Source organism: Amblyomma maculatum, chromosome 5 (genome assembly GCF_055883805.1).
Source record: "Amblyomma maculatum isolate TAMU_Amacu chromosome 5, ASM5588380v1, whole genome shotgun sequence".
Lineage (NCBI taxonomy): Eukaryota > Metazoa > Arthropoda > Arachnida > Ixodida > Ixodidae > Amblyomma > Amblyomma maculatum.
This window is the reverse complement of record NC_139348.1, coordinates 130402440-130530166: the sequence shown is the minus strand read 5'-3', so window position 1 is coordinate 130530166 and position 127727 is coordinate 130402440. Positions and strand designations below refer to the sequence as shown.

Here is a 127727-nt window from a genome sequence, read left to right as displayed (position 1 = left end):
AGTAATTATTTCGCATTAATATAGCCCAGCAACATAGTTTCAGTTTTCCAACCTAAAATCCACGCCATCCAGCCGCTGTAATCGGGCGCGCATCGTCCAATCACGCCCTTTTGAACTCTGCTTTTGTGCTATGGGCCTAACTTTGTTTCGTGATGGCGCAGCATTGTTCTAGCACCTATGCATATTTATCTCGATCGACGTGCCTCCTTTGCTCCTCAGTCAAGCTAAACCGTCTCGTATAAGGACGTTTAAACATGTTTATGCACTGAAGATGCATCACCTACTATGACGCACTGCAATAACACGGAGGCCAGATTTTGAAGCTGTTCTTCCACATTGCCTGCAGTGTGCGCAAAGCAATGCATTTGGTGAAACTGCAAGAAAATGGTTTACTTTCCATCTCGAATGTATAGACAACAGTATTCCAGGCCTTCATTAGAAAAACTTACTGCCATGCTAACGGTTGTTGGCAGTGCCGTTCGATAGTTTTAACTTTTGGATAATTCAAACATACTTCCTGGTTCCTTAGGCTGAATTAACAAGACTTAACTGTACTGCGAGTATTTTTGTTTATGGTGCAATATAAACACAAAGTTGCTAACCATGGGCAGTGGTACTATTTAACTATACTAAAGCCAGAGGCTTCGAAATTCTTGAGATAACTTAGTCTCATAGTTCGCTATTTACTTATGTAACTAGAAAAGCCTTAACAGCGGTCTGCTTTCTGTCGCAGAGGAAATGTGTGTGGCATTCGAATGTCACATCGACGTAGCTGCTGGGAACTGCCAGCAGGACTGTCTAGGGTCAAAGGACATGCTTAACGCAGGTTTACGAAAGCTGGGCATTTGGAGGTGGCATCTGAATCTATGGCAGCTGAGCACGGCGCTGGCTGCTTTCCTTTCGTAGCTGGCATGATTGCCCCAGAACCGTGGCTTGACCACGGGCTTGACGAGGCTTTGTACCTATGTCGGATGGCCCTTCACGTAAGGATGCATGCTAAAAAATTAGAGGGTTGCTTAAGAGGAGAACATCGACTTAACCTTCCTCTCCTATCATTTGCACCTCATCGTTTGCTTCTGTTGCGGTCATTTCAAGTCGTTCGGCATATTGCTTGTTTCATAGGCATGATGAGTCATGTCTAGTCATTGTAATCACCACTCATCGCTAAGCATTTTATTCATTTCCATTCAGTTGCAGTCATTATACAAGTTGTCATTTGACACTTTGGTCATTTTGTAGTCATGCCTAGTCATTGTAGTCATTGCCACTCATCGTTAAGCATTTTTACTCATTTCTGATCAGTTGCGGTCATTACAAGTTGACGTCATAGTTTGACATGCTGGTCATTACAAGTCACTTTTTGTTATTATTTATCGTCTTTATTACTCATTAGCATTAATAATTAACTCTATTGATGTCTATAATTTTGATTCATAACCTGTCACCATCAATCATTTTCATTCTTAATCTCCCTTCTCACCGCCCCATTTACGAGTGACACATCAGCGCACAGCTCCTGCGCACTTCTTTTCGCTCCATAAGCCTAGAAAGGCTTTCGCCTTAAAAGGGCGTGTGAGCTGTTAGAGGTATAGGTGGTATGCACTGGTGCCCAACTACGCCATGGCCGCCATCTTTGCGGTGCACGTAGCAGGCGAACGGGATCCGCTAGCATGCTTTCCTCGCGCAGCGCATTCAGATTCCCGCGTGGAATTCGCTAGCATGACAGATTCGGCCGGCCGCCGCCGTGCGTGACAGCAGCAAGAAGCTACGTCGCAAATAAACGCCACTTCGGATGAGCAACTGCGCGCTGCTATCGTCCAAGCCAAATCAGGACATTTGATAGCACGTTTGGCACCAAATCATTTTGGAGTTATGGGGCATCGGACTCTCGCGGCTCAACCAATATATTTGATGTCGCGGTTCGATTCTGCACCACTCCCGTGATTCTGCGGACCGCGTGCTATCTGTTGACTTTGATTGCGGCGTCCGAAATGTCTATGCTCCAAAATGTGGTCAGAGTCGGGGTACTTTCTTTAAGAACCTTGATTCTCAGCTTCTAGGTCCTTCAAAGGTTTTTCTGGTAGGGGATTTTAACAGTCTTGGGAAAAGGAGATCGCATCTCTTATCGTGGTACCAACCGTGAACGAGATACCAATGGGGCGCAGGCACTATAAAGAGCTGGATTTGGTCAATGCCTGGAGGGTGCTTCGCCCGAGCCAGTCGGGAGTGATTTCGAGCGGAGGGCTCCTTCAGAGCAGGCTTGACCGGTTTTGTTCCTGCGACACTTGCTTCTAACATGCACTCTACGGGTAGCTCCCTCAGCTTTGAGCGACCATAAAATGATTGTCCTTTGTCTCAGATGGCTCTGAAAAGAATCATCCAGGCGTCTCAACTCACGGCTCTTGCAGGACCAGAGAATTGTCGATGAGGTCGATTCCATCCTAGCCACCTCGTGCTCAGGATCTCGATGGAATTAGATGGGATATCATTGAGGCCAGTGTCCGTGACTGTCTCAGTTCATGGGGGGTGCGGGAGGAACGCAAGGAGATCAAGATTGTCTGTGGACTGACTCGAAGCGCAGATACTCGTGGCCGCTGCGCTTCCATGAGATAGCGAAGAGTCGGAATTTGAAGCAGTCGCTTATTAGGGCACCAAACTGGGCTAAGTGCACAGTGGTGGTTCATTTTTGCACTGTTGCCGATACTCGGTAGTCCGCGCTTCGTCCCTGTCGTGTCTGTCTTCTGTCTTTCGTGTTAGCATCTATAAACGCAGTGCACGTACTGTGCAGTGACCGAGTTACATTTGGAGGTTGCCAAGCTAGGAGGCGAGCTTGCATTATCGCACTGGCGCAAGCATAGATTACCAGTACTGCACAAATAAAAAAAGTTCCGAGAGCACTGTGGAATTCCTACACTCCAGAAATGCGAAAGCCTGAGTGTTGCTGTTCCACGCGATGCATCACGTTTGCTGTCATTATCAACTATAATGCACCGTCATCATCACTAACATCATCATTGTCGTTATCACTAACTGCAGTGTCATATTCATCGCTACAATCATCCACACCCCGCCGGGGTGGCGCAGTGGTTACGGCGCTCGACTACTGTTCCCAAGGACGCGGGATCGAATCCCGGCCTCGGCGGCAGCTTTCCGATGGAGGCCCGTGTGCTGTGCGATGTCAGTGCACGTTAAAGAACCCCAGGTGGTCGAAATTTCCGAAGTCCTCCACTACGGCGTCTCTCATAGCCTGAGTTGCTTTGGGACGTTAAACCCCACAGACCAACCAACATCCTCACAACAGACAAGGTTAATTATGATGTTCGTTTCACCATCCCGGCAGTGGCGCAGCAGGTTAAAGCGCTCGGCTGGGGATCCGATGGAGGGAGGTTCGATTATTAATCTGTTACTAATTAGTAACTATTTAATGACCAATTAATGTTATGATATCACTACTGAACCGACTGAACTGCGTTGATGGCGTCATCAGTTTGGCGAGACTCCTACTGAGTAAATTTTCTAAATTGCCGCCTAATCAGATATGACGTCACATTAGCTATGTGTGACGGAAGTCTGTCACTGTATCGTGGCCGACAGAATGAGCCGTTAAAAGATTATGTACGCGAACGATACGCAAGGTGAGTTTGCAAATGGTAACATGCATTAACGCGATAATGAAGTACATCTTAAAGGGTCGAAACACTAGAGTTTAGGTCTCGATTTTTTTTTGGCCGCAGTGGAAAGATTGATGTTAAAATGTTCGATTCCATAACGGTTTTGTTAGAAACGCTGTAGAAAATTTTTACCGGGATTTTTTTGATAAATGTGTGCGCCCGCTATTATGTAGTCCGATGCTGGAAACCATGAGCAGCGACCGCGATGACGACTGGTGGTCGAAAAAAAAAGACGTACCGAAAACAGATATAACTTTCACTCGCCAGACAGTAATCAGACATTTTTTGCGTAGAGTAACGTCTTTTTCAGTTTCACACTCGATGCTGTTACGGTACAATAACGCACGCCCTCGTCGACGAAAGTTTTAGTGGGAACTGTCATCGCTTCATTCACGAAATTGCAAACACTGTGGCGCCATCTAGTGGCAAAACCTAAAAGCATACCTCTCGCGGTTCGAAAGCAGCGGTGGTTTTTATTTAAGGAAGCACTGGAGAGAGCACAAAATATAAGTTATGGCAAGCACTCCTAGAAGAAAAAAGAACAGTGTGCAGTTGCGAAAATCAGCGATATTTTGCTGACATGTAGTCACGTGGGGGGCTACACTGAAAGTACTAGGGTTTGTCCGCTAGATAGCGCTCCGGTTGTTTTTATGCGATTTTTAATGGCAAATTAAAATTGTAAAGCCTATTTTCTTTGATATTGTAGTGCTCGATCTCTACTCTACTATATGAGACAAGATCTTTTCATCTCCACCATAATCTCATGACATATTTTGGCCAGTGTTCTGTCCCTTTAACTCAAAAGCGTTGAAGGCCCTGTTCTGCAGAAAATCGGGCATCGGCGTTGGCGTTGTGAGCCAAAAATGTCGGGCATGGCTCAGGCAGTTGGTACGTGATATGGCTAGAGCCCTAACTCGTCGTTTGGATTCTTCGGCAGGTTGGAGACGTAACGATGAGACCATGTGGTATTACTAAGTTGTGAGAAGCTGCTAACTCGGGCATCCTTATTAGTGCGAAAGCACTCATATGCTCACCACCATCGATCAAAAATCTTGTCCGATCCTTCTTGTTAGTGCTGAGGCTCTGATTGGCTAAGCTCTTTGGTAAGGTCACATCTACGTGGCCTCGCGCGGGTAATTCAAATTCAGTCCGGTATAGCGGATCCCTCATCCAACGCATAATTCTATGACTGATCATGGTGACTGACCACGACCTCTTTGAGTGCCTTCACATTTAAAAAGAAACTATCGCAGCGGACTCGAATTGGTCGGCTTTTAACTCGGGTAGAGGAGTTCAGTAGCCTGGAGTCAACAGCTGAGCCACCGCAGCGGGTGCTTTCACCCTTTATAACCAGGTTTAAATATGGGCTAAACATCCGCCATCTGACGGAGCTACTCCCATACTGTACCGAAAGTAAGGTTAAACACGTGGCCTCCGAGATCAAGCGCGCGTTTCACTTGAATTGATCGCGCAGGCTACGGTTGAACCTCTGCCGTTTGACGCGGCGGTTCCTAGGTGGCGCCACATTACAGCTAGAACCGCAGCGCACCAGGCCCATAGCCACAGAAAGTGAGTCAGGTAAGTGTCGTATAAAACAGCAATTACAGCGAGATAAAGGAAGTAAGATGAAAAGACCGTGTGCTTCCGCACTATAATCGGGTTAACAACTATAATCCCTGCGAAGATTTTTGAGGTGAGTTAAGAACCTTCCAGGAGCCCGAATCAGCTTACGACTGTGATCTTGTGGGCTGTGTATGTGACGAAAGAGACAAAAGTTAAGGAATTAGGGATTAAGCGAGCAGCTGAGTGCATGTACTTGAACGAGGATCAGCAAGGGGATTCGCAGGCGGGAGTCGTTAGTGATGTGTCATTTGCTTAAATGCGGAGCTTAAGAGTCCCCAGAATTTTTGGTGTGCGTATAGTACCAATGAAAGGAAGCACTGTTTTCCCAGTCAAAATCTTAGGCAAAAACAATTACAGTAGAATTGATGTAGGTTACTTTAGCTGCAAAATTCTGCACGGAAAGCGACTACGCACCCGCGTGTTCAATAGCATAATAAACTCGGCACACAAATGCCACATGTAAACGAATTCTGCTGTCACCATGGTTTGAGCCGTTGAAAGAAAGATTGCTCTTGGCGACTTGATGCCACCAAAAAAATAAACTTTTTGTAAATTTTCGGATGCGAGAGCCTAATTATCAGCTTATTATCAGCTTTATGACCAAAGGAGCAACATTTCATAGATGCCAGATACAACCCAAATATATAAGCATCAGATGCCCCTCGAAGAAGCTGAGCCCTTCAGCCAGTGGGGTCGACCAATTTTCCTGACGCAGCCTTTCATCCGATTAAGCTGTGCTGAACCCCCTTTCCTATGTAACCCTGCGTGCCACGGTAACGGGTCGATGGGATATATCCACGAAGTCATGTGAATCTGTCTACGCCACTACTGGCTGCGGGGGTCCTTTGAGCGGAAAAAGCCGCTTTTTCTTGACTGTGCCAGATCGGGCACTTCATAGCAGTTGCCAGCTGCTTACATGGCCAGAAAGGTGCAGCACTTTCAGGGTGGTACTCGTGCTGCAAGTGCCTTCGACTCCATTGTGCATTTTTTAATTCGCTGTGGAAAAAAATTATCATTACAAAGATTATATTGTAGTAGTTTCTCACGATGGCCGAAGAATATCTAAATTCTGTAATTTTATGTATGATATGGCCAAATTGTAATAACCTTAGCTGATCGAATAGGTGTAGAAGCCTACTTCTCATTTATGAATTGTGATCCCATCAGGGGAATATTATGATTTCAGGTACTTTTTAAGGAACTTGTCTAGATAGAAAAGAACATTTAAATATCTCTGATGATTAAAGCAGCAATAAACAAGGTCCACAGGGAAGAAAAGCCGAAGGTACTGATAGATATTATCACGTAGTGGTGACAAGGCCGTACACGCCAAAAGAAGACACAGGCGTGATGGTACTGAAATAACTCTTTATTGGGGCTGACTTGCGCCCGCAAAAGAACTAAGCAACTCGACGGCGGCGATAGCAGCAAACGTGTTGGTCGATCGTCGAACGAAGAATGCCCGTCACACTCGTCAACGCTCAATTTAAAGGCTGCACAGAACAATCTAGATAACGTCGCAAACAGCTACCAGCACAGGCTGGAACATTGTGGAAAGACACACGAGTGGCCGGAATCTTCGAGATAGATCTCGGTGCATCTTGCGCTACAACGAAACTGACAAAGGTGGGACTCGCGACATCGAGCATTAACAAACAAAGAATACGGAACTGATACGCGATCCAGAATCAGAGTGATAAGACTGTATGCCAGCAGCTGTTGAAAAACAACAAATACAGTTTTGAAGGTTTCGCGGCAATATACTGAATGACATTATCCTCCCGCTAAATTTTCGATCTATTTGTGGTACTAGAGATATCTGCAATTAACGATCGCCTTCGCGTTTTCCTTGTCAACTCATACATCGGGCCAAACAAAAAAATATTCGTGGTTTGACCGAGATTAAACTGGTTATCTGTGCCAAAGCGCGTAGGCCAAAGTTTTACCGAAAGGCCGGGTCCTTTCAACATGGTGTACAACTTTCACCCGGGTGGCCCTGGGTGCGCAGGTGGTTTAAGCTCTAGATGACTTGGCTATGCGTTGACTTGCTATGCTGTTTCACCAAGAACACCCTCAAGGTCAGGTGTCGCACAAAATGCGTGCTTGGGTTTGACCGCGGCTACGGATTACAGACCGGTACTGCTTTCCACCCACGCAAGTGCAACCGGCCAACATGGCTTGATTTGTTCTTTTGCCGCTTTCTCCCTTCCATGCATATGGTTCTCGTGCGCTGCCTTTTCAGCATATTGAGCACGAAATGTTCTTAGCGCCCGTTGTCAGTGACCTTGAGGTGTAATCGCAGTAAAACCGAGAGACGGGCACCGAACGAGATTTAACGAGACGAATCCTCCGCTCAGTCCTCGTAGAGGACTTGCATGTGTCGCAGACAGTATCTGTCCCCAACCCCACAATTTGGCCTTCCGGACTCCCGAAATTTAGCCAAAATCGGTGTCCGGCCTAATTTTAATAGGGCCAATTCGGTGGCGACCTTCAAATTTAGGTAGGCCGCCTCAAAATTTTGGTCTTCTGGGCTCCTGCTGAAGTTTGACCTCGTCCGAATTTCAGCAAAATTGGTTTCCAACCCAATTTGATTGTGTTCAACTCAATCGTGCCTTCCAAATCTATGTGGGCCACCTCCACAATTTGGCTGGAAACCGCAATTTCATTTCGTCGGAATTTGGCGAAAATTGATGTCCAAACTTCTTTTACTGTGGCCAACTCATTGGTGCCTTCCAAATTTAGGTGGGCCACGCCGAAAATTCGGGCCTCCATAATCGCAAAATTTAGTTTCGTCCGAATTTAATCAAAATTAGTGTCCGACCTAATTTGACTATGGCCAGCTCAGTGATGCCTTCCAAGTTTAAGTGAGCAACCCCCAAAATTAGGCCCCCCAGATCATCAAAACTTTACTTCGTCTAAATTTAATCAAAATTTGTGTCCGACATAATTTGACTATGGCTAGCTAAGTGGTGCCTTCCACCACCCCAAAATTCGGTCCACAAGATCCTCAAAACTTTACTTAATCTTAATTTAATCACAATTGGTGTCCGACCTATCTTGACTATGGCCAGCTCAGTCGTGCTTTTCAAATTTAGGGGAGGCACCCCCAAACTTGGCTAACTAGACCACCAAAATTTGACTCCATGTGAATTAGACAGAAATGGTGTCCAACCTTATCTGACTGGGGCCAAGTCAGTGGCCCACGCCGACAGCGGACGAAACGCGTTCTAGGCCGAGGAATATTGGCTTTCTTTGGTTCGTTTTCACGCGAAGCTACTGCCTGTATTCCTGGCTTTAGCCTAGGTGGCTGTGAAGCACCTTCCGAACACCTGTTGACAAAACAAATGCTTGGGGTGCACTTAAGCCTGCTTAAATACAGTAAATCTAACGAGCGAGGAACACGAACCCACGACCTTTACTAGAACTCAAACACCTGACAGGGATACATGAAGTCTGCTTAAATGCAGTAATGCGAAAGCATATTCCTTAATGCTGCCCGACTAGGGACTCGAGCCGACGACCTTCTTTATGACAAGAACCCTCAACATTTACTGGATCTTACCTTTGACCACTCTTGAACAGAATTTTTGGGACTCAAACCCACGACGTTCTTTGGTACTCCAGCATGCGACTTTTTCTGGGACTCAAACCCGCGACTTTTACTGCAACATTTGACGACCATACTTGATCCCACGGATTTTGATCGTGCGGACAAGCTCTGATGACAGGTTCTGACCACACATATTGCCGACACACTCTGATGACGTCACTAATGAAAAAGGAAATGCTTTCATACTAAAATTCGGCACAGACGCTTGACAGCTCACGTGTTAAATGCAAAAGCAGTGAAGTCTTGCCAGGGAAATGTTTTCGAGCGAGGTTTTCGACATGTATCGAAGTTCTTTTTTGCTAGAATTATATTCGGTGTGTGCGTATTGGATATAACCAGCTGTCATGCTTTACGTGGTGTTTGGGGGGCGTAATAGCCGAAACCTTCATTTCAAGGCATACAGTTGGAGATTTCATGTCCCCGTCGCGAGCTAGCCTCCCATTCGACTAGCAGACGTATGTTGTACGGAACGAGAAACCATACAACACCACCCGGAACGCTGTACATACGGTTGCATTGCAGTTTTGATACCAAACTGGAAACCTGGCGCTGCATAGAGTTCCGTCAATGGGAATATATAGTTGAACGACGGGGCCAATCGCAGTTCCACCCCCTCCCACCACGGTCAGACCTGTGTCTTCAATTCACGGTCCGCCTGTCTCTGTCCGACTTTAGGACCTGGAGGAGCATCACCACTACTAGCATGCAGCAGAAGGTCGCTGCTATTCTGGTGGAGGAGCTACCCCGGAAGGCACATCTCACTGACGGCTACATTGACATCCGCGGCGGCCATCCTTACCGACTCAGGCCCCACATTCCAGAGGCCAGGAAGTGCTACCCGACTGTCCACAGCGTGGCCGATTAGCTCGACATCACCAGCCAGAGAATCTCCACCACCCTGTTTTGTGTCCCGGACCACGTCGAGATAGCAGAAAAAGAGGCAGCCCATGACCTTGCCACTCCTCCCAACTCCGCGCTGGGGCCACTGGACCTGGTACGGGACGTCGTCTACCGCTACCTCCTGTTGGATCATCCGTACCCCAAGGTGGCGAACGGCAACCCTCCTCGACCACTCCTCACCAAGGGCCTCTCTCACTAAGATTTTACTTACCTCCTTCGCCTTCCAATTGGCTCCGCCAGGACCGGCTCGCTTCTCTTTCGACACGGCCTCTCCCTCTTCGGCATGCCTCATGCGGACATCGCAGTGAGGCATTGGAGCACCTCCTCTGTGATAATCCAACGTTCGCGCCCCAGCGTACCATCTTCAGGACTGGACAGTGAGCTCCAGGGATAGCCTCCAGCGCGTTGAAAGACCTACTCTTCGCCCCCTCCTTCTCTTCTATCAAGCCACTCCAGGTTCTCCACTCCTAGCTGCCTAGAAGATACTGACGTCTATTGCCAACTATAATTCTCGACTGAATTGCAACTATAATTCTTGACTGACCAAGGATGCGGGATCGATATTGGTCATCTGCGAGCCTAACTTAACTCAAGCAATCAGGCTCTCTGGGTACTAATCATTTTTCGCTCCTACATACGGAGAGCGCCGCGAAGTCAGTCTTGGTGTACATCCGCACTGGCATGGCGTACGTTTGCTGCCCAGTTCCACCTCACAATGAAAATCAGTACGCATGTTTCATGGTGAAGACAAGAACGTTGCAATTCACACTGACTGCAGCATATGTGTCCCCCTCCTCACAACTAGCCTGCCGGAAAGCCTGAAAGCCATCGTGGAGGCAACCCTGGCTCCTTGAATAATTACTGGCGATTTTAACGCCCACCACTGATTATGGGCAAGTATTAGAATCAATGCCAAAGGAAGGAATCTGGCCTTATTTGCTTCCGGTAATGACCTCTATATACTGAATGACGGCAGTCCGGCTTACCTACGCGGCTCTCCCTACAGCAGTTGCCTAGACCTCACATTAGTTTCTCGGTCTTTTTACACGTCTGTTTAATGGTTTTGTGATGTGGAGATCCATGAGAGTGATCACATTCCTATTTACCTAAAAATAAATGAACTTGGTGCGTCCACCCAGCTAAGCTCATGCACATCGACTGGACAGTATTTCAAAAGCACATGGAGGAGGCATGCAAAGAAGCCCTCACTGGCAGGTTAGAGATACTGTAGCAAATGCTATGACTGTTGCTAGTAATCACATCTTGTCATCTAAAATAAACAGTGTCTTTGACATCGAGTTAGAACGCCTACGTGTTCTTCGGCGGCGAGCAGAAAGATGATACAGACGAACCAAGGGCTTAACTGATTTGAGAGCGGCTAGACGTATGCAGAAGAAAATCAAGCGAAGAATGGATTGACTGGCGGACAAGCGCTGGAAGTCATTCTGCCAGCAATTGGATCCCCAAAAGCCCATGTCCCTCATCTGGCGGACTGCGCGGCGCCTTCGTACATCTCCACAGCAAAGACAGCCATTCTGTGCTTAATCGTAAACAGATCGTAAACAGATTGAAGTAGCAACTGGCTTCTGTAAGACAATTGCGGGTGCAACGACTACCTCGGTTTCTCAGCGTGTTCCTCCAGCTGCCTCACAGGAATCGGTGATGGATGTAATTTTTTCTCACGAGGAACTCGACTCTGCTCTGGCAAGATGTAGATGTTCTTCATTAGAACCAGATGGAATCACATGCGCTGCGCCGTCCCATCTTGGCAACGACGCGCGAGAAGAGCTTCTCAAACATTATAACCGCTCTTGGCTAGACGGTGTTGTTCCTCATGATAGAAATCAAGTCGGCTGATACCGCTACTAAAACCAGGGAAATCTCCGCTCGAGCTCACATCCTACAGGGCGATAGCAAATTTGGTCAGCTGCGTGGGAAAGGACAAGGAAAGCATGGTTTTGACGCGCCTTGAATGGTACCTCGAGCACTGCAAAATATACCCCAAAGCAATGGCCGGCTTTCAGCGGGGTCGCTCCTCTATCGACGGCGTCGTTGACCTCGTGTGTTCAACAACAGAAACGAATAAATGTCTGTCCGTTGCACTCTTTCTTGGTGTGAAAGGTGACTACGACAACGTGTCCCATGAAGCCATCCTTGATCTGCTAGAAACTCATCAGTGCTCGGATGTTTGCGTGGATAGAGCTATCTGACAAAGGATCATTTTTTATTCAGTGTGAAGGTGGCTCGACTCCAGCGTATTATACCCACCGTGGCGTGTCCAAGGGTGGTGTGCTCAGCCCTACTTTGTTTAATTAACACTCATCGTCCTCCCAGAGAACCTCCCTCCCACCGTCCAGATATCAATGCACGCCGATGACATCTACATTTGGGCCTCCTCCGTGACGCATCTCTAGGTGCGTGCAGGTCTTCAACTGGCAGCAACAATAACTTCATCTTATTTTCAAAAGCAAGATCTCAGCGTTTCGCTGGAAAAGTACGCACTAGTGGCATTTACACGCAAATCTGTGAATACATATCCGGTATGCATTGATGGTCATAATATTTCTTGCTACAAATCTCATCGTTTCTTAGAGATTCTGATAGACCGCAATCTATCATGACGCCCGCATTACATCCTATTAAAAAACGCTAACATCTATCGTTCACTTACTCCGCTTTCTTGGCGGAAAATCATGGGGCTCGTCGGTGTTCAATTGTGCAGTTGCACAGAGCACTATTTTTAGACTTCCTGCGCTAAATACGCCCGTACTTTCAAACACGTGCAAGACTAATTGGCGTGCCCTCCAGGCAGTCCAGGGTCGGGCCCTTCGTGCATGCCTGGACCTCCCTCGGAGTGCATCAACATTTAGAAGTAATGCATTCCCCAAAGACCACCCACTTTCGACGTGTATTGCTCTAGACTCCTTGCGAATGCACATACGACATATTTCAAAGGTTCCACAGCCTCACCTTGCGCAGATTACTCTGCAGAGACCACATTCTGCATTTGCAAAGATCATAGCAACGCACCAGTCATCCATCCCAAAACAGTCCACTCCGGCAGCACGACCTCCGTCGCCACTGTGGTGTCTGCGGCTCCCATGTGTGTGACGGCTCCCATGTGTGAGATATAGAAGAAATGGAATTTATCAATGCCAGCCCTTCAGCAACAGACATTATTCTTGCTACACAATGACTATTGGGACCGCACTCACGTCTATGCGGATAGCTCGGTAACCCTTCTAGTTCTGCCTGCGCCATCGTCTTTCCTGCGAGACAAGCAAACGTTTACCGTCTCATTTTTCATAAGACTACCTCTACTGAGGTAGAACTGGCCGAACTGCTTGTTGCTATAAAGTATATCTCTGAACAAACTCCTCAATAATGGGCTGCGCTTGTGATTCTAAACCTGTTCTACAATGTCTTCGATCGGTCTCGAGCCATGGCTGCCATGAGCAACTTGTAGCGGAGGTAGGACATCTGCACCACCAGGCATTACAAGAGGGTCACGAAATCCTTTGCCAAGTGGCTACCAAGCCATAGTGAAATTGTTGGCAACGACTTAGCTGACGATGCTGAACGATCGGCTCACGATACAACCAAACTTGTTCAGCTACCATTGACAAGAGCCGACGCCGCAGGCACCTTGGATGCTCACCTGAAACCTGACTAGACAATCATGGTCTATGCCTGGAGGCAGGACATCCCGCTCGCATCACTTTGACCCATTGCTTCAACAGCAGATACCATTCAGCCTCTCCCGCTGTAATGCTATAAAATCTCGCCTGTGGCTAAGAGTGGCGTTTACAAACGCCTATTCCCATCTCATTGGAATGGAGGACTTTCCAACATGAAAGCAGTGCGGGTGGGATTAAACGATTTGAGCACATGCTTTCTGAATGCCCTCAGTTTGAGCGTGAGCTTGCCTTCCTTGCTGTTACACTTCGCTGCTTGGACTCTCACCTTCTTATAGAAACTAAGATTCTGGGCCCTTGGACGACACCCTCATCAGAAAGGAAAGCAGTGAAGGCGCTCCTTAAGTTTTTAAGGACTCGTGGTTGGGTTCTAGACTTTAAGTGTACGCTCTCTAACCACCTTTTACATAGATCTCTGGACATGTGACAGACACCTTTCCTTGGCTCTCTTTACTTTTTCTCCCCTTGTTTCCCTCCCAACATGTCGAGTAGCTATAGTGGGCATCGCTTAGTTAGCCTCCCCTGCCTTTCTATTCTATTTCTCTCTCTCTCTCTGGCGGGCATCTAGGTGAGACCCATTAACACCAAAAATTGTATAAAATTTATTAGCCACGCGTTTGGTGCAGAAGGTACGGGATGATTTCAAACGATTTGGCGGGTCACGGAACACAAAACTGCTAGTTGAGTCAAAGCCTAGTCTACGCGAGGGATTCTTACTGGCGATTTTTTTCTGTCTCAAGCCATGGCCGCGGGAATCTTCAAACGGCTATTATGACCGAACCGTTTGTTTCTGGACGTTCCGGATGGTGTCAAATGATTCGTCGTTTTGAGCTGCACAGATTACTATCTAAATTTGGCTCTCAACGCTCAGTTCGGATATAACGAAAGACTGTACCGGATATAGCAAATATGATATACACCATGTGATCCGGATATAAAGAAAGTCGGTATGCCAGATAAGTGCAGAATCAGTTCACTAGATGACGCTAGTCGTATCCCAACAGCTGTCCTTTTGCGATCCTAACGATTGCCTCTACCGGGTGTATATATAAACGACCGCACTCGTTATATCGACGCCGCCGCGCAGCTTCCGGTGATCTATACCAACGATTGTTTCACGAGATTATCCAGCTCATGTTCAATAAACGGTCCTTGACTTAGCGCCGCCTCATTTCTTCTCACTCGCTAAGCTGCCAGTCTTTCACGCTGCGCTTTGTATGCCGTCGTCCTTTCTATTCTGAAAAAGTTTCACTAAAGATCATAATGAAGACTCCTTCATCCTAATAAAAGCCTAAAGCAGTAGTTAATACTTTGGTTAGGATCGCAACTAAGACGTAGTAGAGCAAAACACAGGAAAGCTTGGCTAACCGAGAGCTAAGCAATGTTTCTGTATGTATATATGTGCTATATATATATATATATATATATATATATATATATATATATATATATATATATATATATATATATATATATATATATATATATATATATATATATATATATATATATATATATATATATATATATATACAACTGCACAAACAATATACTATACATAATAGATATGAATAAACGCTGGGATTCTCTTTCCAGATATGGACAATAAACTGATTTCAGTGCTGGCACACTCTGTCAGCCCTGGAAACGAGGCGGTCCACCAGACAACCCGAGGTTGTTTAGTCGGCCGGGCGATGACAACCTCCGCTCTAGGGACAACCAAGCATTTTCAGGACTTAATCAAGCCTTACACAAAGGGAGCTTCCGCCCCCTCAGAATAAGCTTAGTAAAGAGCACGAAATCACCTGGAGGAGATTCCAAACAAACTCCTTGCCTAACCCGGTACCTCTCTCCCATATGTTCCCAAGTCAATTTTCTTCCAATTGCACACTGTGTAATGAGAGAGCTACCCTCAACCACGTGCTCTGAGGATGTAAGGAGGGGCCCCCACCTCCAAAATTGGCGAAATCCAGCTTCTACACAACTGGGAGGCTCTGCTACGCAGCTCGGACTCGGACATGCAAGACCGGATTCGCTAGCGCGTGTACGAGGCCGCCAGTAGGCTTGACCTGCTTGCCATCTAATAGGACAATGTAACCTGGTCTTATAAAACTACCCGACTAAATAAAAGTTCCTTCTCCCTCTCCCCTTCCCTTACGGCGTTGTTTAGGTGTCGACCGAGAAGCGTAATAGATACTGCCGCTTTCATATACACCAAAACAACCTAGCTTGCGTATATTTGCCATGGCCGACTCAATGGTGACCTCAATAGTTTTTAAATAGTCGCCGAAAAGAGCTGCGGCACCTCTTCGAACTTCGTACCAATTATTCGATAAGCATTCCAAAACACAAGGGCGGGTTCGATTCATTTTAAATAGTTTTTTACCTTCACTATTTTAATCGTTAGACAATCCCAATAGAATAAATAGTACTTTACATATTCGAAAATCTTCATTATTCTCAGCTTTCTAGCATTAACAACCGATTAACGAATTAAAAAAGCCGCTTCTTTCTTGTCCCCTGCCGGGTCGGCTCTCTACCTCTGCAAATCGTCATCAGATGGCGCGCACTTACAGGGAAATGGAGGGGGGGGGCGTCCGCAATCTTCTCACTGCATGCATAAGCAGATTGGCGGGGACCGAACTGTAGCGACGCCTTCAAGGACAAGTGAAACAAAGTTTCGTAATGCCCAAGCGGTATTCGCCTTTTTTTTTTTTAGTTTATTTTTTCTTTCCATCCCGCCGCGCCGGAAAAGTAACACCGCAGTAACACGTACGGGCGTCTAAGAGTCGCGGTTATCGTCACGCTGAAAGCTGAAAGGCCGTTAGATGACACCACGCCCAAAGCCTACTCAGTGGGCAGCCTCTCGCCTTAGCAACGACGCGGGTGCAGTGATGCGAGTCGGATTAGGCTTGTCTAATTGTCGGCTTGCCGACGGAGTAGCGGTTGGAGCGATTGGTTCCGTAGCCCGATAGTGCAAGATCAATTCAGGCCGCGTTGTGATGACGCCGCACCGCAAGACAGCCTTGTACTGTGTGATGTCAGCACATGACCCTGTGGGCGAAATTAATCTGGAGGTCACCAGTACCAAGTCCATTATAAGCTATTGGTTCTCTCTTTGTGACGTTAAACCACTACAAATCGTACCAATATTCATTTATTGCCGTGACCTTAGAAAGTCTAAAAGTTTTGAACCAGGTATGAGGGTGCGGCTCTGCTTCGGAATGGCTCGGAATGACATTTGCGTGCGATGCAGTGTCATTCCGATGGCAAAAGAGCGAAATAGAATTAATTGCGACTGTTTGAAGCGCAGTTGCTTATATAGCTCGACTCATTAATTCTAATTTCAGGTCTATTCAAACTGACATTATTGGTCCCGTTTACATTAGTTGTTTTAGGAAGGTTTACATTAAAATTTTTAACGCGGTAGAGTTAAGGCTTCGTTCTGCAGAAAATAATTAAGTGCTAATTATTGGGTGAGTGGCAAACTGTATGTACGCGAACGAGGATCTGCAGAGAGAGGGTTGGGGGGGGGGGGCGTAAACAGGAGTCATTGACGTTGTGACGTCATACCCTTAGAGGCGGAGCTTAAGTGCCCCCATTTTTTAAATATTCAGTGCCTTTCGAGTCCTAGCTGTCCACAACCAGTCGGGATCTTTAACTGCAAAATTTCAAGGGTAGTAAAAAAATAACACGATTTCCAGGTGCTTAGAAAGACCAGCTTCCAGGCGAAACAGGTGAAGTAACGAAGTGAGCACAGGGCCAAAGAAACTTGATTTCATGTTATTTGTAAGTTATAACAAGCTGTCACCGGTATTTAAGTGTCGCTTAACGCATTTCTTCACCAGTATTGCCGTGATGCCATAGATAGGACACTTGTGAGTGAATAATAATCGGTATCGGAGGTGCGGGTCATAATAAAGGTTTTGAGTTCCTACTTCGCATTAATTTTCGTCTAATTTTGTCTGAATCGATATGGTCGTACGAGAAGGCATATAGCCGTTTAGTTTGTCGCGAAAATATATAGATGGTACGCAAAGCGTTTAACATAAATTTCATTTTTCCGCGTAACTTACGACTTACATTGATAGCTGCAAGATGTGATAGACTTATACCGTGTTTGGTAAAGATTGCCCGCCAGAGGGCAGACACCAACTTCTAGAATCAGAGCTGCGCTGAAAACTGAGAAATTCTTTGTTATGAGGACAAGCCTGTATACACTGCATGAGAATGCAGGGGTCGGAGAAAACTATAAACTAAGATAAATAAATCCCCTTCTAATTGGATCTGACGTGCACACTATATCTCTCTCATTCGACTTCTGTTAGCATGTATTCCTGGGAGTAGACGAAACCGAATCAATGTAATGAAAAATAAAACATCCCTAGCCTACAGGAGGGCAGTGGGGTCGCTCCCCACACCTTCAATGCATTAATGAAACGAAGCCATCATATCGTTTTCATCGGACACTTTTGTGCATTGCGCTTTTTTAAGAGATCACTCGAGAACCGCCTTGAGTTGAACTTGTAATATACGTTCCGTTTGGTATATTGAAGTAGTAAGTAGAGTCTGATTTTCTTTTCTTTTTTTTTTTTTTTCATTAAGCATGCGCTTCCATATTTATCGGCAAGAAATGGTGGTGCAGGTACAGGCTTAAGCATCTTTAATCCACGCTCTTTTCAAAGCTGGACGACCATGCCGCGCCTTCATAAAGCATATTCGCTCCTCGTCGCAGGCGTATCGAATCCTTTCGCACTACTAAGCTTGACTGTGGGCACCGTGAATCGCTCTGAAGCTCCCAACTTAAGTAATTCAAAAAGACGTCTCGTTAACGGGGCCAATTAGTAGTAAAATGCAACGCAAAACAAAAGAGAGCTATGAATCACTTGCGCTCTCTGATACGTGACAGTTATCACTTAATTTATTTATTTGCTATTTTATTTATTCAATTATACCGTTCACAATACCTAGACTATCCTCCACAGGCACGCTCTAATTGCTGATCGCAAATGAACTTGGCATTTGTCAATTGTTTCAATGCACCGATCCCAACGTGATATGTGCTCAAAAAAGCAGCGGTTGCCAGGATGAAACTCGGCGTTGGAGAGACGTCAGTTTTCTAATAATCATAACATGCGTCCGAGGGCCGACTACTGGAGCACCAGAATGGCAAAGCGGGCGAGTTGGTGATACATGGTTTAAAAATAAAACAGCGCTTGTGGTGTCTGTTTCTATTCTTTCGTCTGTGTGTTTTGCGCTGTTTTATTTTTAAACCAATACTGGAGCACGTTTGCGCGTACACCTCCCTTATTATCGCTAGATTTTATATTGTAGTGTGTCATGCCAAACGCAGCTTCTCGTTCGAGAGGTTTGTGAAGATAACGTACTCTGAGTGGTCATAAACCTGAAAGCTAGCCGAATCTGTCTAAGCATGCGGAATATAGGCGAACCGCTCTCAGGCCTATCGTAAATGCATGGTCGTCCCGTTTGGAGAAGGGTTAATGGCGCCGCCAGTAGATGACCGCACAGATCATCGACGGCTTCAACAACTGGCCGCGGGTCACGACGAAGTTCTGATTCCGAGTTTTTTAAGTGCAAGGAGTCACTGCTACTAATTCAGTTTTAAAGAAAGCTCTGAAAAGATTGTACCCAGGGAAAGTATATAGGGGCCAGGTTTGGTGGAGAACTCATTATTAATCTCCAATTGCGTGGTGGCGTTGCTCTGCTAACATATGGTATAGGACTAGAGCATGTTCAACAGCCTCGGGAAGGAACAGCAGTTTACATTGGGTAGCAAAGTACTGGAAGTAGTAGGCAAATATGTCTTAGAGGGTGCAGCGGTGGCGTAGCGGTAGAACATCCGCCTCGCATGCAAGAGGACCAGGGTTCAAATCCCGGTGCCGCATAATTCTCCACCGGATGAAAAAAAAAAAAAAATCCGCGTGTCGATGGAATTGCATAAACAGGTTTGGGGTGCGACCTGATGCCGGTGAACACCTCCGGCAACGCACTCCCTCACCAGAACAGGAGTTGGCCACTCTGGTGCAGTAACTGGCCGCAACCTCCTATGATAAGCTCCATAAAACCCCGGCCCTCAGTCACCAGCGGCTGCGGAACAACTGACCACGGCGGCGGTCAGACCTGTGACGCAGCAGGGGGTGCTAAGAAAGCCTGGCTCCGCTGGACAGGCCGCCATTGGAAACTGACCCTGGCAACGTTTAAGAACCCTAGCTAGTGAAGCTAGCTTAGCAGTGCTGTTAGAGGAACTAGAGGGCATGAAATGGGATGTCATAGGGCTTAGTGAGGTTAGGAGGCCGAATGAGGCATATACTGTACTGAAGGATGGGCATGTACTGTGTTCTCGAGGCTTACCAGAGAGGCGACAACTAGGAGTAGGTTTCCTTGTCAATAAGTATATAGCGGGTAATATAGATGAATTCTATAGTATTAATGAGAGGGTTGCAGGCATCGTAATTAGGCTTAATAAGCGGTATAAACTGAAGGTTGTGCAGGCCTATGCACCTACATGTAGTCATGATGACCAGGCAGTTGAAAGCTTCTATGAAGATGTAGAATCGGCAATGCGAAAAGTAAAGACGCAGTATACTGTACTAATGGGCGATTTCAATGCCAAGGTAGGGAAAAAACAGGCAGGAGACAAGGCAGTAGGTGACTATGGCATTGGTTCTAGGAATAGCAGGGGGGAGTTACTAGTTGAGTTTGCAGAGCGCAATAACTTACGAATCATGAATACCTTCTTCAGCAAACGGAAGAACCGGAAATGGACATGGAAAAGTCCTAACGGAGAGACTAAAAATGAAATCGACTTCATAATGTGTTCAACCCCCGCCATTATGCAAGAGGTAGAGGTAATCGGGAAAGTGCGATGCAGTGACCACAGGATGGTGAGGTCCCGAATTAGCCTAAATCTGAAGAAGGAACGCAACAGATTAGTAAGAAAGAAACCCATCAACGAATTAGCGGTGAGGGGGAGGGCAGAAGAGTTCAGGATCTCCCTACAGAATAGGTTTTCAGCTCTAACTGAGGATGGCGACATTACCCTAGAGGGAAGGAACAATAATTTCAGAGATATCATTACTGCGTGCGCGGTAGAAGTAGGCGGTAGGATATATGTTAGAGAGGATACCGGCAAGCTGTCTAAGGAGACGAAAGATTTGATTAAGAAACGCCAGAGTATGAAAGCTTCTAATCCAACAGACCGGATCGAATTGGCCGAGATATCAAAGCTAATCAATAAGCGCAAGGTGGCCGATATAAGGAAGTGTAACATGGAGAAAATTGAGCATGCTGTAAAGAACGGGGGAAGCCTTAAAGCGGTAAAGAAGAAATTGGGCATAGGCAAAAACCAGATGTATGCGATAAGGGACAAGGCGGGCAACATCATCACTAATATGGAAAAGATAGTCAAAGTAGCCGAGGAGTTCTATACAGATCTCTACAGTAGCCAAAGTAGTCAGGACCGTAATGAGATTGGCGGTAGGGAAAAACAGTCAGACGTTCCACCAGTGACGAAGGACGAGGTCAAGAAAGCACTAGAAACTATGAAAAGGGGGAAATCAGCTGGAGAGGATCAGATAACTACAGATTTGCTGAAGAACGGGGGGGATATCGTGCTAGAAAAACTGGCCACCCTGTATACGCAGTGCCTGGTGTCATCAACGGTACCGGAACCATGGAAGAATGCAAACATTATCCTCATTCACAAGAAAGGGGGCTCTAAGGACCTTAAAAATTACAGACCAATCAGCTTACTGTCTGTTACGTATAAGGTATTTACTAAGGTAATCGCTAATAGAATCAGGACAACCTTAGACTGCAATCAAGCAAAGGATCAAGCAGGATTTCGGAAACGGTACTCTACTATCGATCATATCCATACCATCAATCAGGTGATAGAAAAATGCTCGGAATATAACCAGCCCTTATACATAGCATTCATTGATTACGAAAAAGCATTTGACTCAGTTGAAACCTCGGCGGCGATGCAGGCATTGCGAAATCAGGGGGTAGACGAGCCGTACGTGAAAGTGCTGGAAGATATATATAGTGGCTGCACAGCAACCATAGTTCTGCATAAAGAAAGTAACAAAATTCCCATAAAGAAAGGTGTTAGGCAAGGAGACACAATCTCCCCAGTACTATTCACAGCTTGTTTAGAGGAAGTATTCAGAGACTTGGAATGGGAGCAGTTAGGGATAAGGGTAGATGGAGAGTACCTCAGTAATCTGCGATTTGCTGATGACATTGCCTTGCTAAGCAACTCGGGGGATGAACTGCAAATAATGATTGATGACCTAGACAGGAAAAGTAGAAAGGTAGGCTTGAAAATCAATATGCAGAAGACTAAGGTAATGTTCAACAGCCTCGGGAAGGAACAGCAGTTTACATTAGGTAGCAAAATACTGGAAGTAGTAGGCTAATATGTCCACTTAGGACAGGTAGTAACCGCAGACCCGGTCCACGAAAAGGAAATAACAAGAAGAATACGATTGGGATGGAGCGCATTTGGCAAGCACTCGCAGATTATGACTAGCAGCTTACCAGTATCGCTCAAGAGGAAAGTATACAACAGTTGCATCTTGCCTGTACTCACCTATGGGGCTGAAACGTGGAAGCTAACCAAGAGAGTTCTACTTAAGTTGAGGACAACCCAGAGGGCTATGGAACCAAAAATGGTAGGGGTAACATTAAGAGATAGAAAGCGTGCAGAGTGGGTCAGAGAAATAACTCAAGTTACCGACATTCTAGTAGAAATTAAGGAGAAGAAATGGACATGGGCAGGACATGTAGTGCGAAGAGAGGATAACCGATGGTCGCTGAGGGTAACAAACTGGATTCCAAGGGAAGGAAAGCGTAGCAGGGGGCGGCAGAAAGTTAGGTGGGCGGATGAGATTAAGAAGTTCGCAGGGGTCAAGTGGATGCAGCTAGCACAGAACCGGGTTAAGTGGAGAAATATGGGAGAGGCCTTCGCCCTGCAGTGGGTATAATCAGGCTGATAATGATGATGATGATGATGATGATGATGATGATGATGATGATGATGATGATGATGATGATGTCTACTTAGGACAGGTAGTAACCGCAGATCCGGACCATGAAAAGGAAATAACAAGAAGAGTACGATTGGGATGGACCGCATTTGGCAAGCACTCGCAGATTATGACTAGCAGCTTACCACTATCGCTCAAGAGGAAAGTATACAACAGTTGCATCTTGCCTGTACTCACCTATGGGGCTGAAACGTGGAAGCTAACCAAGAGAGTTCTACTTAAGTTGAGGACAACCCAGAGGGCTATGGAACGAAAAATGGTAGGGGTAACATTAAGAGATAGAAAGCTTGCAGAGTGGGTCAGAGAAATAACTCAAGTTACCGACATTCTAGTGGAAATTAAGAAGAAGAAATGGACATGGGCAGGACATGTAGTTCGAAGAGAGGATAACCGATGGTCGCTGAGGGTAACAAACTGGATTCCAAGGGAAGGAAAGCGTAGCAGGGGGCGGCAGAAAGTTAGGTGGGCGGATGAGATTAAGAAGTTCGCAGGGGTCAAGTGGATGCAGCTAGCACAGAACCGGGTTAATTGAAGAAATATGAGAGAGGCCTTCGCCCTGCAGTGGGTATAGTCAGGCTGCTGCTGCTGCTGCTGCTGCTGCTGCTGCTGCTGCTGCTGCTGCTGCTGCTGCTGATGATGATGATGATGATGATGATGATGATGATGATGTCTGAGGATAGAAAGAGGCAAAACAGAATGGTGAGCTTTAAGATAAATGCGAAGAAAACTACTGTAACCTTGTGACAGTCTGAAAGCGGAATGGAGGTTCATGAGACGCAGTGGAAAAAGATCCCACCTATAAAATAGTAGCGCATGTGAGAACAGCTATCAGATCCTGAGCCGCAGCTTAATTGTCTAATATCTCTCCGAGGAACGTGTTTAATAGTTGTATACGATACGAAAAGTGATATGTCGGGCAGAAATTGCAGAGTACTAAATATAAAGGCAGTGTAGTGAGCTATAGAAAGGAAGTGGTCGAAAGAGAGCAGCCTGAACTATACGTCCCGAGCATCGCTCCGACCTCGCCGCCTGTGTCACGCGTCATGAAAAGTTGTCGGGGCTGTCGAGTGTCGATGACCGACCCCCTCTCAGTCGAGCGTGCGTGGTTCAAAAAGGAATCTTCTTTTTTCTATAATTTGACAACAAAACAGTTGTCAAAGAATATGACAAAAAAGCAATAACATGCTTGAAAAATCGTCACCGTATTGCAGTATGTGCGACGTCGTACAGAAGATATATCATGAAAAGAAGTCAAAGAGCATATGTACTGATCCCACGTATTCGCTTTGTGCAGGAAATATAACTTATGGTAGTTACATATAATTAAACATAAAACTTAACTATAAGCACTTTGGATAGAAAACGGTGATTAATCGAGGGACAATTCATACTTATCAAGACACATTACGGATGGTAACCGACGTAAATCACTCGCGATTTACGACATCTGAACCATGAAAAAAAGTAACCGCCATGCGTTGGGGTTCGGACAGCTGCAGAAACAACGAGGAAGAATTTATGCAGGAACCCCACCGAACGGGAGCAATGCAGCGATTGCCTGTGCCAGAACAGTTGGTAAAACAGCTGGTTGTAACGACACAACCCACTCTAATCCCTGCAGAGAAAAGCTGTACACTGAAACTACCTTCTTATATTACCAAAGCTTTTGACAGGAGGCTTGCCGCATCTTTTTGTGTGGCGTTTATTAGCGCACGACAGTTATTATGCGTTTCTCCATTCCCTTTTTCCTTTCCAGGTATATCTTAAAAGATAAACTCCGGCTCCTCCAGTCGAAAAAACTACAGAACCGTGTCCAAAATACAACAAAATATTCTGTAGTTCTGTCGTAGACGTCATATTTTTCTGTAGTTCTGTAGTTTTTCTGCAATATATTTCTGTTTTCTGTACTTCTGTAGCACTTTCCTGTTGTAATTACAGAAATTTCTGATGTTACTACAGAAGGTTCTGTTGTCACAGCAGGTTTCCCGTCAAAAACCGCACAGAAATTCTATCGTTACCACAGAAAATGTTCTGTAGTTGTTTTCGACTGGTCTTATTATAAAGATATAATCTTAAAGCTGAGTTTGATTTAAACCTGTCCTAATTTTAACGCATCAACATAAATTACTCTTTTACCAAGCAAGTATAAGAGGTGCACAGTGATGACTCGATGGAATGAAGCGTTTTGCTGAACACGATGTTTAGTTTGGAATACTTGCTACGCTTGCTCAAGCATTACGCAAATAGGTGAGCTCGGCATCCTTTGGTGCTTGCGAGAACGCGCAATGGTAGAACCTGACTGGCCCAAACAGTACTTGTCAAAAGCCACAACAGTAGAACAGTTAATTAGACTGACGCCAGAGGCCATTATTCCGAATTTGCGCCTTTTTGAGAAGTATCGTTATCTCACTCACCTCTAGTCATCGTACTGCTGGAAAGGCCGTAACCGGAAGCGGTAGTGACAACCGGTTCCGATGTTTTTCACCAATCATATGACTCTCGGTACCCAGTTGCCATTTAAATGTTTCAGTTCACTGCCGATGATTGTATTGAATGTACTGCGGTCACAGAGTTCTCGATAAAACAGGGTGCGGCGCGCCAAGCATTAGTCTCATGCAAAGAACGCTGCTTTGAACATCAGTCACGCTGATGTCACCAAATGGTTCTTCTATCTAGTTAAACATCATGTCACTACTTTGCATATTTTTTCACAGGCGCTCAGCGAAAGTAATCGGTGATTTTTATTCAACGCGTTAACCGCAAGCCTGTCTTTTGTCGCTTTTGTAGCCGTCCGCTATGTGGGTGAGCGAGCAGTTCTTTCTTTTAGTCCGAATCGAATACGAAAAGTTTATCTAAAAGCCGAATCGAATACTGAGAGAACCGAATTGAATGCGAATCGAACATTACTACGAATATTCGCGACTTTTGCACACATTGAGCGCTGAAGCGTATGAAACAGCGAAGAACTGGCGGCGGCTCTTTTCTACGGCGCAGTTATTTGTTCAGTTAGTTTAAACTGATCATCATAGCGATCGTGTGTACAGGAGGTGCAGACACCAATGGATGGGAACGGCCAACATGGACCGCGTCACCCCATTGTTTATCTATCTTATCCTCCTAGCCAGGATGGAGAACCAGAACCAGGGTGGAGGAGGTATCTCTGAGACGGCTGAGGGTCGGAGTGGCTCTTACGCCCGCCGTTGGACACCAGTGGCAAAGTACTACTATTCCAGTTCCCGACAAATGCCCACACTGCGAAGAACCGGCTTGCGACACCACTGTACGGCATCTAATATGGACATGCCCAGGAACTTCGCATATGCGCAACACCATTCTACAAAAAGCTGGACTTTCACCAAGTAATGACTCTCATTTCCACTTATGGACAACAAACAACATTTATGCACGCAGTTTGTGTGACTTCTTGCACATGGCTGCACTCCACACATTCCTGTGACGCTATACCACCACCTTTTATGCCGTGTGGCAAACTCAGCGCCATAAATAAATAAATAAATAAATAAATAAATCATAGCGATCAAAATACAATGCTTGTGTACAGCTATATATCATCGTCAAGTTATGTGCATAGGAAGACAACTTTCTGCTGTGGACGACGGAAGAGAATAAACTAGCGCCACATTTCAGTTATCTAATTGAGGCGAAGAGAATATGTGGATGAACCATGGGCTCCGAGATCGGGCACCAAGGGCGATTTGCTGAACACGTCTGGGCACTGCCGCGTATGCCAATCTCTGAGGCCACGTATGAGCATTTGCGAACAACGCCACAGGAAATGACCGATTCACGACGTTCGCTTAACGATCGCGACGGCATGGTACATACGTGGCGTGCGCGGTTTGAAAAAACAAAAAACAAACAACAAACAAAACAAATATGGCGGATCTCGTTCGAACCCCATTCCAAATTACTCAAAAAATTCTTCTTCTTCTTCTTCTTGGTTTTCTTCGTCTTCATCTTCTTCGCGGCTGTTCAAGGTCAAATGTGGCCCTTCCTGGGACCACACGATGGACCAAAACCTGGCGTAGTATTGCAGTAAAATCCGTAAAAGGCTGCTGTCTCACCTGCCAAACTATTAACAATGCATTTAAAGACTTCTGAACATATGGGGTACTGCAGCCTCTGCAATTAAAACTTCGGCTTCCCAGCGGCCATCATTCAGACCAAATTTCTGCACATGCATCTACTGTAAGGACGTTTCAGCCGAATTTGCCGTATTCCCACGCAGGGTGTTAGTCACCTGTTTAGTTCAGAATCTTGCCTTGGTAACATAACGTTTAGGTGTCAGGAATAGAGACGCCAAAATATCGAGCTATTTTTCTTTTGTTTGCCATAAGATGTATTAGATTGTGAGAAACAGCACCAGCCAGTCGTCCTACGACCAACTCGAAAGGAAGTTATACAATACGTTGATTTATTTTTAACGAACCCAACTTCCACTGACACCAAGGAGAACATAGGTAATTTTTTTCTCACGTTTACCAACGTGAAATAATGCAATCATGGAGATAAGAAGAAGAAGAAGAAGAAGAAGAAGAAGAAGAAGAAGAAGAAGAAGAAGAAGAAGAAGAAGAAGAAGAAGAAGAAGAAGAAGAAGAAGAAGAAGAAGAAGAAGAAGGAGAAGAAGAAGAAAAGAAAAGAAAAGAAAAAGAAGAAGAAAAGAAAAGAAGAAGAAGAAGAAGAAGAAGAAGAAGAAGAAGTGAAGAAAAAGAAGAAGAAGAAGAAGAAGAAGAAGAAGAAGAAGAAGAAGAAGAAGAAGAAGAAGAAGAAGAAGAAGAAGAAGAAGAAGAAGAAGAAGAAGAAGAAGAAGAAGAAGAAGAAGAAGAAGAAGAAGAAGAAGAAGAAGAATAACGCTCGGTCACCGGCAGCTAATGCTTTCGCTCCACATTCGGTTCAGCAGCATTGAACCCTTCTCATTTATATGCAAGCTAGTAGCTTACGCTCTCGCGTCCTACTTTTAAAGGATGACCTTAAGTGTCCCCGATAGTGTAGCATCTTACACTATTGGGGACACTTAAGTGTAGCACTTACACTTAACTGTAAGTGTAGCCCCTTACACTATTATAGTGCGCGATAGGGGAATAATGAAGCAGGCAAAAGAAGCTTTCGCCGTTGCTATCGAAAGTCAACAAGGGTTGACTAGAGTTAAACCACAACTAATTTTTATTTTTCTTACGTTTATACCGTTCTTATTTCCCCGTATAGAAGATTAATCATCCTGTGCAATTCATCTTCTGAGTTACTTATCCGGCGATGTCATCAGCGAATCGCAGATTGTTGATGTATTCTTCATTAACCCTTACCCTTAACTGTTCACAAAACAGGTTGCAGAATACTTCCTCTAAGCAAGCGCTTAAACTACTGGAGAGGTCGTATCGTCTTGCCTAACACTTTTCCTTATTTGCATTTTATTACCTTCTTGAGATGTAGATATATCTTCCAGTACTTTATAGCTTATCTACACCCTTTTTCCACAATGGCTGCGTGGCCTCTCAGGTTTGTACTCAGTCAAAGGCTTTCTCCTAATCTATTAAAGCTTGTATGGAGGTTGCTTATATTCTGAACATTTGTCTATCACCTGGCTGATTACGTGGATTTTATTCATAGTCGAGCAGTCTTTGCGAAAATGGACCCGGTTCTATTGTTGATTGAATTCTTCTTGTTCTTGATGTCTTTGATTTCCTCCATGCAGACTTTTCTGCCATGCATGCTTACCCATCTTTGTCATTTGATTATCTATGGTTGATATTTTAGCCCAAAGTATAATACTGCCTATAAGGTTATGTTCTGACACGAGTCAGAAGTACAAATAAACTTAATTCTTGGATAACTTGGGATATCACACATATGGAGCGCGAACTGTCACGATTTAGAAAACTGTAACGATGCAAATCGCTGGTAACACATACAGAACAGATTCACAATGTCACATGATCTTAAGGAAGCAATTAAAACTTCAAGCATAGATATACAAACATTACCCTTTGCCACTTCATCAAAATTGCTTCGCCCAAAATTTTAAATATATCCGCAGAGAAAGCGACGTAAACGCGCATGAGGCCTTAGAGAGGGCTTAACTATTTAACCAGTATTTTCAGGCGATTTTCACTCTTGTATGCTTCACGACAATTCAATGGCTCACCTATAATCACACCTAGAGTCTCGTAGGCTACAACTAGACGAACTAACACTAAGTCAATCAGGAATTTTCGCTCTTCTTGTAATCTTGAATCTGGTGGTCCAGATATTTTAAATTCATTCCTCAAAATATTTACAGACTGAGTTTCAAAATACTTGGTCCTGCTTTATAAGGAGTCCTTTGAAAACACAAAGTGCCGAGACTGATAACTGCGAAATTTGTTCCCGATTATTCTGGAGCAGCACAAATACATCTACCCCGCCGTGGTGGTGCAGTGGTTAAGATGCCCGATTACTGTGCCGGAGTACCCTGGTTCGATCCTGACTGCCGGTGGCTGCGTTGCGATGGAGGCGAAACCGAGTGGCGCCCGTGTTCTGTGCGGTATCAGTGCACGTTAAAGAACCCCAGTTGGTCGAAATTTCCAGAGTCCTCCACTACGGCGTCTCTCATAGCCTGAATCGCTTTGGGACATTATAAACCCCACAAACCAAACCACAAATGCATCTATCGCCCTATTTGACTCACCTGTGCTGAATCGAAGATCTTTGAACATATCATTCTGAAGCACATCATAACATTCCTTGGGAAAAACATAATCTATTCAGAATTAACCAACATGGCTTCAGGAAAGTGCTATCAACTACAACTGAGCTGTTAGAAACAATCTACAATCTCGCATCCACTCTCGACGAATGCAGGTTGACATTTTATTCCTTTACTTATTAAAAGAGCTTGATAGTGTTTCGCGTCCGAAACTGATACTTACTCTTCACCATTTCCTTGGCTGTATAATAAAGTAACACACTGGATAAAAGACTGTCTTTCTCACTGCCACAAGTACGTGCAATATGACGGTCATGCTACGCAGCATGTGCGTTAAACTAACCTTAAACTAAGGGAATGGTATTACCACATGTCTTATTTCGTACTTACATTAGCAACCAAACATTTAATTTTAATTAAACAGCTAAAATGTTTGCAGATGACTGCATTTTCTGCAAAGAAATTACGTCACACGATGATCATGTAAATTTAAGCAAGGCAGTTGATCACATATAAAATTGATGTCGGGAGTGGCAGGTAACTTTGAATATCGACAAATTACTTTTTTTATGACTGCGTCATAAAAAACGTAATTTGTCGATATTCAAAGTTCAAAAAAGGAGCAGTAAATCCTGGCCCACTTCTCGAACACCTTCTCCACTCGTGATGAAAGGAATGAAAACAAGTGATGGAAGAAAGAAAGAGTTGTTGCAGTGGACGGTGAGGTAAATTTTGCCAGGGTTTAAATTCGTTTAATCCAATTAGGACGTGCAAAAGTACTGTGTGCGATAGCTTGGCATGGTTTTGCTTGACGGTTAAGCAATGATACTGCCAATGAGTTTTTATGTGTTAAGCGCCTCTACTTGGTTCGGTTTTGGGGGAAATGAAAAGCTCATTATCTGCCTCACGTCTCACTTATCGGTGGACACTTACACTTACAAATAAGAGCGTGAAATAGGAGATACATATGTTGTCGTGTCTAATCCCTGTCGGAAACTAGCCTTCAACTCGCAAAACTAGTAGATGGGTCCTAAATGTAAAGGAATATGATCTGACACCTCCCTGAACGCTACACAAACGAAGACGGCGTCACAATGTTTATGCTAAATCGCATTATTTGAATCTGTCGTCACTTCCTGCGGACACATTCTGTGGACGCTATACATGAGCCAAATAAGACTTTCGACCTAATAACCTAACCTGTACCGATATTTTAGACGACGGAGTGTGATTGGCATTCTCAAAACAAGATTTCATTGGAAGCAGCTGCCGCCCGGGCTGTGAGGACCAGGTCCCTGAGGATGTCGGTGTCCGAACATAACAGCACCTCCCCCCGCTGCTCATGTGTTAGGCTTTGTGTTTTATTGCGATAGCAATACTGCGCCAGGTTTCAAGCCGTCGCGTGGTCCCGGCGGAGGCCACGCTTGACCTTGAACAGAAAGGAAGAAGAGGAGGAGAAGGAGGAGGGCAGAAGGAAAGAGGGGGAAAAAAAGGAGAACGCTCGGTCACCAGCAGCTAATGCTTTCGCTCCACATTCGGTTCAGCAGCATTGAACCCTTCTCATTTATATGTGGGCTGGTAACTTACGCTCTCGCGTCATACTATTAAAGGATGAGCATAAGTGTCCCAAATAATCTAGCACCTTACACTGTAGGGCGTGATAGGAGAATAATGTAACAGGCAAAAGAAGCATCCGCCGTTGCTATCGCAATTCCACTGGCGTTAACCAGAGTTAAACCACAAACTAATTTTTTGGTATTGCTTGCTTCTTCAGTACGCAAGCCCCACTTCACAAGGTCAAACCCAATTAAGAACATTGTAGCCTGTATGACCTTGAGGTTGGCATTGACCAACCTAGCATTCCAACAGCCCACTTTTAGCCAGGCCATGTATAGCATAGCGTATCCCTGCCTACCCAGGGTTGCCCTGGAGGACATTTTCCCCCAAGCCGCATCTCACCCTTGACCTTTGAGCGTCAAAGCCAACTATTAAATGTCGCCCCTTAGACGAGCATCTGGCTGACGTCAGCTGTCACGAGGTATAGCGACAACAAATGTTTTCGCACGTCCACTCAGTTTCACTGCATTAAAACCCTAACACATTCGTTTTTCTTGGAAGGGGTAGGGGAGGTGGTAAACTTTCGTTCTCTCCGCAGAATGGGCAAATTTCTAATATATCGCTAGATCATTCATGTGCATCAAACTAAGATGAAGGTTGTGTTTGTCTTCAAGAGCCTGATGAAGATTCCCTCTTTGGGCAAGGACTGATCTGGTTGCGATGGACGGATAAAATTTTTATATGCGGGTTATGTATCATGCACTAAAATGGCACGGCACACGGGTGCCTTTTGTGCATATCTGTATCTATTGCCTAGAAATTTTGATTTTGGACAATAGTGAGCTGTAAAGACCAGGAGCGCCAGGACAAAATAGTAAAGGCCATATGAAGGCTTCATAACAGAGGATATTAGGGAGATGAAAAAGGACAGTGTGTATGGAGATTACAGTTTATAATCACTGAGCAACGCGGTAAAGTCATACCCTCAGTATATTCGTTGATGTTTCGACAAGATGGTATGTCTTCGAGACTCAGCCTTCACCACTGCTCACTTCTTTATAGTTCTAGGAAGCAAATCGCTGTCATTGCCGAGCAGGGTGTGCAAAACTGCTCTCTTTTTGACCCAGTGCCGCGCCGATCAATGAGTGGGGGAAGTCCTCAGAGTAATTTGGTTTTTCCCTGTTGTCTTGACACAGTGTGCAGCAGTGACTGACTCATCAGGTCGTCCCATCAGGCGCGGAGGACGTTTTCGATATTTACTCGCAGGTATCAGTTTGTTTGCGACTGTGGGTCATCGTCGCCAAGGTACGAGCATACATCAATGCCCGCGTTGGCGCTCTTGCCTTCTTTACATCTGCAGAAACATGATGATGGCTCCGCGCGGTTCGCGACACTTTAATTCGCACAACTGTATATTTCGGAACATCGACTGCGCATTGGTCACCTTTCATCGACGAACGCGTGTCGTATCGGAGTGCAGTGAGAATAAACCACATAAGTTTAAATATCCAGTCTTTGTAGCCAAGTTTATTGCCACTGCTAATAAGGTGGAGTGAGATACCTGAGGTGGAATGAGTTCCCCGTAACAATATCACTCAACTTTCACCGCTTGTCATTTCTTCGCGCATGAGTAAGGGGGAGGTGGAGAAGTAAGTCGCGAGTCTTTAGTTTTCTTTCGCGTATACAGCTTCAGAAGCAGCAGCATTGTAACTAACGTGATTATAATATAGTTACAATGCTGCTGCTTCTGAAGCTGTATACGCGAAAGAGCCACTTCAGATGACATTTCACAAGCCCTTTGCTGCATTTCTGTTGTTTTGCCTTTGCCCCCAAATTTGACCGTAAAGAAAATTTGTAATGTCCGAGCAAAATTCCGGTTTCTCAATGTTAATCAAAGCATGTCTAACTTTCTCTATTCTGTTTGGGCTCAGGAATGCACAAAACTTTCCCAGACATAGGCCCAACAGTTCGTTCGCTTTTATACTTCTCCGTACTCCTTGCTATGGATCTCTGTACCTTTACAGGCATGCGACGATCTCTTATGACGCACATTCTGTTAAATACATGCTCGACAGACTAGGTATTTAACGAATAAAAATAATCGGGGGCACACTGGCATTTCGCTATCTATGCTATATAGGTATCTGCCTTCTGAAACATTCAGTCATGCCCATCGATGCATATTAATCATCATCAGCCTGACTATGAGCACTGCAGTGTGAACGCCCCTCCGATATCCCTCCAATTAACCCGGTTCTGTGCAAGCTGCATCCACTTCCCCCTGCGAACTTCTTAACCTCATCCGCCCACCTAAATTTCTACCGCCCCCTGCTACGCTTTCCTTCCCTTGGAATCCAGTTTGTTACCCTAAGCGACCATCGGTTATCCTCTCTTCGCAGTACATGTCTTGCCCATGCCCATTTCATCTCCTTGATTTGCACTAGAATGTCATTGACGAGTCATTTCTCTGACCCACTCTGCACGTTTCCTATTACCATTTTTCTTTTCATAGCCCTCTGCGCTGTCCTGAACTTAAGTAGAACCCTCTTTGTTAACCTCCCCGTTTCAGCCCCATAGGTGAGTGCAGGTTACATGCAACTGTTGTGTACTTTCCTCTTGAGCGATACCGGTAAGCTGCTAGTCACAATCTGCGAGTGTTTGCGAAATGCGCTTCATTTCAATCTTATTCTCCTTGTTATTTCTCTTCTATGGTCCTGATCTGCGGTTACTACCTGTCCTAAGTAGACATATTCGCCTACTACTTCCAGTGCTTCGCTACCTAATGTAAACTGCAGTTCCTTCCCTAGGCTGTTGAACATTACCTTAGTCTTCGGCACGTTGCAATCGACGCATATTTATATAAATGTATGCGCAACAAATTGTTTATTTTAATCTATAACGGAAATAATATCGCCATAAAGCGTGGTAACGTGATTGTTATTTGGTTGCCGAAGAAGGAACACAGTTTTGACAAAGCAACCAACGTTCTATGCTATACAGAGAGCGCCCTTAATTCTAAGGAGCTTTTAGAAATCTTAATGCCTGGGAGCACGACGGGTGAATTTTTAATTCTTTAGTCATCCATATGCAGAGAACTGACGCGCTTCTTATATAATTTGAAAAATTCAAGGCGTCAAATGCTTCTTCTGCCCGCTTTTTTTTTTTTTTATTTGTCGAGAAAGTGAAGGCTTATGTGGCTCCTCGCGAAATATTTCATGCGTACAAATAATAAATTACCTGTTCCTACTATACGAGGTTTTGGTAGGCGCTGCATTTCAATAAGAAAAGGAGGATAGTTCATCGATATTTTGCAGAGCAGCATGCCGAACAAAACGTAATCTCAAATCGCTCTTTCAGTGCCAGTTGCTCGATATTTTAGAATAGTATTCAATTAACGGAACTGATGAAACAGTGTTCAATTGTTATTTTTGTTTTAATTCTTATTTACGTGACAAATAGCGAAGGGTTGGTGCCCGACAATGGCTTCGGTCCCTCCTCTTCTCGCAGAGGAACGCGTCCTATTAAAACTTAAGGCATATCCGATCCTAGAACGTCGCAGGGAGAGATTAACCTATTCGGCCAACCAAAGCTGCTAGTCCGTGGCAGTCTATAGTAAGCTACAAATCGATGTGTAAACTTTTTCAACTTGATTATTTCCCAGTATATCTGAAAAACAGTGCGGAATAGTGTGCATAACTCTTTCGAGTAGCTCAAGTCTACAGCTTCAGCATTCTCTCAAAGGATGGCAGAGCACTGATGGTTCAATGCGCCTTTCTTTTTTTTTTTTTCCGATTATTCGCGAATTGATATTTCTTGACAATCATTGCTCGAAACGAACAGCAAAAATAAGGCATAACATATTGACTCTTTTCTGCCTCAAATGTCGGGACTCCGCCGAGGGTAATACCGAAACGAGCTCTTACCACGACGCGCACCCTCGAATCACTAACGGCCCCGGAAAGCGACACAAGTGTCACTCCAGGCTGTTTGCGGCCCTCATCCCACGATGTTGTCGAGTGCGTGTTTCTTCGCAGAGGCATTCCCGAGAAGCCGTCATCCTTCGCGTCCACACTTATCTCGGCTTGATACGGCTCTAACAGCACACAAGGACAGGAGGAAAATAAGTACTAAACAACAAACGTACTCTCCGCTGTGGGTGGCTCAGTTTCCACAACGTCCTGCTGCACAGCACGAGTTCACGTGTTTGATCTCAGCGACTGCATATCGACGGAGGCGGAGAAAAGAGAAAGAAAAAGAAAAACTTTGCTTACTATATCATGAGCGTTATGAGAGTCCACCGTGCTCCACATCTGGTGCATGGGTAAAACCATGTACGCTTAACCTGCAGCCGCCGGCATTTTGCACCTCCATGTAGATTCCGCTCAATTCTATGGTGTCCTAGCGCTATTCTTAACCTGGTTAATGAATTTTGATCTTGGCGTAGCGCAACTGCAGTGTTACAAGCAACTAAAGCTGTGTTAATTTTTTTATTTTTTTTTTATAACCACACAGAATATTTTGTATGTAGTGCAAAAATCTTTTGCGGGGATCAGTTCTCCTATATAGATTATCGCCATGATTTCGAGTAGCCTGCCAGCAGTCTTGTGCACGTTACAAAAAAAAAAAAAAGTAACTGATTAGAATTATCATTACTTTGTGTGGAATGTAACTACGTGACTACAAGGGTCAACTATACCGCAGAAAAGTAACTAAAATATTGGAGAAAAATTATGGATTACTATTGAGCTACTTTCATTTCAACCTTTATGGGCGTAAGACACTCGGACTACGTTGAACTAATGCAGTTTGCGTTGATATCTTTTACACATTAACTTTGAAGAGTAGCTGTTTTTCGAAGTTGAGATTAATTTCCCCCGTTTTCTCGTCAAGAGATCAGAAGCTACACTGAACACACCCTGAAATAATGCGAAAGAGTTGTATTATTAAGGATGAGCGCATTTAATGCGCACCAATTCCTGCAGAAAATCCTTTGGTACGTAGCAGTGCTGGCTGGTCTCAACAGAATCCTTGCTCTGCGCTCTTTCTTGACTTATATCTGTGCCTACAGGCGCTCTATGTGTATGCTGCAGAGTATGGTATACTGGGATGTAAATTATTGCGCTATCTGACCAGTGACCCGGTCGTAATAGCCCAAACATCATCACGCACAGTGCTTCTCTGCAACCAGTGCGTTGCCCCCACTGTCACAAAGGAACTTCCCTGATTTCACCTGTGTTTGCCTCCACTATGATGTCCTCAAACTTACTTGTCGATTGCAAACTGATTTTGAAAAACGAAGTAACTGATTTCGTGTAATCCTTAATAGAAAACCAATTCAGTTTTGCAGGTTGGTGACTCAAATACTAATTTCCTAGGACAGATGAGAATGAGACTCCTTTTCATAACCTATGGACGCGTTAGCATGGCAACCTGTCTAGCAGGGAGCGCAGTAACTTACCCTTTCAAAGAAGTAATCGAATAATTACAAAATTGCAGGAAGACGTAATTGATTCCAGTAAGAAGAAAAATGACAGAATTGTAACAAAAATACGATAAAATATTCTGTAGTTTTGTAGTAACGTCAGACATTTCGGTTGTTCTGTAGTACTTTTCTGTTGTATCAACCCGAAATGCCCGTAATACAAACGTTGTTGTTGTGCCAACAGGTACACTGTCAAAATCTTCACAGGAATTCTGCTTTGACAACAGAAAATATTGTGTAGCTTTTTCTCGACTGGGATATTACGTGCAGTGAATTAATTCAGGCGCGTTAAGTACTATCCTGCCTGCTAGATATATTACCGTGTAAATATATACACCAGTTACGAGAAAGTGTCTATTTCTCCTGTGTCCGAAGGCCTTGTCCCGCAGCTGTTAGTTTCGGTCTAGTAACCTTTCTTTCATTTGCTTTTCTAACATTTAGCTGATCTCTATAATATCGCCTCTATAGACGCCCACAGATGACCGATGACACAGATGGTTTCACTTTCTGTTTAGGCAATTAGCTATATTGATCCTAATTCCATGCGATACATAATGCGGAGTTATTTCACTGAAAAGTATGCAGGAATTGTTGCTGCGGAGGACAAAATGTCGTGTGTTACCTGAGCGGCGTGTATAATATGCTCATTGTCAGGGTAGCTGTTCCCCGCCAAGTAACTTGTGTCAAACAAAGCATCGTATTTAAGTAATACCGAGATTCCGCAGTACCTCATAGACCTCCAAGTGGTTGAAATCAATTTAGAGACCTCCCCTACGCCGTAATTCTCAGTCAGCAGGCTTATACTTTGACACCCAACCAAATGCCAGCAGTGCCTGCTTGTACGAATTTCATACGATGCCGCGACTTCAAAGATAGAAATAGATTTTGTTTTTGTTTTTTGATTTTGCAAGAAAAAATGCCAATTCGTAACATTTTTATCTTCACCATATTCTTCAGTGTTTTTCCAAAAGAAAAGTCATCTTGTCGGTGCCCTTCAGCTAAATCAAAAGGCATGTTTTAACACTCCTTAACGCTGAACGCAACGCGGTCGATGAAACAATTAAGATTTGAAACAGCTGTAGTATGTAATATTGTTAATAAATAATAAATACCAGTCAACAACCCCGCCACAGTAGCTCAGGGCGCTCGACCATTGAGTCAGGCAGTCCGGTTTGGCCATAAACCAAACAAGGTGACTAGTGATAATAAATTTTGTCATTGGTTTCGTAGCTGATCCTGGACACAGGTCTGCATCCTTAAAGCTGTCATAAATTATTTCTGTGTGGTAACTTTATGCGTGAGGTATTAGTATTTTCGCGGTCACCGAAGTGGTTTTCAACAGTTTTGCTAAGTATGCGCCGTTAGCAACAAACGGCTGTGAGTGCTGGACTTTTATCAAACAATATCATTGGCCGTGAGTAAATCATAAACTGAAAAGAAGCCTTGGATATGCCATATAAAATATATGCGAGGCCCCAAACGTTCAATCCCTCTATCCCGTCACCCTCGGCGGCGAACGCAACGGGCGTTGGCAACATGGATAGCCGCGCTCGCGCTTACGCGCGCGCGCTGCCGTGCCCGTCTGTCGTCTGCTTCTCCTGCGCATTTCGTCTGCGTGCGTTCAAAGTCGGCAGCGACGGGTGGCTGGCTGGCTGGTTGGTTGGCTGTGCGCGCAGGGGCAACAGTTGTCCTTGACTGCTATTTACCCCCCACCACCACCACCACCGCAGCACACACCGCAGTACGTCGCAGTAGTCATGTGCGCAGCGTTCCGTGCCCGAATCCCGAGCCAGCCACGGGCGCTACTCTCGTTCGGAGAGCCCCAGGTAAGTTGCCGCTTTTGTTTATTCCATTTCGCCCCCTATTCGACGCAACTCCTTTCCTTTTGTATTTCTTTCTGGCGCAAGGAGGAGCCTCCTGTGTGTTGCTTCCGTGCGGGAGCAGACGGCGCGACTGCTGGGCGCGAGCACACGCTCTTTCGTCCGTCGTCTGCGCGGCTCACGGGCCGACGCCATGCTATTGTTATCGCGCTGGGGTGCGGACGCTCGCCCGCTGCTTTCTTTCTTTTTTTTCTAAACTAAGCGTGGAGCCCTGGCCTTCTTCCCCTGAATGACGCATGGTGGCGCCAGGCAAAGAAGCTCAACAGTAACTCTGTGCGGTCGAATCCCGACACGGGAGGGGGATCCAAGCTCATAATTTTCTAAACTTGCCTATCATTCCTTACTCCGGCCAAGAAAACATAAATTCAGTCCGAAATGCTGAACGAAATGGCCGATACCGTTCCGAAGCTGCCACTTGAGCGTCAGTAGTCAGGACTAGACTAGGGCTAGGCAATCGGGCTGTGCTGGCTTGTTAGTCTAAAGGACGCTTTCTCTACAAGTGCTCACTTCAAACGATTACGCCCTCGTTATCCTCAAATATGTGCGATTTATCTTTTCCCAAATGGCAAACGCAAAAAATGTAACAAAGAAAACCGGCTGAGGGAGCTTATACGCGTTAGCGCAGACGGCATCTGAGGCTTATTCGGAACAGGGGCGGAGGGGGTATGGTGAGCTTCAATGCATTACAGAGTCGCCGCACATGTGCAGACTGCCGCTTTAACAAATTAAAATAAAAAGCGCGAAACATGACAACAAACGGCAGAATAGCGTGGCGAGGTGCCCAGCGTCGGTCGGTGCCGTCATTTTTGTGGGCCTTTTTAGGAGTTTTTGAGGACCTCGCTGACGGGGTCTGACGCGCCTGAGTCGTCAGTGCTTGAGACGGAGCGATCGCAACGGGCTTTTAAAAATGGCGTCCCAGAAGGAGGAGGCAGGGGCGGCGGCGATGCGTTTGATAAAGAAGCTCCGCCTCGCGCTGGCGTGGCGCTGTGAGCGACGAAAGAATGCGAGCGTGTTACACGTGGTTCGCAGCAGCGCCTCGCCGCACTGTCCTTCGTCTGCGTTGCAGACAAAAAAAAAAAATAATAATAATAAAGAAAACTCTAACGCGCACGCGCAACTAACAACAGTGGTGACCGCCGTGGCCACACCCTGGCGTGTGTAGTTTCGGAGCTGTACAATTATAATCGCAAATTCGAAAACTTTTTTTTTGCGCGAGGACGCGTTCAGTTTCGTAAACTTTTATTATTTACTTTTTTTTATTCGATTGCGCGGGAAATTTCCACGCAGTAGTGGTGCCACGTGGTGGTGGTATTATACGATCGGGCCCTTGTCTCGTCCCGTCGTATAGTCGTCGCTGAGTGACGCTGCGCGGTAAGTGGCACGGTACCCGTCAGTATTCTTCGTTGCATTAATCGGCCGTTCCGGCCGCGCTTTAAGATTTCTACCGAGTTTCGGATAATGTGAAAGCCTCCGGTAGAAGTTTCGAGTGCTAAAAACGCGCGCAAGCTGGCGCGCGCGCGCGCGCGCGCGAAATATTTTGGCGCGAAATGTGTTTTGGCGCGAAACGGGCAACGTGGCGTTTTTGAGGCGTAGTCGGTGCGGTTTTCTGGGCACGAATCTTAGAGTCTTAATCGGTTATCTCAGATACGTGTCTTTTATGCGCATCAAGCGATGCGATTTTGATGTAAATGAAATAAAAGCGACACGTCTCCAGAGCGGACGAGGCTTCGCTAGCGCCGCACGCGTGCCAATTGAGGCCACGTGGTGCCCGCTTTTAATCTTTCGCGCCTATTTCTAAGCGTGACAATACGAAACTGCCACGTATGTGTTCGTGATTACGCGCCCAGATTTTCGCATTCGATTTAAAGGCGTTAATTGAGCGGAAAATAAAATAAAAGGCCGGGAAAGTTGCGCTGGCTGGCCGCGGGCCTTCGAGAGGTTAACCGTTCCCGCGGTTTTGTCACGGCTAAACGTTTGTTCAGGTTTTGATATGCTTACGGAGGTGTGCTACTATCATGGTTGATGCTAGAAGTTTTGTTTTCACGACTTCGGCGTATTCGCGCACCGAGCAAAAATTCTCTAAATCATCGCGGCCTTTTACGTTAGCAAGCGTGATGCGACAAAATCGTGCTTATATCCGGCTAAATATCGGCTCGCGGTGTTTGAATTTTATATGTTCTGTAGGCGCGTGATAGTCCTTTCCTGCAGTGAGCCACAAATGACTTTATTATTTACGATGAGTCTTCAAAAAATCTGGGTTTACGTCGGATCATGGCGCACGCAGTCGGAGAGGCGCACCGCCCTCTTGCCCCCGTCACGCTAAAACCCCACCAAAGGTGAAGTATTCATGATAAGTTCTGGCGTAAGGCAGTTGTCTTACCTATCTGAAATTGACTCTGCTAGGGAAAGGTGTCTCTTTTTGTTTTAAAATCACTTTGACGAAGAGATGTGCCATTGCCTTCGACCACGTCTCTGCATGGTTGAGAGGGCAAGGTTGCCATGCATGCTTAACCGTGCGTTAACAACGCTGATATTGGGTGGGTCATGTCGTTATACGACGATATTTAACCGGAAGTGGAAATATGCCCATTTTTGAGCTTCGTTTTGTCAGCGAAAATTTCGGGGGTCACGAAACGCGCCCTGTTCTTATTTTGGTGGCATTTCTTTAGAGACTTTTATAAAACGCCTAAGACTTTATTTCGCTATTTTAGTTGCTTTAGTTACGCACGCACCAATATATTGTACTGCGAATGGCCAGAATAACGCCAAGAAATAAAATGTTATTTTGCATGCTGCTCTATAAGCGGCTGATGACGCCATTTCCTTGTGGCGCCTTATCAGTCACTATCAACATATGGCCATTTGTCTTCATTTAACAGTTTTATTTATTTTCTTGCGCTAGCAACATGATTTCATTTATTAGGAAAACCAGAAGAAAACCGAGGATCAATGGAGCTGTTCTCAAGCTTCGAATTATTCCAGAATTAGATATACTGTACGTATCTACGTATCTCGGGCGAATTTTTAGATGCACATTTCCTAACACTAAAAGTCGCTGCTTCGAGGCTGAAATTTTTAGCCTTGTCATTTGTGTCGCAAGGTGTACCTCCCGCGTTTTCCTTCTGATCAAGGCGCGCGCTTATTCCGAGAATTTCAGCTCGCCTAAATAAAGCGTAAAACGCCCACCAGTGAATTTCATCCTCAGTGAAGAAATTTCGCGCCGACAGTGCATTTAATGCCAACGTCACTGAGAAATCGTTAGGCTAGTGTGCGCACACTTTCTGATTAAATGAATCCGATCTCCTTTCTTTTCTCCCTGAATCCTTCCTCGAAGCACTCTCAAAACATGTAGCGTTTTACAAAACAGAAATCAGAAAGTATTTATTACGATTTCTGCTTACAGCGCTACGTAAGAAAGGCATCTGACTATAGACACTATTTTGCAGCCTGTCTTGTCGTTGACATTAGGAATGGGCAAGAAGAGCGTTACGAGAAAACCCTAAACTCAGGCAACACTAACTGTCGGTTCACTCTTGGTGCGTGTGGGCAATGCATACAGGTCCCATCTATAGGGTCGGTCATTGCCAATGCACTATCAAGAAATGCCGAAAGTTGGGCAAGTTGGTCCGTCTTTCGTGCACTTTCGCGCTATTTTCCATCATGAATGCACTATCAAGAATGGCCGGTGGTTCGCGCTACCCGGGAAGCGTCCTGTGATATACTGTTCATAAGTGCATGGCGGTGACCACACTCTTGTATCGGCCACTTCCGTTGGCTACTGGGCTTGTCACCGCCTTTAGCCTGTTTTCGTTCTTTGAGCTGGGTTGCGCATTTGGGTTCCTTGGCGGCTTTCGCGAATGTACGGGCCGCCGCAGGTTCTTTTCCCGGGGGAAAGGGCACTCAGCACATCCCGCCGCCTTTGGTGCGGATGCCGCGTTTAGTCGGTGCGCTCAGCGCTATCTACCGAGGCTTGACGCACCGTAGCGCCCGTACTCTTGGCGACGGCCGACTTTTCTCCCCTGTGTGCATCTGCGTGCACTGGAAATCGTTGGCGAATATGTCTAATTGGGACAGGTATCAACCGCAGATCCGGATCATGAAAGGGAAATAGCCAGGAGAATAAGACTGGTAACGAGCGCAGTTGGAAGGTACTCGCAGATTGTGACTAGCAGCTTACCGGTATCGCTCAAGAGGGAAGTATGCAACAGTTGTATCTTACCTGTACTTACCTATGGGGATGAAACGTGGAGGCTAACGAAAAGGGCTCTACTTAAGTTGAGGGCAACGCAGGGGGTAATAGAACGCAAAATGGTAGGTGTATCGTTAAGAGATAGGAAGCATGCAGAGTGAGTCAGAGAAATAACTCAAGTTACTGACATTCTAGTGGAAGTCAAGCAAACTTGGCTTGACTCAGCTTGTATTGTAGGGTTTAGCGCCCCAAAGCGACTCAGGCTATGAGAGACGCCGCAGTGGAAGAAATGGACATGGGCAGGGCGCATGCATTGCGAAGAGGGGACAACCGATGGTCGCTAAGATTAACCAATCGGGTTCCAAGGGAAGGGAAGTGTAGCAGGGGGCGGCAGAAAGTTAGGTGGGCGGATGATGTTAAAAGGTTCGCAAGGGTCAAGTGGACGCAGCTAGCACAGGACCGGGATAATCGTAGAAATATGGGAGAGGCCTTTACCCTGCAGTGGGTATAGTCCGGCTGATGATCATGATAACGTTCATCTACCGTCAGCGATATAAGATACCTCTATATCTGGACTTACCGGGCTTCACTGCACGCCCAAGACGTCGGCTGCGGCATCTAGTGCCGCCGCGTGTTTGGGAGCGCCGAACGAGCGAGGAAGAAGTGACGGCAGTGACGATGGAGCAACTGTGACGATAGCTATATGTACCAATACAGCGCATATAGCGCAACGCTTACGCTGATCGAAAGGTGACAAGGGACATTTGAAAACGCGGCTGCTTTGTTTGCGCCTTCACGGGTTTGCACTCCCGATTTGGGTTCTGGGGTGGGTAAGATTTATATACTGGAAACGAATCAGGCGGAAAGTTCCGGCTTCCATTTCAGCCCCCTTTTCGCTATGGTTTCCGGACGATATCTGCCCGTGTTTGTCAAGTCAAGGACGGGTACAATAGCATTTCATACACTGAAGGGCGCCGGCTGTCAACTCCGGAGTTTATTACACACACCATCCTCAGTGCCTTGACGCAGTTATTGTTTTAATGTGGAAGCGGCCGATAGTGGCAACACCCGTATTTCACTTTTGAAGGCGGAACTGTTTTACCGAGGGGCGTTTTCTACTTTATATGAAAACACCGTTTTCCGGTAAACTTGTTTCTGTCGTTAGAATGCAGTGTTATACTGATATAGACTTACACTAAATTCGTCCACAGTGCCCTTCTAATTACATGCACCATATATGGCGTGGTTTGTAAGTCCACGTAGATAGGAGGGTAGGTTATCCGGGTTGTTATAAGGACTCGGATTACTAGAAAGGTGAATAACAGGAAGAAACACTGAGCAAAGAAAGAGGCACTCACGTGCTGTTTATCGGGGGGTCGATGGGAAAGTGTTTACTCAATAATTGCGTTCGACGTTTCACCTTTCTGTCTGCAATGTTTTTGTACACCAATTAAATGAGAATTACGAAGGCGACGGGAATGTCATTTATCGTGGAGAAACTATCTCAAAACGACTGCTTTAACGACCAAAACTAAACTAACTGGCAGAATCTCCTTTCCCTTCAAAACGTCGAGAGTCCTCTGGCAAACAAGACTGCACTGTTAATGGCTCGTGGCACACTTGCAACTCGTAGAGGTTGTGGGACAGTTTTGGTCGAAAAGCGGCTGCCGCAACGATCGCATTGGTCGAAAAGTGAGAGTCGCAGGCCAATGGCATGCTGATTGGTTGTTCTAGCTTTGCGACTGTGGAGTCGCTAACCCTAACCAATCAGCTGCGCAGCTGACGAGAGCGGAAGCTTCTGGTTGCTAGTAAACAGTCAAGATTGGCAAATCTTGTTCTGAACCAGACTAATTCGAGAAAGCGACGCGTTAGCTGCCCTCGCAAGCGGAAACATCGTTACAGCTGAGCAACTCCCCTGTAGCAAGCGGTAGCCGGTCACGCGTCCTTCATAACTAGCAACTGTCCAGATATGACAGCAAATGCTGCAATGGTTAGTCTTTTAGAGGCCTAACTGCTTTGCCGCCAACATGTGCCTTTTAAAAAGCAAGAACTACTCCTTTTCGAATAACTAACTAGCCCGATATGACAGCAAATGCTGCAATGGTTAGTCTTTTAGAGGCCTAACTGCTTTGCCACCAACATGTGCCTTTTAAAAAGCAACGACTACTTCTTTTCAAATAACTGCAGAGAGACTTAATCACAAATATATCCCCGAACTAAACGTTCCTCGGGACGACTAAATGTAGTGGGTAGTCCCGTTTTACACTCTCGTTAGGATAGCATGTTTTTTCTTATTCAAAGGAAAGTGTTTTGGATCAGTACACGGGAGTTCTTAATATTAACGCAGCAACTTTGAAGGAACGATTCAGCGGTGACAGGGAAGGTAGAAGAATTCGGGATCTCGTTACAGAATAGATATTCAGATATTCATGTTAGACGACAAGCGGTAGGATAATTAGAGAGGATACCCGTAAATTATTTAGGCAGACGAAAGATTTGATTAAGAAACGCCAAAGTATGAAAGCTAAAGCTTACAACCCAACAGACAGTATAGAATTGGCAGAACTATCAAAGCTAATCAATAGGTGCAAAGTGTCCGACATAAAAAAAAAAGCATAACATGGAGAAAATCGAGCAGGCTCTAAAGAAGGGTGGCAGCCTTAAAGCGGGGAATAGGAAATTAGTCATTGACAAAAATCATATATGTGCCCTAAGGAAGACGGCGGGCAATGTCATCACAAAGTTGGACAAGATAGTCAAAGTATGCTCAACTACAGAGTAGCAAACTAGTGAGGACATTAATGAGATTAGCATTAGTAAAGAGCAATAAGACGTTGTGCCAGTAGCGAAGGATTAAGTTAGGAAAGCTTTAGAAGCTATGAAAACGGGGAAAGCAGCTGGGGATCGATCAGAATACTACAGATTTGTTAAAGGACGGTGGGAAGGGGGGTGGGGTATCGTGTTAGAAAAACTGGCCGCCCTGTATGCGCAATGCCTGGTGACATCGACGGTACCGGAAGAACGCTAACATATCATAATCCATAAGAAATGGGACGCTAAGGACTTGAAAAATTACAGACCAATTAGCTTACTATCCGTTACGTACAAGGTATCTACTAAGGTAATCGCTAATAGGATCAGGATAACCTTAGACTTTAATCAACGAAAGGATGAAGCAGGATTCAGGAAAGTGTACTCTACCATCGATCATATCAACGCTATCAACCAGGTGATAGAAAAGTGCTCGGAATATAACCAGCCCCTATACATAGCATTCATTGACTACGAGAAAGCATCGGACTCGATCGGAACCTCAGCAGTCATGCAGGGGTTGCGGGATCAGGTTGTAGGTGAGCCATATGTGAAAGTACTGGAATATATCTATAGTGGCTGCGCAGCAACCATAGTCCTGCATAAAGATAGTAATAAACTTTCCATAAGGAAAAATGCTAGGCACAGAGACACGATCTCCTCAATACTGTTCACGTCTTGCTTACAGGAAATATTCAGATACTTGGAATGGGAGTAGTTAGGAATAAAGGTTGATGAAGAATACCTCAGTAACCTGCGATTTGCTGATGGCATTGCCTTGCTAAGTAACTCAGGGTGTGAACTGCAAAGAATGATTGATAGCCTAGACAGTAAACGCAGAATTTCAGGCAAAAAAGAAGACTAAGGTAATGATTACCAGCCTCAGGACGGAACAGCAGTTTACAATAGGTAGCGAAGTACTGGAAGTGGTAGGCGAATTAGTCTTCTTAGGACAGGTAGTATCCGCAGATCCGGATCATGAAAGGAAAATAACAATAAAGAATAAGATTAGGATTGAGCGCATTTTTAAACTACGAAGAGATCATGACTAGCAGCTTACCGGTATCGATCAAGAAGAAAGTATGTAACAGTTGAATCTTCTTTGCTAGCCGAATCATGGAGGCTAAGGAAAGGGTTGTACATAGGCTGAGGAAAACGCATAGAGCTATGGAACGGAAAATGTTAAATGTCACGTTAAGAGATGTGAAGCATACAAAGTGGTTCAGAGAAATAACTCGAGTTACTGACATTTAGTGGAAATCAAGAAGTAATGGGCATGAGCAGGGCATGTAGTGCAAAGAGAAGATAACCGATGGTCGCTTTCAGTTTACAGCAGGTCTTAATGGAGATAGTGGCAAAACATCACAGGACTGCGCTTAAGTCTGCTTAAGAGCAGAAATGGCGAAAGCCGCTTTACAGGACTGTTTTCACTAAAGACATCATCATTGTCATCTCTACTATTCTCATCATCACTATCGCTACTACCACCCTTATCAACTATATGCACCGTCATTGGAGTCGCTACTACCATCATTATCATCAATTGCAGCGTTATTGTCACCGCTACTATCATCCTCACGCTGAAGAAGACAATGAGAGAAAGATTTGCGTGGCGTAGTGGTTTGCGCGCTCAGCTAGGGATCGGGGGTGCAGTGGTTTGATTTCCGGGGCGGCATATTTCAAGTGAAAGTTATTGCGAATATTTCCTGCTCACATTTCCGCAGCCAATGGGTGAAGAAAGGATTTCGCCTGAATGTTGCTCTTTCCTCAGCTTCATCAGGAGTTTGAATGGCAGAAGCCCTCGTGGAGTTTAGCAATTCGTTGCGCCGAAGATGTACGCAGCGTGCTGTGAAGTATGCAGTTGTTGAGGGCTCCAGAGTGTAGTTTCGACCTATGCGGTTTCTTTACCTTGCCGTAAAATCCGTGTGTAGGGATGATTTTCGTGTTTCGCACCTATTAAAAATTCTACTTAACTGCGTATAGATTCCTTAAATGTTAACGAAGCTCCTTAGAGGGACTAAAATTTCGGAGGTCTCGGCGTCCAGTACCATTTCCCACGCAACAACCTCACGCCGTTGAATATTTATGCAGATGGATTTCTACACGGTCTACTTCACGGGCAGAGCAACGTGACGGTGCGTTGGCACAGAAGACCGCGTCAGCGCGCTCGAAGTCACGCGCGGGTAGCTTCACTGTGAACACCTATCGTTGCTCTGAATCGGCCGAAAGATTGATGTAAACTTGCTCTGGAAGGCTTTTTTTTTATTATTACTATTCTGCACGCTTTCTGTCACAGCGTATTGCTCGTTCCGGTAGGATTCCTTCACGTCTGTCAGACGGCATTAGGCGTATCATTTGAGCTTGATGCCCTGAGAACCAAAGAGGCGATATAGAGTGAAAAAAGCTGTTTAGTGGACCTTCCAAGAGCTTTTGCGCCTCCTCTGTAAATTCCTAAAGGTGTCCTGCTGCAAGAATGGCCATCATATCCCAGCAGGCTTCCGATTTAATCTGGTGACATTACCGTCCGTGGCACCCTACTCAGCTTCTCCTTGATGACAAGACACTTTTTATTTGAACAGTAACAATCTGATTGAGCTCATTTGATTGATTACCATGTTAAGCTTGTCAGGGTCGTACCGTCTTCTTGTAGGGGTCTAATAAATTAGTATGATGATGATGATTAATGTAGACTATAACGCTAACAGGCGTAATAAAGGATGGCAGATATATTAAGGGGTATGGCGATTTCCAGGACGCGAGTTTTGGTTTCATTCATTCATTCATTGATTCATTTATTGATTCATTCATTCATTCATTCATTCATTCGTTCTTTCTTTTTATTGTTTTTTGTTGCTTTACAACTACACGCAGACACTGTGCGGACCGATAGCGAATGGCCACTAACGGTTCCAATAAATATGGTTTGGTATGTGGAGTTATGTGGAGTGGATGGCGTATTTTTATCCCACCCGGTGTGATTTAACGTGTGCTGATGTCAGGCAAAACATGGGCGCTTTTTACATTTCGTCTTCGTCCAACTGCTACCTCCAGTACTAATTAGGTCCAACAACCATGCGGACAACAGCAAAGAGTCATGTCCATTAAGCCACCGTAGTGGGTTAGGGCGTAAGTTTTATTAGTCCTCAATGCGGACAGTCTTGACTCTTGACGAACGTGTGACGAAGTACAGATGGCACCGTTAGAAGGATATTTTGGTAGTAGAGGGGTCCCTTAAATAAAGACAAATATTAAACTAGAAATAATGCAGAATAAATCAATCAGGTTTATATATTTGCAACACACACGGCCGGGCGTCAGTTAGCAACCTGCTAAACAGCTGCTTACCCTGTATTCCTAACGTTAATCGCTCGTTTCGCTTAAAGGTCTCCTTTTTGTAAATAATAATGTACTTCAAGATTAACACTTCAAATATCCTTATTCATTTTTAGGAGTATCAAGCTAGAAATGGCCATTACCTTTTCATTACATCATTAAACGTTCCAGTTAATTGTCTTAAGTGCTCTTTTTCCCGAAGGACCATCAATGATTGGAATAACCTGAGGGATGACATTGTTAGGCAGAAATCACCGCATTTGTTTGAAGAACACCTGAATTGAATAATATTAATGACTTTGCCGCGGCATTTTCTCGCTATGTACACGTGATTTTGTTTTTTAAGTGTCTGTATTTTTGTTTAGCACACTGTTCCCGCCTGTTAAGCTCTTGTATGTAAATAGCAGTATTCATAAATCATAAAATAAATAAATGGGAGCGAAGGAATGACGTAGCCAGAAATATTTTTCGAATGGAGGGGGGGGGGGGGGGGGGGCTGACATTGCTTCGCAGTCGCGGGCTACCTGTCACCTCTAAACTGGGCCATAAATGCTGTACCGTGACGCAATGGCTGCCCATAAGAAAAATACCATACAGCTTAGGGCTTTTGTTCCATCTAGTATCCTGCACATCTATTGTTTAAGACGAAAATTGATTGTTTAATTGAGCCAATGCAGGAGTGAAAATGCATCACAGCCAGTATTAAGGTTAGCATGAATGCGTAATCTTCCTGATGGACCCATAGATGAAAAGGTTACCTTCAGTTGACTCCAGTGTGCCGATACCACTGATTACAATGCAGCATTTTCACATTATATGGAACTGAGGCTTTACGACCAGATGCGGGCTTTCAGTAGACCACTTCAACAGGCTTTCTGCCGGAGCATGCATGCGTAGTCGCTAAAAGCACCAAGATTTAGAATCGCAGAAATATTCCACGAGGTATGGGAATGCCAGGACTTACCTCAGGTAAATTCAATCCTCAAATCTCTCTAAAGAGCAAAGGGAGGCCATTCTGTGCAGTAATGACCCACAAAACCAGCAACGACCTTTGAACAGGTCTGAATCTGAGCTGAAGGCTAATAGGCTGCCGGACTAGGGGGTCCACCCATCACGGCTCTAAAATAGCATTTTTTAAACTTAATAAAGAGTTTTATCCATCCATCCATTCAGTGCGCACAAGGGCCCCGAGAGAGAGAGAGAGAGAGAGAGAGAGAGAGAGAGAGAGAGAAGGCAGAGACGTGAGAGGTGGTTGGTCTGCAGAGGCTGCGCATGTTGCGTCACGCTTCCTCCTAGTTTTGTCTTCCTCTACGCATCAGACCTCGTTGCGCACTTTGTCAGCTTTCTGATAGTGTGGCTTGTCTCGTTCGTATGGCCCGATGTACGACTTTAGAAAACTCAATGCACCTTTCGCGTTTTTAGTCGCACCGAAATGTCTATTTGTGTGTGAAAATGACGTTGTAGACAAAATTTTTGTTTATTTCTGGCGCTGGTGGTAATTGTTTCGGTCTGCAGTATATGACAGTACGAGAAAAATGTCGTGGGGTCTGAAACCTCATAAACCCTTCTTCCCATGGCTAGTACACCTGGAGCGAAGCGGTGTGTGCAGTCTTGCCATGTAGTATATTCATTATAATCCGCCCTTATCTCTGTTTGGGAAGCTGCGAGCGTTTCCAGTTCCCTTCACATCTCCTTATGTTGGTTCACATCTGCCTTTCACAAAAAAAAGGGCGTAACTCAGTATGACTATTTTAATTGTAAGGGGTAGAAGACGGATGTGAACTGCCACCAATGGACTCTGAGTCTAGGGTCCGCGTACCATGCAGCACATGGTCGTTCGGGCGCTGCGCATGTAGATTTGTATGATTTTTTCCAGAGGTTGTCGTAGTCGACTCTCGTTAACTCGTACTCGCTTAACTCGGAAACTCGGGTTATCCGAACTGACTATTTGTTCCCGACATCAAGAGTGTTGAAATGGTTTCATTGGTTCGTACTCGCTAAACGGTAATCCCCACTTTGTCCGAACTCACGCTTTCATCCTGTCCACATCTAGTGTGTCTAAAAATAGCTTTTCTTAATTCGAACTTCGCATAAATAATATATATTGTTTTCTTTATGTTAGAATTATCGAACTATCAGCGTATAATAATTTTCATTCGTATAAGCGAGGTCGGTGCAGTATGTTGTGGAAGACTGTATTGTCGGCGTCGTTGTGGAAAGGATATGTGTGTAAACGGACGGCTCATAGATGACGGTAGCGGCACTCCTATGAATTCATACAATAGCCACGCCCTTTGGGCGTCGAACATGCCTCCTGTTTTGCGTGCGTCTATTAGTTTGTAGGTGGACAACAGCGTGTTCGGTCTCCTTGGGTGTTTTTGCACCTTAAGGAGCCGTCATCATCAGCCCCTTCCCACTGGAGATTATAACGCTCGTGGACGTCCTCCAGACATCCAGGACATCCATGGGATGTCCACTGGTATTTAGATGCCTATTGGGTTCTTTTCCTGTTAGAAACTGCGCTTCGCGGACCTCGCTGCTTCTGCTGCGAAGTTGTTCTGTTTAAACGCGTGTTCTGTCAAATCCCACCTGTGATGTGGATCGGGGAAACTTTTTGTTTCTACTTGATCTTATCTGAACCGTAAGTTTTGGAATGCATCGGACATTTTCGGCCAAGTTGTGTCTTCACGTTTAGGAAGATGTACCAGGAACCGGAGCGAAAAGTACTTCCTGTTTAAAGAACAAATGCGTGAGACAGGCTGTCTGGTTTGTTCTGGCGTTCCGGTGTTTCTGGTGTTCCTACAGCATGCGTCTAACAGCCACTTCGCGAAAGTTACGTTAAGGACACACGCTTACGCCATATATTAGGCAGTTCTGCGAAACCTACTGCTAGAAAAACGCTCCTGGCTTATTTTTGTTTTGCAACTTACGCTAAGAAACAGTGCTCGAATTATTTGCTTCTCAGTAATTTCGCACCCACACAGCGCACGGCAGCACCGATTCTTAGGTGTGCATTTATCAACGATTACTCCGCCAAATTTTGTGCACAGACTGTTCCTTGGGCGGTTTGGGTTCAAGCACTTACGTGAGAGGCCGCAAAACGATTGGAAGGTTTGGCGTCAGCTTTTAATCAGCTGTGGCTTCACAACAGAGCACTATAGCGAACTGCAAATCAAAAACTGAGGAGAAAAAGGCCTTCGTGCCCGGGAATGCTGCCTCAGAGTTGTAGAGAAATATTTGATAACATCAGTATAAACATGTCTGGAGTTTCAAGTCCAGTATTTTTATTCGTAATGGATGACTGATGCCCAAGGAGTTCCGCAGAAATAGCCAAACCCAATACCTCCGCGACAGATATGGCAGCAATTGAATTACACTAATGAAATTACTGTAATTTAGTTATTTTTCCGGGTAATTTGTAACGTAATGAATTACATTTTGGTTCGGTAATTTAGTAATGTATTGAATTACTTTTTGGTGGTAATTTGGCAGCAAAAGTAATTAATTCCTTTCGAAATTACTCTCACTAAAGCGCGCCACTACTCCTTCAATAGAGAAGTAGAGTGCCGCAAAAGCAGGATCGACGTTCGGCAAGCCGAAACCAGCGTAACGTATCGGAAAAAGGAGGCAGAATTGAGCAGAACAGTGCGTCTGCGACCGTGTGTAACAGGGTCACTTAGTGCGGCTATCCCATGGCAACCATTCTTCAAGCAGCAGGATACAAGGCATCAAGGGAATGCCGAAGGGAAAGATGTTGCAAGAAGGCTGGTTGAAAACTAGTTTGGAGCGTGGCGCAGTGGCACTCCCTGTTGCGTCGGCTAGGGCACAGTGGTGCCTGGTTACACTCGTTACCACGGTGCTAGGGAGGATTGGTGTTGGAGGAGATAGGCGGAAGGGTCCATGGCGTGAGCCACCGTGGCTTGAGCATTACTGAGCAGTGAGCACAAGATGCCGACGTCAATTCTTGGGACTGCGGAAGCAATAAATTACCTAGCTTATTCGGGCCCTTAAAATGGCGGAGACAGCTCCGGGCCAGCAAATGGACACTGGGTTCGCCGGTCATTTCACGATCGTTCGACCATGCTTCTGCTTTTGTTGTTATTGTTTTCTTTTTTGCTGTTGTCTTGTTTTCGTAATGGCAAGCGCTGTACAAAAGGGAAGGAATAGCTATCTGGGACGGAATTTTGCGGGAACCAAAAAAAAAAAAATGCGTGTGCTTCGCGTCTGGAGAACAAGTTGTTGTTTTGTTTACTAGCTTTACATAGTGTTTGCATGGATGGAAACTAGAAAGTAATTTAAAAGTAATTGAATTACTGAGTAGAAGTAATTGTAATGTAATTTTATTACTTTTGGGGAGCAGTAATAAGTAATATAATTTAATTACTTTTCTGCGATTTTCAGCAAAGTATTCAGTAATGTAATTTAATTCCTTTTCAAAAGTAATTTTGCCATGTATGCTCCGCGATCAAGCGTACCCTTACACCGGAGCTGATTGCGAAGCTTCCAGATGGCGCCACATGCGCAGCTGAAGCTGCAGCGCATCAGGCCCATAGCCACAAAAACTTTGTAAATTGTATCAGGTAAGTATAATAAAAGAACATCAAAATTACACCAAGTAAAACAATTAAGACGGAAAGTAAAGCACATGCCCAGTCGGAAAAAACTACAGAAAATTTTCTGATGTTACGACAGAATTTCTGTGCGGTTTTTGACGGGAAACCTGTTGTGACAACAGAACATTTTGTAGTAACATCAGAAATATCTCTAGTTACAACAAAAAAGTGCTACAGAACTACAGACAATAGAAATATACTACAGAAAAACTACAGAATTACAGAAGAGTACTACAGAATAATCTGATGGTTACGACAGAAATACAGGGTATTTTGTCGTATTTTTGACACAGTTCTGTAGTTTTTTTCGACTGGGTGTTTTTGCTTTGTGACCGTTTTAGCAGGCTTAACCCCCGCCATTTGTTTTTCTCACGCGCCAACCTGCCAAGGATCGATTGAGCGACCATTCACCGATCCGTTTCGTCGGTGTCGCTGGCCTGAAGACTTCTCACACTACAACTGTCACCATCAGCCCTTTGTGACAGACCAGTGCTTTAGCAACAGTATCGCATCGGCCGACCAACCTGCCCACTGGCTGACATCCGAGTCGCGTCGGTATCGGCGTCGTGTCGGCCATCCTATCCATGAAAACACCCCACTATTATCATGTCGCCTGAAATGTATCATCGCTTGCAATTCATTGGGACCCGGCCGCTCCGTTGCGCCAAGGGGGGTCGTCGATGGTCTGCTTTCGGGACTACATGCGATGCTAATGTCATTCCTCTACGATTTCAGCTAGGAACTCTTGAGAGGACAGCCAAGGAGAGCTGGAATATGTCACTGGTTGTCTAACCAGCTCTGGTTTCTTCCCGTGTCTTAACGCCGTACCCCATCATATTCCTTTCACCGGTTCCTTGCATGGACATCAATTCAGCTTTCAGTGTTCTCGATCATATCCATGTTGCCTCCCCATAGCCACTAACCTGCACCGAGTGCTGTGACTGGTGATCACTGTAGTTGAGGCTGGAGACGCACAGCCTACACTTTTTATACCGTGTAAAGTGGCGGCCATGCTTTAAGACTTGGGACTCCAGCTATTTACGTGATAACTGGATTGGCACACGAGAATTTGACATTGCGAAAACCCCTAGTGCTTGGCTGATTAGTTGTTTGATTCGCTGATTGATCTTTATGTGCTAAAATAAGACCGCAGGCTCTGGCGAATGCAGTAATAGTGGGAACCAGATTCATCATCATCATCATCATCCTATTTATTTTCATTGTGAGATAAATGTACATGATTATCAGTATTACAGAAGGAGGTTCCGAAGTATAAACTGTCCGGGGACCTCCTATGACAAAATTAATAAAATTCGCGGGTAACTTACTAGGCAGTTATTAAGAAAATAATATACAGGCGTCAGAAAACAACTTATAATACTGGCAATAATATAATACAATACCTATAATACAATGCAAATGAGAAACAGTATGAAAAACTCTAAATAATCAAGAACTGGAAACAAAAATGCACGAATTGCAGAAATCTGAGAATGCAATTTACTGAAACAAAGAATGAAATAATGTAAATGCGGAAACCTACGACCCTAAGAAACATCTTTAGTCAGTGGAACAAAATTAGGTAGAAAATTAAATATGAAATAAATGAATAAATAAATGAATGATGAAATAAATGAAGAATTCGCTGTGAATTGATTTCGGAAGGCAGTGAATTCCAAAAAGGTATGCCTGAAAAGTATGCCGTTTGTTTGCCATAATTAGTCCTGATTTTCGGTAATAGTAGATTATCATGTTCAGCAAATCTGGATTTATTATTGTTAAAGAGCTTGGAGGACTCAAAACCACTAAGAATGACATGATTATTACGCGTTTTAAATATAATTGATGCCAACCTAAAATTAAGCTGTAGCGACAATGGCAGCATGTTAAGTGTGCGATAAAAATTGACAATGGATGCACGGTAAGGGCTGAAAGTAATCGTTCGGAGTACTTGATTCTGAAGGTGGCGGACACATGAAAGGTGAGTGTTGTATGTGTTACCGCAAGATGATACGCAATACGAGAGGTGGCTGTGTACGAAGGAGAAATATAACATGCGAAGTGTAGGTAGGTCGAAGTAATGCCGGGCTTTAATTATCACGTGAATACCAAAGGCTGCAATAGATTTAATGTATTTTGTATGCTGATGAAACTTCAGTTCATTATCTAAAACGACTCCAAGAAATGTGGTGCCTAAATGCACCTGAAGAGCAGGAACTACATCCTTGTTTCATGAATGAAAAGTCATAATGGTGGTCTTTTTTGCATTAATTTGTAGATGGTTATTTTGGCACCAGGTATGAATACTCAGAAGGTCAGTGTTCAATTTGCCGGTTAGTATAGAAACATCACTAGCATGGGCAAAAACGGATGCAGATTACCCTGGATCTTCAGCGCGCACTGAGATCTCTTTGCCGTGGAGCCTTGTCTTCATGGAAGACAAGATGGTTATTTTGGCACCAGGTATGAATACTCAGAAGGTCAGTGTTGAAATTGGCGGTTAGTATAGAAACATCACTAGCGTGGGAAAAAACGGATGCAGATTACCCTGGATCTTGAGCGCTCACTGAGATCTCTTTGCCGTGGAGCCTTGTCTTCATGGAAGACAAGATGGTTATTTTGGCACCAGGTATGAATACTCAGAAGGTCAGTGTTCAAATTGGCGGTTAGTATAGAAACATCACTAGCGTGGGCAAAAACGGATGCAGATTACCCTGGATCTTCAGCGCGCACTGAGATCTCTTTGCCGTGGAGCCTTGTCTTCATGGAAGATTACGCGACACATTTGACTCATCCTAGAGCAGCACAGGTGAGGATCGCTAATTTATACAAGCGATCAATTTCCGTCCCTGGCCGTTCATTGACGATAGACTGGCCAGTAGGACAGTACAGGAATCTCTCACTGCGACCTACTCGTCCGAGGTCGTTTACCGCAGTTACGAGAGAGAGGGAGAGGAGCTTGGCAGAGCCAATGCTATGAACCCGACACCTTCATTCCTTCACGGGGCTTGGACGTGCTTTTGCAAATTACAATGGTTGAGTCCGCACGTTTGCTGTCCACCGAGCACTCAGACTTTTCGTGTGCATGACACAGACGACAACATATCAGCTAACAGGGCGCTGTGCGAAGAAATAGAGGAGATGAATACCAGCAATGGCCCAAACAACGGTTTGGGCACATAGAGAGGAAACTATTTCCTATTCCGGTCCGGGCTGATAGCTCAAGTCATTTGGTCGAGTTAACAGTTCGGGGTGTAGCACGCAGTTCAGTACGGTGTGTCGGGTGCCCTTGCACTAGGCTGATGTAGGCCGCCAGAGGCGGCCATTGTGATGGAGGGAGCGCGAGAGGCGGAGCGGGTGCTGGCAAAGGTGCAAACGGTGACTATGACAGGAGGAGACTGAAGGAGAGCAAGAATAAGAAGCATGCGCTGCACCGCACAAGGAAAAAAAAGGTAGGACCGCAGAGAAGACGACAACGACCACGAAGGCAAGGCGGAGAGACGACGACGAGTGGCGGTCCCGAACGTCCACCAAAACAAAGCAAAGCCAGCGCCGAAAGAAAAGCCACATGCTCGGCCCCAAAGGGCACGCGCGAGGCAGCGTCTGTGGCAAAGGCAAGGCTAGCAGCTCCTCGCGGCGACGGAGGCAAGTTCTCCTCGAGAAACGAGAAGAAGCCCCAGAGCGAACAGCGGCGGCGAGGCCGTCGCTTTCTCAGGGGTGGGCCGCCGCCACTTCCGGATTCCAGCGGGAGAGTTAACCCCCCTCCCCCCCCCCCCCCCCCCTCTTCGTACTCCCGCGCCCCTGCGCCTCTCTGTCGGCTCGATCCAGGCTAGCTTCTTGTTCTCCCCCTTCCACCACCAGTGTGGGTCCGCGAAAGAGATCAATAAACGTGGTGTGGGCCTACGCCGCGAAGAAGGCCCGAAGAAGAAGACGACGGCGGCGGCATCGTTGTCTGTCGTCCATTGCCGACAGCCGTATACTTCTCTTCTGTTCCCCTCCACCCGTTCCTCATTCTCTCTCTCCTCCATCTCTGTGTGCCTACCAGCGGCTCGGCTTTGTGCACGACGGCCGCGCCGTGACGTCGAAGAAGACACCAACGAAGAGGACGTGCGCTCGCTTTTCGGCCTGTGGCCCTGTCTTGCACCGTCCGCCGCCTCACGATGAGCTTTCGAACGAGAGTAAGTTAGGGAGGTTCTGGACAACAAGAAGCGTAACGCTGGCAGCGCCAGTATGGTCTTTGGTCTCAATGCTGCGCTAGTTTTGGAGCAGTGCTCCCAAGGAATCCCACGCAAAAAAAAAAAAAAAAAATGTTTCTGGTACAGGGTCCAGATAAACTGACCCAGGTAGAGTGCTCGCTAATACAGCATCTGCCCTCTACTTGCCTTCCTCCATGCACCCTCTACGGCCTCTCAACCGCAGAATTTGCTCCCCAATGCACTCTTCATCCCTTTGTTTCTCCGTGTACTCTCCAAGAAACGCATTCATCATAAGCAAACTGATCTGCCTGTGCAAGTAGCTCAGCAGTCAACGGGGCGTTGGCAAGAGAGGTCTCCGAAATTGTTTCCAGCCGGATATATATTACCGGCAGTTTGTGTGAACAAGAGTTTCTGGAGCGTTACATATGACAACGAAAGACCGCATACCCGTGTGCTACAGTGCTCTATAGATGACCGATGGTCAGGGCCTTACACGTTACGTAGCTCATTTGTCCTTAGCTTACTTACCGTGCCCTCCCTTAGAGAATTTTTGCGCAAATATACAAAGTGGTACAATCGAACAATGTGTCGTGTACAAGGTGGCCCCATTACCAGAGGCCTGCGCGGAAAAAAATATGTGATGTGGCGTAAGCACAAGGTGTTTCTTGTTAGGCCACCGTTTCTACGCTTCGGAGAAGGCTGACCGCGCCTGGTCCCTTCGCAGCCTTGTTTCCTTTAGGCTAATTTATAATTTGAGTGTAGGCGCTTCGCTTTTCTCTCCTGCCCCATATACAGCTTCATCCTCCTCACTTCTGTATACTCATTGCTTCGGTTCGCGGCTCGGGCTTCAGGTCAGAATAAACCTCTTCCGTAGAGTCATGGTATACAAGGTGGTGGAGGTGCGCCTTTATCCCTGCGTTGACTCTTCCTCTCCTTCGTCCTGGAGGTTTGTTCCACTCGCCGCTTACTTTTTCCTATATTATATTTAAATGAAAGCTCGCTATTATACTTGGGACAATCGAATTCACAAATCGCATGATCTTTAAGCATATTCTTGCTACCTTTTACTTGTATCTGGTCGTTTGCGATGTTACACTTTCCCTCTTATAAACAATCGCCCCCCCCCCCCCCCCTTTTTTTTTTCAGTTCCTTCGGGTGATATTGGGAAACTTGATATTGTGATAGGTGGTATAGGTGATAGGTGATATTGAACAAGTGAGGAGGAATGCTTCGGTTATTATCATAAGCAGTAGCGTCATCTAGGTGAGCTAGGAGACATATTCCCCTCACAGTCTCCAGTTAATCTTGCCCTGCACGAACTGCGGCAAGCCTATCTCCTCATGCTTTCTATTTCCTGGCCAACGCACCTGACCCTCTGCAACTACACTCCCCCCCCCCCCCCCCCCAACCCACACACACACATATATGATATCTACGCGCCGTGAAAAACACAACACATATACATTGACTTTGAGTCAACTCGTCTACTATAAATAGCCATCGATTATCTGCGTTCCGAATACGTACTCTGTCCGGGCCAATTTCCTTCGGCTTTCAATTCCGACACGGTCAACTTCGTATTTTATTTCCTAACTCACTCTACTGTCACCCAGCTCTGCACGTTAGCTCTATCGTTTTTGTTATCAGAGCACCAAGAAAGATTGCGTTGTCACCTTCTAATTAAATTCCAGTTTTCCTCCTTAGTCGTACACAAACTTAAAAACGAAGCTACAAATGACTCCCAAGCGGGATCCTCAAACCAATGTCTTCGACTTATGGTAAAGGCGTCGCGGTCGACTGCCTTGCACCTGCCACGGCTGTTAACTATAGTGGAAGTGCAGGGCAGCTGATCGCGCCGTCATGACAACAACTCGACGTCATTGGCTGTATACACAGACTTCCATAGTGAGGCATTTGCCGTTTCGTTCTTGTGTTCAGCACCGACTTGTAGCACCATAGTACGAAACTCTACACCTCCAACGACCTCTCCTTTTCCTCATCTGTGCTTTTTTTTTTTTCTATTCGGTACCTGCGTCATTCTTGCGTCACAGAGACCGTATCGGAGAACGCCGCGCATTGCTGAAATTCCTGGGGTCGCCCGCTCCCAGTCGATTAGCACGGCTTGAAAGAACTAAAAATAGTGAATGAACGGGCAGTTTTAATGCTCCTGCCTGGCGGGCGAATGCCCGCGTAACGTTACGACGCGCTGGGGTGTCCGTCCGTTTATACTGGAAGTAAATCCGCCTTATACGACGCAATTGCTTCATTATCTCTACCTCTGCTATTTTTATCATGCGGCAGCTTCTTTCATTTTCGGGGTAATACGATACCTCGCCGCTGCCGCAGTCACATTTCGATTGAGGCGAAATGCGATAGAGATAGAGCGCGAGAGAGTAAATAAAAATAACGATTTTTGAGAAAAGTTAGCTGGCGTGTTTGGGGCGCACACAAAAAAAACAGAGGTTGGCTATCTCGTCCCTGAGCGCTTCAATGCGACCACTTGCTTTTTGGGACGAAATAGTCATCCGTATATGTTTCTTTTTTTTTTTTCAAAACCTTTCGAGTAACACGACTGCTCGATGTCAGCCACGTTCTAGACATTAAAGTCTCAATGAACTGTCGACTGACGCGGTGCAGCGGCTGAGGCTGTTAGCGCGCTCGGCGGGCGATACAAAGGACGGGGCTTAATTCGATCCCTACCGCTCCACGGCCGCTGTTCGAAGGGGGCAGGAAAGTACCCGTGTTCCGTGAAAAAGGCACCCGTGTACTGTAAAATGGAAGTGCACATTAAAGAGGCCTATATGTAGTCGACATTTCCGGAGCACTCCACTAAGGCGTATCTCATAGCCTGACTCAATCGATTTGGGACATTAAACCCATCTCAACCATATCAAATATCATTTGTATCCCCTTTCTCTAACACCGTAAACTTATTCAAATTTTCGCTCTTTTCCCGGACTGTTCATGACTGGAATGATTTACCTGAACATTTCCTTCACTCGCTCGACTCCATTGACAGTGGGCTGCAATGGAATCAAATGGTTGATGTTATCCTTATATCTTTCGTTTTTGTAACACCGCATCAATTCTTGTTTTTTCTTCGTGCCCTGGTCATGTACTATTGCTTTTAGTTCATTTATCTTGTGCTTGTACATCGTTTACTCTAGGTCTTGTATGCCCCTCCTGTCTGGGCCTTCGCCTGTAGTATATTGTAAATAATTATGCAGCCTCTGCCAATGCTGCAGCCTTCCTTTCTTGGTAATAGTTTCGCTGCTTCGGCAATTTAACATCTCGTTCTTCTTCATTCTTCATCTCTTTCACGGAGACGGATAAAGAATACGTCTCTTTCTCATAACTGTCCGGTGAGCTATACCGATTTGGTGATTAAACTCGGCCTGGCGTCGATGGCAAGAAACGATGTGCTCTGTCCGTCACTCTTGGCGAGACTCAGCGCCGGCGAAGCAACTGAAGAGCGAGCGTGGTGGCACTGCGAAGTCACGTGGTACCCTATGACATGATATCAGCGACTTTATCGGCGGCGCCGCGCGAGCGCGGAGACTCAGACCGCAGCTATGGCGGCGAGTGGTGCGTGGTTTGACGTCTTAGACACATAAGGAAAATAAAACCGCAGCAGGCACAGGACGGAAGGTGGAGACAACACAGGGTAGTCCCCCTCCGTCCTGTGCCTGCTGCGGTTTTATTTTCCTTATGTCACAAACTGGCCTACACATCTCCCCCGTCATAGACACACCTCCGCTCGTCCTAGTTTGAAGGTCATCCGCCAGCGTTGAGTGACCTTGGGAGTTGCAGTGCGAAGAATAGAGTTTAGCTGTAAAATACACTACATTCGCTATAACACGAACGAGCTCCAGAATGAAAGTAGCGCGACTGCTGATACCCTCATGCTATTACTGTTTTGCCTGTACAAACCGGCAAACATAACCCAGACGTGCTTTTTTAGCTTTTGGCACCGTAGCAGGTGCCGTATCGAGAAAATCAAGATTGGTCGACTGGAGAGGATTGTGACGTCACATGGAAATTAAAGTGTTTCAAATACCAAAACAGACTTTGATTCTAAGGCCGCAACACGACTATATTTACTGCGATATGACATGTAGGAAGGCAAAGTGAATTAACTGACTTTGTCGTTAGTCGGACATGCCCCTAGCTATCGAGGCTTGTTCATTAAAATTCGTTAAAGATTGGTCCTTGTGTGTCTTGTGGGGAATTAAAGAAAACGGAATGTCTTGTCTGCGTAATTGTATGCAGATGATCCCAACCTTCTGAAGGGACATTTTAACATTATCGAGTTGTACCCCTAGGCGAAGCAAAAGTGTCCCTCGAAGTAGCGGTATTCGTTGAATCGCGTTTTCATTTCTCATCATTTTCACAACGCTTAGTTCCTCGAAAGGGCTTTTATTCTGGGTCCTAGACTGGCTGCCGGGAGCGACATATTAGTAGGATGAGGTGATGGGCGGTATAAAAAAAGTTAGGGGACACTTAAGCTCCGCCTTAAGGGTATGACGCGACAGCAGGCTGTGACCTGCTTCTGGGCTGCTTCCGAGTCGACATACACAAGAAAATCCGCTTTCAAACGTATAACGCAGAGGTGCCATCTGTCTTGGCCACGATGCATCAGGTGTCGGTGAAGTTCCGGTGGCCGCCGCATGCTGGCGCTAAATGGTTTTTTCCCCGGCACTCGGGACGTTGTTTACGCGATCTCTCAAATATTAGGTACAACGGCGGCGACTTCTGGTGAATGAGCCCAAAAGCTATTGCGTAATAAACCTCCATGCACTTGCGGGCATTGCGTATTTCGGTCAGACATGGCAGTAATTGAATTACAGTAATGAAATTATTGTAATTTAATTACTTTTCTCGGTAATTTGTAATGTAATGAATTACTTTTTCAGTTTGGTAATTTAGTAATGTAGTGAATTACTTTCGGTAGTAATTTCTTAGCAAAGTAATTAATTCCTCTCGAAATTACTTTTACTAAAGTGCGCCATCACTCCTTCAATAGACAACGAAGTAGAGTGCGCGAAAGCAGGAACGACGTGCTGCAATCCGAAGCCAGCGTAACGGATTGGCAAAAGGAGACAGAATTGAGCAGAACTAGAATACTGTGGAGAGCAAGTTGTTGTTTTGTTTAATAGCTTTACTTAGTTTTTGCATTTATGGAAACTAGAAAGTAATTTCAAAGTAATTCAATTACACAGTAGAAGTAATAGTAATGTAATTTTATTACTTTTGGGGAGCAGTAGTGAGTACTGTAATTAAATAACTTTTCTGCGATCTTCAGCAAAGTAATTAGTAATGTAATTTAATTCCTATTCAAAAGTAATTTTGCCATGTATGATTTCGGTAACCTATGTGCTTACATATCAAGGAGTATTTCTATCGAAGATAGCGAGTATGTTGTCGTGTTCCGCGAACCAAACCTGGACGATTCGGACTAGGAACGTGAGTTCTGATCGGGGAGCAGAAGGATCGCCCTGCCTTCCCCCGAGCACCTAGGAGTGCGTCTTTTGTTCCAATCGTTACTTGGATTTTCCGCCACTCCGGCGGCTTTTCTCTCCTGGCGAATTGAAGGGAGGTCCTCCGGAAAGCCTAATGAGGTAAACTAAAGATGTTGCTAGCAAGTAGGCGCCATTATTCACGCCCTCAAAGTGATGTAGAAGGAACGTATAATTTATTTCTCGCGATAACGTATTTTTTTTTTTTGTCCCGTCTTTTTGGCGCCATAGTATAGGCGAGCTTCAGATGACAATATGGCGCCCTATACAGGTATTCCGGGTGGGCGGTATACAGGCATTGAATAGTAGGACACAGTACATGCACTGGCGGTCGGCTGCTTCGTGGTGAAGTGACACCGCCGGCTGCCATGTCAGCGCTGCACGCAGCGGACGAACTCTTTCCAGTAACAATTTGTGTACATCAGTTTAGTATTAGAGATTCGTTGCCGAGGGTGAAGGCCGCTACGCCGCTCAAAGGGAGCGGCTCCTCTGTTCGGCTAGCATGCACAGTTCGTGAAACTCGAAGAGTAGCCAGTGAGAGCGATGTTGCTGTCAATGCGGAGTACCACGTGGCCCGGGCGCGTTCAGAGTCGGTAACAAACTGCACCGCGTTTGCGATGCTCTTTGCACAATCTAGTTTGTGGTGTACCTGTGCGAAGCCATTGATTATGTTGCCCTGCTACGTATGTGGTGCACTGGGCCGAGCAAACTTATCTAGAGCGCTCGCGCGCTGTAATGCGGTGGAAATAAAGCGCGACTCTAAAGCTGCTACTCGCTTCCACTGATAATACCCCCTCTCGCGCGTATACCCGGAAATGCTTGCGACTAGCACAAACTCCTTGAAAGATGAAAAGAATCCTCGATCAGATTACACTTCCCGTGCGCTGCAGCAGACTGGTCGAGCGCCCCAGAAAGGTGTGATTGACTCTGCGCCTATCACGATTCATATTTCAATTTCAGGGCGCTCAATGGGCTTTTCGGGAGAGTTACTGTTCCAAATACGCGTCGAGCAGCGGCATGGGCTTGATTTAAAGGAACTGTCTATTGCCGGAAACGAGTATAAAGTTATTGGCATATTCCGGTAGATCTTACCACTTGGTGGCATTATATCGACGGATCAACTCGGGCTTTAACTAAGAATTTATGTCTTAAATTGATCAGGAAAGTCAGGTTTCTGCAGATAGTGGCGTCATACTGTGGCCTTTCATTGCTAGTAATATGTTATCTGTTTGGAGCGTCTGAAGTGAATATACCGCATTTTATGATTATGCCACAGCGTCATACAGATAGGTACTTTTGTTCATATCAACTTAAGGCAGCCTACTTTTTTCTCTTTCAGTAAATTACAGCTACCTTCATTCTTCAGTCTTCTTTGATTAGCGGTTTAACTGCATACAAAACAGAAAATCGCACAATCAAAGACGCCGCCATACTTGTAGTGGCGCTTACACCAGGAGCGCTATACTCTAGGCAGAATTACGATTGTTGGTATCTGAGGTAGACTCAACCGAATTTATTATGGGTTTCATTCTAATTAGAGCTATTCTGGCTTATAGTTATAGTTTTGAATAATATCTGTGTATCTTAGTTAATGACACTTTCTGCGCGCGACTTAGGCGGAGCGACAGCCGCTGTGTTCATAGAGCTGCATAGAGTTACTACAATAACTCTATGTCACGTCCACAACGCCACTGTTTGCAGACGCGGACTACCACTGAGAAAACGAGGCTACCATACGTAAAAATTAAGTTTTAAATGGTTCTGCCGTAATTGTCAGCACCACAGACGGGTATTCATTAATTTGTATATGGAGCTTTTTAATGGAAGCAAGAAAATGTTGATGAAAAGTCAATAGACTGTCGCTTAAAGGTGAATTAAATGAGATCCTCGACACCGTATTGCCCGTCTGGGTGTAGAAATGTGATCTGCATTCTCTATCACGCTTTGCCACAGAAGAGGGTCCACGGTTGGTTTGATTCCCCGGTACGCACGGACATCGACAATATCACGCCGAAAGTGCTGAAAGGGAAGTATACTAATATTTTTGGAGACCAATGACTTAGGGACCCCGGCCTATGAAGCTGAGGCCTTTTTACTCAGTTAGTTCCGCACTACGCATAAGAAGAATAGAGTGACCTTTCAGCCAATTAATGTTTGTCTTAACGCGATGGAGATAAACGACGTAATCACCAGAAAATCCGGCGTTGGAGCTGTGAGCGAAAAACCACGGGCATGGCTCGGAAGGTAGTAGTTAGCAGATGAAATGTCGTGGTATTGATTGGTCGGCTTGTTATGTGACGTCACAAGACCGCCTGACATGACACTGGCATGAGCTACCACCTCGGGTTTCGCATGCGAGACAGCATCGAATCATCCGGAATTCTGAACGAGAGCTAAGAAGACGTGACGCTTCTGGGCCTTGCACGTGCGGCTTGGTTGAAGCGGGGCTTTGTAGATCTTCATGTTGGACGGTCTTGCACAACATTTGGTAGCATACTGACTGCTGTAATTATTGTGTACGATATGTTATATATGGATATATCAGGGGTTAGCGATCAGGCGAGTAGCGAAGTGCATGTACGCAATGAATGTGTGCGATATTTTATATATGGATATATCAGGGGTTAGCGATCAGGCGAGTAGCAATGTGCATGTACGCAATGAATGTGTGCGATATGTTATATATGGATATATCAGGGGTTAGTGATCAGGCAAGTAGCGAAGGGCATGTTGGCAATGAATGTGTACGATATGTCATATATGGATATATCAGGGGTTAGCGATTAGCCGAGTAGCGAAGTGCATGTACTCCAACCATCGTTTCCTCAAATGAACCCGCAGTTGAGAGCCATTGCGCTATCGCGTCAATCCTTTAAAGGTGGAGCTTTAATGTCGATCCCCCCATTGTTTTGTTTTTTACTCTTCCGTTGTCCTCTCTCAGCCACAGCTCGTGCTATAAAATGTGCCACTTTTTCTTTGTCTCACGCTCGTTGGTAGTTATGATACGCGCCCAAACAGATGCTTCAAAGAGCGCTGCGTGTTCTATATGGTTTCGTTTTTGCGTGCTCTGGTTGCCATGGTTGCCATGCTTGTACTTGTACGCATGGTTGCCATGCTTGTACTATATAGGTCATGCAGAGAGCGCACTGCAAGTATTTTTACATTGCATAGCATTGCATATTAGCCGATACTTTGGTTTTTGCATGCTTTTAAATATATTTGGCAGATCTTAGCTGATTTCTGAACCTGTTAATTAGCGGAATGCATGGCATATGGACCGTTGATTCACCGCTTCAGGGCCAACAACAAAGAATATTCTGCCGGGTGGGCGACGTCTCGTGTTTTACGCCTAATTATTTTGTCCTAAGTAAGCCATCAAATTTTACTAATTTATTCACTGATTAAAAACACGATCAAGTTAATGACTACGAAGTTAACTAAGTCGCCATTTGCGTTTTTCAATCTGATTTATTCTCATTTCTAATGGTAAGGAAAAATACGTCATTTGATCGGAGACTAAGGACAGCTTTAGGTTATCCTTCTGCATTTACGACGGCTGCCTAACAATTGAGATGTTGCACTGAGAAATGCGGAGACAATCCAAATACGCCAAATGATAAAATAGAAATGTGTTCGCCACCGGCTCTGTTCTCGGACAAGTCATCATGACGTCATCTCCTCTGCACACAGATCTTTGCGTAGTTGAACTTCAGATATAGTTACAGTAGCTTAATTTAAGGCGGCATTTCCATAACCAGGGTTACCAAGATGCTGCACGCCACTATCTGGTCAACAGTATCGCGAAAAAGAACTCATCTAAAGACGTATCTTAACACCAGCCTAAAGACACAACGCAGAGATGAAAGGAACACAGGGTGAGACCGAAACAACAACTGAAATTTTAAAAGAAGGCTCGCATTGAGATGCGGGCGCGCAAAACCCAAAGCAGTGAAAGGGCAGAACACAATCGAAAATCATCGTCGTACTGGTAAGTTATTTAAAAGAGCAAATTCTTTACTGTGAAGGTTCTCCGACGCTTTAGACCCGCACATATCCTTAGCATTTGCGATTTAATAAGCCTCAGCTATATCCCGACATATGTGTTTATCATTTTCATAAACCACAGAAGTGTCGCTGAAATCAGGTGTGCAGAGAGGCGGATCGTCTTCCAATTTGCATTCACAAGATTGCACGTGCAATGCCAGTTTGTTTAGTCGGTGCGCAATGCTCGTTTCCACTGAGCGCACGGGGGTAGGGCTAGAGGCGACAACTCATATAACACAAACATTGCCGGGCGCAAACTGCCGAAGTCGCTTCTTGCGACCACCGAAACATTAACTTGCTTCGGAGACTTCGAACGGTGGAAACAGCTCCAAGAAGCAGGGCGCTGGGTTCACCGCTCGTTTGTGCCCTGACTGCAATGAAAGTTACGAGTGCTCGACCATTGCTTGACCATGCCTCTGTTTGCGTTATTTTCTTTTCGTTGTCTTATCTTGATAATGGGCCGAGCTATAGAGCTGGAGAGCGATAAGGCATTACATATATGACACATGATTAGGCAAGAAGACTAAAGAATGCGGAAGCAACGTCAGAGAAAGAATGAGGTGTGCATTGCTTTGTTTACTTTGTAGTTTTTGTATGTATAAAAGCCAGAAATTATCTGAAGTTTAACTGCATAATTTTTCTGAAGGAAATGTAATGAAATGCGCTTACTTTTCGGGGGTAGTAATTGGTAATGTAATTTAATTACATTGACATGGTAATTAGAAACTAATTGTAATGTTATTTCATTATGATGATGTGATCTGTAAGGGAGTGGCTGTAATTTGTTGCATGTCAAAGGTAAGTTTGTATTGTTTTTCACCAACTATTTTTAAAGAGTGATCATTAAGTATATTAAGCTCCCAACGTCATCAACAACGTCGCGAGCTGAGTAGATTGGCGCAAAGAAATATTTCAGTTTCCAACTCCACGTTCTTCAATTTTTCTTAACATGAATGCGCAGGGTCGCAAGGAGAAACAAATTACCGAAAAGCGAGTTTTCCGTAATGAAATATCTTGAACAACTATATATATATATATATATATATATATATATATATATATATATATATATATATATATATATATATATATATATACACGCGACATTCGGAGACCGTGGGTTTGACTCTCATCATCGGCGTATTGTTTTTCCTTCCTCTTGTCGTTTAATTTCTGACCTCTGATTAGATAGAGGTCAGAAATGTGGCGGAGGAGTTTTAATAGCTGTCGCGGATAATATTGTTGCATCGCATATTAATTTTTCTAATAGCTTGGAGTTGGTTTGGGTAGAACTTTGTGCACATTTTAAGAGGATGATTTTGGGCATATGTTACCGTCCCCCATCTTCGAGCCAGACTTTTGTTGACGAATTACATGACGCCCTTAACCTAATCACTGTACGCTTTCCGAGCATGCCTATTCTCTTAGCTGGAGACTTTAACTACCCCAGTATCGTATGGACTGATACTTCGCCTTATCTGAGCCCTTTCTCCACTGAATGTAGCAAGTTTTTGACGACGTGTTTGGACTTCAGCCTGTCACAGTTAGTCTCTAAACCTACTCGAACTACTTCATCCACATCTAGCGTTTTAGATCTTGTTCTAACTAACGTACCGCATTTTATCTCTTCGGTTTTGCACCTGCCTGGCTTCAGTGATCATTCCTTGCTGCACTTTGATGTGCAAATTCCTGCTTGTAGCCACCTCAATCAGATTAAGCGCATTAGAGATTATAAACGAGCCGATTTTGACACCATTAACCGCGAACTAGCTCTTTTTCTGAACGAATGCTTACCTGGGTTCTCACTGCGTTCTGTTGACACCAACTGGAAATTGTATAAGTACGCCGTCGAACGTCTCACTAAAACTTTCGTGCCGCTTAAGTCCTTGAGGTGCAACAGGGAATCTCCTTGGTTTAATAATCTTTTAAAAAGACTTTCCAATAAAAAGAAGCGTTTGTTTCGCTCTGCCAAGTTGTCGAATTCTAAGCAACGATGGGAGTCCTATTTCCTCGCGGCAGCTGAGTACAAAACTGCGCTAAAAAGCGCCAAAGACCTGCCATGTTAACAATCCTAAACAATTTTGGAACATTGTCAACAAGAAAGACACATCCACAATATTACTCACATCTTCTGACGGTGTTGCGTTTCCACCTAACGAATGTGCTTCTATTCTTAACAATGTTTTCGCGGCAGCTTTTTCTGACAATGTTTCTATTGCCAATCGCGAGGGCCCTGTTTTTGATGTTGTTCCCATGGATCCAGTTCTATTTGACGTATCAGGCGTTCTGAATCTTATTGAAAATCTTAAGGTCTCCTCCTCCTGCGGTGTTGACAATATTAATTCTAAGTTTTTGATAAACACAAAGTCATCATGCTCTATAATCCTTACTAAATTATTTGATCAGTCTCTTGAAACAGGTTGTATTCCCAATGATTGTAAAGTTGGGAAGGTGATTCCTCTGCATAGGTCTGGAAATAAACATTCTCCTCACAACTTTCGTCCTATATCACTCACTAGCATCCCTTGTAAGATCATGGAACATGTTATATACTCGCATCTTGTTTCTTTTTTAGAGTCGAATTCCTTTTTCAGCATAACCCAGCATGGATTTCGGAAGTCATTTTCATGCGAAACTCAGCTAATATGCTTCACACATGACCTTCATTGCATCATTGATCGCGGGCTTCAGGCAGATTGCATTATTATTGACTTTTCTAAAGCGTTTGACAAGGTCTCTCATGCGCTTCTCTTCCTTAAATTAAATAACCTGAACATTGACCCTAAGGTGCTTGCATGGCTGAAGAATTTTCGTTCAAACCGTTCACAATACGTTACAGCAAATAACATTGATTCACATTCTATCCCTGTCCGTTCTGGCGTACCTCAGGGGTCCGTTCTCGGGCCCCTCCTTTTTCTCATCTATATAAATGATTTACCGGCTAACATTTCTTCTTCAATTAACCTTTTTGCTGACGACTGCGTTATTTACCGTGTATATAATGATGCCTCTTGCCTTCAGTTTGATATTAACAAGGTTCTTGATTGGTGTAAGGAATGGAATATGGAATTAAATATTAATAAGTGTAAGCATGTGCACATTTCTCGTAGTTCCAGCATACCCACTACTTATCAGATTAACAATGTTTCTCTTGAGACTGTGTACTCTTACAAGTATCTAGGTGTTTACGTTTCTTCTAACCTATCTTGGAAACCCCACGTTGACTATATCGTAAATAACGCAAACCGCATGCTAGGGTACCTTCAGAGAAATTTCTCTCGTTCATCCAGTTCTTTAAAATTATTGCTTGACAAAACTCTGGTACGCTCCAAATTAGAATATTCTGAATCTGTCTGGAGCCCTGGCATTGAATTACTCGTATCCGATTTGGAAGCTGTGCAGAACCGCGCCTGTCGCTTCATACTGTCAAACTATCACCGAACAAGTAGTGTAACTGCCATGAAATCAAGTTTGTCCCTTCCACTTCTATCTCACCGCAGATCAGTAGCATCATTATCCCTTTTTCATAAAATTTACCACAACAGCTACCTGAAAGAAAGATTACTAACAAGACCATCTTACGTATCAGCGCGCATTGATCACCGCCATAAAGTTGGGGTGCCATCTAGTCACACAAAATGTTTCCATGACTCATTCATACCTAGAACTTGTGTCAGTTGGAATCACCTTCCCCATGATATCGCATGTATAACAGATAACGACGCATTTCGGAAAGCCATTGTTTTTCTTTGAATGTATCTATGCTTGTTACGATGTTGTTTGCCCTTTACTTCCTGACATAGTTTTTACTTATCCCCACTGCATTGTGAAGTTTTGTTTTCCTTGTTCTTTTTGCGCATGTTTTTTATGTACTTGTAATGTATTTTCTTCTGTAACTTTGCTGTACGTACATTCATATACTTTTATGTATCCCACTCCCCTCTGTAATGCCCCCGGGCCCTGAGGGTAAATAAATAAATAAATAAATAAATAAATAAATAAATAAATAAATATTCTTTATCCCGATAATCACCATAAGACTAATTCTTGTCAGATACCAACAATTAAAAAAAAATCCCGAACGTTCCTTAGACTCGTTGACTGTCAGCTCCTTTAAATATATATATATATATATATATATATATATATATATATATATATATATATATATATATATATATATATATATATATATATATATATATATATATATATATATATATATATTTAAAGGAGCTGACAGTCAACGAGTCTAAGGAACGTTCGGGATTTTTTTTTAATAACCTGAACATTGACCCTAAGGTGCTTGCATGGCTGAAGAATTTTCGTTCAAACCGTTCACAATACGTTACAGCAAATAACATTGATTCACATTCTATCCCTGTCCGTTCTGGCGTATATATATATATATATATATATATATATATATATATATATATATATATATATATATATATATATATATATATATATATATATATATATATATATATATATATATGAATATATATATATATATATATATATATATGAATATATACATAAACATTAATGATTATAGTATGTGTCCGTACACAGGGATATGGAGAGTGAAGTGAAGGTCAAATACATAATCTGGCAAGCCTCAAGTGCATTATCGTGATTGTCATTATCTTTAAATTGGGATCTCTAGCTCAGACCGTAACAATGCAACTGGCTGTGATGACGTAGCTCCTACTAAGAATTTTCACATCTGACGTACTATACATATCTGCATTTAGTCAGCTTAAAGTACTGAATGCGGCTTTCAGCATCGCACCACCTGAACATTTTCTTGTTTTCAAATTTAATTACGTGGCGCATCGACGCTGTACCTTTCTACTGAAGTAATTATAAAACGAGAACAGACAAAAGGCCACCTCCCCGACAATAGCACTATCGCAGTGTCTTCTTCCGCTACTGCACTGGTTCTCCAAACCCAAGTAGGAAAATATCGGGCTCCGGCAACCAACATTTTGATATTAACGTTGTGGATTATTAAAACGACCAACGTGCATGGGTCGCAATGGCATCCTCTCATCATTATCTTGCACGTTCATTGTCAAGACATCGATCTTCCACAACAACATGCGTACCTACATTGTGAAAGTTCGTTCCCGATCATTGGAGCAGTCGTATACCAGCGGGGTAACACTGTACAAAGTTGGCGAAAGAGCTTCTGCGGACCCACAAAGAGTTAAGCAATCAACTTTCGCCTACGAACATTGGTCGAAATTGAATCTAGCGGTCCTCGAATGTCCCGTCAACTTTCCCACGGCCACAATTGGCGGAGCTGACAGTGCAACGTGAAGAACGGCCAGTCTTCAGGGTATATTGCTCGGGTTCGCATGCGTACATGCTTGCGTGCGCGCGCGCGTGTGTGTGTGTGTGTGTGTGTGTGTGTGTGTGTGTGTGTGTGTGTGTGTGTGTGTGTGTGTGTGTGTGTGTGTGTGTGTGTGTGTGTGTGTGTGTGTGTGTGTGTGTGTGTGTGTGTGTGTGTGTGTGTGTGTGTGTGTGTGTGTGTGTGTGTGTGTGTGTGTGCGTGCGTGCGGGCGGGCGGGCGGGCGGGCGGGCGGGCGGGCGTATCGGACTTCTATGTAATGCTTCACGCTGCGTCTGGGACCCGTGGTCGTGGAGCCGTAATCGCCGAAACCCAGTATTTGAAGGCATACAGCTACAACTTTTTTTACTCTCCAACAGCTTTTTTTTTTTTCGAGAACTGCGTGCCGGGCTAATCTAGGGGTCTGTGATTTGTTCGGCCATCTGGCGGCAGCTCCGCGAGCAGCGACCGTGGCATAAGCGTTTTGTCACTGCACCGCTTGCCGTCCGCACCCACGTTTTGCATTTCTACGAACCGCGCGCTGGTGAATGTTTGATCAGTCCTATAATTACTAACAACATGTTCTCCTGGTTTTTGTTTTCAAAACTATTTTTATTTACCCATTGTTTCGACGTCTCGTAACGGGACTGCAGCTGATCCTGTCCTTACACATGCGTACGCATGAGTGCACAGGATGAGCTGAGCACTTGTACTCCACACGCTTCACCGTTCACAAGGGTAGTAAACAACTGCGGCGCATATGTCCCCGCTCACGTAACATACACACGCTCACACTCCAGCGAACATCGCATGCATCAGGCAGCGCGCGTGTAAACCACATGTTGCTGCTTTGTCGCCACAGCCATGACCCCGTGGCGACGACCATAACGGTAAGACCCTCCTCGCACAACTCTGGCCATTGCGTTTCCAGCAGAAACAAACCACATGACCCTTGAAAGAAAAGTGATGGATGGCTCAGGGCGAAAGTACAAGGGGGAGGGACGCTCTCTTCTCCCTGCCCCATCTCTGTCTCCTTAGTCAGCGGGCCAGGGCAGTTTGTTTTCACCTCCCGCTTAAATCGCACGAACGCGTACCATGATGCGTGATGTGTGGTCTTAGCAATCATGTGACGCCACGACTAATTAATATGGTGCTGAAGGCTTCGTATAGAAGCCATAGTCTACAGTTATCTCATCAGTCATGCGACAGTCATGGAAGCGGAAGCGGTGTCATAATGAACCACGAGTGGTGCCCATAACCCGGGAGTGATGCATGATGACGCTCCCTTAAGACGCCTCGCGCTGATTGCCATATGTGTGCGGTGACGTCATGCTGCAAGGTTTGATTGGTTTCCTGGACAGCTAGTTGTCTGTCAGGTTTGTGCATCTACATATCGACCTAGATATTTTATTTGCTTTATTTATTTTATTTTATTTGAAGTGCTTGCTAATTTTTGGTCAATGTATGTTTGCTCAATGACATCAGATAGTCCAATCAAGATGTCGCCAAAGAATGTGGCGCTTGTGCTCCAAATTTGCTTTCCTCGTGTCTTGGAAACCTTTTTCCTAAGTAGTACTTCACATGTTCCCGTTACACAGCGTGTTCTGCAGTATAACGTGATGCTTAGCGTGTTACCAGATGGCACGAAAAAAATGAAATGTCCTAGTGAACTCGCCCTCGTGTCATGTCTTACTTCGTGGAGCCAGAAAGCCGTTAAAAGAGTGCTAAACAAGGCAATTGTCTAGCTAAAGAGTTTTTATGACCCGCGCGTTAGGCGACGTACTGTGCTTACTTTGCATTGACGCTTCCTACGCTGGAGAAGGTAATGGCAACCCACTCCAGTATTTCCTGCCAAGAAAACCCTATGGCCAGTCACAATACCATTAATGATATGGCGCCGGAAGATGAGCCCCCCAGGTTGGAAGGCGTCCCACATGTTACTGGGGATGAACAAAGGGCGATTCCTAGTAGCTCGCCCTTTGTTCATCCCCAGTAACATGTGGGACGCCTTATGGGGGAAAGAGAAAGATACAAGGTTCTCAATGCGGATTTTCAGAAAATAGCAAGGAGAGATAAGAATGCCTTCCTGAACATTCAGTGCCAAGCAGCTGAGGACAACAGCCAATTAAGGAACACAAGAGCTCTGTATAAGACAATCAAAGATATCAAAGGAAGCTTCTGTGCTAAGCTGGGTGTGATAAAGGACAAACGAGGCAAGGACCTCACTGAAGCCTCAGAGATAAAGAAGAGGTGGCAGGAATACACAGAAGAACTGTACAAGAAGGACCCGAATGTGCAAACCCAACATAAGACGGTCGTGATCACTGATCTCGAGCCGGGCATCCTCAAAAGTGAAGTTGAATGGGCCTTAGCCAGCCTTGCTAAGAACAAAGCTAGCGGAATTGATGGCATTCCAGCTGAGTTGCTTCAAAACCTCAACCATGACGCTGTTAACATTCTGTATACATTATGTCAGAAGATTTGGACAACCCTGCAGTGGCCACAGGATTGGAGGAGGTCAGTTTACATCCCCATTCCAAAGAAAGGCAGTGCCAAAGATTGTTCCAACTACCGCACAATCGCGCTTATTTCGCATGCTAGCAAGGTGATGTGGAAAATCCTCCAATGTAGGCTGCAGCAGTATGTGGATCGGGAGCTTCCGGACGTGCAAGCTGGGTTTCGCAAGGGCAGAGGAACTAGAGACCAAATTGCCAACCTTCGCTGGATCATGGAAAAAGCAAAAGAGTTCCAGAAACCCATCTACTTCTGCTTTATTGATTATGCGAAAGCATTTGACTGCGTAGATCACAGCAGATTGTGGTAAGCTCTCCAAGAGATGGGAGTTCCAATTCACCTCATCTGTCTCCTCAGGAACCTGTATGAAGGGCAAGAGGCCACAGTCAGAACTGGGCATGGTCTTACTGATTGGTTTCCGATTGAGAAAGGAGTGAGGCAAGGCTGCATACTGTCGCCCTGCCTATTTAACCTATATGCAGAGTGCATCATGATGAAGGCCGGTCTGGACGGTCTGGTATCATCCGCATATCAACAACCTTAGATATGCGGATGATACCACTTTAATGGCAGAAAGTGAAGTGGAACTCAAGAGACTTCTGATGCGCGTACAAGAAGAGAGTGAGAAGTTTGGGCTTAAACTGAACATTAAAAAGACAAAGATCATGGCGTCTCGCCCTATCAAGTCCTGGAGCATCAAGGGACAAGAAGTGGAAGCTGTGAGAGATTTTCTCTTCTTGGGCTCCAAGATTACCTCGGAAGGAGACTGCAGCCATGAGATTAGGAGACGTCTGTTTTTAGGAAAGAGAGCAATGGTTAGCCTTGACCGCCTAGTAAAGAGCAGAGACATTAGTCTGCCAATCAAGATCCGTATAACTCGTGCTATGGTCTTTTCAGTTGTGATTTATGGATGCGAGAGTTGGACTGTGAAAAAGGCTGATCGCCGAAGAATTGACGCGTTTGAATTGTGGTGCTGGCGAAGACTCTTGAGAGTTCCTTGGACTGCCAGAAGATCAAATCAGTCGATATTGTCGACCATAAACCCTGACTGCTCATTGGAGGGTCAAATTCTAAAGTTAAAGCTCAGCTACTTTGGTCATCTGATGAGAAGAGAGGAGTCGCTGGAGAAAGATTTGATGTTGGGAAAGGTTGAGGGTCGCCGGAGAAGGGGTAGGCAGCGAACGCGATGGTTAGATGGCATCCTCGAGGCACTGCAGATGAAGTTATGTGATGTTAGGAAGATAGTGAGAGACCGGAAAGCGTGGCGTGACATGGTCCATAGGGTCACGAAGAGTCGGACACGACTGAACGACTGAACTGAACTGAACGGATGCTCTCGCTCCAGCGTGTTCCTCTCATATTAGAGAGATTTAGCTTGCCGGAGACGTACTGAAGGTAGACAGGTTTAAAATAACCTTCACACGCAGACGCAGTGGCCGCGATGGCACTCACCCCTGTCAATGCTCGTGCGCAGGAGGGGTCCGGCAAACCGGTATACGTCTACGTCAGTACGTCTCCGGCAAGCTAAATGTATATTTTGTGAACTTCATCCAATACGGAAGTTCCGGAAATTGTGAGTATCGCTCGAGCCTCTTCCGCTGCTGCGAGGCGTTCGTCGCCCGCCTCACCTCAGTTTTTTTACGCCGCTGATCGTCTTCTTGTTCGGCGCTAAGCGCAATTCTGTCGTGTCTACACCTACATCGGACTTTGGGAACGGGACGGATATCCTCGGCATTGTAATAGCACTGCCCCATCCTCGTGCACTGGTTTTACGCGAAGCGTACATAGAGCTCGCTGTGCCGAAAAGCGGCCGCCGTATCCAAGTTTAAGAGGAAGCTTTCAAGGAGAAGTCAAAATCCTGACGGCGAAAACATTAGGGTGGCGCCGACTCCTTAATGGCGGCGGCCACCGGACCTGATGATGCGTCTTTCTCAAGATATATATGGCGCTAGTGCAAACTGCGGCGTCTACTTCAGGTATACTGTACCTCATGGACGAGTCTAAAAGCGTGTCTCGAGATGATGGACGCGTTCTGTGGAGTGCATATGATTTTTTGTTTTATTTGTTTCTTGCTTCACAGCAGTCCGGAGAGGAACTACTGCCTTTATTCATAATCGCTGAACACTATCGCTTCCGAGCTGCAATCGCTTGCCTAGACGATGAAGAGATTAAGACTTCAATTCTGTTTCCCAAGTTACCCAGGCCTTTGGCAGGAGGTTGTACAGAGGCTTTTCAGTAAGCCTGTTATCAGTGGTAGCAGCGATGACCCAGTCAGGCAGTCTTCTTTTTATCGGGGTCTACCACTCTGATGGATTTGAGCGCTAAGTGGAACGGAATGCGGTCAGAATGTCGACTACGCAAAACCGGGGGAACGAAGTTAATTCAGATATCCATCCATGGATCTTAAAACATCTATCGTCTATCGGCAATAATTAAATATTTGAAGCAGGAAATCACGAGGTTTGCCGAGGCTTTGCGATAATGGCAGAAATTGTGGAGTCATTTCGAGTCAGCAATAGCGAAGATTGAAGCTCTTTCACCGATTACTATATTTCACTGCCAAGCAAGTTGTCTGGCAAAACGCTGCCACGGCTAAGACTGTTTAGTGTTGAACAACTAAAACTGTGGTGTTGACATCAAAACCCTCACAAACAGGTTTAGAAAACCATATGTCGTCATCCAAGACGACATGTCTCGCTTGTTCTGTGTATGTTCGCCCGGTATTTGAACTACCTCCTCGACACATAAAGGTCCCAAGCCTCGAGGCACTGGGCGGAGAGTGCAATACGTACGGCTGGTTGCTTCTGACTGCCCTTAAAAAGGCCATCTCCGACAAGCTTTGCCTTGAATACTACTGAAAGAAGACTACGACTGGGACCGTTTACTTTGACAACCCGTATGTGTCCATGATTTCTTAAAAATGGAAGCTTCAAGTGTTGAAAGGGCCCAGAGCAGCAGCCGACAGAAACAGAACAAGGGTGGTAGGGAGTCGAACCTGAGTGGAAATCCACCGTCTGCAGCAGTCTTCGCTATAAAGGGCAGCAACGATCGAGCCACAGTGCTCGATCGGTGGGGCGTAAGGCCACGTTGGGGCAGACTGCGTTCATGGCCTCCGTTCCGCCAGATGTTAGGAAAGAAATTTATCCTCTCGGCACGATACATGAGTCTGCGAACTCAGCAGTCGACAACCCCTCCTTCAAGAAAGGCTTGTTCTTGACGAACATCGACAGGATACCGTAGTCTGTCTCCAAATTGGCGCTGTCCACTGCTAGGATGCCACCACCGAAATTGCCAGGCAGGCTAATGACAAGCTCATCGCTGACGATACCATCTTTTGAGCACAGTGCATGTTAGTGTCAAGAGCGACTACGACATCCTGTTTGACAACCACCGACCGGTCCCGGGGTCACGCGCGTGCTGGGGACAGCAGAACAGGACAACTACCTCTCCAGGCAGCTGAAGTAATTTTGGGAAGTAGAACATCTCGGTATAGTTGGCACACAAGCCACAGACAAGGGAGACGATGTTCTTCGAGGTTTCCCTGAAAGCGTCCCCTAGAAAGACGGCCGTCATCAGGTCGCCCTATTCTATGGAAGAAGATTTAACAGAAAAGGGCTGCCCAAAGGCTTCGGTCGCTAACAATAAAGCTGATGATAAATGAGGACGTCATGCAAGTTAATGACCAAGCGCTGTGAGAATACCTGGCTGCTGGTCACGCCGAAGAAGTCGACGAAAATGGCTAGTTCCCACGGGACTTATGTATTACCACCAATACCAGGGTGGTGTCAAACCGACAAGCGAGACAGTTAAGCTGAGGGTTGTTTTCGATGCATCTTTGAGCGCACTGAGCAAACTTTCGCTAAATGGTGTTCGGTCTGCTGGACCATACATGAATCGAAACCCGTCTCAGACTAGCGAATCAGGGCCCGTATTCTGAGTTTGCGTCATTATCGATCTGTCGCTATCTCACGTGACCTCGACTCATCTGATTGGTCGAAACGCCGGAACCAGGTGTTGCCAGCACGGAACCGGAAGAGGTGGCAACATCATGTTCCGGCGTTTCCACCAATCAGATGACCCGAGGTCGGGGAGATAGCGACATATTCGATAACGACGCAAACACGGAATGCGGGCCCTAGTTTCGATCCTACAACATCACTTTCTATATCAGTATAAAAAAGGCACTCCTCCAGGTGCAGTTCGTCGAGAGTGACTGTGACGCCCTGCGCTTTCTTTGGTACAAGCGAGCACCCAAACAATGAGAATATATGCCTCCTATTAAAGAGGGTGGAATGGCAATAACAAATGCTCTTCGGGGCAACATAATGGCCCTTTTTTTTGCGGCGGAAACTTTGAAATTCCCAGGTTCAATGCTAGACAGCTTTTCGAGCACCGCAAGTACCCTAAAAAAATCACCTAAGTGCGGAGGGTCTGGTGACAAACGCTGAAACCAAGAGGAGATGGATCGAATCTGTGAGGAATCACAGCGCATGATTAAGGCAGGCATCTGCGCAAGTAGCGAACGAATGCGGCTGAACTTCCAGAGATTTGCTGTCACTATCGCAAACTCCAACTATGCTGCTTCTGCGTTTAGCGGCTATTTTATCAGTGAGTATTTTCACTGTAACGACTACTGTGGACAGCTAGAGCTACTATCACCAATTAGATTCCAGCCATCACCAGTATTCTCTCGTGTGTTACCTTTGTTACCTCCACTTGCTCCTACATCTATTTCTACCACTGGTAATATGATATCTCGTTAAGAGTGCAGCTACCATTATTGTACTAATTGATGTATTACAATATTCTAAAGCTATCGCATCCACACGCTTTCGCCTATGCGATGCTACCTTCCCCGTTTCACGTCTCCATAACCGTGCACGCCTTTGCCGTCAACGGGGGCTTGTCTGTCGAGCTAAGACACTCGCATTGTTAACCCTCGTGTCACGGCCTCCGCTCTCGAAGGCTCGAGATTGGAGCATTGTTGCCATTGCTCGTATTTGCGCTTCGTTTCCCGTGTTTCTGTTTGTCTGTTGACGAGCGCGTTACACTCACAGGTTGATTGCCTGCGCGATCCCACGCAGCTGCCGCTGACTGAGGACACTTGCGACGACTCCTGCGTTGCTCTCACTGAACTGAGCTTCTCGCTTTTGGTGTTTCAATTTTATGTTATTTTTGTTTTGAGGACATTTATTCCGCAAAACCTTTAAGAGGAAGTATAGTGGTAAGCATTTAGAAAGAGTGTGTGACATTTTGGCAGCTTGTTCTTCGAAGGGTTTGCACTCACCTTCTCTTGTAGTTCAAAGGTTGTCCGCCTTTGCGCCATAGCAGTTACGGATACCCGAAATGAGAAATGCCTCGCGTCACTGCGAAGTCACGCAATGGCTGGACGGTTGATACACTATAACGTTGTGGGGACCAACCCGGCAGGCTTGGTCCCCACAACGGGGGGGGGGGGGGGGGGGAATCAACTTTAACTTGATAGCACAGCAACGCAGACGGGATAGCTCCGAGAGTGAAGTAGTGTATATAACACGTATACAGTGCTAAAGCTAATTGCATTTCTCCGTGTATTTTAGTTCATGATACCCTATTTTTCTAATCTGAGAATATGTTAGTTCACAAAATCTTTAAGAGGAAATATTCGTAGGCGTTTAAGAGCAGTGCATGACATTTCGAAGCTCTTCGCGTGAAGTGTAAGGGATCAATTCGTTTCGTAACTCTAAAACATTACCCGCTGTTGCACCGTAGTGGCTATCGAATATGCGAATGAGGAAGAGTGAGATTTAAACTACCTCAGTATCATTCCGTGCAGGAAAGTACGTCCTACTGTAACGTTTTTACAACGGTTCCCACAACCAGGGTTGCGGTACAATATGTATAGCGTAACTAGCGTTGCAACCAACGCTGTAATATAATGTTGCCGTAAAAGTGTGTCGGGCTTGTAGGTACTGAATCTGGCTTCAGAGTGTACCGAAATAGTAACCACAACACAAACACTGAGAACTATTCTTGGTCTGCGGCGCGTGTTTTAATGAGAGTTCACGTCAAATCGCGCCTAGCTTCCCGTCTAAGTGAGCTCTTTATTGTGGTGAAGTCGATGCTCCCACAAAGAAATCGAAGCAAAGCAGCTGTTATTCCGGGCAGAATGTCCTATCGGCCATGCTTCTAGAAAATGATTGGGAACTATCCAGACAACGCGTTTAAAAGACTGCGTTCAATATGCTGGGAACTTCGTTGATACCCCGCCTCAATGCGTAAGCATTAAGTGGGTATGTTTTCAAGGTCGTGTCACCAGAAGTTTGTCGGCAGGATTACGTTCGAACCGAACGACTGATAGGAAAACGAATGGTTGCACTCGATAGAGGATGAAAAAATTCCGGTGGAGGAAAACTTGGTACATGCCGAAAATTAACTAATTAGATCCAATTAGGTCAATCAGACGTCGGGCAAGTCGTGTCACCAGCGGAACGATTACGTTGGAACAAAACGAGTGGTAAGAAAATGAATGGCTGCACTACAGAGAGGATGAAAAATAAATCTCGCTGGAGAAAAAATTTGATGCATGCGAAATAATGTGTTAATTAATTAGAACCAATTAAGTCACTCAGGCGTCGAAATAGGCAAGGATTAATGTCGACGTCCAAGGGGAGTCACGTGGTACCCAACTTTCATCGGGTGTTACGTCGTAGTGTGACATCACAATCCGGAAGCATCCTGCTCTTCTTCTTCCGTGTCTCCTTTTTTCTTCCACAAAGAATGCCTACACATTCCTCCATGCGGGTGCCGCAGTAATCTCAAACGTTTTTTTTCTTCCAGCACAGTGTTACTTTCAAGTTCATTCTCAAAATTTCGGTGAGTTATTTTAGCACTGTTGACGGTGGTCCCTCACTGAATTATTACAACGTAGCTAGTGGCAACGGAACAAGAATGATTAGTCTTGGCGTGTGGACTCCTGGAGGCAATGAATATAAAACCAGAATTCTTAAGTACAGGAAGCTGGATAATGAAGTTCAAACGAGTGTAAAGCAGGCGCGGCCTTCAGTATGGACATATATATGCATCAATCAGTCAGAAGAGTCTGACAACAAAGGCAAGCTGAATAGTACGCACGCCGTCATACGCAGCATACTGGTTGTGCACTTCGAAGTTCAAACATAAGACCCCATTGCAATCATGGCGAGAGAGGAAACGTTCATTCCTGGACCGTGGTCTGGGTCCCCATCCCAAACGGAAAGACGAAGCCTATATTGCCTAACATGTTGGCAAGGAGGGTGTAAACCTTTAAAATGGCAGCAAGCAGTGGCCACTTATACTGGGCAGGGTACGGCACGAAAAGTGGCCCAGCTCTCCCTAGATTACAATATGTGAGTGAGTAGAAATCCACGTTGGATGTAGTGTGTTCACTGTGAGGCGAGTCGCGCTGCCTCTCCAATACCCACTGAGCAGCAGTTAAGGTAAGCTTAGTAGGTACATTGGCAATGTGAACTCCCAATGGATGCCTGGCACACAGGTGCTATGCTCTCCCTAGTGTGTAGAAATCCACGTTGGAGGTAGTGTGTTCACCGTGAGGCGAGTCGCGCCACCTCTCCAATATGAGCAGCAGTTAAGGTAAGCTTAGTAGGTACAGTGGCAATGTGAACTCCCAATGGATGCCTGGCAGACAGGTGCTGTTTGAATAGCGAACGTTTCCTGACCATTAACATAAACACAGTTACCGGCGAGCGCATGCGGGATAAACTCATGTGCAGGACGGGGCTAGACAAACACGAGGAAGTTACAAGTCATTTCATGCGTTGAACTTTCCTCCCGCTTCAAGACCAGTGCCTCCTCGCGGTCCTCCCTCTTTAAAAAAAAAAAAAAAAGAGTGTGTTGGGTGTCTTTAACTCACATTCCACCTAAGGGAGAAGAGTGAAGAGTGAATCGACCTTCACCGCCGAATTGCAATGCAAAAATGTTTTACTTCGCCCAGCCTCAGTTACCGAACGTCTTCCGCTCAGTCGGTTCCGCGTTCGTTCCCGGAGGTACGCGTATACCCGAACAAGTACCTCGAAGCCAAACACGGTGACGTTTTCGAGGAAGCGAGTACTCTCGCCTTTCGTGTAACCCTGATAGGTTGTGTCTTCTTCGTTTCTTTCACGCTGGAAAGAAAAGTCCGCCGAGCCTTACACTGTTGCGACACAGTGTGTGCAGTGTTTCCAGTTGAGAAGGAGAGAGGGAGGGTGGGAGCATTGATCGATCCTCTCGAGTAAACGCAAGGAAGGGGGACAAGGGAAGTGGGAAAGGATTGCATCGGTTACTGTACTTAGGAAAGTGAGTCAAGAGAAGAAGGTTCGAGGTCCTTGAGTGCAAGCAAATATAGAGGTGGGAAGGTGCAAGGCAGAAGGAAAGGAATAATTACGTTATTTTCGCAACCCTTCGGCTACAGCATTTGGAAGAGAGTGAGGAAGAGAGAGAGAGAGAGAGGATAGTAAGAAGAAACGGCGTCCCCACTTCGAAGAGACAAGTCGTTCAGGGTGGCCGACCGGCACTCGCGGAAGTCAGCCTCCTCTCCTGCCTCCTCCAACTGTGGAATGCGGCATTGCTTTCGGCTCTACCGCTGCTTTCACTCTCCACCTCGGCTGATCTCAGCTCTACCCCCCCCCCCCCCCCCTTTGCGGGGCTTCGCCCTGTCTGTGCTGTTGCCTCCAGGGCCACTGAAGCACTAGGTGCTGGAACTCCTTCCAACGTTGATCCGTCGACGTTGACCAGATTTAGGTGTCTCGGCGTTCAGTGTTCCATGTCCAACAGAGGCTTTGGGAGGTCATCAGGCGAAAGAAAGTGGCTAGTAAAGGTATAACAAGGCATGAAACTCATTCAGAACATCAGTGCAGCACGTAAATGTCCAGCAAATGCATTCAGAAAAAAATAATGTTAATCTTGGGACTCCGTTAAATACGAAGGCTGAACCGCAGACTATGAATAAAAGCCAAACTGATTATTGGACTCTGGATTTCAGACCAGAGTTTGTTGATATAGACACGGGTTTCGGCCCTGGGTCGTGAGGGAGGGGTCTGTTTTATTTGAAAAACACGGTGTTAGCGTGAGGCACACTGACGAAGAACGAAAAAAGGCACCACAAATGCTGGACATGAACTGCATTTATTGACTTAAAATCATGCCTTTTGCAGCCAAAGAACGCGTGACTGGTAAGTTTCTTTTTTTTCTCTCTCTCCTCTGCCAAATCGCATCCGCGATGGTCCAGCCCTCCGCTTCGGGAATTTGAGCTCATAGCTGGAAAATGTTACGTTCGGTCTACCGACGCACGATTGTCTTTCCAGGTGCATGCGAAAGGCTCCGCAGATTTCGCCTTCTTGTCGGCATTTAGTGATTTCGGATGTATAGTTTCATAATCTAGTTGACTAATAGATAGGACATAGTGATCTTCGAATGAAGCCAAGTGTTGTTTAAGTCCTAGCACTGAGTTTCGGGATGTCTAACCAGTTTAACCGGCTTAACCAATGTTAAACCACGATTAAAGTTCTTGCTTATGGGTTAACTCTGATGCTCCACCTTGACAAACTCGGATATAGGCGGGAGTGAGGGGAGCAGAGGACGATAGGGAAGACGAGACGTATTGATGTCACTCAAAAACACTCTGCACGTGTGGTGCACGAAGCGAAGATGAGGCACGCATGCATGCATGGTACAGATCACATACACACGTCCTCCAAAAAAGGATAGTTGTGGTTTAGCTCTGGTTAACCCTATTTGAATTACGAAAGCAACCGCGAAGCTTCTTTTGCCTGCTACATTATTCCCCTGTCAAGCCCTATCAGTATAAGGCGCTACATTATTGGGGACACTTAAGCTCATCCTTTAAGAGTATGACGCGAGGGCGTAAGCTACCATCGTGCATATAAAGTCGCGCTTCACCCAAGCCGTATGGACGTGCCTGCGTGTCGTGTGGGGTAACGAGAATGCAAGCGGTCTTGTCAGGCTGGTTCTGATACCCTCCTATATGAAAGGAGCGATCCGAGTTGGCAGCTCCTGCCCGTGGCACAGGGGTAACGTGAATTCAAATGTCATGGCAGGCTGATTTTTTTTTATGAGGAGACCGTAGCTACGCCTCTTCACGGCGGCCACCCGAGGTCTCGTTTTGGCTGTCGGAGTGTCTTTCACAATAAAATGCGTGGCATATGGAGCGACTGCCGACCTCTCGCGCCACCTGGAGCGGCGGTTACCGCCTCTCTCTCACTGCCTAAAGGGGGACGCAGAGTTGAGCAAAGATTATTTTATTGCTCATTAAACTTGCACAAATGTTTTTCAGCTCGTTGGAAATAATATTCTGACTATCTTGAAAGTGTGGCTTGCTGCGCGGTGCCAAATCGAGAATTAAAAAAAAAAAAAAAAGAAGTCTAGAAAAGTATCATTTTGATTTTCAGGGCTTATACACCATATGCACGCTCAGTGGCATTTCCTCAATACCGTACATATTTGATGATTTCTTTCTGAAACCCCATTTTAGGGATCATTCAACACACAGTCGTAAAGTGGCGAATAATTTAAAGGATCGCACAAGACAGATAATAATTTCAGAGATATCATTACCGAGTGTGCGGTAGAAGTAGGTGGTAGGATAGTTAGACAGGATACCGGTAAGCTGTATAAGGAGACGAAAGATTTGATTACTAGCAGCTTACCGATATCGCTCAAGAGGAAAATATACAACAGTTGCATCTTACCTGTACTCACCTATGGGGCTGAAACGTGGAGGCTAACCAAGTGGGTTCTACTTAAGTTGAGGACAACCCAGAGGGCTATGGAACGAAAAATGGTAGGGGTAACATTAAGAGATAGGAAGCGTGCAGAGTGGGTCAGAGATATAACTCACGTTACTGATATTCTAGTGGAAATCAAAAAGAAGAAGAAATGGGCATGGACAGACCATGTAGTGCGAAGAGAGAATAACCGATGGTCGCTTGGGGTAACAAACTGGATTCCAAGAGAAGGAAAGCGTAGTAGCGGGAGGCAGAAAGTTAGGTGGGCGGATGAGGTTAAGAAGTTCGCGGGGGTAAAGTGGATGCAGCTAGCACAGAACCGGGTTAAGTGGAGAAATATGGGAGAGGCCTCCGCCCTGCAGTGGGTATAGTCAGGCTGACGATGATGATTATGACAAAACAGATATAAATCCCCGTTTTGTAAAAGCCGTACATTCGGGTGTGCATGGCCTAGGGACAGCGTACGTGTCTGACTTGGCCTCCAAAGATCCCCGAATCGTTGAAAGGGACACAGGATAAGGCAGTCAAACGAATCAAATGAACACTTGATAATGCGCTCATGGAAACGGAAAGAGGAAACACGGGATAATACACTTGCTTCAACGTTTTTCTATAGTAGAGTTAAGTCTATCCTATGGCGTGCGTCAGCAAGGAGCCAGGAGCAAGTTCTCCAGCCTGAAGTATGTGGTAATGTGCGAAAAAGAAATGGCTTCCGCGATTTTGTTCATATCCAGCTCCTCGATTTCGCGGCCACTATATCGGCATGGTCGTGGGCCGCTTTGATCGCACACGCTCGCCAAGAGGCGCCAATGAAAGACAACGCCGTATACACTAGGCAGACCTGGGTTCAGTGCCAAATTCTCGGCAGCTGTCGCCGATGACATCACCTCTATAAAGCCGAACGCGATTCAACGCCGACTGAGCGTCGATATGCCGTATACACTGTTCGAGCCGCATTTGGAAGCCATCCAGGGATGGGATTGTCCGAATATACTGATTTGGATAGACTGTGCTTCGTACGTGCGCTTACTATCTAGTGACGGAACATTGTAAACAAATCAATCTTTCTTCCTCTGTTAGGCATATAACGTGTTTTTCTTATGGACGCGCCGCAAGGTCGTCAAAAGGGCCCAATCGAAGGGATAAACACGCTAGCACAGGGCGAGCGCGTGACTTTCGCGGGGAAATTCATTTTCCCGCTATTTGGGTTCTTTGTTTGTTTGTTTTTGTTCTCGGTTATGTCTGTTAATCCCAAGCAGCCAACAGACCGCTCACCCGCCTTGCACCTATATATCGTGACTGTGCAGAAATCTAGTGGTTGACATCGATTTCGAAGTGAATATACAACTTTCCAGTATTTATTCAAAATAGCCGCACTTCTGGCGGTTACTCCTTGAACGACCAAATGAGAAGTCATACTTTCTGTAGGGCGTCATATCCTTTAGTGCTGCGAGTAGATGCTACTTTTGACTGCTGCTACCAGTCGTAGTGTGTTCATTGTCCGGTTGAATAAAGGGGCTCTGAAACGGTACTTGCTGAAATATTAATATTTATTCCATTAAGCTAAAGAAGAGTTCTTTGCGAGTAACCGAGTCAAATTTAAAAGCTCTGCTTTAGGCGGCCCGGGGCGCGCGGGGAGCTGTTGCCCTGATCTGTTGCGAGCATCTACCAGAAGCAGTTTTTTAAAATTGCTTTAAGTTCTTCGCCTAATGCAGAGCTTTTAAATTTGACTCGGTTACTCGCAAAGAACTTTTCTCTAGCTTAATGGAATAAATATTAATATTTCAGCAAGTACCGTTTTAGAGCCCCTTTATTCAACCGGACAATGAACACACTACGACGTCAACAGGAAGTTCCTGTTGACGTCAGCTGAGCTTTCTGAGTGCGCCCACTAATTGGACACTCCCTAGTCACGTGGGTGGGTGGAGCAGAGCGTCTTTGCTACCTCTTTCGTTTATTTTTTCTTGCGTGCCGGGACCCGCTGAGTTCAGAGGTGAGGAGGAGCAACATGTTCGATCGCCAATATATTCAATGTTAGTGACGTGAGATTAAAGGTGCTTGCGTTGCGGAGAGGCTTGATCCTGCGCGATGTATAGTTTTAGTCAACAGTATCTCATGTTCTCTTGAAAATTAGGAAAAAAACATCCGCTGCCACATGCGGTTACGCAACATGTGCCACAAGAGTCACAGCGTGGAAATTAAGATCGTTTAGCGAAAAGTGCCACTCTAAACTTCTCTCCTTATCGGACAGTAAAATGACAACGATTCACATAGCTCATTAATATTCGCGAGGAGACCACGCAACATGTGGCATGTTTCCCAAAGCGTGAGGTTTCCTACCCTCTCCTCCACTCCACAGCCACATCCTCTAACCATGATATCGATGGGGTGGAGTAGAGGGCTACAAAGAGTACAGCCTTGTGATGCAGCTCGGCCTTCCATGTGCCTGTAAGTGATCTAGTAGCTTACTTCCAGGCCAAAAGCTCGGTTAAGCCGGGTGGTGTGACCCTGGACGTGCTCGTGTCCAATGCCGGTCACATGTCCACGTGACAGCGCGACTACTGAACAAATCACATGCCACCGTACAGCGGCTTGACACAAATCGTGGGGAACATTCTCCTCTTTTGAGCCCACATTTGCCCATTGGCTCATAACTCCACATAATGGAACAATGACGCTGCGGTCGTGTGACCTAGAGAACTTGGGCAGATGAGATATGATATTAACCGCGTGGAAAATATTATCTCGAGGTTCGACTCTAGAATATGCCTTTTTTGACCAGATTACCATAGAATTGAGCAACGGTGCACCGGTTATGTGACGTAGAGACAAGTGGGCAAGTGAGATATGACATTAGCCAAGCGTGAAATATTCTGTCGCAGATGCTATTGGGTGTTGTACGGTCCTAACGGTCCAGGAGGTCGTGAGGTTGGTACTGGGCTCGGGTGTTGTAGCCAAGCAGTCTAGACTCGCTAAGGAGGACGTAACCGCAAAATGCTGCGATAAAGTGGCCTCGGCCGATGCGAGACAACTAACCGGAGGTCAATAGGAGGCTGCCTTGTCCTGCAGCGTATACATGACCCAGTTCATGATGATCCGCGGACATGTGCATCTTGGAGGAGACAGTCTCATGACATGAATGGAGAGCAAGGAGGGGGGAGGCGTTTTAGAGGTGCGTAGCGCGTGGCACACAGCTATCACTGTCGCTTCATGACCTTGGAAATAAAAGGCGAGGAGGAAAAGTCTGGAACAATCTTTTTTCTTTCCACCTGCCGAGTCGACATCGCTTCCGGTCGCGGCGGAGGTTGACACTTTGCCTCAACCGCCCGCGACGATTCTCGTTCCGGAGGGGGCAGCACAGAGGAGGACGTCGTCGGCGGCGGAATTCGCCCGGAATCTCGCCGGATTCCGCGGCGGGCCACGAAAGGGGGAGAGGAGGAGGGCGGCCCGAAGATGGCGTACCAAAGAGGAGAGCCCTTCTTGCCGGAGCGCATTCCTACGCGCGTGCTTCCCGTCTGGGCCCCGTGGGTTGGCCGTAATTCAGTGCAGTGCACTGTGTGCAGTATAGAGAGAGAACTCCTTTCCGTTCTCTTGACCCATTCGGTGCAGAAGTGACAGGAACCAAGCGGAGCTGCGGAAGTCAAGGCTCTGTCGGTTTAGGCACATGCGAAGAAGGATAGCGAATACGTCCTAACAATTTTGTTAGAGATGAACGTCGAAAGAAGCAGGGCATGGGTACGACTGAAAGAGGTGGAAAGAACTCGTGGTAATCCAATTTTTCGCTTCAAGGTTTTGCCAGTGCATACAACTGAGCCCAAGTCGATGTAGTGAACACTCATCAGGAACAACGGCCACTGAGAAGCAAGTGCCATGGCCCGAGATAGGAAAAACTCGGCACAACGAGATTCAATCGTCGTCACCAATATTTTTGCTTCCTGCGAGTAGATGCGGGCCATCAGAAGTCCGAAACTATAACTGACAGCTTCAATGTGTTGGGTGCCCGCACATACGCAGTTGGAAATGAGTAGAAGCGTGAAATAACTTCTCAGATGGCGAAAGACGTCGAGCAGAGCTCACTACAAGCAGCACAACTCAATTCGGTGCAGTTCAATAAACTGACCTACGCCCCGTTATGGCTGTGATAGGCAGTTAATATTTAAAATAAAAGTGCATGTACTCCGGTCCCTGGCCAGAAGCAATAAGTACAGATAATTTTGTTTTTGTTTTTTCGTGTTACGAGGAGCCTATGACACGTCTGAAGCTCGAAATATGTTCACTGTGAATAGGTTGCTCTTTTACAGGCTTGAAGGTTATATGACTTGAACGATGCCGTAAGGGCTTTACTTCACCATAGGCGAACTGTGCAGGCCGCACACTTCTTTAACAATAATCAAGGTTTGAGATACACAGCAGAAAATCAAATGAGCGGTAAACACAAATGCCTTAAAACAAATTTATTACACCAGTGACGGGAGAGGACATTACCTGGTATGACATAACTTGAAGCAGGGAGCAGCAGGTGTTAGAGTCGAAGAATCGATGTTGGCAGCGGTCCATAACTGATGTGTGCCGCAAGACGTTCCAGGTTTTCCTGCCACCCCGTGCTCCGAAAATGTGATGCGCGTGTAGGCTTGTAGTAATTTTATAACGACAGCTGTGTGAAGGTACCACTACTGCGATTAATGACGTCAGCATTTTGAATAATATGTCGTGACGATAGCTACACCCTTCTTTTCTTGCCTCCGCTGGCTAATGAGAACGATGGCTGCACGTGTACCACTCTTTGCACGTGTGCCACTTTCAAAGCCAGCCACGTCGCTCGCCGAGTGGAGCCCTTGTTCTCGTCTCTGTTCACTTATTCGTCGTGAAGCGGTGCCACTGATGGGAAGCACTCTCTTGCGTCATAGAGCAAGTAGATGACATGGCTCTCGAGTTCTTTAAATTCTCGCGTATAAAGCTTCGCTTCGAGAATGAATGGGGAACAAAACACTGAGAAGTGTTCAAACCTGTTGCTGAACCGAATATGGAGCGAAAACATTAGCTGCGGCTGACGGAGCGTTTTTCCTCTTCCTCTACTTCTTCTTCTTCGAGGCTGTTCAAGGTCATTCGTGACTGCGGCCACGGACTACGCGACGAGCCGAAACCTGGCGTAGTATTGCTTTCGCAATAAAAATGGCTGTGGCTTAACTCAGCAAAATCAGGATATACAAAGCAAAACCACTAGTAGCGCTGCATGAGACCGAATCGTTTCTCTGTTATTGTTCTTGTCGCAACTTCTTCTCCGCCGCTTTGCGCCGTCGCTTTGCAAGTCTCTCTTCTCACTTTTCAAGAGTTTCCATCGTTCGTTTAGGTTTCTCAGCTTCATTCTTCCTACGTGCCGCTTCTTCACGGCGACCAGAGTCGACAGGACTATATATATATATATATATATATATATATATATATATATATATATATATATATATATATATATATATATATATATATATATATATATATATATATATATATATATATATAGTCCTGTCGACTATATATATATATATATAGTGCGTTGCACACTTCCATGCGCGCCGTAGATTGCTTCTCTCAGTTAAATCTCTGAATCCTTGAAGCTCAAATTTCGCACCGGAACAGCGTTTGGTCGGCAGTATTTTTTTAATACCAAACTTGTTCGGCGTACTTGGCTGCTTCGATCAGAAGTCTCATGTTCCTTTCGTATGCTGCGGTGGCGAAATAAGAGAGCCGCTGTCCCCGCGATGCAACAGTAGCGCCATCTTGTGCTTTTTGCAATAACTTTCCGTCCTACAACATTCGACTCTCCTTTCCTGTGATAGAGTTGTTACAAACAGCACAAGATGGCGCCACCGGTGCCATCTCTGTGCAGCGACTCCTCTTGCTTCGCTGCCGTCGCATACAATGAAAAATCCGACTTCCGATCCAATCAGCAAATACTACAAACAAATTTAATATTAATAAAATACTGCCGACCAAATACCATTTCTGCGCGAAATATGAGTGGCAATATCAGTCACTGCCAAATGTCTCTATGGTGAGCAGTACTCTCGTTCTCACATCTCCGTCAGCTAATGCTTGCACAGGTGTCTTAACTGCACGACTTGGAAGTAAACCTCGAGAGATGCATACTAACGACAGCGTAAAATGTCAATAAGCTAACTTCAGTAAAGCGATGCATGCGTTGGCGAGAAGTTGCGTTCAAGCATTTTCAGGGTGCTCTGTTCAGTTGGCTACGCCTACGCCATGGAGTCTGGGATGACCGTTTTGCAGCGACCTGATGGACCTGTGAAAAAAAAAAAAAAAAAGAAAGAAATGAATTTCTTTAGCGCACTAGACTCCACTTGGGAAAACGGTGGGTGAGGGTTACGCGCGTATTTCAATCATATTTTGTGACTTGGAAAAAAAAAAGATTTTTTTTTTCACTAATTACGCAGTACATTTGTCGTTATAACGGGGCCAAACTCAGTTGCGCCTTAATTGAAGTAGAAAGCGGCTCAAATCCACAACAGACAATAAGAAAACAGGAGGGGGGGGGGGGGGGTTCAGGGCGAGTCGAGGTTAAGGCATTGCCGAATAACAGAAATAGTACACCACTTAAATAACAACGCGCAGGCAGTTCATATTACCTCCTTACAATGAACTGCTTCATAGGCAATAGACCAAGTGTATGGTTTTGATTTATCGATTTAAATAATTCTTGAGTGGCATCTCGGCCTCGTCATGTAGAAAAAGCAGCTTAGTATCAATACTGGCACGATGGAGGGGCAAAGCAATGCGTCCGTGTGCTGTGCGATGTCAGTGCTCTTCAAAGGACCCCAGGCGGTTGAAATTTCCGGAGACCTCCACTACGGCGTCTCTGAAGGCCCGGATCGCTTTGGGACGTTAAACCCCATAAACCAAACCAGTAATTACGCTGTCGTAATCATTAGGCCTCGGGACCAAACTGGCACATGCGTAATAAGCCGCAAAATAGCGAATTAGTGCTGTTCGCCACGGCTTGCCAACAAAAGAACAGAAACAGAAAAGACCGTAATCTTTAAAGAGGCATAACACGGCATTAGTTTTGTTTTCCACATTGCATGCTGGCCACGGAAACCGCTACATTTATCTTGAGCGTCTACCTGATCCGCGGCCAGGAGAAACAATGAGATAGCGAGTCTCATAGATAGTGTTAATGCAAAGAACGACAAGGAGAAACAGCAGAAAGAGTGTGTATATATATATATATATATATATATATATATATATATATATATATATATATATATATATATATATATATATATATATATATATATATATATATATATATATATATATATATATATATATATATATATATATATATATATATACCCCGCCGGGGTGGCGCAGTGGTTACGGCGCTCGACTACTGTTCCCAAGGACGCGGGATCGAATCCCGGCCTCGGCGGCAGCTTTTCGATGGAGGCGAAAAGCAAGGCGCCCGTGTGCTGTGCGATGTCAGTGCACGTTAAAGAACCCCAGGTGGTCGAAATTTCCGGAGTCCTCCACTACGGCGTCTCTCATAGCCTGAGTTGCTTTGGGACGTTAAACCCCACAAACCAAACCAAACCAAACCATATATATATATATATATATTGTGAGCCTTCCGTGGATGTTCTTTAATTTGTACATACCATCATCATCGTCCCGCGGCGCCGGCTCCGGCACGCGCCTGGGTTTTGTCATCGGATTAAAACGCTAGACAAGGCATCGCTGGCCTTGCCGTCACGACCTTGCCGTCTCAACATAGCCTTCTTTCACAATATATATATATATATATATATATATATATATATATATATATATATATATATATATATATATATATATATATATATATATACGCACATACAACCCCATGCACCATTTAAGAACGCTGACGAGCTTCTTTACTGCATCAGCAGGTCAAGTTGACGACTTCTTGTCGAAGATCTTAACCTATAATTACAAACAACTACTCCGAAAATTCGCAAATGGTTACTATATTTGAAATAACCAGATTATCAGTTGCAGTTCTTAAGACACGATGAGGCAAGGATGCATAAGCTACATCTCTCTGCTTATTTAATTACACCAAGCATTCAAGGCTTGGTTTAGATGAGGTAATTGTGTTTAATGCACTAAGCTGTCACTACGATTATGATAATTGTATTTAGTGCACTAAGCTGTCACTACGATTATGATATTAGCTTTTTGTTCTGTTAGAACCTTAAAATATACGCACGCCTTACACGAAGTAGTAGTTCAGAATCACCCAATGTAAGCTTGCTTGTCGGGGGATCGACTCCTAGGGCGTTTCGACGAATATCGTAGCAACTCCTTTAAGCTTTCTGGGCAGATGGCCTTGTAACGTCTCCGATATTCAGCACAGTCGATGGCGCTCTGTAGACGCTTAGTGTGAGCCTGGTGGACGGCACCACATTATGTTGGTGGTGATATGCGGTGGATGGTTTAAAAGGGCTTTATTTCAGTGCTCGCTTTGCTATTCCTACTACCGCATTCCGCCGATGTTTGTTTGTCTGGTTCTTCTAACGAGCATGTTTCAGGCCGGGCTCTTATTGGTTGGTCATTTGTGTGACGTCACGCGAATTGGCAGAGGTTGCCAACTTGGGCTGCACTTCTTATATGAGAATCTAACCCAATGGTTAGGGTCTAACCCAATGGAAATAATGGTTCGTGTCTGTCCGTGACGTTCCTGTCTCTTCATGACAGAGGGGGGGAGTGCCATACGTCTTAATCATGTTGTTTTTCCTGGTTAGTGTGTGTAAAACAAGGGTTACATTAAAAGAGTTACATTAAAGTCATTACATTAAAAGAGTAACTTACCAGCTGAAAGCAATTGCTACATTGCCCAAAGTGGTCAACCGATATGGATGCCGATTTTGATTAAGCTAGCAAGTCTCGAACGTTTTTCAAACACAGTGAAACGATATTCTTTGCTATGAAAGAGAATTGAACCAGGGCTGAGGGGAAGCCTCAGTGCGCAAGCCGAGCCAACGTTTCGAGTAGGAGTCCTGATTTGTCGAAACGTTCGATCGGCTTGAGAACTGAGGTATACCCCTCAACCCTTGTTCAGTGCTCTTTCATAATGTGTAGCAATCTTCTTTCTCTCGTTCAACCCTGGTTACTTTTTGCTGGCACTCTTAGTGGTATAGTACTTAAATTCAAATTTTCACCCGCTCTATTTTGAAATGTGCACAGGAAATAAAGAAAAGAAAGAAACACACAACAGGTGGCGCTGTAGTCCAATGCAGTCACCAGTAAACCTGATCTCTTCTGCTCAGCCTAGGTTAAATTCAGTTGTGACGAGTTCTTTTCATTTTTATTTTTTTTTCTTTTTTGTCGAGCGGTTGAAGCTTTTACAGCTATCTCGAAGGAATTCAAGAATTCGAGTAGTAGTGAATACTTTTGGAGTAAAAAAAAAAAAAACAATATCGGTGTTTTCAGCTCGCAAGATATAGGGGATCCAAGTCTCGCAATTCGGGCGCCAAGCTGTGGACTGCGCAGCCCGGCTCAGAATCTTGTTCAGCGTTTAGCAATTCCAAGGTCACGTGATCATTGTCCGCGTGGCCGCCACGCCTAGCTATAGCTAGACGTACCCCCTTGCCCAAACACGTGCTCCACGTACGCTCGCCCAGGAGCACCGCCAAAGTAGGAGCATCAGTAACGTCTTGGCCTTGAGCCTGCAATGAAAGACAGAATAAAAAGTAGAATAAAAAAAAAAGGGTGAGAAGGACGCGAGATTCCGCGACACTCATCTTGTTCTATACAGGGAAATCCCGTGCCGCTGATTATATAGAGGTCGCCTCGTTCGTCCACGTCCTGTAGGGCTTCTCCTACTTCGTCGCCGTGTAGACGAGGAAGAATAAAAGGAGGATGAGGAAGAAAGAAATAAAACAACTAAACAAGGAAGAAATGACGGCAGCGGTCGGCCCCGAAGCATTCTTCTCCTGACCTCTCCTCCTCCTCCTCCTCCCGGCGAGCACGGTGCCAGGGCCAGACGGCGTGGTGCCAGTGATGGCCCGAGGCGATGCCCTGAGGTGGGCGAAGGCAGTGCCCGAGACGAGGACGCGCTTGGCGCACACGGGCAGATCTCGGCGTGCTGCCGAGGAGGCCGGCGTCGTCATGCCGGCAAAGGCGGCCGAACCAATCGAGACTCTCGCGCTCCCGACGGCAGACCTAATAACGTCCGTCCCTGTAACCGATGCGCAGGATCCCTCTCTCTCCCCCTCCTCCATTTGCTGCTATTTTGTATTTACCCACTTGCTTGCATTTCCTCCTATTTTCTTGAATCCTGATATCCTTCGGAATACCGAATACTCGGTGCACTTTGCTATGCGCTTTTTGCGCTTCCTGATTCTTACACCTTCGAAGCTCAAAGCAGTGAAGGTTTCGAAGGGCCTAGCGCATTGGCTTACTTCGTTTCTCTCTTTATTTAATTGATTCATTACTTCCTTGATCAATTCGCTGTACTGTATGAATTATATATGATTGTTAGACTTGCCACGCTAAAGTTTTTTTCAAGCCGGACTGTCACTGGTATTTGTCCTTATACCGTGCATTTTCAGACGCGCAAAGCAAAGATGATAATTGAGCCTGCTTCAGTCATCGCAATGTCTCACTAATGTTTTATTTTTATGTATTTTGGTTGCGGGATCCTGTTAGATTGCGAATTGCTATAGCTGGCTCATATAAATGTTTCCATCATCTCCGGAAATCGAAATATTCAAAGAGAAGAAGGCAAGCAGTGGTTTATTAAATATTTTAAACCACCAATTTAATTCAGCTATTTACGCTGCTGATATGCCGGTGCGGTCACATATGCGATAAGGCCCGCCAGTCAAGGTACATCACTGCAGCGTATAGGACTGCATAGCAGTAGGAAATCGTGATAGTAAACCGAGTGCTGTGGAAAGTAGTTAGAAACTGATGTCTTTAGCTGATGCGTGGGTGGCTCAGGATCTAACCAGCTTTTCTAACCAGCTTTTAAGCATTTTGATTTGCACTGTACAGCCAGCCTTTGATATTTCAGCTTCACTGATTAAAAGCTTAAGTTTTCAAGAATACAAACTGCATTATATGAAAGGAGTGGCCCGAGGTATTTTCGACAGTACCCTATAACGTAGATTAACTTCATTTAGTGGAGCTATGGGTGTTAATGATCACATAAGAGTAGCAACAAATCTGCACAGCAAAGCTGTTAACTTCTTTTAGCTTTCTATTTTTGATCAGGTTAATATTTTTAAAAAGCTGTTTTTTCTGGGCTTGCGGCCGCGCATACATCGCTTTAAAGACAATATAGTTCTTCCCAGTTCTTGGTCGGATATTGACGTGATTTCATGTGATAGCGACAGTATGACCACCACTATAACTTGGAGCGCATTGATCACCTTTAATGTACTAGTATTACTGGCGCAGTGAGATTCACATGCACGAACTTTCTTGAGAAGTCTGTAAGCAACGTTATAGCCACGGTGGAGTCACGTTGCTTGAAGGATAGAAGTTAACCTAGCTTGTGTTACCAAGATACTTTGTTGGGCGAGTTGGTACTTATTCATTATTAATATAAACAGCGCGAACACGAAGACAAGGGACAAGAAACAAGAAAGCCACAGTACATGCGCTGACTCACAACTAAGCCTAAGCCGTTTACTCCAAGGCCCAGAAAAACAAACATGAAGAAAACGAAACAGTCACGTGAAACAACCCCTGGGTTCACCTGCTGCATAAAAAATTACTTTAAAAAATCACTTAAAAAAGACACCTATTTGCTTGAAAGAGCAAGAGACGTCTTGCTGACACACTTATTGTCCGTTGAAATAAAATACGATTCCACTATCTCTCTCGTTATCTTCTCTTTGTGGCGATATAAAATCTTAACACTGTCAAACTTAGGAGTGCACTTCTTCTCCTTCTTCATTATTTCACATGACTGGCAATGGGATACCAGAAACGTTTTGTCCTTTCCAATTTCCAAGTTGTTGCAGTGTTCCTGTAGTCTCTTATTAATACACCGTCCGGTTTGTCCTATATAACTGGCTCCACAAGAGAGTGGAAGCCTATACACAACACCTGTCTTGCATCCAACATATGGGTTTCTATGTTTCACCCCACATTCTTGCTTCTTCGCTTCTCTTTCCCTTTGAACAGCCGGGCAGATCCTCTTCATCTTGAGCGGGGCGGTCAGTGCAACGTCCACATTATACCTCTTGCCTACATTTTTGAGGCCATGCGAAATCCTGTGCACATATGGTACCACTGCAACCTTCCGCTTCCTCTCACCCATGCTGGGCAGGGATTTCAGTCTGTGCGTTCTTTTAAGGTTCTTCAGCACCCGGCAACTGGCCTCAATAATAACTGACTCCCGATAACTGGCCTTTGCAATTCTCTTCACTTGTCTTTCAAAACTCTTGCCCATGCCGTGGTAACAAGATTTCTTCAACGCATTTAATAAGCAAGTGTTTATCATCCCATTCTTCACTAATTTGGAATGTCCTGAATTGGAGCCTAGCAACGGCTTCATCAATCTCGGGTTTTATTCCCAACAAACATGATCATCACCGAATTGAATCAAAATATCTAAATGCTGTAACCGATCGTCCACTGGTTTCTCAACAGTAAATTCCAGGCCGGATCCACACTCAGTAAAAACATCCATAATATCCTTCATTCGTTGATTGAATCCTTCACGGTCTGTTAATACTAAAAAGTCGTCCACATACCTGAAGGTGGAATAATGTAAGCCCTCCAGATTAAGTGTTAAGATTTTTTATCGCCACAAAGAGAAGATAACGAGAGAGATAGTGGAATCGTATTTTATTTCAACGGACAATAAGTGTGTCAGCAAGACGTCTCTTGCTCTTTCAAGCAAAGAGGTGTCTTTTTTAAGTGATTTTTTAAAGTAATTTTTTATGCAGCAGGTGAACCCAGGGGCTGTTTCACGTGACTGTTTCGTTTTCTTCATGTTTGTTTTTCTGGGCCTTGGAGTAAACGGCTTAGGCTTAGTTGTGAGTCAGCGCATGTACTGTGGCTTTCTTGTTTCTTGTCCCTTGTCTTCGTGTTCGCGCTGTTTGTATTAATAATGAATAACTAGCTTGTGTGTGTCAGTGAGTTATAAAGGGCAATATCAAAGGAGTTGTATAAAGTGATAAGGCGGGCGTTAGGTTGTCAAGTGCGCATGCTTGCTCGGGTTTCCGTGCGTGCGTGGGTGTGTGTGTGTGTTTGTGTGTGTGTGCGTGCGTGCGTGCGCGCGCGTGTGTGTGTGTGTGTGTGTGCGTGCGTGCGTGCGTGCGTGCGTGTGTGTGTGTGTGTGTGTGTGTGTGTGTGTGTGTGTGTGTGTGTGTGTGTGTGTGTGTGTGTGTGTGTGTGTGTGTGTGTGTGTGTGTGTGTGTGTGTGTGTGTGTGTGTGTGTGTGTGTGTGTGTGTGTGTGTGTGTGTGTGTGTGTGTGTGTGTGTGTGTGTGCGTGCGTGCGTGCGTGCGTGGCAGTTCGATTGCTTGTTTATTTATCCCGAGAGTTAATGTTTTCACTCTCGGGGAAGCACTGGACAAAGTCTCAAATTTCTGCTCTTCCCTCCCCCCATCTACTATTCTGCGTATTTTGGTTTATCGGGACGATATAATCCAAAGGGGGCGAAAAACGCCTCTGGCCGCGTACGAAGGCTCTTTATATATGCTACCTACCTTGACCCATGCCTGTCAAGAAGTAGTTAGGAAAAAAAAAAGGCTTTTTTTTTTTTGCCGCCTTTTATGATTCTCCAGAAACCAGTGAACGAAGCTTCAATTGCAAATGTACAATATACTGTTTTGGAATATTATGAAACTCAAATTGCAAAAAAAGGGCTTAACTTAACGTCGCACTCTGCACAATGCTTCACTGCACTGCCTTTTATTGATAATCCCTCAAACGTGTTCTTTCTAACGGAACTACACAGCCTCTGGAAAACGCGTATGGTAGATCGACATTTTGAACGTATTGTTTTATAGTAAAGATTGAGCTACTTCTGTATGATGTTGTTTACTTAAGGGAATTGTATGCACAGGCCGAGTTCAAACTGGAGTGACACTCACTCTTAGTGATGCGTGCTCTGTATTGCCTTTTGTCTAGAGTTTTGTTGAGTGAATGTATATCCTAATGCACATCGTGTTGATTTGACGTTGTTTTCCTTACAATTTATACATAGCTCGTGTACATGCAGAACATTGTTTCGTGTAATAAATACCTTATTAGAAAAAACAGAAGCTAATATGGCTACGACGTTTCGGACTCGCTTCAGACGAGGAACTCCTGGGCTCTAATCCGGTCATCTCCGATTGTTTTTCTTTCTTTTTTTTCTTATGTAGAAGCACAACTAGCGAGCATACAAGCGTAAAGTGATTTTTCTAGCCTCTGAAACTCCGGATTAGTACTTTTGTGCTAAAAATGAGCTTAGCTTGTAGGGTTTAACGTCCCAAAGTGACCCAAGCTATGGAAGACGCCGTAATGGAGGGCTCCGAAAATTCGACCACCTGGGTTTCTTTAACCTGCACTGACATCGCACAGCACACGGGCGCTTTTCGCTAAGAAGTGCTTGATATTGGGCTAGTTGGAACATCTCACAAATGCTGCGCTGCTTAGTTGTACACGGACAAAGGAACCGGACAAACGCTCCGCATTGCGCTTAACCTCAGCGCTTTTCGCCTCCGTCGAAAAGCGGCCGCCGCGGACGGGATTCGATCCTTGTGCAGTATAGTCGAGCGCCCTATAACCACTGCACCGCCACGGCGGGTACACTAAAAAAAGAAATAATGATAATAACAATAATAATAAAGAAACAATGCTCATACGTGACTAGCCTCGTCAGGTCCGTTAGCAACAGCGGCAGCAGTAGCAGCAGCGTTGACTGCGGAACTTTCCATCACGCAGCGTAGATGCCTAAAGAGTCGTTAGTGTGGGCAACTGCTTGTTAGCGAATTCTAACTAGCTCTTACAGAGCATGACCGGTCACTTTTTTAACTTTTTTTTTAAGTAAGTAACATACAACCTCCGCTAATGTCAGATGCCCCAAGGCAGGCCCATTTGGGCTAAAAGTCACAACTATTGTGCTCAGAACAGCGACAGCTAGCGCAAAAATTGGCCTTTTAAACTAAATAATATTTATTTTCTGTGTGCCTGTTTTCTTTTCTTTTTTAATTTCTTTGGCTTGGCGTACGCAGCGGTTACCCGGATATAATCCTCTGTTTAGATTTAGCGGTAAGGTAATTAAAATGAATTAATTAACTTTAAAATTAACTGCGGTGCGGCGCGTCGCAGGTTGATACGATGCAGTCAGCAGTTTCGCGAGTGCATTCCGAACTGCTTAGGCGAAATGTAATGAAGCGATTAGTAGCTCGAATAATGAACATAAGTGCATCGCCGTGAAAAGAAAAACAAACACCCTAACAAGCTCCCTGCTCCTATGACTGTGGTGTCGAAATCACGTAGCAATACGCCGTATTGCGAAAGGTGAGGTGCATTGTGTGCCTTCGCAGTACTGACTGCGTCTAATCGTTGCTGCGAAGCTTGCGCAGCATGTGGGAATTCCCTACAACGTTCTCACGCAGTATTTCAGGTCGTTCAAGTTGTGCGGCGTCACGGGTTGCGTAAATTTGCACACCTTGCTTGGCTCATGAAATAGCGTTTCGATAACTCTTAGAGGAACTGCGGTTTCGCCCAGGGAGATGTGAACGCTTGAGCAGTGGCTTTCTTATATAACAACGCAAGCTCGGTCGCTCCGAAGCCATCGTCGTTAAAAAGAAAATATATGGAGTCGGCTTTGCTTGCTTGTTTGTGTTTGTTTGTTTGTGGGTTTAACGTCCCAAATCGACTCAGGCTATCACAGACGCCGTAGTGGGCTCCGGAAATTTCGACCACCTGGGGTTTTTTGATGCCTCTGTGGAGGGCTCCGCAATTTCCGACCACCTGGGGTTCTTTAGCGTGCATTGACATCGCACAGCACACGGGCGCCTTGCTTTTCGCCTCCATCGAAAAACGGAGTCGGCTTTGCAGAACGTATAATGAGGTAGTTGCGAGGTTCGATTCCCTCTGCTTGCCGATATACGCAGCAGTTTTCCAATAGGTGCAATCTTTTGTGGTCTGGTTCGCCACCCCTCGGGGCTCTAGAGGGCAGAAGGAAGTGGGTAACTGTATGCTTCTTTACCGCGCCTTGTGTAGTTCAGCGGTCCAAATATATATCAACAGTCGCGTTATTTGGCCAAGCTGTCCCTGTTCCATTTCAATAAAATCATCATTGCGATCATTTACAACATTAGCCGTTATTATCTTTTTCCTCAATTTTGCGTTTTGGCGCCGGAATTTGCAAGGCCACCGCGGGCGCCCACCGGTCAGATAGAGTTACTGCTCTACGGTCAGAATGCAGCGCCCCCACCTGCTGGCCAAAACTGCTCCTGTACCACCTACGTGCCCAGCATCTCATTCAGAGTATATGGGTGGGTGAATCACTGGCTAAGAGCTCTAATATTCTGTTGTATACAAAATCCTCTTTGATGTAACTTCTAATATACCGAGTGTCCCAGCTGTCACCAATATTTAAGAACAAGACGCTGAATCCTATCCCGATGAAAGTATTTTGTTTTGTTCCAAAAAAATTACCGAGTAAGGACTAACATCTTTAATAATTGGCTTCAGGAACAAGGTTGGTCAGCTGAAAAACAGTATACCGCAAAGTTTGCAGCAAGCTGTCATTTACGTGACACATTTTAAGCATGAAATGTTTTAGCTCCCGTTGTCGGCGACCTTGAGGCGACGTCGAGCCAAAACCGAGCCAACGTCCGGGCACCAATTTCCCGTCAACTGGGCACTGAAACGGAATCATCCGTGCACCGAACGAGGTTTAACGAGACGAGTTCTCCGGCACACCAGGGTGAGAGGGGGGCTGCGCTGAACAAAGGCTTCCGCGCTGTCCCCAGGGATGGCGCCACGGTTCTAACACTGTGTCGCCATCCTGCGGCGCCACCTCATAACATACGTTTCCCTATTTGACAGCCGCATGTATGCATTCTCGTGGAGTAGTCGAATGCGCTGTTCTCCTGCATCCTTGTCAGGCCTGCGTCGCGTCGTGGCCGTCCACGCTCCTGCGTCGCTCTGCATGTCAATTAAGTCACAGTGACAGCTGCTAAGGCCCGATGAAAGGAGAGATAGAAATTCAGCGGATCGCTTTGAGAGATATATGCCGCAGCAGAAGACTGCTTGCCCCCTATCGACAACGGTCTGTGTCCGTAACTATTACATGCTTACATCTACTCTTGTTACGGGAAAGGCAGTACTTTTTACCGCCCTTTAACAATAACTCACATGATTAAAAAATTGAGCCATTCGGCACTGTCGTACATGGATATCGAGTGTTAGCTAAGAATACTTTACGGCTGATGGCATTACCTTTTGGTCTGCATGCTGGCGTGAACTCACTTAGGAACGCTGTCATGAGTCATGAACCGTTCATTTTCTTGTAGCGAAACTGCGTATGTGCATGGCGTGTTTACTTAGGTTAAATGAAGAAGCCTCGCAGATGAAGCTTGATGAAAACAATGATGTTTAGTGCACGGCGCGAGAATGTGCTGCAGTTTTACATGAGGTGTGATCAGCTGCGGTGGTAGCCTCGTTCTGTCGTGCCTGGGCACGACGATGTTTGCTGCACAACGCGAGATGAAACAACATGCGGCGCACGAGCATGTGGCGCCACCTGTGGAGCGCATGAGGAACTAGTGGTTGGAATAACGCGAAACTCGCAAATGAGTGCAGCAGAGTCAATGCCCTAAAAACCTTCCAGGTGACAACAGTGACACTTCAGTGTCAGGAAACGAGTCTCGGGGAACAAAATCCGCTTTTCTCTGCAGATCTTTCTGCGATGGAGCTTTCAGAGGAAAATTAGCCAGTGGCTGATCAAATGATAGCTTTCTTTGAAGGCCAATAAATAAAGTGCAGGTCTATATACCTTGATGCACATTTCACAGCTAGCTATGCTATTTTACATGACAATCGGCAACTTTTGCAATTGACACTATGCTCCTCCAGTTAATGCTTAAGTAGTTAGCTATCTAGCATTTAAAGGCTTTGCGGATATATAATGAGTGATGCTTTTTGGTTTTTGTAAATTTTGGCGCTATATAACTATCTCTTCTAGATAGCGCTTGTGTCGTCCCAATTGTTTCTTCCACTTCGTCTCGTGTACCGCGCTGCTTTAAGATGAATCCTTTCCAACTCGCCCAGTTTTTTGTTCTCGTTATGTAATCAACTTTGATGGGCAAAAATACAGAAAACCGAGGCACCTCTGAGTTCGTTTTGTTGAGCTGTAACACTTGGTCTTCTTTAAAAGCTTCTTTATATATAGCTGGGGCGCCTAGCATATTCTGCAAGCGATCTGTAGCTGGATCATTTGCGATACAAACTCATGACCGTCTTGTGATAATACTTTTCAACGGCAGCCTCAAAGGCGGCCATTACGGTATAACAGATATAGTCCCCGTTCGAGTCTGCTCTGTTCGCTCACAACGTCCTCTCCCATCTCGAGCAGTTCGAGGACACCTGCAGTCGGTGTCAAGGAAGGGACGGGAGGAACGATGCTTGGGGAAGGGGTGCGCGATATTGGCGATGCAGAGGGGAAAGGGAGGTGACCCACGCTTCTCGAAGCACGTCTCCATTTAAGACAAATCCCGATTACCAATGCGGATACGCATCCGCACGCGCGCAAAAAGGCAAGACGAAACCGAGAACAACAACAAAAAAAGTGGTCCCCACGTTGGGCGCCAAAATCGGGCAAGCGCAACCGCGTGGTGCATCGCTGCTGTCTCTTCGATTCTCCCATCTGAAACACTTATCGACGTTCGCCATCTTGAACGGCGCTTCGTCGGCGAATCCAGAAGCGGTAGGGTTGCAATCTCTATTAACCGGACTCTTTTCTGCTTTTCGTACTTCCAGCGCGGCTGTCGCGGCACGGCGCGCAGTTCCTTAAGCAGTCCCCTCCTGCTCCTGCCACGTGCCGGCCCTAAAGCGCGATGTATCGTTCTTGTCTTCGAATGCGAGAGCTAGTTCGCCCGCTCGCGACGTGTCCTAGTAGGGAACGAAGCCTCCTTCGGGTTGCGATGTTTATACATCGTGTTCTTTCCGAGACCGGCGGGGCGGGTCTTTTAGCTTCGATTTCAATCTATGCGAGTCCGCACGAGCTCTTATACTTGTGTGTGCTGGGAGGGAGGGGTGAACGAGCGTGCGTGTGATCTGTATGTACTGTGCATGGCGAATGAACACAAACGCGTTCGGTTGTGTTCAAACAATGCTTTCAAATGTCTTGCTATGTTTCCGCGGAACCTCCACATCAACAATGAACCCAGCAGCGCCAAGGAACCGCTGTCCTGAAAACAAACAAAAAGAACAGTCAGCACATTTAAAAGAGGCACCAACATATATATGGCTCTGTAGAAGAATGCATGCGTAGAACCCGCTTAATAAAGTAAATTGAGAGAAAAATATTCTCCTCCATTTTGAAATTGGCTTCCGTCAGCGGGTGTTAGCGATCTTGTGCGGACTCGAATGAATAAAACACTCTGCATTCATATGACTATGAAACTGAGAACTGTGAAGTGAACTGACACTGAGAACAATCGAATACAACACTATGACACTGAAAATTTCCGGTGGAACCGAAGCTGAGGCAGCGGGTGATCATCTGGATATAATCAGTAAGCCGGCTACGCCTTCTTTCTGGTCCCGTCGTATGTGCGCGGTGTAAATGCGAGAACAGGGTTTGCTTTGCTAGTTGCTCTGACCTCGATGGACAGATATGACGGCCTTAGTTAAGCTTTACGACTGAAGTCGGTAATATGCAGACGCAGATAATTCTAATAGTAAATTAATGACAATTTACTTACAGATACCATAACACGAATTAGGCAAGACTTGACCAACAAATTAGACTGATTTTGAAAAATAATCAATTAAAATTACCAGTTCAGAGCACGAACAGAAAAATGCAAAGCTCGAAAGAACAACCGAAATGGACATTTTAGATTGGTAACAAAAACAACACACACATAAGCCGGTGTGACTTAGGCTTTTGTGAATGTCACTATATGACTGATAAGAAGCAGTTTTTAAAGAAAGATTATGAATATTACTAAACGACTGATAAGAAGCAATAATTAAGGGAAGGTCATTAAGTATGTCCTGACTGTAATAGGATCAGCTGTATCAATGAAACTGGCTGCTTGTATTAAGGAACGGAAAATGCCGATGCATGGCATAAATGTTGGCAGTATATCGCTCCAGAAATGTCAGAATAAAGCTCAAACAAAAGTGATCGGAAATTAGGCGTTCCTAGAAACTACAAAGAGAAAAAGAGAAACAAAGATTGCCACCTGATTGAATAAAAGCGATACACGTAATGTTTTTTTTTTTTTTGTTGTTTTTTTTTTACCAGCGTATAAATAAATGATTAACACACTGGTACCAGCACTAAATCAGTGCACGCATACTGTAATTCCATATCGGAGTATCTGAACGCTAAGGAAAGATTCAACAGTTTCGTGGGAGAGCCAAGAGCATATTAACACGGCATACAATGCTAGCTATCTGAGTAATTTTGCGAAGACATGTAGTTTAAATGCCTTAGGGAGTGTGAAAAAATAATGCAAGGACAATAATAAAAACCAGCTCTGTGTGAGTAAAAGGAGTCACGACGCCTGATCTTGCTCTGCAGACTGCGCAGCAAACAAGCTTTGATATAGAATGGGCAATAGCATTCACTTGGCACACAACCATTGAAACACATCAAGAAGTAATTTTGAAGTATTGTGAGTGCGTTGGGCAAATGAAGCGAGTAGCTACAAAGGTACCGTGTTGTCACAACGGTGCCGTGTTGTCACATTTGAGCAGCTTTCTCAATGGATGGGATATTGCGCGTATTATTGACGCACAATCAAAAGCAGGGGAGACAGCATAAAGCCCCGTGGAGTAATTTGAAAGAAATGTTTGTACAAGTCAGAAGACTTCACCACGAGAACCTAAATATAATGTTGATCAAACACAACTGTACACCCTTTAAAAGGTTTTGTTATGTACATAAAACGCGGTACTTCATACAAAATTTTCTTCAAAGAAACATGCAGGCGATACGCAAGGCGCCCGTGTGCTGTGCTATGTCAGTACACGTTAAGTACCCCAAGCCGTCGAAATTTCCGGCGTTTGTCATAGCCTGAGTCGCTTTGGGACGTTAAACCCCGTATACCAAACTATTTTTACGAGGAATATTATTTTTCTCTTTGAGGGGGAACTATGGGTGGCCAGAATATAATCAGGCGATCATTTTATATACTGTCAGCCTCACCGGCTTTTTCAAGCGAGAGAAGTACGGATATTTTTGAGCAAGTTTAGTGTAGCGCTGGGTGTAATAATACGTAATCGCCACTATCATCATCATCATCGGCAGCAGCGTCCTTATCTGTTTCTCACGTGCTCGGCATGGAGTTTGCGGTGAGTGGTTTGCGGGCTCGGCTGGGTATCGGAGGCATTGTGGTTTATTCCCTGTGGAGACTTTTTTTTTTTATTTTGTCGACAAGCGCTGCCCACACATTTGGCTGCCTCTACGTCGATTACACCGTCTCTTTTTGGAACGCAGCCTGGTGGATTCGCTTGACACTATGCTTGCGGACGTCGCCCGCACTTGCCTGGATGGCGTATTCCTATAGCGTATTCACCTAGGTTAAATGAAGGAGCGGCGCAGATGAAACTTGATGAAGACGACGATGTTTGCTTCACATTGTGTGTTGTAGTTTCGAAGTGTTATCGGCTGCGGCGATAGCATAGGGCTCTCGCGCCTGGGCAACACGATGAAGACGACGGCGGTTCCTGTACAGCGCTAGAATTCAAGGTCAAATTCTCGCAGTGAGATGACCTTGAGATTTGGCATGAGAGCAGCTGGGCTGTGCTATATAATTAGGGGAGCATGATACTGTGAGGTTAGCCGCAATTAGATGGATTGAGCTGGCGTAGGACATAATCATTTGGAGGGCTATTGGAGAGGCTATTGTCTTGCTGTATAGGAGTAATCGTGCTAGCGATAATGATAGCCACACCCGAATTGCGCCGTGTGGGCATGAAGGTATTAAATTCGAAAAGTTGGAGACCCCAGGTACGCTAATTTCATATCGGCAAGCCGTTTAACTTTTCACAACTGGCTGAAATGAGTTTGACCTCTTGTAGAAAGCTACACTGCGCTAGGTTTTCAAGCCGTCGGCGTGGCACCGTGGCACCGTGTACCGTGTGCCGTATGCTCCGCGGCGCGTCGTGCCGTTGCCAAGCAAGCTGGAGAAAAGAAGAAGAAGGAAAAGAAGAAAAGGAAGAAGAAGGGAAAAGAAGAAGAAGAAGTAAAAGAAGAAGGAGATGTAGAAGAACATAGATAACTCTCTAGTTGGTAGAGGCAAACGACAACAGTGAGCTGGTAGGACAGATGGTTCGTTCGAGCGTTGTGATGGCGGCACATTAAATCCCACCCCCCTCCCCCCTTCCCACACTCCCCCAAATCAAGGCGCGTGGCTGACATTTGTACTGAATGAGCCATCAGCAACAAACATTCCTGTTCCAAGTTTGATGCTTATTTCTGCTTGTTATTGGTAACAGCAACATTTGATTGATTGTTTGATTGATTGATTGATTGATTGATTGATTGATTAATTGATTGATTGATTTTTTGTTGCACCGACTGCAAAACCGGACATATTGTAATCCCTCGCATCACGAGGTGGGGCCGGAGGAGGGGGCAGCAATAGGGCATACTCAGCTCGCTCTATTTTTGTACTTTGAAAAAGCTTCCCTTCCAGCAATCCGGCTGCCATGAGGGCATCGCAGCCCCTGTTCCCCCAACCGACGCTGCCCGTTACCCCTTTTCTTGTATGTGTGTACACGGCGGAGGCTGTATTTAAAGCGTTTCGCAAAGCAGCGCGTTGTGTTTGCGCCTGGGCGCCAGCCAAGAATTTGAGCCGCGATCGACCTGCGCTCGGCGGCCCCACGGCGCAGTTTTTCGAGCCCCGTTCTTTGCCTTGCACCCGCGTCTTCCACCATCGAGAGCTTCCGGAGGAGTGGTGCGTCAGCCGTCGCATCCCACGCACTGTCTGGGGTCCTATCGCCACTAGTAACGAGGTCGTCTCCTTTTTTTCGACTTCTTTGCCCCCGCGGTGTCTGTTTATGTGCCCCGGCTACAAGCGGGCTCGCTTCTGGGTGCTCCATCGCCGCGCGCTGTCTGCGCGGCAGCGGAGGCGGAAAGCGTGCGGAGGCGAGTTAACAGGCACTGAAGGTACAGACAGCCTCGAATCCGGTCAGCATTCATTCTTGTAGTTCCACACACATATATAGAAGGGCGTGGAGTAAATTTGTACGTGGTGCTGTACAGGTGACGCAGGTGAATTAGACTGTAAAGGAAATTTGCACGTGGGGCTGTGCCGGTGACGCAGGTGAATTAGACTGTAAAGTAAATTTGTACGTGATGCTGTACAGGTGACGCAGGTGACTGCAAAGTAAATTTGCACGTGGTGCTTGCAATACAGGTGACGCAGGTGAACTAGACTGTAAAGTAGATTTGTACGTGGTGGTGTACAGGTGACGCAGGTGAATTTGACTGTAAAGGAAATTTGAACGCGGGGCTGTACCGGTGACGCAGGTGAATAAGACTGTAAAGTAAATTTGTATGTGATGCTGTATAGGTGACGCAGGTGACTGTAAAGTAAATTTGCACGTGGTGCTTGCTGACGCAGGTGAACTAGACTGTAAAGTAGATTTTTTGTACGTGGTGATGTACAAGTGACGCAGATGAATTAGACTATAAATTTGTACGTGGTGCTGTACAGGTGACGCAGGTGAATTAGACTGTAAAGGGAATTTGTACGTGGTGCGCAGGTGACGCAGGTGAATTCGACTGTAAAGGAAATTTGTACGTGGTGCTGTACAGGTGACGCCGGTGAATTAGACTGTAAGTTTGTACGTGGTGCTGTACGGGTGACGCAGGTGAATTAGACTGTAAAGTAAATTTGTACGTGGTGCTGTACAGGTGACGCAGGTGAATCAGACTGTAAAGTACGTTTGTATGTGGTGCTGTATAGGTGACGCAGGTGAATTAGACTGTAATCGCTCTAACACTGGCATGAAGTTATCGCCAAAACAAAACAATCTCGAATCCTAGCAGCCTTGTAACTTGTAACGATTTCTTTGGTTCCCAGACTGTGCCCCCATATCTCGCTCTCTTCCGCCCGGAGTTGTCTTCCCTTCGCATTACATACATTGCCTATGTCGATTTCTTCATCTCGATCTAAGCTAAAATATTGCTAACTGGCTTTTGTTCCCCGACTCAATTTACTAAAGCAGCTTTCGCCGAGTCCCTCATCTAGCCGTACTTTCGGCGTCTCGAAGACAGGCATAAAGTGAAGTATACTTGGAGATATGAAGGATTCTTATTTTTTCAGCAATCTTGCCCCCGTCAGAGACGGTATGAACGATTTGCAACGAAAAATGAAGAGAGTATGAATATATATACATAAATGGGAGAGTAGTTACAAACAGAATGTTTGGACACTTTACGAAAAGAAACGGAATTTGCTACCAACCACGGAAATTTTCCCTCTCGACTTAGCCGCGAATATAAAGCCGCGCATATAAACAATAGCCTAAATTAAGTACCAGCTTTCCGGGCACGCATTATACGACGGCGATCACGATTTGTCCACTACCGAATGTAAAACCCTCAACTCTAAATGTGCTGCATATTCGCCCTCAAAGCACATCCAGTCAAATAACAAGATTATTTACAACACGCGGTGCCCACAATAACCTGCACTAGAAAAGACTGACCCGCCAAATCTAGCGCCGTACACCGTTGCGATGGCGGCATACTGAAATCCTATTTCGAAGTAAAAGCACACGCGAGCCACCAAATTCTTCCCTCGTGCATTTCGCACAAACTGGCTTGTTTACCACCCATTTCAGTTGCAGCGGCTGCATAAATCCGTGTTTTCCCACGCTCTGGACATGGAGAGCTAAGGACAATCGAACCTTGGTCGCAAGTGTTCGATTTTTTTTTTTTTACTGTGCTCCCATACCAGCGCTAAAACCGTCGCTATCCTCTTCTTCTGTCTCTTCTGAAGCAGGCCACCACCATTGTCTTGGCGATTCGAAGGAGCGGACGGTGCGCTGTGATCCCGCCGCGCGCCCTTTGTTGTCGCACCCCCGCCTCGCGACCACACTGCAGCTGGGTGAAGGCGGGCACCGGAACCCGAAAGCGAGACCCTGCGCTCATTCGTGCCGCCTCCTTTGTTATTCTTCGAGACCTCGTACACTAAAAGCATCACCCCACCGCCTGAGGGTTTTCTGTCGCGTTGTTCCTTTGGAAGGGCTATCTCGCGCAGCGTGGGATGACGTCCTGCATGGCTGTCCGGCGCCGCATCGTCTTGGGGTGCTTTGACGGCACGCACTTTCAAGCCAGCGATCCCACGGGAACGAATGCGCAGAAAATCTTCCTCCCTAGACCCGTCGGCTGTCCCTAATTGGTGGCACCTGCTGCCTCAGCAGTACCTAGCACTGTCTTGGAAATTATCGTCGCGTTTTGCGGCGGTCTTCCTGCCTCTTAAACGTTGCCCGTGTTATTTTCCTTGCAAATAATTAAACCTGAAGGCTTTTCGTTAGCCTCCACACCGCTATCCGCAGATATCTTATACTGGTTTCGTAGCGATGTAAAACTTTTATCGGTAATTATTACGAGGTGGACTTAAACGAGTTCCGCTAGGCCAAGGGAGAAGTCCGGGTTCAGCTAGTGATCATCTAATGGGACAGCGATACACTTTCTCGAAATATCCGCTTTTGTGAGCGAAAAAATCGTGAGCATTCCACTGGCGGGTGGCAATTGGCAGGTGGCTGGTGGCTGGTGACGTCGTCGCACATTAATTGGTCGGCTGATTGAGTGACGTCACGAGAATGCCAACTCGGGCAACTCCCTTGGCGTTAACATATATTTAGGATAGTGCGCTTTCACCACGAGCACATATCGCCGGAAACCCTGGGGGTCGTGACAGCGGAAGTCTCTGGTTGGTCAACAAAGGGATGACGTCACAGGTAATTCATCCACTCTTAAGACGTGCTTTTTGCAAATGAAAAACACTCTTTCGGAAAAAGGAGAATGGTCAAACTGGAATCGAACCGCGCTCCCCTTCGAGACCGACCGTGGCCGGATCCACAACCCCCGATTAGCGTTCGCTCAGTTCGATTGTTTAGGAGGCTTATATGTGACCACCACATACCTTGCATACGTTCATCAAAGCAACACTTAGTAGAGATTAGGACAGCTAATAAGCGCTATCAGTAAGCATCGCTATGTAGCACTATTAATTAGAAATGATTAGTTGTGTTAACAGAATCAACAAAGCATAACAGCCATACAGATGCACTATTACTTTAATTAATAAGTATATTTAAACGCTCCCTAATCTATTTTTCTCTTTATATTTGATCCCATTTCAGATCATTCCTACTTGAGCATAGCCCCGCCGTGGTGGCGAAGTTACAATTACAGCAGTGTTTTTAGAAAAACATAGCTGCAAGTTCGCGGAATTTATTCATTCTTTTGTGGAAGAAGGTCTTAAGGCCTTAATGGAATGTTCGTTTTTCTTAAAAGTGGAATTCTTCCTAACTTTTCTGCACCGAAGCTCGTTCAAGAAGACTAGATCTATCTGATTAATGCAGTTAATTTGCAAAAAATAATAATAATAACAATGTGATAAAGGTTGTTCCGGAACCGTTCGCTGTATTGAAATCCGGGACCTCCTGTGTCAGTGACGAACAAAACTACCATGTGCAATTAAACCACTGGAAAAAAAAAAATCCGGCACTGCCTGTGTCATTGCCGAACAAAACTACTATGTGGAATTACACCAGCGAAAAAAAAAATAAAATAAATGGAAAAGAAAAGAGAACGCGAGCAGCCTGAATACAGACTACAATCAGATGCTAAGTTAACACAGGTCGCTCCGATATCGATTTGTCTCAATGTGGACGCAAGTGAAGGAAATGATGATGGTACTCGATGGCTGCTAAGGGTAATTCAGCATTGTTGCCTTTTAGGCGAGTTGGATGTTCATAGTGTATGAACATTTTCGCTCTCGCGAATTTCACGCTCGCGAAGAAAAGTTGTTGTGGCTGTGGCTGTAGGAAGAAGCAAAAGAAAATGCACGGGCCTGCTACTGGCACTGTAGCTGAGCCACCTCCGCTGCCTCGTGCAGACAGAAGAGAATTAAAATTATTAAATTGGTTCACAGAAGGGAAAGGCGCAGTAACTGTCATGAAAGTGGAAAGAGAGAAAGAGGAGCCGTAGTGGAGGGCTACGGAGTAATTTCGACCACCTGGGGATCTTTAACGTGCGCTGACATCGCACAGCACACGGACGCCACTTCGTTTCGCCTCCATCGAGAGACAGAAGAGAAAATAGAGAATAAAGAAAAGGAAGAGGGAGAGAAAGACGCGCGCCGCAACAACAGCCGTCGTCCACCACCGCAACGGTGGCGGGTGCAATGACGGCCGACAACAGATAAAAATTCTGTGATAGGCTAGTCCCCGCTGCAAGCGGCGGTGACCTGCCTGTCCCAGCCCCATCAGGGGAGCGTCCTTTGTAATGCCGTGGCCTTAGTTAGGATGGCGGTGATGATTATATGGAAACAATACATATGGGAGTGAAACGATACTCATGTGAATTTGGTGAACGTAGATCAAGCCGTCATGGTCGCAGGAAAAGAATAAGTCGTTAGTCGGAAAAAATGAAATTAAATGAAGACAGAGAACTGGCTTCGTTAGCTGAATTAAGGATGCACGACTTTCTTCTGAAATCTTGTGAGGTATTACTTTTAGACAAGGGGAAACCAACTCGAGAATGAGCTGTGTAATAAATAACTAGTTCAGAGTAAGTTCTGTAAGCCTTATACTATAGAATGGCACGTTTGTTTGAATCAAAACTGGCAACGTTGCTTCTTCCTACTAGTTAATGAATAATAATTTAAATTCGGTGTTGATGTTTGATTCTTGTTAACATAGGCTCACCAAGAGAGCACTTGTTTGTTCATCAGCAGTACGTAGCCAATGCTTTAAAGGCTGGTTGGTAAAAGCGTATAATTGCTTGATTTTGTATGTTTTGCATAGGTGCCAAAGTAGTGTTAGACACATTACCTCAGCGTAGTACTTGCACTGGATGCTAGAACGTCCTATAGAAAGCGGAATGTTCGGTCTTCTGAAGATTTATCTCGGATAAAGTTTCTCAAGCCATATCTAACGGTATATAGTGACATTAAGAGGTAAATGACAGAGGCGTTTGTATAACACCGATGACGCAGCCCATTAATAATTTATTTATTTAGTTAATCATACTGCAGGCCAATATGTTTGCCCGAGCAGTAGGGGCAATACAACAAAAATATTGGAATATAGAGCAATACAGAGCAAAAAGGACAAAAAACAGAGGACAAAAGTTCAACTCTGGTCACTGAAATGAAATGGACAAAATTCAAGAACACAGTTCAACTTAAGGAGCCTTTGTTCCGAAAAGACATTCCAGTTCTTTTAGGAAGTCGTTTGATTCATAAACATATTTGGTGGCAGTTCATTCCAATCGTTCACAGTTTTAAGGAAAAACCTGTTCTTATAAGAGTTTGCTTTTGCGAAAATTGGAGCTAGCTTGTGCAGTGTAGTATGTCTTGTTCTTCTAGTAGTAGCTTTCTGAACGCATTTCGGAAGGTTTAGGAGAATTTTTTCTGACAGACATTTATGATGGAACCATTATGAAGGTATACCTGTATCACAGTGCAGCTAGATCTCAGCTTTTGATGTTCCGTAAAAGCTGACTTGGGTAAAATTGCACTGAAGGACGGCAGCTTGACTACAGACGACTTCAAATATTACTGATTTTGCATGATGTATTCAAATCAAATTTTGCTCGATCACGGCGGATACGTCCATGTACGCGTTAAAGCTCATGGCCTTAATATCACGATATGTTGAAACCCTTGTTACCATGGCTGAATTTCAAAAAGATAAAAATAACCTCGCCGGGACGCATTACCACGGCTACAGCTGATGCAGATGTGGTTGGCGTGCGCACTGTGATTAGGCGGGCTCGTGCACTTTATTGTTCAGCCCCGCCGTGGCGGATCATTGGTTAGGGCGCTCCACTGCTGAACCCAGAAAAGCAAGACGCCCGTGTCACCGCGCGCGAAAGAACCCCAGGTGGTCAAACTTTCCGGCGTCCCTCAATGGCTGAACTTGCCATTCACAGTATACATATACAAACGAACTGAACTCTGATGGCATCAATTACAGTTAAACTTTTATTGCGGCGAAGTATAATGTTTACATAAAAGTGCTTGCGGATGATAAGCACCGCTTCGACAAAGCACGCTGGCGCTAATAATGTTTTACATAGACGAGAACAGGGAGGGAAATAGGCAGGAAAGGCCTAATGTATTGTGTTTTATGTCAGTTTTTTTTAAGTGCCGCTGTTGGCTAAAATACTTGCCAGCAGTATCGCGCTCAACAGTAAATATTTCCACACATATACTAACAAAAGCTCCAAGAAGCACCTGGTTAGCTCTAATTGTAGAGCGACTGCCCTGGACATATGTAGTCCCGGGTTAGAACCCAGGTGGATGTTTATGAGTCATCATTCCCTTGTTACAAGACTAACGAAGAACATGAAGGGTTCCGTCAAGGCACTGAACATCGGAGGCCCCATATGTAACTGCAGTAACTATCGCTTCGTATATACACTTCACACATCATAAGGCGTAGTGTTACCTATTTTTTTTCTTTGCATCATAGCGTAGAATAGACACGTTAGTCATACAACGCCCTTTAAACCAGATTATCACTGTTATTTAATTTACCTTGCGTCGTCTCACTGCAGAGCGGCGTCCGCATGCCCCGCCGCGCACCGGAAGAAGGCCAGGAGGACCCATGGGACGAAACCCCGCTGTCATCCGCTCCAGCCTCCGGAAACTAGACGGGGTGGCTCCGGCCGACCGACCACTACTGACACGGCTCGGCGGTGAGTACTGACACCTGCGCGCCGCAGGGACACTCCTCCGCCCCACCAACATACCCCTCGATATCCTCCGTCACTGCTGGGACGCGTCGTCCGAGTCGAAAGCCGGCTGCAATCAACGCCGCGTAGCGGAACGTCGTCTCAGTGTTGGCTCAGTGTAGCGTGGGCAAGGGGTGACAACCAAACCCCATACAGCTGCGAAGGGGCAGATGGGATGACAGCTAGCGCTTCTTGGGTTGCGACATTTCGCCGCGATATTGTATTACGCGCCTGAGGCTCGCATAAAAGCAAGCAATCTGTACCGCCTTCCCTGAAGTAGCACTGCTCTTTCTCTGGAGTAAGCGAGAATTTGCGAGTGTGCAGCTCCGCACATCGGCTGTGCTGGGTTCAAGAAGAAAGCCTTCGATGCAGTTTGCCTAGGCCCTGAGTTCGAGTGATTTAAAACCTCGTATAGAGATCACGCCTTGTGATCGGTTATGTGCGAATACAGAGCGCTTGAGAACCTCTAGGAAAGACCAACGTCCATGAACATCCTGCATATCCGAAAATGGATAGCGACGGTCGGTGTTCTCGCAAAAAGTCGTCTGGATCTTTATGTCGAACCAGAAAAACAGCAAGGTTCTATCCCAGGATGCTGCCAGTATGATCGCCCTTACTCACCATTCTTCCGTGGCAAAGCCCTGACGACCGATTTATGATTCAAGGTATGTACACTTTTTGTACCGTTTTCAGTGGTTCGTACGAGTGGTAACCCAGCTCCACTGATCACCACGGATGATGTTTACCGTTACCTAGGCGGCGTGCATAGCTATAATTCTGGTATTATGGGTCTAAAGCTGCACTGCCAAGACGTGCGAACAACAGCCTCCCTGGTTTTACGTATCTCCGCCTATAGCGAAATTTTGGTATTCAATCGTTTCACGCATTGAATTCAGAGATGCCTAGCGCTCCAAGGCACGCAGAAATGTAACACCGTCTATACCACTTCCGCAATCCATTCCTGTCGTCAGTTTAACCAGTTCGTATCGCTTGTTGTAAGGAGCGATGTGATTTGTGGTCGTAACCTGCTCCTAACATGAGACCGCTGTATCGCTATTGCGTCCAATCTTCGGTGTAATGGCCCGGATACCTGTGTAATAACCGAGCTAACCGCTCAAATCCGGGAGCGAAGTAGGGCTTCTCAACCTACGGCTCCTACGTAGTAAAACTACTTCCCTCCCTCTCTCTTCCTTTCCTTCTTATTTTCTTCTTACTCTGTTTCCATGAGTTCCGTTATTACGTGCCCTGTTAAGTATTGTCATAAATAATTGTAAAATTAGTTCAGCTAGCTAAGCTTGCATCCGCTCTCCTTGTCTACACTGCCCACTCTAAAGAGCGCCGTAGATGTATAGAAATGTATGATTTTTTAGTGTTCGGGTATTTTTTTAACGGTTACCGGTCTATATTTTGGAGAGTTAGTTGTTTCGCTATACGCCTTAACCAGCTGGTTCTGAATGCAGTGATTCATTAACTCGTACCACAGTATTTCCTCAAGTCCGGAATAAATCACAACCGCTACAGTATAGATTCTGCCCGGGCCATATTTATTTTATCCCCAAATTTAATGTGCTGAGCCAATATTTTCGAACTTTAATTGTTTCGCCATATGCCTTAATCAGCTGCATTACCAGATGCAGTGATCACGTCGTGCGACAGTATTTCCTCAAGTCGGGAACAAATCACTACCGCTATAGTGTATTCTTCCCGGGCCAGATTTGTCTATCTTCAAATTTAAAAATATTTTATCATTTGATTACACGATAAATAACAAGCCTATAGCGTGTGTTATCCATTTCGAGTATTCAGGCATGATCATATGCGAGAATATGCGAGCCGAGCAAAAATTTGCGATTCAGGATTGCCCCTGCCAATATCAGATTAACTACTGACCCCAAGGTAGCTAGAGTATGGGAGCGTTTTAGGGACCCGTTCAAAGAAAAAAAAAAAACGAAGAAAAATATACAATATTGAGATCCAGAAGCGTGCGGCGTGTTCATACTGTCAAAATACAAATAAACGTACAACATGAACTGGAGGGCTAAAAAAAAAAAAACAAATCAACTGACTTTGTCGCAAAAATTATAAACTATATATATATATATATATATACTTGCCCAAACTTCCACAGCGGCGATAAATAGCCGGGTTAAAATTTCTTGATTTCAAGAACGATATCCAATTCAACTACGACACATACTAACAAAAAAAAAATTACCAGTACGGAGTAAACACACTGGACAGTTCTTTCCTGTACTAGGGATGTTTAGGTATCCCTTTTTTTTTGTTGCTGTTAAAATTATTTAAAACTGAAATTCCATATCGCGCAATGCTATAAAACTTAATTGCCTGGACCAATTCGAATAATTCGTCCTTGAACACTTCATCAAGAAAAAAATGTAAAAAAAAAATGCGTATAAGCTCTTTTATTTTTTTAAGTACAAAAATAGTTTGACTAGCAGGAAATTATGCGTTTATATTTATGTTTCTTTGTTAAATGTGTGGGAAACTGACGTGCAATATCGTTGGCGACTTCATGACACGCTCTTTTGTTGTGTTTATCTCGGTATCTTCACAGCAAATGAGCTGAAAGTGAATATCTTTGTTAAGAAATTTGTGCTTATATAGTACATTCAGTTTGCCTCCATTATGCACATATGCTGTCTATGTTTGCGTTCTGTTCGGGTTGAAACCCAAACTCATCACACCCGTCGAACATCCGTCCTTTACCTTCTAAACTCTCGGTTATAGACTATCGATCGATGGCTGCCGCTAGTTGCGATTAGTCGTTCTGGGGAATAATTCATGCGGATTCGGACTCATGCAGTTCGAACTTGTGCAACAGGTTAAGGGGCCACGACCTTACTCCAGAAACCTCTGCGCTTGAAAAACGCCTCGACGAGCTCCGCGATATTAAGTTTCGTTATAAAGTTTCGGTTTCTACGACATGCTCGAAATAACCATGCTTTCTTATTCGTTACAATATGCACCTGTCGAAGAAGAACAAAAAAACAGACAGAAAGTGCGACAGGACTATAACGTCCTCCTGTATGACAGGGAACGCTGCTATAGGTCACGTGGCTCAGAATCCGGCTGCAGCCTCTTCGCGTTATGTCCGCATCACAGTACGTACGCTAGTGCTTCCAAAGTTTGGATAGCTGTAATGTATAGCACACCGCAAACTGACATGCAGTCTAAGATGTGCTCATGCACAACCGATGCTGTCAATGCTCCGTGGGAGGTATATGTTTTGGAGGTATAGTGATGGACGCGTCAAACACCTTGGCTTCGCAAGCTCGCCTCAGCATACTCTGTAACAGGACTCCAAATCCAACGACTTGACGATGTACAGAATCGTCTTGCGGCTGCGCGTGCCTGGATTCTCATTCAACCACAGCGCCCTCCTGTTGAACCGGCTGCCATCTCTTTGCATAGCAATGTCCTGTTTCAGTTCATATCCCTCACTCTCTCTCGCCCCCTCTCGCGTACGCCCACAAGAGAGGCGTACACCCGCCGTTGTTGTGGGCGTTGCGCTTATCAAGAATAAGGCCGCATGCAGTGTCTCGCATCACAAGCTTGCTTCAGGAAGGGAGGGCAGGTGATGCGTTGAACGAGATGGGCTAATGGCTGCAAATAGGGAGGGGGAAGAGGGGAGGCGACCTCAAGGGCGCACTGTACGACGACTGAGGCGTTGTCTTTGGACAGCCACGTTACCACAAGCCGCCATCCTCTCTTCTTGGGGCCGTGCGATCTGCTCCACCTGAGACTCAGCTAGGGATTGTAGCAGCCCGTGCGGCGATGCTTGGTCTGCCTATGGTCGGTGAAAGCGGTACTCGAACAGAAGACCACACAACACACGAGCTAAAGCAACGTCGGCCGCATCCCGGAGGGACAGGTCGAACGAGACTGCAGGTAGCGCTGGTACCGTGGGGTTGGGGGTGAGCGTGCCTACGATGCAGCGGCGGTGTGGCAGCCAGTGCGGTGTGAGAGTGTGCGGCTCTGTGGGGAGTGCCAGGCTGGTTGTCTTCTCTTCTCCGGATTGACCAGGTGAGTGCAGCGCATACGCGAGCGGGGACACACACGAACGCGTGGCCGCATACCAACCGCATTCCTGGGGTAGTACCCCCGGCATTCGGAAGAAGAGGAGCAGAACTGACTGAACAAGGAGCCTGGGAGGAGAGGAGGCATGCACCAGGGCAAGGGGGAAAGGGTGGAAGAGGTGTCACGAACGTCCTAGCGGCCTGTTCGCTTTACGGGGCCCCGTTGAGGTCGTGTCAATGATACGTCGTCGCAGTGCATGTCATTGTTGCTGTGAATTGGCGCCAATAATTTTGCGAGGAAAGGGTGCGTGGTATATAGATGTGTAAAATATGAAAGAGAACGTTTTTATCACTTCTAATATCGATTACTTGCCTACGAAGTTGTCAAACATGCCTTTTATTATCTTGTTTGCATCACAGCCATATAGCTACATGTAAGGTGTTTTCTGCCCCTTCATGGATCACTGCCTTGTCGTGGCGGAGGGGCTTGCGAAACTCGATGAAGTCGTGAGCTCTGCTGTGTAGGGCCACCCAAGATAGACAGGTCACGGCAGAGAGTTCTGACAAAATGTGATTCACTGGAGAAGGTAATGGCAACCCACTCCAGTATTTTCTGCCAAGAAAACCCTATGGCCAGTCACAATACCATTATCGATATGGCGCCGGAAGATGAGCCCCCCAGGTTGGAAGGCGTCCCACATGTTACTGGGGATGAACAAAGGGCGATTCCTAGTAGCTCCAGGACGAATGAAGCGGCTGGGCTAAAGCCAAAAGGACGCTCAGTTGTGGATGTGTCGGGAAGCGACCGGAAAGTCCGATGTTGCAAGGAGATATATCACATAGCAACATGGAATGTAAGATCTATGACGCAAGGTAAACTAGATATCGTCAAGCGAGAAATGGACAGATTGAACATTGATATCTTGGGTATCAGCGAGCTCAAGTGGACCGGAATGGGAGAATTTAACTCCGGCGACCATTATGTCTTTTATTGCGGGCACGAATCCAAGAGAAGGAATGGGGTCGCTCTCATAGTAAACAGAAGAATGGGCAAAGCAGTGCTAGGGTACAACCCCAAAAACGACCGAATGATTTCACTTCGGATCCAAGGTCACCCTTTCAACATAACAGTTATCCAAGTCTATGCACCGACCACTGCTGCTGAAGAAGCTGACGTTGAGAGATTTTATGCGGACCTACAATGCCTTTTAGACCACACCCCATCATCAGACGTCGTTTTTCTCATAGGAGACTGGAATGCTAAGGTCGGGAGTGAAGAAATATCCGGAATTACAGGCAAGTTCGGTCTTGGTGAGCCAAATGAAGCTGGGCAGAGGCTAGTAGAGTTCTGTCAAGAAAACAACCTGACCATAGCGAATACTCATTTTCAACAGCACAAGAGGCGCCTGTACACATGGATTTCACCGGACGGTCTGTACAGGAATCAGATCGATTATATTATTAGCCGGCAGAGATGGAGAAGCGCTATACAAGCAGTAAAAACAAGGCCTGGGGCCGATTGTGGCACCGATCATCAGCTTCTTGTTGCCAAAATTAAGCTTCGATTGAGGAAAGCGCAGAAAACTAGAAGGCCTTTCAGGTATGATCTGGATCAGATTCCATTAGAATATGCTGTGGAAGTGAGGAATCGATTTCAAGAATTAGATCTAGAAGACAAAGAGCCCGAAGAGATGTGGACTGATGTTCGTGATATAATACAAGAAGTTGCTACTAAGGTAGTTCCAAAGCAAAAGAAATGCAAAAAAGCAAACTGGTTATCTGAAGAGGCTTTGCAAATAGCTGAGGAAAGGAGGATGGCAAAAGGTATGGGGGAAAGAGAAAGATACAAGGTGCTCAATGCGGATTTTCAGAAAATAGCAAGGAGAGATAAGAATGCCTTCCTGAACATACAGTGTCAAGCAGTTGAGGACAACAGCCAATTAAGGAACACAAGAGCTCTGTATAAGACAATCAAAGATATCAAAGGAAGCTTCTGTGCTAAGCTGGGCGTGATAAAGGACAAACGAGGCAAGGACCTCACTGAAGCCTCAGAGATAAAGAAGAGGTGGCAGGAATACACAGAAGAACTGTACAAGAAGGACCCGGATGTGCAAACCCAAGATAGGACGGTTGTGATTTCTGATCTCGAGCCGGGCATCCTGAAGAGTGAAGTTGAATGGGCCTTAGCCAGCCTTGCTAAGAACAAAGCTAGCGGAATTGATGGTATTCCAGCTGAGTTGCTTCAAAACCTCAACCACGATGCTGTTAACACACTGCATACATTATGTCAAAAGATTTGGACAACCCTGCAGTGGCCACAGGATTGGAGGAGGTCAGTTTACATCCCCATTCCAAAGAAAGGCAGTGCCAAAGATTGTTCCAACTACCGCACGATCGCGCTTATTTCGCATGCTAGCAAGGTGATGTTAAAAATCCTGCAAGGTAGGCTGCAGCAGTATGTGGATCGGGAGCTTCCGGACGTGCAAGCTGGGTTTCGCAAGGGCAGAGGAACTAGAGACCAAATTGCCAACCTTCGCTGGATCATGGAAAAAGCAAGAGAGTTCCAGAAACCCATTTACTTCTGCTTTATTGATTATGCGAAAGCGTTTGACTGCGTAGATCACAGCAGATTGTGGCAAGCTCTCCAAGAGATGGGAGTTCCAATTCACCTCATCTGTCTCCTCAGGAACCTTTATGAAGGGCAAGAGGCCACAGTCAGAACTGGGCATGGTCTTACTGATTGGTTTCCGATTGAGAAAGGGGTGAGGCAAGGCTGCATACTGTCGCCCTGTCTATTTAACCTATATGCAGAGTGCATCATGAGGAAGGCCGGTCTGGACGAGTCTTCAGCTGGAGTGAAGATTGCTGGAAAACGTATCAACAACCTTAGATATGCGGATGATACCACTTTAATGGCAGAAAGTGAAGTGGAACTCAAGAGACTTCTGATGCGCGTACAAGAAGAGAGTGAGAAGTTTGGGCTTAAACTGAACATTAAAAAGACGAAGATCATGGCGTCTTGCCCTATCAAGTCCTGGAGCATCAATGGACAAGAAGTGGAAGCTGTGACAGATTTTCTATTCTTGGGTGCCAAGATTACCTCGGAAGGAGACTGCAGCCATGAAATTAGGAGACGCCTGCTTCTGGGAAAGAGAGCAATGGTTAGCCTTGACCGCCTAGTAAAGAGCAGAGACATTAGTCTACCAACCAAGATCCGTATAACCCGTGCTATGGTCTTTCCAGTTGTGATGTATGGATGCGAGAGTTGGACTGTGAAAAAGGCTGACCGCCGAAGAATTGACGCGTTTGAATTGTGGTGCTGGCGAAGACTCTTAAGAGTTCCTTGGACTGCCAGACGATCAAATCAGTCGATATTGTCGACCATAAACCCTGACTGCTCATTGGAGGGTCAAATTCTAAAGTTAAAGCTCTGCTACTTTGGTCATCTGATGAGAAGAGAGGAGTCGCTGGAGAAAGATTTGATGTTGGGAAAGGTTGAGGGTCGCCGGAGAAGGGGTAGGCAGCGAACGCGATGGTTAAATGGCATTCTCGAGGCATTGCAGATGAAGCTATGTGATGTTAAGAAGATAGTGAAAGACCGGAAAGCGTGGCGTGACATGGTCCATAGGGTCACGAAGAGTCGGACACGACTGAACGCCTGAACTGAACTGAAGGTGTTTTCTGAGATCACTATATACAGTGCCGCCATCCAGTGGAAACTGGTCGTTGAGCTGCTGGCAGCACCAAACGTTACCATGTTTGCAATGGTCTAAATGCATTACCAATAGTTTTGTTATCATAAAAAACCTGCCCTTCTCGTGTCTACGGAGGCTGGCATTCCGAGAGTTTGTTCACCATGCTATTCGAGAAAAAAATTACATCCAAGTACCCCATGTATGCAGGTTCGACACCGCTACTGCTTTATAGCTTCGATTTCATTTATGTTCGAGAGAAGGTTACGGTTAACTGGGGAGGGCGTTAGTTAGATTTGCCTATCTGGTGCCTAGTGCATAATCTCTCACCCCGCCCAACCTCCGTCTGGGACACGATCGCTGAACTTCCACGATGCCATTTCCTGCGTTCCACGTCGTTGCAAAACATCCGCGCAATTTCCCCTCGTGGAAGGCGCGATCACCGTGCCTGTAGAGAGATTTGTCGCGAACCGCCCTTTCAGCGACACGCGAGTCAGCTCCCCTCCCGCCCACTGAAGCTGTGTACAGTATGCGTACGTCGAGGTTAACAAGCCATGAAAAGGGACACGCCGAGCAGCCCTTTTCCAACCACTCCTCGGAGAGGACTCTATAGTATAACGTACGTGGCAGCAGCTCTCGCGCGCCGTCGCTCGCGTCACGCGAGAAAGCGATCGAGCATTCAGAAACGGCTTCACTCACTGCTCCATTCACGCATTCGTGGACGAGTCAGCGAACTTTCCGAAAGGAAGATAAATAAAGGGGCAGGAAGTACGCCGCGTGCGCGTCTACCGTCACCCATCGTTTTCTTACTCAATAAAATTGTCATCAAGATCTCTACACCAGGCGTAAAACATTTTGGGGGGTATATAAGCTCCACCTATAAGGGTATAAGTGGAGCCAGCTAGCGGGCCACTGTCTATGTCTGCACTTACCCCTTGCGAATGCTCGTTCGCGTGCCTGCAGTTTGGTTCTCTCTAATCCCTCACATTGTGCCGCTATTGCCTATCACTTGCTGATTAGTACATAGTCGTCAGCTACGTCATTGGAGAGTTTTAGTTTGCCGTCATCCGCGATCCGCTACCGTGATCCGCCACCGCGTGTTCCACTGCGCATGCCCAGATCCCCTTGACGCCGATAGATGGCGCCACATACTGAACGTCGACACATAGGCCTGCGCCGTCAGAACCAATCAGCTTGCGCACCCCTCCCACGCGTGGATCACGGTAAGCTAAATCTCTCTAGTATGTGCAAGATACTTCCAACCGCTTTAACCAAACCGTACGAAATTTCCTGCGTGGTCTAAGGGTCACCGTGTCTGACGTACAATCCAGAGATTGTTTCAATTCCTATGTCATCCGACCATCTCAAAGGAGCTATGTACCCCAGTTGGCAGTTGTAGCCAACTTGGCCATGGCATCTCACGTGACGTCACACAACGCGCTGACCAATCAGAACATTGGCATTTCATCTGCCAACTACCGCTTGCCTGGGGCATCCGCTGACAACGTCGAAGTCGTATATTTTCTAGCAAACGGGCGCCGCGTGAATTCTTATAGACGTGTATCTTCGAGGTCTAACATCCGAAAGCAATACAAGGGTAATGAAGCACGCCGTGGTCCTTCTAAATTAGGCTAGGTTTGAATTAGACGAGGTGGGGCTCTTCAATTTTTGCTGACGTCGCACACTACATGGGTGTCTTCCGCTTTTCACCCCTATGAGAATGCTTTAAAGGTATAGGGACACCAAATTTGTGTGCAGTAATTTTGTGTTGTAAATAGTTCGTGCTGATTCTGTAGGCACAGACCACGGTGTTGCAAACCCAAAATCTAATTACATAATTTACATAATTACATAAAATCGCATTACATTACATAAGTGTCAAGTCCGCAGAGTCTGTGGAGAGCATTTACAAATCACCATAGGTTCATAGTGTTATGTAAATGGACGACAAAAAATAAGAAAGGAATGAAAATGAGAGTGCACTCCTAATTTTGGCTTCTTTCTATGAGACGTACTGTAATATCAAAGGGGATGAGCTCCGTGCCGGAGCTAATTTACCAGTTGACGAGCTTTTTGTTCTGGTTTGCCGACAGTTCTGTCGAAGCTTTTTTCATGAAGGAGGCCATATTTAACTTTGGGCTGCGAGTAATAAGGTGGCTGAAACCTATGGGGCTGAAACGTGGAGGCTAACCAAGAGAGTTCTACTTAAGTTGAGGACAACTCAGAGGGCTATGGAACGAAAAATGATAGGGGTAACATTAAGAGATAGGAAGCGTGCAGAGTGGGCCAGATCAAGTTACCGACATTCTAGTGGAAATTAAGAAGAAGAAATGGGCATGGGCAGGACATGTAGTGCGAAGAGAGGATAACCGATGGTCGCTTAGGGTAACAACCTGGATTCCAAAGGAAGGAAAGCGTAGCAGGGGGCGGCAGAAAGTTAGGTGGGCGGATGAGGTTAAGAAGTTCGCAGGGGTCAAGTGGATGCAGCTAGCACAGAACCGGGTTAAGTGGAGAAATATGGGAGAGGCCTTCGCCCTGCAGTGGGTATAGTCAGGATGATGATGATGACGACGATGAATAAGGTGGCTGGAAGAGCCCTTGAACGACATGTGGAACTCATTCTGTCGGGAGATGCACGTGAAGCCGTCGCGTCTGCTCGGCCATGCTCGTATAGCTCGTATAGCCTGCACATTGGCGCTGCCCTGAATGTTATAGACTGGCATTCGACAGACGCCAGGGGAATATCTAGCGCTGCTCTCGGATGGAACCGCTAATATACCGCCCAGGTCGTCCAACACTCTTGTATGGTAATTCACCCTGGCTTCATTTCACATCCACTCCATCTTGGGGGATTCCCCTAAACACGGTGGACAGTTCCCTCTTCGCGTTTGTGATCAATTCGGCCTCGCCTTGCCATCTGCTATAACCTTTCCGGTTAGCTGTGTTGGTAGCCCGACTGCCCCAGACAAGCAGTCTGCGAAATTACATCCCCCACCCCCGGACAAATTTATATTCGACATATACTAAATTGTATAGTCTTTCTTTGTAGCCGTACGACTGCGCTCGTTTCTCCGATAAGTAATTATTCCCTAACACACGCTTGTTTCAACTTGGGGGATTCCCCTAAACGCCCTGAACCAACACAGTCAGGCCCTCCACCATGCCGATACATATGATGGATGTTGCCAGGCGTTCTTCTAGTTCTCCAGCATATATAAGCAGCAGTTCCGTATACCTGAGCCTTCTATACTGAATACCCGCACATCACTTCTCGCCTCGCGGTTACTTCCATGTTCTTGTGAACCAGGTAGGCGTAAACTGGCGGAAATTCTCTCGGCTAGCGTCTGTGTGAAAAAATAAATAAAATAAAGCTACCGGAATACTCCGCAAATGAAATATTTGGCGGTACGTATACTACTCTGATTGCTGTTCTTTGAAAGGCGATAAGGAATTAGCTGTGTGCTATCGGGACACCAGATTAGTCAACGACGTTAAACAGCTATGAACATAATATGAACCTAATATTATCAACCTAATATGAAATATGAACCTAATAGGAGAACGACAAAATGTCAGCACATAACACGAACAAAGCTTTATAACACGAATCGAAGTTGACTGTCGATAAAAATGATCCCGTGTCGCTCCTTCACTGAGCAGTCTTCATTGCTGCTAATCTGCTAATCATACAGTTGCTAAAGTAAGACCAGCAGATTAGCAGGCCACACCAAAAGTTCGCCGGCCAGAGGGCCTCAATTCGAGCCATGGAAGTACGACATCCACAAATCTCAGAATCTCTGTTTTGGGATAGAAAATAATCATTCCGACCTTCATACAACATTCAAACCTTAATTCGGGCGTTAAATACCATTATATCCACGTATTTTTAAGACAAAAATAATTTTATTATTATTATTATTATTATTATTATTATTATTATTATTATTATTATTATTATTATTATTATTATTATTATTATTATTATTATTATTATTAATATTATTATATTATTATTATTATTATTATTATTATTATTATTATTATTATTATTATTATTATTATTATTATTATTATTATTATTATTATTATTATTATTATTATTATTATTATTATTATTATTATATCGTTGAAAAGCAGACTGTGGCCTGGAAACATTTCACGCACAGTGCAAGTACAGTATATTCAGGTTCCTTATGGGGTAGGCGTACATAAATATATATATTGTCACCTGGCGGTTTGAGGTAGCGCTTCAAAGACGAAGAAGTTGTAGACTCTCGTGCGCTTCGCCTAGCTAGGACTGTGGACTCTTGAGCCTGTGTCC

At 45.5% G+C, this 127727-nt stretch overlaps 1 long non-coding RNA gene across 1 annotated transcript; it reads left to right on the top strand.

The window, feature by feature from the left end:
• The first annotated feature begins 37931 nt into the window (after positions 1–37931).
• Positions 37932–116457, top strand: LOC146189544 (uncharacterized). Its single transcript, XR_014707306.1, has 2 exons — positions 37932–38138; positions 115501–116457. It is a non-coding gene; the product is annotated as an uncharacterized LOC146189544 (long non-coding RNA).
• The last annotated feature ends 11270 nt before the right edge of the window (positions 116458–127727 follow it).